At 42.6% G+C, this 142,240-nt stretch overlaps 5 protein-coding genes across 11 annotated transcripts in view; 3 read left to right on the forward strand and 2 right to left on the reverse strand.

Annotated features, from left to right (window-relative positions):
- Positions 1-1,135: 1,135 nt before the first annotated feature.
- On the forward strand, positions 1,136-41,211 carry COL9A3 (collagen type IX alpha 3 chain). Its single transcript, XM_050907391.1, has 32 exons — positions 1,136-1,196; positions 2,452-2,534; positions 7,050-7,085; positions 7,697-7,768; positions 8,567-8,620; positions 13,168-13,203; positions 13,818-13,841; positions 14,364-14,417; positions 15,091-15,144; positions 15,897-15,938; positions 17,317-17,373; positions 19,060-19,113; positions 19,594-19,647; positions 20,195-20,248; positions 21,028-21,081; positions 22,236-22,289; positions 22,733-22,786; positions 23,088-23,141; positions 23,773-23,826; positions 24,584-24,628; positions 25,603-25,656; positions 26,091-26,144; positions 29,109-29,162; positions 29,925-29,996; positions 33,578-33,613; positions 35,048-35,092; positions 35,666-35,698; positions 36,091-36,237; positions 36,894-36,948; positions 37,628-37,810; positions 38,073-38,150; positions 40,180-41,211. Exons 1-32 carry the CDS (start codon positions 1,136-1,138, stop codon positions 40,353-40,355), a joined length of 2,037 nt encoding a protein of 678 aa, XP_050763348.1. The 3' UTR covers positions 40,356-41,211.
- Positions 40,432-47,343, reverse strand: TCFL5 (transcription factor like 5). 4 transcript variants are annotated; one of them, XM_050907393.1, is made up of 7 exons: positions 47,245-47,343; positions 46,222-46,957; positions 45,325-45,511; positions 44,521-44,680; positions 43,645-43,885; positions 43,073-43,214; positions 41,190-42,350 (listed from the first exon to the last, which is right to left on the reverse strand). In XM_050907393.1, exons 2-7 carry the CDS (start codon positions 46,953-46,955, stop codon positions 42,231-42,233), a joined length of 1,584 nt encoding a protein of 527 aa, XP_050763350.1. In that variant the 5' UTR covers positions 46,956-46,957; positions 47,245-47,343; the 3' UTR covers positions 41,190-42,230. The 4 variants fall into 4 exon arrangements, with proteins under 4 accessions (XP_050763352.1, XP_050763351.1, XP_050763350.1 ...); XM_050907392.1 differs by having other exon boundaries at positions 46,222-47,011; XM_050907395.1 differs by lacking the exons at positions 41,190-42,350; positions 47,245-47,343 and adding an exon at positions 40,432-40,491 and having other exon boundaries at positions 46,222-46,821.
- Positions 47,344-50,264: 2,921 nt separating this feature from the next.
- On the reverse strand, positions 50,265-108,975 carry DIDO1 (death inducer-obliterator 1). Of its 3 annotated transcripts, XM_050907481.1 has the most exons (20): positions 108,938-108,975; positions 107,785-107,834; positions 107,641-107,682; positions 93,205-93,392; positions 91,314-91,515; positions 88,978-89,088; positions 87,743-88,652; positions 87,106-87,424; positions 84,063-84,275; positions 83,038-83,263; positions 68,616-69,084; positions 67,494-67,653; positions 66,670-66,786; positions 66,332-66,439; positions 65,727-65,862; positions 65,052-65,598; positions 64,019-64,172; positions 62,887-62,976; positions 62,011-62,206; positions 50,265-55,422 (listed from the first exon to the last, which is right to left on the reverse strand). In XM_050907481.1, exons 4-20 carry the CDS (start codon positions 93,367-93,369, stop codon positions 52,031-52,033), a joined length of 7,515 nt encoding a protein of 2,504 aa, XP_050763438.1. In that variant the 5' UTR covers positions 93,370-93,392; positions 107,641-107,682; positions 107,785-107,834; positions 108,938-108,975; the 3' UTR covers positions 50,265-52,030. The 3 variants fall into 3 exon arrangements, with proteins under 3 accessions (XP_050763438.1, XP_050763439.1, XP_050763440.1); XM_050907482.1 differs by lacking the exons at positions 93,205-93,392; positions 107,641-107,682; positions 107,785-107,834; positions 108,938-108,975 and adding an exon at positions 106,133-106,189; XM_050907483.1 differs by lacking the exons at positions 91,314-91,515; positions 93,205-93,392; positions 107,641-107,682; positions 107,785-107,834; positions 108,938-108,975 and adding an exon at positions 91,195-91,257.
- Positions 108,976-112,753: 3,778 nt separating this feature from the next.
- On the forward strand, positions 112,754-120,427 carry GID8 (GID complex subunit 8 homolog). 2 transcript variants are annotated; one of them, XM_050907434.1, is made up of 5 exons: positions 112,754-112,795; positions 114,047-114,176; positions 115,352-115,548; positions 116,064-116,261; positions 116,591-120,427. In XM_050907434.1, the coding sequence occupies exons 2-5, from the start codon at positions 114,059-114,061 to the stop codon at positions 116,762-116,764; spliced, it is 687 nt and encodes a 228-aa protein (XP_050763391.1). In that variant the 5' UTR covers positions 112,754-112,795; positions 114,047-114,058; the 3' UTR covers positions 116,765-120,427. The 2 variants fall into 2 exon arrangements, with proteins under 2 accessions (XP_050763391.1, XP_050763392.1); XM_050907435.1 differs by lacking the exon at positions 112,754-112,795 and adding an exon at positions 113,739-113,773.
- A 12,034-nt stretch (positions 120,428-132,461) lies between these two features.
- Positions 132,462-142,240, forward strand: part of SLC17A9 (solute carrier family 17 member 9) — a 10,007-nt gene continuing 228 nt past the window's right edge. The window contains exons 1-11 of the mRNA XM_050907476.1: positions 132,462-132,721; positions 134,333-134,472; positions 135,141-135,240; positions 136,033-136,163; positions 136,994-137,090; positions 138,017-138,113; positions 140,189-140,276; positions 140,562-140,596; positions 141,166-141,281; positions 141,754-141,809; positions 142,167-142,196. Coding sequence (XP_050763433.1) covers positions 132,462-132,721; positions 134,333-134,472; positions 135,141-135,240; positions 136,033-136,163; positions 136,994-137,090; positions 138,017-138,113; positions 140,189-140,276; positions 140,562-140,596; positions 141,166-141,281; positions 141,754-141,809; positions 142,167-142,196 — 1,150 coding nt within the window. The remainder of the gene's footprint in view (positions 132,722-134,332; positions 134,473-135,140; positions 135,241-136,032; positions 136,164-136,993; positions 137,091-138,016; positions 138,114-140,188; positions 140,277-140,561; positions 140,597-141,165; positions 141,282-141,753; positions 141,810-142,166; positions 142,197-142,240) is intronic.

Consider the following 142,240-nt stretch of genomic DNA (forward strand, 5'->3'; position numbering starts at 1 on the left):
AAAATCTTGTGGGAACTTTGTAAATCTTTGAGCCCTTTATCCCTCTGTTAAGATCGGTGGAATATTGGCTGCTGGGGAGCGGGACAGGCACACACTGTGTGCTCATACAAACTTCCTGGCGTAAGGATGCCAAACTGAAACCTGGTATTTCGTTTTTTAAGCTTTGCTTTTCCACTTCTGCTCTCCTCTTGCTAACCAAATGAGCTGTGTCATTTCAGTCCTGATGAATCTTGCCACTGTTCCTCTATGCTTCCAAGCCCTGCTTTGGATGAAATTGTCTTTAATTGATAAAGGGAAGCCTGAAGCTATTTGCAGGAGATGTGTCTTCATGAATATATTGCCATTTGGGATCACCTAGCTGGGAACTGTCATCCTTTTCTTCCTTGCAAGTATTTTTATTGTGGCTCTAAGAACGTTTCTCCTTTTTTCTTCCTCCTTGTATCTGCCTGCGATCATCTGTTCTCTGGTCAGGATTCATCACTTTCTGAAGAAATCAGTTGGCATTCTTTAGATCTCCCTGAAAAACAAACCCAGATGTGAATACACCTCCAGAGCTAATAAACCATCTCGCAAAGCAGTAAGTGCATTTCCCTGTAGCGCATCTCGCACTCGTTACAGGTATATTAATTTCTCTAGTGAAGTCGGGTAGCCTCAGGCACTGAGTAACTCTCGTTCTGTGTTGCTTTTTATCTGCCCAGCACTGAGGTGGTGATGGGCTTTGAGAAACGGCCCGGGTGAGACCTAAGGAACATCTTTATATCTCCAGCTGGAGCAGCCGAATTTTGCTTCTGCGGTGTGTCTGCAAGTCCGTTCCTTCCTTAGGCTCCCTCCCTGTTTGCTCAAGGCTGTGGCTGCCCAGCGGGGCATGAATGAGAGCCTCTCTTCCTGACTGACTGCTGCTCCCCCTCCTTTTCCCACCTCCTTCCCAAACCTCCTCTCTCCTCCCAGCTCAGCCCCTCTTGCCTGTGCTCTCCTGAGCTCTGCCCCTCCAGCTGGAGCCGCAGGTTTATCTGGAGGCGAGGAGTCTCTCCTTTGTAAGCTGAGACCCAGGAGGAGGAGGAGGGATCTGCTGGACCCTGGAGGAGAAACGGGTTAGCTGCCCAGGAGGAACGAAGAGAGGCAGAGCCTGGGCACCATGGCCGGATTCTCCGCTCTTGGGCTTCTCTTCCTATGTCAGCTATTAGCCACAACATCAGCTCAGGTAAGAAGCCTCGTTTATGTCTTATGCTCAAGAAAGAAGTCCGTAAGGGAAAAAGATAGTGATCTGCGTACGTTATACCTGCAGGATGAAATGTGGCAATAGGCAGGTTATTAGAGTCTAAAGTTTCTTAAAAATGTGCGTGTTGCTTGTGCTGTTATACAGGGAGTGCCTAGCAAGCACGTGTGGTTTTGTACCTGCGTAGGTAGGCTTTTAGATCATATCACCCTGTGTAGAAACTGCTGCTTTATGCTTTCCGTAAGAGTATTGTCTTCCCATTCAGGACTGCAGTTACAAGAGATAAAGCCTTGGGAAAGGGGAGACCTGTTGATGTAAGAGAAACTGTTTTCTTTTACAATGAAGTAATAGGTTGCCAGTGAGACTGATCTCCTGATCTGGGTCTTCATCTCAATCAGAATTTCTTCTTCTTTCCCTCAATTTTCAAATTTTAAAATAGCATATTTAACCCTTGTTCACTTCACACATGAAGCTATATTAAACTTCCCTGTATGGTGTTAATGTTAGTGCCTGGGGAAGTAACTCCCCAGTGAGGTTTTTCATTGTGTTAGTAAGGAATTTTTGCAGTCTGGCTTGGGAATTCAGAGCTGCCCTCATCTGTTGCAAGCAGAGCTGCTTCTACAATGAAACCTTTGTTCACTGAAGCTACAGCAAGTTGCTCTCTGGAGCCCTCTCCATACAGAAGTCGTTTATTGGACCTTTCTTTCCTTCCCCCCACCTCAGACCTTCTCCAAAATCCCAGATTTTCAAATGGCATCCTGCTCAGAGAGGAGACTTTCCCTTTCTCCTCCTGTCTTCAGCGGTGTCCGCCTGGCTCTTCCATCACCCCATCAGACTGGGACTATAAATTAATTTTTAATGCCAAGCACTTGGCACTTATTTTCCGTGGGCTTTGCATTTCCTCCTCTGCCCAAAATGAAATGTGCCCGTAGGCAGTGAGAACCGTTTCCTATACAACCAAACCATTTGCTGCCAGCGACCAGCTTTCATTCCCAGCATAAGCCACCAGTTAAAGGAGCTGGGAGCCCTGAGGATGTGCTCAGTCAAAAGAGTTTTCCAAAGAGCCTTGCACCGGTCCTGAGCTCCTCTGAATCCACCCAGGATGGCAGGCGGCCCTGAGGGATAGAGGGTTAGTGCAGGTTTAGGATTAAGCTGTAGGACTTGGCTGTTGCTTTCTGATTTAGCCCGTATGTTTTTTTCCTGATGCAAAAATAAACTCTCCTCTCTCTCTTTTCCCCAATCCTTTCAGCGAGTAGGACCACAAGGCCCTCCTGGACCACGCGGACCCCCTGGACCATCTGGCAAGGACGGCATAGATGTGAGTGCCGTACGGCAGAGGGCAGGCTCGGCCGAGGGAGGGCGAGGGTGGAGCAGAGGCAGAGCCAACTGAGCAGAGAAGCTGCTCTTGTTCTCCAGAGCCCCAGCCTTTGGGCCATCCTTCAGAGGTGGATGGACCTGGAGAACCAGCCTACTCGCAAGAGACCACCTCCTGCAAGAGTCAGAGCAGCGAGTGGAGGTGCTGAGTGGCCTCAGGTTCTTTGCAGGATCAATCCCCTGTCTCAGGGGAGTTCAGGACAGAGCTAGGGATTTGTGACCCTGCCTGCAAAGCAGAATATTTCTCTTTTGGTGTCTAGGGAGGAGAGGGAACATAATACGGTTGAGTGCATGGGTACGATGTGCGTCAGAGTCATTGCACGTTCTGTAGTTCAGAGAGAGGTTTACGCGATGCTTCAGAGCATCCACGTTTCTAGAGAGGCCCCAAGAAACTCAAATATGCAGCGCTGTACACTGCTCTTACTTGTATTGGTTTTATTTCAACATTGTTGGTATGGCTATCCCTAACTTACATTGGCGTGTGAGAGGTCAGAATCTGGCTCGTGTGTTGCCAGACATGAGTTGCATTTAGTGGCACAAAAGGCAAATGAAATGGGCACCCTATATTTCAGCAGGCAGTTCCTTATATGTACACTTCTGGCAGAGGTAGAAGACTATGTACCACAGGACTTACTGGAGGAGAAGAACTTGTCCTATTACTTCTAATTGATGGTTCCATAGAAATGAAAAATTTTGCTTCTGTGCATCTGCTGGATAAGGACTGAATTGTGTCCTGTAGCTGGCAGTGGATAAAAAGAGCATCAGATGGACCTTCAACAAGACCACATCAAATGCAACAGGTCGGATTCCCGCTTCGATATTCAGTTTGAGTAGCGCTCGTCTCTCTCAGCTGCTTATGGAATAGGGCAGGGTTTTTTAAAGCTCATCTGAAGTAAGTTTATTGGAATTGGGCCTTTAAGCAACCTTGAAAAAATCTATTCATTCCATGCAGGTCTTTTTCTTTTGGATAAGAAGGTAAAAAACGATGTATGAGTTCCCTGGTATATGGTGAACAAGGAGCTTTTGTCTGCAGCGGTGAGCTTTCATAGTGGCTCTGTGAGCAAGGCTGGTCTGAAGAGAGAACCTCATTGATTTGCAGCTAGTCCCTCTGAAGTGTCCTTTCGATTTACGGAGACTGTTTTTACTGAAAATCTCGCTCTGGTTTTGTAGCGTGAAAAGTTCAGAGCTGGTACCTTGACGGTTTCTCTCCGCTGTTTTGCATGATGTGATGACAGGCTTAAGGGGACACCCTGGAAGAGGGCAAAGGACATACATTCACGTTTGCAGCAGCGAGCCTGGGGAGTCACTGCAGCAGGACATCAGTGTGGCCAGCGGGCTTCAGGAAAGGGTCGCTGTGTTTCTGTACAGAGCGAAAAAGAAGAATTTGGGAGGGATGAAGCCCTTCAGACTTCAAGTTGTAACCAACTTCTGCGTATAGGCAATCGGAAAGAAACAAATCCCTGTAATTGTGTCGCTCAGTTCCTGCTTTCTACGGGATGTTTTACACCTTAATTCTGGAACAGCACCAGCATCACTTCTGATGGCTCTTGGAAACAGGAGCCCGGGGAGGTGTTGGTCATGTGAACCTATGCCCTTTTATCCACTGCTAAACGCTTCGGAAGGCTCCCTGTGGGACAGGACCAAATAGCAACATCTAATTAATATGAAGAACTTAGTCCTAGTAAATCGAACAGCTGAGTAAAGTATTTAAGGTGCTAAGTCTTGCAGTCCCAGCTTGAGGCTGGAGTTTTGGCTACGCAGGAATAGTCTGCCATTTGAACAGACTTGGTCTACATCCCTCCTATGGATATAGGTTGGCAGGTGCCCTGCTCATGTGAGATGGTCCAGCTGCTCAGGGACAGGCTCTGGGATGGTTTCTGCTATTCAACAGGACATTTAATCCTTTAAGGAGTTGCATAGGAGAAGAGGTTCAGAGCTGTGGCTAGTGTTGAGCACGGTCATACAGCCTCCCAGTTTAAGGGCTACTGTCTTTTTGGCAGTACCCTCCAAAAAATTATGGCGTATAAAATCCAGCACTGCCCTGCATTTTCATAGCGCTGCATGGAGAGGATCGTGTGGAGCCTGAGTGGTAGTGTCAATTCGACCACTGCGAAGAATGAAACCATTATTCTATTTTTTTTTTTTTTCTTCAGTGATGAGACTTCTTTTTAAAGCACAATCAGAACTTTTCTGGACCGTATCTATGCAAGTTTCCTGAACTCTGTAAGCCACTCCAGCTGGGTCGTCTTCACAGCTGGCTTTGGATGAACGCTGTGTGGGAAGAGTCGCTGAATGGTCTTTGAGCTGGATGAGTGCTGCCGAGGTGTTCAGCAGTCCCTTACTGTCGGCCGTAAGGAGTGAGCGATGCATAACATACAGCTGAATTATTCAGGGTGTCTCCGAACAAACCTTGAATGAACCCCATAAGCACAACTTCTAGAAGCTCCTGCTTTCGTTCCTGCCTTTCAGTGGGAGCTGCAACATTAAGCCACTCTGAAATATTTTGTAATTATAGCCTTTAACACGCTTCACGTTTCATACTCAGTAACAAGCAAAATCTCTCCCTCCCAAGAATAGAAACAGCATGTTATGATCGAAAGAATTAGCGACAAGTTCCTGTGAATTATTTCTGGGGATGTAATTCCCCAAATTGCTAATAAGCAATTGTCACTTCTCAAAAATCAAGCTTTTTTTTTTTTTTCCCCCTGCTTTCCGTCTCCTGGCTTGACTTGCTAAGAAAGAGTAAACTTCCTTCCCTCTTGCGTAGCACCAGGAGAGCATTTCCTTTTGCTGACAGCCTTTGCCTCTAATTCCCAGTGATGTGGCATTAGGGGTATAAACACTGATTAGGCTTTTAATTCAGCTGACTGAAGTTCTGGTGCTCCTGCAGAGTCCTGCAGGGGTCCACGATGGCAGGATCAAGGTTTAAGATGATCCCAAACAGCCTTTGCTGTGACCTTGCCGTATGGATTGCCATCACACAGGCAAGAAAAAATGCAAGGGGCTGGCAATCTCAAGTGATGGAGGAGGGAGTAAACCACCTCTACTGCCGTTTCTAGCTGCCTTTTCAAACCATTCATTGCAAAAGAACTGCTCCTTTCATTTCCTTGGCAGGGGACCTTCCCCACCTATGATAATGATAACTATTTATGGAAAATCTGTGGGCAAAGGAGTTGCTTCAGCAAGACAGAGCATAAAGATCCCTCTGTTCAATGACTCTCTGCTCTGTGCGTCGATCGGTCACCAATGCAGTACATAAATCCTCGCCTGAGCGAATCAAGGCAGCCAGTCTTGAGAGATTTGCCCACAGACTTCACAGTTGCCGACACAGTAAATATAGAAACATGCTATAAATTCCACAACTTTTGCTTACTGCCTTCTGACTCCTAATTATCAGGCCCACGGTGGGGATGGTGTTATTTCTAGCCTTGCTCTGTTAATAACCACCCTTTTTCCATATAGATTTTCTTTTTCCAGAGTAGTAACATGCCTCTTCCCCTCTGCTCGCCCACAATACCTGAGCCTCTCACAATATTTAGTGCACTTACCCTCAAGCCAGGAGGGGGAGGGTACCATCCAGACATCTGGAACTGGGACACACAGTGATTTTCTGCAGGATGAGATGGGAAACCAAGCTCCAGTCAAGCTCCTGCTATTCACAAATGATTGCCTCTTGCGTGGGCTAACAATAAAACACAAATATCTTGTTGTCTGGGGTCCACGCAAGCTCCTGAATGACGGTACAGCTGGCTGAGCTAGGAGGAGTGATTCAGAGACTTTTTAAATATTGTCTCCCAAACACCTTTAATGCTGTTCTTAAAAGTTGCTTTCCATTAGGACAGGAAGAAATGAGCGCTTTTGAAATATTTTATTAAAATTGGGTTTAATCCAGATTGTGCAATTGGATTAGGTGGAAATCGGTTGGGGGCTTTGTTCATTTGCTTTTCCTGTCAAAGTTTAGTCATATGAAGACAATCATTGGAGACAGTTTGTTCTTTCTTCACTTTCTCATAGCACCCAGCTCCTGGTAGTACCACAGTTTCATACTGTGTCCTGGATACCTGGAGCTTATCCTTGTATCCCTCTGTTTCATCAGGAAGATGTTTGAAAGCCTTGATAGCCATCCAGCTTCCTCTCTGGCCGGCTTGCAGACAAGCCCAAGCGCAAATAATTTCTAAGTCTATCTGGAAAAAGTTGGAGGTGCAGGGCACTGTTCAGAAGCACTGCTTCTCTCTGGGAGGCTCAGGATGTGCTTTTCACCAAATCTGCTGTTGTGGATGTGGGGAAGTTCATCCTGCTTTAGGGGGTAGCAGGATCTAGAGCATCAGCTTCATAAGACTGAGCGTGGTAAATCTTGAAGGGAAACCTGAGCGCTATGGCAGTTGGGAACACCAGTGTTGCAAAAAGTCAACAGAAAGAGATTCAGTACTAACACTGATGTCTTTTCTCTTTCATTTAGGGAGAGCCGGGCCCACCTGGTTTGCCAGGTCCACCAGTAAGTATTTTCTCGTTGACATTGACTTGCTCATCCTTTTGAGAGGGACGCAGTGCAAGAGCTAAGCCTTACTGGCTCACTTTCCTCTTCATCTGCAGCAGAATTTCTGTAAGGGGTACACAGGAGTGGAGATGCTCAGCACTGGTCCTGGGGACAAACACGTTCTCCTGCTTCATTGCTAGCAGAGGGTATGCATGAAATAAAGCTCGCCCATCACCAGTATAACAAAACTGGTACCAAACCACGTATGCATGGTTATTTTTGACATTGGTCTGAGTCTGCTTCAGCTCCTCAGTCTGCCAAGGGGTGCTCAAAATTGTACTGGGTGGCACAGCTCTTTGCTTTGGGCCACTTACCCCATCCCTTTGTACCCCTCTACTAGGAAGAGCTTATGTGTGACTGTACGTGGAACAGAGCCAAAGCACTGAAACGAATTTAGGATTTGGATATGGATTCCTGGCAAGTTTCATCTCTCTGCAGGAATTCTTCCATGTTGCATGGTGTAAGATTAACATATCAACAAATGAACCACCATCTTGTAGCCCATATCAACACACACCACGTTTCTCTTGTTATTATGTTAAAAATAATTGCCTGTTTATCTGATTTAGGGGCCAAAAGGTGCACCAGGGAAGCCTGGAGCAGCTGGTGAAGCTGGATTGCCTGGCCTTCCTGGAGTGGATGTGAGTGTTTTGTCATCTTCTCTTAGATCTTTTAAATATTTCACGAAGGCATGGGTGTTTTCCTGAAGTGTCTCATCAACTTCCTCTGTGTCTACTGGAGAATCAAAGTGGGTCCTGGATCTACATATATGTCTTGCATATCAGGAGAAATTTTAAGAGCTGAAAGCATCTCTTGATTGAATTAAGGAGTATGAGAACAATTTTGAGATGCATAATTGATAGGACGGCACTCTTACAATGAAACATTGCAGTTCTTCAGAGGTGCACTGGGCAAGTCTGCAGAAATACAGGCATTGGCTGACATTTCTGGAGCAAACCTATTGAGCCTCAATTCAGAAATCCAGTCGCACTTATTAGCTGAAGCTTGCTGGTCACTGGCCTGGGATTTGCCCTGCAGCTCTCGACAAGTGACTGCACGCAGTCACGTTTTCCCAGCTTACCGACTTAGTGCCATGGTAGCTGAGTGTGGGCAAGGTTTTAGCCAGCACATTTTCTTCTGCACCAGGCGAGAGGAAACATTCAGTCAGCTTCCACAGCTAAGCTGCAACTCAATAAACACCAGTAACAAGACTACTCGGTGGTGTTCATCCACACTTACAACGCACAGGGAACAGTACTGATAATTTGCTTCTGGTCCTTTCTTTTGTGATTAATTACAGAGAGAAATAAAATGGTTAGGCTTTCCTAAGAGTTCGGCATCCAGATGATTTGTGTTGGTGACAGTGACAGGGACTTCCTATAGCTCTTATTACTGTATTTCTCTGTTTTCACACATCTATCTTTTGGGGTTTTTTACAGGGTTTAACAGGAACCGATGGCCCACCTGGCCCAAATGGGCCTCCAGGAGACCGTGTGAGTACCACATTAGATCCTAAGTCCCTTTAAATGAACATTGTCACTGATTGTATTGATGATTTCTCATTCCATTGTAAATTGGTGACATTGGAGTGTTGATTACGATGGCTTATTTATCCATAAAGCCTTGCAGAATACTTGGGCCCTTGAAATGAAGCCCCAGATGGCTTTTCATTAGGCAGGGCATGAGATCAAGTTTTCTTTCACATGGCTTTGAATGGGCTTGGGTAGCCTCAGTGGTGGGAGTACCAGCGCAGAACAGCTCTGGTGATATTTCAAGTATCTAAAAAGTTCCTTGAAGCGGTCGATAGACTTCATTACAAAGTTTATCAAAGTGAAGCTATTCTGGCCTTTATTTGCAGTCTGAGTACGCAGCTCTGTTATGTTTGTAATTACTGCTACTGTGTATTAACTGTTTAAACTTTTGCCTTCTGTTAATTCTGGGGCTGTCCATATGGCTGACATTATTAGTTGCTTTGGCATAGACTTCCCCAGCCAGCGTAGCAAGAAATAAGAGTTTTTTCTTGCTTCCTGCCTATTACAGCTCTGCTAAGGGGCACCACAGGGATAGAGAAATGACTGCCTGAGATGTTACAGATGTCCTTCAGATCATCTACAATGGGGCCACAAAGGCACTTAGGCCTCCTTGTGACATTAAGAACTAAACATCTGTGAGCCATTCAGCACAGATTTTTATCCAGCGTGGCTATTTTCCTGTCTCCCAGCGTGGGAAGATAAGGCTTTTATCCACAGCTGGTTTACTGGTCTCTTGAACTCGGGGCTGCAGTGATGGGCTGAACACACATCACAGCGTGCAGAGGTTAAAAAAGGTGGACTTTTCTAACATGTTCACTATATCTCAATAATCCATTTGTTGCCCCAAGGAGCTACCCCAAGCTCAAAACTGAGAGTTGTCTCATTTAGTTAAAGGGATGAGGGATAGAGCCATGTCTCTTTGATACGCTCTTCTTCCTTTCCCGTGTGCAAGGCAAAGTTTGCTTTGCCACTGGGAAGGTTGAGTGGCAGAACCCAAGCATCTTGGTCGCAGCTCCAAGCCTCTGTCCACCGGCACCGCACTAAAAACCATCTCCTTTGCTTTTCCTCGTGCCCGTCTTTCTCCCTAGAGATCAAGGGCTGCAAAATCTTGACCACTCTCAGACAGTCTGTGGCAAGAGTCCAGCACCTTCTGGGAACTGATCCCTGATTTTTAAAATAGAAAAGTTCAGGACCACACGCAGAAGACTGTGAGCGGTTTTGTGCCCCTGTTTTATGTTCGGTGGTAGTATTTGCCCATGCCCACTTTAGCACGCAAGCTCCTAGTTTGCAGGGTAATGGAGCAGGTAATTTCTGGGCACAAGAACTTCCTCTTCAGCTGTTTAGTAGAAGCACAGAAACACAGTTACCGTAACTCCATGCTCTGATTTGACGTGCTTTCCCATGTCTCGTAACTCAGTCTGTCAGCATGAGGCAAACTTGGGACCTGTTGTCATTTATGGGAGCTTTTCAAGGTCAGTGGTCCATCTGAAAAATTGTTCTAATTGGTCTAATAAAAGCCTGGAAAAGGAAAACCTCTAAAAGCTTTAGCACTCTAAAAGGACAGCATTGTTATCCCGACTTCCTTTCTTCTCCCCAACTTTTAGAACATATTTCAGTCTCCTAGGAATCACTGAAACAAGCAGGTGTCTACTTACTGTTGTGGGATTGAATTCATGCTTAACACTATGACTTCTTCTAAATAAGCATATTTTTCTGAACTGGAGCGTCTGAGAGCGAAGGTGTTTAGCATATGGAAGTGGGCTCATGGAAGACAGTTTTTAGTAATACATTATTGCTAAACATTTCTTTTTCTTTATATGCCACACTTTGTCAGTCCAACAGTGATTCATGTCTGACCAGGGACAGAGTACTGTGAAGGCAGCATACCAAAATGGTTTTTATCTTAAATATCTCCTGGTGCTATCAGCATCCATTAGCCTTTATCATGGTTCTGCTAACAGACTGATTAGATCAAGCCTACTTGTTTTTCCAATTAAAAAAATCCTTTCTTTTTAGCCAGGAACGAGCTGGGTTCTGACCTCAGTGCTAGATACTGGTGTCCTTCACTGGAAAGTTTTCAAAGGCCATTTTGAAGTTTGGTGCTTTACACTATAAGCAATGAGGAAAACATGATTATTCATATTTATTCATGAATGTCATACTAATCAAGTATTTCCTATGCTCCATAGTTGTATATTCATAAAGTATATTACTTTAAAGTGAAAAATTATGATGGGATTGTTTTCTAATCAAAAGAGAAAGAACATTGTTACCAGGAGAATGAGTTGAGTCAGGCAATGTTATTAAAATCGAGGTGTAAATTAGAGTCTCTCCTTTGAACTTAATGGAGTCACATCAGCTTGCTCAGGGACTTGATGATCTTTTACCATACCAGGAATGTTCACTGCTGCATGCTGCACCTTACACCCTCAAAGATACCAAAATTAAGGAGAGTAAAGTGCCAACGCTTGGCACTTCGGGTACTCTGCCAGCCTTTTGGCGTGTTGGCCAAAGCAGAACGGGGCTACGCAGCTGGTTTCAGTGGGGGCAGGATTAGGGTGTAAGTCAGTAGGTGCCAGGAATTCAATGTTTTCTTTGCAGGAGGAGATCCCAGCTTGTCCCTTACAACCATCAGTAGTTGTAAGGACTTCAGCCTAAAGATAAAAGTGACTGGAAGAAAAGCAGAGTAACCTGCAGGAAGAGAAATGAATGAGCTGACATTTGCAGCAGAGTTGATTTTTATTGGATTACAGTCCTCTCCTCACAAGACTGCTCTTAATGAGGCCTCGGGTCCTCTGTATCTTTCTCCTTAAGCTTAACAAGGGAAAACATTTCTAATCTCATTTGGTACGCAGAACATTAGGAAAGGGCTAGCGTTGTCCCTGGGATCACAATAAGCAGCAGCGCGTTTGGATGTTTTCCAGGTCTGCCCATCTGCCTTGTTCCCCTGGTCCTAGGGGTAGATACCATTTAATTCCAGCTCAGGACACCATTCTCGATGTGTCTGTGCAGGGATTTGAGACTGTTTGGAAAACAGGTTTGAGCAATCCAGCTGGCGAGAGGCTGAGGAAGCCTCGTGCTGTAATCGCTCTTTGTCCCCTGCGCAAGGAGATGAGGGTTTTGCTGGCACTAGTTTAACGCAGTCCATCAATAACAACATGGTTTGTTCTGTGTTTAAGTCTGTCACCTTCTCACTATTTTAAGTTCTGCCTTTATCAGAGAGCAACATCAGCTGAGAACAATACAAATGCAGGCAAAGAGCTGTCTGCGGCAGGGCCTGGAGAACAACGCGGCTCTCCTGCAGCTCCCGAGTGTCAGCACAGCTTCGAGAAACTCACTGCGGCAGCTGCCTCGGTGCTGTTAAGCAAACTATTATTTTATTTATTATTCACCCCAAATTACACTGGCATTTCTGCACCTCCACCACCTCTTTTTTTTTTTTTTTCCCTTTCCTTTTTTTTTTTTTTTTTGCTTTTTAAAAGGAGTGACAAGATCGGTCTGCTCTCATCAGCTGCCTACCTCTGCTTCTCCTTTCCCCATCACAGCAAAAGCTGTTTTCTGAGGAGGCTTTCAGACCCGAGAGCATCAGTCAGCAATGCACACCCAGTATCTCTTAGAGATATCTCAACAGCTGCTGGCCAAGGTCAACCCACCACATTGGGTTTTTTTGTTCATTTTTATATTCCCATTTACTTTCTGTGTCAGAGTTACTGCCTATAACTAATTTTACAGTCTACTGGCCAACGTTGGCATCTTTGCAGTGCAACAAAGGGATTAAGAAGATCTGTCTGTCTGTCTTACTATCTTTAGTTAAGCAGGAATGTAACAACTTCAAGAATGACTTAATTCTAGTCTAAGACATAAGATCACCAAACTCTAGTCGAGCTTAAGAGTGCAAATTGGGAAAAGGAGATTGGGGCTTTGCTAAGGAAGCTAGTGAAGAGGCAGAAGCTGCCAAATCTTTGTCTTTGCTTGAAGGGAAAATGTATGAATTAATAAAATTCACTAGAACGAGTCCAAATCTTGTAAATAGTTTCAGAGAATTTAGTCATTGGATCTACAATATGAATGTGTTATGAATGAGAATATTTCAAATGGATGAAATTCAATTTATGAACATTTAGATATTCGTGGAGACTAATCTGAGGCCAGCTGTGACTTGCAAGAGTGTCTGTTTAGTCTTTTAGGAGCAGCTCATGTTTTAGTCTCTAGTCTCTCTTGCCCAGCAAATGGTGAAGAAAGTTGCTGGGGTCAGTTCTGAACATCCATCCCTACTGTCTTAAAATGTTCTTCAGTAATTAATCACGATTGACAGAGTCGTTATCCATAAGTTTCTGTCCTTACATTTGTGAATTCAGCTGAGCATCTCCAGCTGCGTGCTGTTACTATGAGACACTGCTGGAGTTTTCAAACAAAGATTGGTGTCAAGGAGAGCAGGCACTGGTGTCTGCCCATGTGGGAGTTTCTGTTTTATCCCTGCTAATTTGCACTCTGTTTTTTTCCTGTAGGGTGCATTAGGACCTGCTGGACCACCCGGACCAGCTGTAAGTAACTCCTAGAACGGCATGTGTAAAGACGGTGTGCAATATTGTGCCAAAATCGTCACCAAGAGAAGATGGGAAGCCTTGTATCCCAAACAAAGGGATCAGAGCCTGAATGAGTGAAAATATTGTTTGAAGTGTTTAAAGATGTATGTATGACCTTGTTCTGGTAACACAGGGCCTGTTCTTAGTCTCTGAGATGTTAAAAGCAAGCCAGCTTGGGATAAAGACTAGCATATCAAATGCTATTAAAATTGTTAGACATTAGATAATGTCTAATAAAAATTAAAAGAAAAAAAGAAAAAGTAGATAAACTAGAATGTTGTCTTCATAAATGTCTGCGTCCCACTGTCATATCACCGTATGTGGCTTTACTTAGAGATGTCTCATAGGTAACAGCGATCTAAAGGGAATACAAATTATTAGAGGTTATGAAAGGATTCATTAAGGCTCCAACTCCGCTCTGATTGCAAATTACAATAATTGGGGACAGGGGAGTGCTAAGGAAACTTAAAAGAAATAAAAAAAACCATTAAGCAGCATTTTCTGAGGTTTGCTTTTCTTCCTGTATGTTCAGTTTCTAAGTGAACTTTTACTGTTTTAAATGTTGTTTCCAGGGCAAAGGACTACCAGGACCTCCAGTAAGTAATGAGGCTCTTTTTTGAAAAAGAGGTTTAAATTATTATACTAGCTTTATTGGATACTCTGAGTGTTACAAACCCACCCCAGGCCTTGGGTCCCTCTCCTGTGCCGGGCAGAGGGATGTGGAGTCCTGCAGGTTGGCAGCCTTGTGGGTTTTTTATGCTTACCCTAACCCCAGGGAAGCTGGCACTGATGTAAATTCAAGGCACAGCGGCCTTGTAATCGCTGGAAGCGACCAATTCTGGGGCAGCTTTTGTTTGGTGGGGTCCTGGGGCATCGCAGAGCTGCCCCGTGTCAGATGGGGGCAGATGTTGGCAACACGCAGCACTGACAAGAGCGTGCTCCACGGGAAGGTGGAGCAAAAAGAACGATGTGCATCGGTAAACTGATTGTGTGGGTGCAGCGTTGAGCTCCTCGGGGGGGTTAGACAACTGAGTACAGCCAGACTGTTTGTTTGCCCCTGGGCTTTGGCAGCTATGCGAGGTCGCCGTGGGTGTAAGGATCTTCTCTCTGTTCAACAGGGGCCTCCAGGACCCAGTGGGCTCCCAGGTGGAAATGGATTCCGGGGTCCTCCTGTGAGTTTCTCCTACCATTTGATCCTCATTTACTGGGCACGCCACAACCACAGAAGCATGAGGTTCATTTCTGGTCTCTTACCCCATTCTGGAAGCGTGACGCGCAAGACACTGCAAGCTCTACAAATGCCGACAGGCAATCCTGTTCCTTCTATCAGCTTGTGTAGGGTCACCCCAGTCAACCAGTGCAATGCCAAAGGTGTGCAACTGCTTGCAGCTGTATCTTCCTTTACCAACTATGAGTAAGGACAAAAGAGCAGCCAGTGTCACAAGAACAGAGGTCAGTTACCAGCTGGCGTGTACTTTCAGCATCCTCAAAAGAAGCTACTGCACAGAATGGGTCTGATCTGAGGGAGCCCGTTCTGCAGAAGCATACCATCATTTTTGGATGCCCACAGCTCCACTGGTGAGGTACAGAGCCAGTGGAAGCAGGGATGTAGGTGCAGAGATATGTTCTTCTGTCCTAATCCCTATGCTTGCGTATGCATCTGGTTTGCGCTTTGCAGTCGTAGAAGCCTCTGCAGAAAGAAAGGTGCAATTTAGTCCCATTAGAGATATCTTGCTCCGCATTCACAAATATGCAATGGTATTTGGTAGCCACCCTTCCTCTCCTTTCACGTTTTCATTTAAATGGTTAGGAAGGGGAATTCTTATTATTTTTCACTCTTTTTAGGGACCTTTTGGTCTGCCAGGATTCCCAGGGCCTCCTGGACCACCCGGACCTCCCGTAAGTTGAGACTTGCAAATAAATGTGAGAAAATTCCCATGGGGAGTCCAGAATTTTCTTCTTGCTGCCAGAACGTGCGCGTTTTATTTGCTGCCATTGCCTTGAGCGCTCCCTTTCCGGGCTAAGTTTCAGCAGGCCGTAAACACTGTGCCCCAAGGAGAGCAGTGACTTTTCACTGCCTGCACTTTGGTGCGTTGATTATCTCCTGTTTATTGTCTGTGCTGTGTGGGTGGAGGAACCCAACGACGTCCAGGCTTTACGGCATAGACAGATCGCAGGGTGGGCTTTCTGTTCTCTCAAGGTTTATGTGGTTGCTGGGATCATGATGTGTTCTTGTAGGGCCAGCAAGGGGGGCTTGAAACCAGCAAGTCTCTGTTTTGGGTTTGCTGCGGTATCTCTGGAGGGTTGGAGGGATAGGGAGGTCTTTCCCAAGGAACTTCCCTGGCCCAAAGGAGGGCCAGGCACAGCTGCTCTTCTCGAGTTGCTGCCTTCATCACCTAAGGCTCAAGGCTCTTCCCCAAGCTCAGCTGTGCATCTCCAGAAGATGACGACACCCCTGGCATGTCTGTTTGGAGGACTGGTGCTGCTCATAACGCTCGGGGTTCAGGGGCTGCATTTTACGCTGTGGGGCTGGGTATCTGCCCTGTGCTGATCCAACTGAGCTGGGTCTGTAAAGTGCATTGCCTAGAAATTGTATTTCCTCCTGGTGTTTGTCTTGATGTATTTAAAAGACCACATTTCATGAATTGCAGGGTCTTCCAGGCACCCTTCCCGATGGCGGTGGGGACCTTCAGGTAGGTTTTTCTTTATGTAGCATGAAAATATGTTTTGGTTTAATCCTTGATGTGACTTTTTGTTGGCATACTCGGGTGACTGTCAGGCCATTTAACATGCACTGTTCAGGCCTGCAGACATGGGTCTAAACCGCCTTATCGCAGAATGCGTGTTGCATACATATTGACAAGACTGAGATGTTCTTTCAAGGAGGTAGATATGCTAGTGCTGATTTTTTCCTTGACCTTTGCTTTCCAGTTTGCTTTCCAAAATGCAGGTTTTGCATACGTTCTTCATTTGCAAAACAACTTTAGCATTTGGTAAATGACAACAGCTTTTCATGCATCTGTTTCCAGTCCTGCTTTGCAAGAGAAAAGGTCGTGCATGTTGCACTGTTTATTTCCATGGATGGTGGCACTGGGTTCCTATGGGCATATGCTTTGTTTAGACTTCCTTATGAGAAAGTCTTGATTCCTTTCTTTCAAGGGAATGAAAGGAGTGTTAAGTCCGTGAACGATGGAAGTGACATTTCCAGATTTCGCAGCTGTTGTTGTGACAGCATCTTTGGTTTTCTAATTGGCGTGCCCCAAAAAAGCTCAGAGTCAGTTTAGATTGCCTTATGGCAAGTCACGTGGAAGTTAATAGAAAATGATACTATTTCTGCAAGTTTAAGTTACCCTGTGGAATATACTAGAAAATTAGATTTCTGCTACAGAGGTGTTGCCTGAGGTTTTATTAGAAGAAAAAACAAACAAATGAAAGAAAAGCTGCAGAAGAAAATCTCATTCCCTATTTACAGTTTTTAGAGTATGGCCTTTTAAGTCCCCGTTAAATTTCCATGCATGTTCTGATTTGTTCCCCGTCAAACTAGAATTCCCACCAGGGGCTCACCCACCCCTAGACATCTGCAGATACCAGCTTATTGGTATTTGGGTTAATTTTTTATAGGTCCCCTTCTGATAAGCTCTAATGCTTGTCCTTGTTTCAGTTAGGTGAGTTGTCTGATGGAAATCAATAGGGGTCAATGAATGCATAGATTTAAATATGTTCCTCATGATTTACAAGATACCCATCCAGCTTCACTGGGGAGCTGTGGTTCCCAGCACTTTGGACTGTGGACCACTGTCAGCCTTCAGAATTTCTCACAGTCCATGCTCGAAGTGAAGCAGACCATTCATAAATCATTATTTTGTGGGTTACTGGGGGCCTGAGGGCCTGCTTAGGACCCTCTGCCATAGGGAGATGCCAGTGAATACGTGATGCTATGAACGAACTAGATTTAGTGGATTTAGAGCCAAAACCCACATGACCTTTTCACCTCTCCCTAGTAACGAAACCAGCTTCCCTGGATGCGCTGTGTGTACTTGATAAACCAAAGAGTGTTTCTGTTCCTTGCAGTGCCCAGCTCTGTGCCCACCGGGTCCTCCAGGTCCCCCAGGAATGCCAGGGTTCAAGGTAAGAAACATAACCACCTGCAGATACAAGGGGCTGTCTCCCAAAATAAACGCCACTATGAACCCCTGGGATTAAGCTGTTTTATATACAGTACGCGGCTCCTGCAGGCTCCACACCTCTCCAGACCAGCCCGGCATTTGCCTGGGTTTATGCTGTCGAAACAGAAAACCCCTAAAGCAGCCAAATATGAGACAAGAGGAGGATGAAGGGCCTGATCCTGCCGTCTTTGCATGCTGTTCCCCCATTTGTAGCAATAGGTGCTCTGCCACTGAACTCAGTCCTGCAAAGTGTGAGCACTCAGCCTTCAGCAAGAGGCTTTACATCCTTCAAGTACCTGCCTACGCTTATGGGCGCGTTGCTTTGTGGCTCCATCCCTTGCAGGACTGCAACCTTTGTTAGGTGGAAGATTTAACTATGGCCATTGATTCCTACAAATGGAATTTAACCCTTTGCATAGGGTGAGCACAAAGATTAAAACACCGTGCAAGCCTTGTGAGGCGCAGCTGATGAACAGGAGCAAGCAGAGAGCAGCGGTTCAGGGCTCCCTCAAGAACGATGTGCTGCCTTTTCAGACTTCAGAGAGCTGTAAAAATCTCACCAGTTCTTAAATTGTGCTCACAGACCCTTTAAACACAGGGGTACACGTTTTACTGTAGCAAGACATCACTTACATGATTAAATACAATTTAATTGTCATTTTATACCCAGTGTAGCACCAGGCAGCTTTCTGTTTATGTTGTTTGATTCTGATACGTAAATTCTAGGTTGCAACCCTCAGGAAACCTCACTCAGCAGTTAAACGTCTCCTTCTCTGTCCCCTCTATGATTCACATGAATTCTGTGCAGTAGCTTACACTCCAGCAGTGAGCTGAAGTAATAAGTTACTCCAGTGTTTATTGCAGGATTTAGCAGAAGTTGGCAATGGGTGGAACATCTCCTGGGAAATGCTCTCAATTCCTCATGAACTGACCTTTTGCAGGTCTGTCTGGTCTCTGAGCTGAGTCATAAATACCGTTAGAAATACACAATGTTTAGTGTATAACTATTCAAAATTCATAGCTTATGAAATGGAAAAACCTGTGAAGGTCTCCAATTATGATGCAAATGGTGCACAGGACCTTTTGCATGGTGAGGAATAACATCTGCCATGGCTGAAATTAGTCTGGGTCTCTCCCACAATAATAGGAAGGGAGCCAAGAAGCAAACTGAATCTGAGTTTATGTAAAAGATTTCAGTGGGACATGGATTTCTTTGCAAGCTTGATGATGCAGACATGAAAGATGACTTAAACGAAAAGGGAGGTCAAAGATGCAGAATGGGGTTTCCAGAAGTGTCTCGGCCCCATTTTCAAAAGTGATGGGAACTGAGTTCTGGTCCCTGACCTGTAATTGAGAATTGCGGCCGCAGACCTGTAGCCTAGTCTCGCTGCAAGTCACTCGTGAAAACCAAATCTGGGTGTTTCCTGAAGCTAGATCAATTCTGACACAATGATACCGAACACAGGAATGGTGTGTGGCTAACTAAGCCCAGCACTGACCGCCGTTCACACAGTTACAGCACGTGTAGATTATTTTCCCAGTAAGTCTTTTGTGTTGTGTGGGTTTAGGTCTTACGGCTATCTCACAAAGTTTAAATTTTGAAACCAGACTGTGCTGTAATGTGAATAATTGGAGCTTTTATTTCTAGGGGCACACTGGTCACAAAGGAGAACCTGGCGAAATAGGAAAAGAAGGAGAGAAGGTAAACTTCAATTTAAAGGGGGCGGGGGAGGATTTTTCTCTTTAAAAGCACCATAACAAATGATTTCTTCAAGAAGACAGGGAGAAATGAGGCAATTATCTGAACAACAAGGAGAAGTTACTGTGACTGAAGTGCATTGGCTTCCATTGCTCTGCATGTATGACCATGTGCTAATACTTCAAGAAAATTCATCTTCCCAATAATCATAATGTTAAGATCAGTTTGATAAGTTAACACCTCTTGTTTCATATGCAGGGATGTCAGCTCAGGAAAAAGCCTTGCATTAATCACTCAGGTAAATTCCTGACTGATCAAGTGTTTTTGCACGTAGAAGAAATTGCCTATAACGTAGAAGCAAATTCTGAAGCAGAAATCTGGGTGGGAGGGGGCTCAAGGAGAAATAAGATGGGAAGGTCCCTGGCTTTGTGTTGGCAGGCTCATGCTGTCTTGCCTCTTGTCTAATTAATTTTTCTCTCCCAGGGTAACCCTGGCCCTCCCGGTCCTCCAGGCATTCCTGGCAGCGTTGGCCTGCAGGTAACACCTACTCTTCAGACCGGTTCCCACGGCCTTTTTACTGTGAAACTCAACGGTGCCATCAGTCATCTTGCGTTACACAAGCAGCTCTTGCCTCTGCGTAATAACAGATGTGAAAGTTGATGCTGGTGAAAAAACAAATCGTGCTGGTTTCACTGAGCTTTAGTTCAGGTCCTGCTCTTGGCACCTCACCTGGGATGAGACATCCAAGCGAGAGCCACTGTCTTGCTGGTACTCCAGTAGAGCCCTGGACACCTTTTGGGTGGATCTGAGGCCGAGCTCTGGGCTGGCGTGACAGCCTGGCAGGTGGGCTGGAGCGAGCAGGCACTCTGAACATGTGTCTGCACGGCGTGTCTCCACAGTGTCACTTGCTCGGAGGTTGTCACCGAAGGGGGAAATGTCTTGTTTGTGCATCAGAAGGCTGAGCTTTTTGCCACTCTTCACTGTTTCTTAATGTTTTCTGTGTGGATGAGTTGCTACCTCATGCTGTTCTGCCATTTTATGTTTAACAGTGATTGGATTTTAACTGATTTGTTTTCTTAATTAGGGCCCAAGGGGACTAAGAGGCCTCCCTGGTCCAATGGGTCCGGCTGGCGACAGAGTAAGAAAAACCTTCTTCTGATTTCCACCCCCCCCGCCACCACCACCACCAGTTTGTCTCGTGCGAGGTCCAGGTGGCATTTGTCCTTACTGAAGACCACTGGGGAAGCTGTAAAGATATAAAGTGCAGGCTCTTTCCTGCACCGGCCCCCGCTCCCAGCAGAACAACCTTCCAAAGGCGGGAGGAGTCTTACATACCGGAGGGATTGGCAGGATCAGGCCCAGCCTGATTTAAGCATTCAGACCAGGAGGACAAAGTGCTGTCCCTGCAAGACTGACAATGCTAAAGAATCTCGCAAAAAACTGAGAAACGTTTCATGAGCGTTTCACTTTCTGTTCTGTCTCTTTACGAGAAAAAGCCAAAGAATCGCTAGCGGACAAAGATTTTCAGGATGTGAAAAGTCTCTTCAGAGAGAACAGGGTCAATCTCTAGCTCATCGTAGCTTTGGACTTTTGCCAAGGTCCCTTGACCATCAGCCTAGAGGCTGAATGGTTTTGAATTTGATAAAGTCATACATTTATTTAGGAACAAGCGTGTTATCAAGATAGCAAGGCCATGAATGATATCAGTGCATTACAGAGATAATGGTGGGGAGATCCAGAGTAAAAACCTGCTTGTTCAGAGGAGGATCTTTTGCAAGACTGTATTGCAAACTAGCAAGAAATACGGGGTGTCTTTCCAGGGCTTTTGTGTTTTCTTAGATTGCGGTATAAGGTAGGGATACTGTTACTTCACCCTCTGCCAACCACAGCGTTACAATGATGTATTGTTCTTTGCAGGGTGACATTGGTTTCAGAGGGCCACCTGGAATCCCAGGACCTCCAGGGAAAGCTGTATGTGTCTACTTCTCAGCATCTCTATGGCCCTGCCTTCCACAACCGAAGCCTAAAGTTTATTCCTCCTGCACTAAACTCTTTGCTGCCAGTGAACAGGAGTGTGCTGACCATCTCCATCAGATTATTCCCTTTGCCTTTTTCCCGCCAGTTAGAGCAATGTTATTTCACCTGACCCAGATCTCATGATGTCTTTCCCTCAGTCGTGCCCCATGCCAGAATAAGTTCACCACATCTCCGTTGCTCTCTGTTCTTCACTGCTCTTCCCTGAGCATCAGCCGCTGTGGGCGAGCGCTTGAGAAAGGCATCTGTGGTTTTTTTGGGAAGGAGAGTTTTGAGGAAGAATCAGTAAGCGCGATCCTGAGCTTACATCCTTTGAGCCTGGTCTGTTCCCAAGCGCCCACAGCTTGCGAGGACTTTTGCTACAAGCAGAAATAGTTGTGTATTAAAGGTGCAGTCCTCATCCTTTTGCAGAGCTCTGGGGTGAAGTGTAGAACACTGAGCCTGCACGCTTACCTGTGGGCAGGCTCCCGTACCCTCCTTACTGTGCCCAAGGATGAGACCTGAGCTGCATCTGCAGCGTTATGGCCTCTCTAAGAGCATTTTCCACTGGCCTGCCACCCAGTCTCTCCTTAATGTGGATAATATGGCATCCGCTTTATAGCAGGCACCTTCACCTGCCTCCACCAGCCAACACACCACAGTCTGCGTTGACCCTGAGGCAGTACCACCCTCTGGGGACCCCTCCCTAGTCTTTGCAATTATAGAAGAAACTCATCCAAACTAAAATGAAATGAGGTGCCTACTGTCCACCAAATGTTTAATTACGCCGAGCAGGATCTAGACAGTAAATATTGAAGTTTTTCTTCCACTCTGTTTCTGGTTAAAGAAAATGCTTCATTAAATGAAGGGGAAGACGGTCTCTGCCCCGAAAGATTTGTTGGCAAAGTCCCTGCTGCAATTCATCTGTGTGTCAGGAATTACAGAGCGTAACTGAGAAAGTACAGCTGAGCTCCTAGGGGAACGTATACGCTCACGCCTCGGCTAATGCCAGCAAACAGCACCAAAAAACCTTCATCATTTACACCCTCGAAACATTAGTCTTTGTCACTGTGTGATGAAGATGTTTAATGGCTTTTCTTCTTCTGTCATAGGGAGACCAAGGAAACAAAGGACCTCAAGGATTCAGGGGGCCCAAAGGCGATACTGTAAGTGCAGTAAAACACCCGTCTGCTCAAATTTTGGACACAACATGCAAAGGAGTCTGTTTCACACGTTTATTATGGTTTGTCCTCCCCTTGCTTTATTTGAAAGGGAGGTGAAAGGGATTCCTCTCAAAAATGAGATGTTTAAGTCTTATTAAAGGTGCCCAAGTAATAAGGTGCCTAAGTGCTGCTTACAGCCTCGAGCACAGGGATCGGATCTTACACCTCCATCCCTTGAAACGATCAAGAATTTTCCCAGGTGCTGCAGCCAGCATTGGGCCAGTTTTCTGGTGTGTCCTTAAAGAACCGCCGTACCTACATGAACAGGAGAGGAGCCAGCACAAACTGAATGAAATGTCCCTACAGAGTTTGAGTATTATCTTTATTGACTGATTGTTCTTAAGGGTTGTGTCCTGGATAACGCAGGTTTTACTGTTGATTTCTAGGGTAGACCTGGACCAAAAGGAAACCCAGGGGCTCGGGGACTCATAGGAGAACCTGTAAGTCAATTAAGTAGGATGCAAGTCTCACTGTTGTCTTGCTTGCAGATGATGACATAAAACACGATTGGAGAAAACTTGCATCTTACAGTATTTGCCATCCAGCTTCTGCTCTGTGGGTCTGTGTAACCTTCAGTGTAATCCTGGTTGGACCAAACCCAGTTGTACTGCTGTTGATGAAGAATCTCCCTGTCTCCCAGTACAACTGGAGTTGGACCCATTACCAAAAGGTTCTTTGTGAATGTATTTTGCAAACCACAGTATCTGCCTCAGCCTTAACCTGCGTTGTGCGTGGTTGCAGGGCATGCCTGGCAAGGATGGACGGGATGGAGCTCCTGGACTCGATGGTGAGAAGGTTTGTAAAGTCCTACTTAAACGCTGCAGGGAAGATTTCTGTTACTGTCCCTTGTGTTTTGCAAAGCTACTGATGCTTGTCAAGAGCATGGCTGGAAAATTTTTGCTTCTAAAAAGTTTTCCAGTAGCATAACTAGTGAAGAAGAGTGAAGTGGCTTCTATTAATTAATCCCAAGGAAATTCCCTAAAGAAAGAAGATGCACATATGGGCTATGCACATAGGATCTAAACTCAACTGCGTCCTTATACTTAGTGTTTCCCGTTGGCTGACTCTAGGCCTTCAGAGATGCCTTTTCAGAGCTGTTGACAGAGACATCTGTTTATTTCAATTGCCTGTAGACAAAGTGCTGTCAGGTACTAGTTGCCTGGTTTTTGAACGGTGATCCCGCAGGAACATGGACCGTGTGCTGCCAGGGAAGGCTAGGAGCTGCAAGGGGACTAGGGAAACCCCTGGGAGCTCTGGGCACCCGGCGTCCAGTGGGTGCTCACCTCCTGTAGACACAACAGGTTCTTCATCCTGCATGTATGGGGAGGGAGAATATTACAAATGCCTGTTTGGGAATGTGTCCTCTACCTGTGTCAGACCGTTTTCCAGTACCGGCGGGTCCCTCCTAACCTCTTGATATCCACAGGGTGATGCAGCTCGCATGGGTGCTCCTGGAGAGAAGGGACCAAACGGACTGCCTGTGAGTATGGCAGCAGGAGCCGTCACCTTCGGGGCAGTACGGCAGCTTGCCCTGCGTACAGAGATCCTTCCTGGGGAGAGGGGAGGTTCATTTTGTGCGGTGTCTCACGAGGGGCCCCGTTGAAGCCAAGAGGAGATGCGCTTTTCCCACCATACAAACAGAGGAGCAGTGTACAACACAGAACGGAAAACATCCGGAGTAGCACCAAATACTAATACAGTAATACCCTGGCTTTTGGCCTCTCTGGCTCTGTTTAAAATTTAAATTTGAGAGGGAGTTTCTCTTTCACATCCCAGTGACATGCATCCCTTATGCAGGGAGGTAAGATCTGGGATACAAATGACCGTAATAACAACAGCCTGAGTTCTGTCCCTGGCTTACTAGCGTTCATTGGCAAAGTGTTTCATCTCTCCAGTCTTCCAACTATTTAAATAGAGGTAAAGTATTCCTTTCTTCCTGTCTTACAGAATATTTTGAACACCCCTAGAGAGAGGTTTCTGCTGTGCAAAATATTGCTGTTGCTGCTCTATTTGTATATTCCTTCTCTTTGCTCTAATTGTCAAGGATTAGTGTACGTAGAGCTGCTAGTGCAGTGAACAAGGGGGAAATTGAAGCCGTAATTTTCATGGTGAAAGCTGCAGAAACGTAAATCCTCCCTTGCTTCAACATTGCTCCTTGTATATCAAATCAGACCAGAATAACAAATTTAATAACGCCATTTCTGATATTGCTTTAATTTTTTTTTTTTTTTTTTCAGGGACTGCCTGGAAGAGCAGGTATTAAAGGCTCAAAGGGTGAACCAGTAAGTGAATCTCTCTAATGGTGGGTTCTGGTGCGGAAGCTACTAAACTTGTCACGGCAAGGCTTTTCTGCTTTTGGGGACTGGTGCCCACAAGTAGACCCTGGGAGGAATTACCCCGCAGTGATGGCGTCAGCGTTCCTGCCAGGGCTGAGCTCCCCTGGCAGTGAGGAGCAGGCGTTAGGTATAACGGCTGAGATGGCCCTGCTCTTGCTGAGACAGCTCTTGCACCCGGTTCAGTGAAGACATAGCAGATACACAGGAGAGTCGTCAGTGGTTTAGTAAACCTCAGAAGGAAGCATTCACCCTGTTGTCAAAGTCCCAAGAGCAGGCTTCATCTTTGGGAATCAAAAGGCTGAGCATCTGCAAGCAGGAGCAGGATTATCTCATCTTGCCTTTTGGAGACTTTCCCCCCCACCTCAGGAGAAAAGCTTCCACGGAGCTGTAGATTGGCACCTACCTGTGAGATAAAAGAAAATCTCAGCCCAAACCAGTCCAGCACAAAGCTGTCCGGGAAAGCGTCTTTTTTTCCTTTTTCTCTGTCCCTCCCCTTCCTTTCTGAATTTCCCCCTCTGCACTTGCATCATTATTCTTGCTAATCCTCATGCACAAGAGCACGCTGCAGGAAGGTGTTTCTCCTTGCATAAAGGCGATGCAGCAATGAATGAAATGGGGTGTCCTGAGCGTGCCTGCAAAAGAGCATCCGTGTCTCGCTGGTCCGCTTCAGTCTGAGATGGGATATGGTGGCACTGCCTTGGGGCTGGCAGCCTTCCCAGGACAGGACGTACAGCTCCCCTGCTCTTTAGATGTCTGTTGTTGAGAGTTTTGTCGTCTTGGTCTTAAAACTCTAAAAGTTTAAAGCTGTTTTTATTTCCTGATCCAGGTTTTAACTCCCTCCTCCGTTTGTTGCTCTAGGTAGGACAGAAATGACTCTCTGAAGTTATGCCCTAACTGAGTGTTTGCTTTCCCCTCCGCAGGGCAGTCCTGGAGAGATGGGAGAGGCAGGTCCCTCTGGAGAACCAGGCATCCCTGTACGTATCCCCATCATTTACACTTATCGTGAGCTCCGCCGAGTGTGTTTTAAACCAAACTGCGAAGCTGGAGCTGGCATGCTGCTTCCCTGCACAAATAAAGCTTTCAGTAATGCCACACGTGCTGTGCTGCCTGCACCGCATGCAAGCCCACGGTGCTGAGCGCTCCCAGGCAGCCCCACGCGTGCGTGGAGCTACCCGGCGAGCGCGATGCGAGCCGGCCGGGTGGGCTCCTCCGTGCACAGATGTTCTGCTGCAGCAGAGGTCAAAGCCCCCCAAGGCAGGCGGTGTGACCTCGTGGATGGGCCAACGGGGCAGGGAGTTTGGGATTGAAGTAGCCTGGGCTCCAGGAATACATTCGGGCTCTGCGGTGGGTTGGGAAGGGTGGATTCGCAGCTCCTAAATGACACGGCTGATTTTGGTGTTATTGCCAGGGCGATGTTGGTATTCCTGGTGAGAGAGGTCTGCCGGGACCCAGAGGAGCAACTGTAAGTACAGCGCTGCTTGTAAATCAAATAGATACCAAAATACAGTTCAGTACATGGGGATTACTCTCTGGCTAAAGCAAAGGGCTACACTCTGTCTTGGTATTGTCTCTGGGGAGTTTTGGCAGCAGAGGAATTACTCCCCCGTAAGCGGGTCAGATCCTGCTCTCGCTGACAGCTCCGTGCAAATGCAGAGTGATTCCTCCCATTTCGTTTGGCAAAGAAAGCTGCAGTTGTCCGAGAGGTTTGTGGGGCTGCTACAGTCGGACAGGAGAGACTGGACAGTCAGCGATTCCCTCATTAGACAGTAATAATAAGGTTCAGCTTGTGCTGAATGTGAGTCATTAATGAAGCAAAACTCCTGTTAAGCTATTGCAACATACATTGCCACCAGCACATGAAATCCTTCCCGTTCCTGTATCGGCTTCCTTGGAGCAGTAGAGGTTCACTGCAAAACCCAAAGCTGTACAAGCAGCAAAACTGGAAAGCCTGCACATTGTCACGGTGAATGACAGGGGCTTGAAAAGTGTTAAAAAGTTGGTAGACCTGTTTGGAATCTCTTGCCTTTCTTGCACGTGGTTGCATGCTTTTTGCAACTGCTTGAAAATGCCCCAAAGTTCACAACCATGCGGTGCAACACCAGAACAGTTTTCAGGTGGGGAATCTGTTCACACGTTTCCTTCTCCCACCCGGTACTGCAGCAGCATTATCTTGCTGGGAGCTTGTAGGTACGAGCCCCTAGGAGACAAAACCCCATACGCAGCTCTAGCAGTTTTCACTTTTACTCTGTGAACTGACAACTTTTTGAAACTTCTGGGTTAGAAACCACTGATGTCCTCAGTGGAGCACCTTGTTCCTGCTTTCGTTGCATTCCCTGCATCATCTCGGAGCCTGAGAAATAAATTAGAGTTGCAATGCAACCCTGAAAATAACTGCATGGCTGCCTGTTGTGCTCCTGCTGAATAGTGGAGATAATAATAAATAATATCAGGATGATAAAAACCTGATTTTGTTCACACTACCAAAAATGCTAGGATACCTTTTATTTTGTCACTCCCCAACTAGTGCTGCCGTTGTGGTTGGACCTGATCTTCCAGTGGTTTTGTTGGGCTTTTTTTTTTTTTTTCTTTTTTTCCCCCTCTTAATCTCATTTTGAAATCCAGAAGCCTACAGCAAGTCTAACATGATTTCTGGTATGTGCCACTTGGAAGAAATTGAACTGTATGATAATTTATTGTTTGTGAGCAGCTGCTCTTTAAACTTCCAAGGAGAGGGAAATCAGCCTTAGAAATAAACTAAATTAATAACGTTTGCTTTTATGTCTGCAATTTTTCATCAAAATAGCTGGCCCCACAAAAGGTATCATATTATTGTAGCCAAAAATCAAATGCAGTCGAGCTAATTGCGTTGGTGCAGACTTCTGACGTGGATGCAATAGCAGCTGAACCCATGTTTATTTCTAACCTGGCTTTCTAATTTCTGATTTGTGTTATTAGAGTCCTAATTTCTATGAAATATAGTTAAGGCTGGGCTGTTCCAAGAGAGTTGCAGGATTTGTCTAGTGTTAAGGCTGTTCGGCTCAAAACAATTTGACTTTATTTAGCATATCATACCAAGGGTTTCTTCCCATGCAGAGGCTGTCAGGTTCTGTCAGGTCCCACCACTTTTAAAGGCACCAGCACAGCAGAGTCATTTTTGATGCAATTTAACGTAACTTTCCTAGAGCTCTGTGTTTATAACTCTCAAAGTTCCTTATTGAATTACAAGCAGAAAACAGAAGTGGAAACAGTAACCGCAAAAATACCTGAGCAGTTCTCTAGCCTTTTGAAGATGCTGCGGCTTTATTTCAGCAGGTTGGCTCCTTCCTCTGGGCAGAGCCTGGTTTCTGCACAAGGTTACGGCCGTGCTGATCTTGAGAACCGGGCAGGGATAAGGGCGACTGGTTTAGATCGTACATTGAGTCGCACATCACACGAGGATTTCATCCTCCTGACGACCAGAAAAAATTATGAGAGACAGTGGATGTTCAGATACCAGGGAGAATTTGTAGGGCTAACAATTAGGGAAAAAATACTTCAGGAAAAAATACAGATGCCATTTTAACCCAGGGCACACCGGCACTGCGATCCAGTAGGCAGCTGGTTTCTTGGGTACGTTGGACAGTCCGTGCTGATGGCTCCTCTGCCTGGGGCGGCCAGTTTGAAGTTCATTTGTGTCCCTTAACGCTACAGCCGGCAGAGACGGCTGTGAAAGGAGGCAAAGCTGAAGTCCCACCTTGTGACAGAAGTTTGCCTAAGGCATCTATTTCAAGAAGATACTTCACAAAATGGGATTTAGATGCTTAGATTACTTAGGGGTTTATTCGCTCAAGATCTTTACCACATATGTGATTTTTTTCTCAGTAGAAAGCAATAGACTCCTAATGGCAACGTTCATGTTCTGTCTAGTGAGCCAGGCGCTTAAAAGCACCTGCACTAACAGCGTAAGACACTGCCTTTTTCTATATTGCTGGTGCCAAGTATATCCAAGCAAGCGGATGCAATTGCCATTTTGCATTTCCAAGTGTGTGCAGCACAAGTTTTACAGTAGTTTCTTGCAGAACTGGATCAATTAAAAGCATAATATAGCGATAGCAGATCCCCTTTAATGTATATTGTCTATGCTCTATCATGCTACCACTTGTTGCTGCCATCGATCTTTACTACTCATGAGTATGGTATGTTCTTAAGCATTAATATATACAAATAAGCATTTCCGTTAATAATAATAATATTAACAGAGCTCAGTAAACACCAAGCACCACTTTACAGTGGCTCATCAGGTTCATCAGCAACGCCGCTGGGCAAAGTGTGCTGCAGTACGGGACTGCATGCTCTCTCTCTGTTAGAAGTGAGCCAATTTATTTACACAAGTGACTTACCTGGCCCTGAATTTTCTCCTTACCAAAGCTTATCTTTCTCTTTTCAGGGACCACTTGGTCTTCAAGGCCCGATGGGAGCCCCCGGTGTCAGAGGTTTCCAGGTCAGTATGCTGACAAGGGTAATTTAACGTGCATCGTGTTTTGGCAGGCCACTGTTTTCTGCAAACCTCTGGCAAGACAATTGCATGATGGCAACAAGCGGTAGGAAGAAACGTCTTTCCGCTTGCCAGAACCAGTTTGACACTTTATTAACACAGTACAGTAGAAAGAGCGCAAGGCCAGATAAGCTGCCTGCTGGAACAATTTATGTTTAGTTTTTGTTTGCAAAAGAAGGGTTTGAGTTTGACCTACGTAAAGACACCTTAATTTCTCCTCGATCTGGACGCTCCCAGCCTGTATGTCTTCAGTGAACTCCTCCTCCCTTCTGCTGCACTGGGGACTCTCACATTTCTTCTTCCCCTCTCCAAGGGAGCGTTCACAACCACTCTCCATTCCCCAGTGAAACTGGCTGAAAACCAGCGTATGGTGCTACCTTCTGGAAGCATCACTTGGTTGGGAGTCACAGATGTGATTTTTATTAGCGAAAGAGCCAGGCCAGCCAAAGGCTGGAGCGCTTTGGCAGGCTGGCTGACCTCGGTTGTGAAACGGGGCAGAAGTTGGAGTGAGCCGTAGCGACCAACACACGCGGTACCAGCAGTCAGCAAGCGGTCCCTACGTCCTGGGGGAAAAAAGGAGAGAGGAGATCTAAGGCAAATGACCTTTTTGACCATGTTATGGAGACCGGTGAACTTCGGGGATGTCAAGACATGCAGGGTTTCCTGGCACTGTAAGCTGTAGCTCATTTTTTTTTCTTTTCCTAACAGGGTCCCAAAGGTGCCAGTGGTGAACCTGGCCTCCCTGGTCCGACTGGAATTCGTGGAGAGTTGGGTGACAGGGTAAGGAGAAGACATCTGTAACTAATTCCTGTTTGGGAGATATGAAATGAGAGCGTAACGGGGCCCCCAGACACGGTGTAGCCGGTGTCACTCCAGCAAACACAAGCAGGCTTGGTAGAAGGTGGGTACATTGGGTGTCCCAGCCCACCCTGTGAGGCTGCTGCCTGCCCACGAAGGACCCTACGGCAGGTAGCAGGATTCGTGCGTCCTGTCTCTTCTGTCCCTGTCCTTGTCTCTGTGTCAGTTCAGGAGCTCCCACTATTTTTAGACAGGGTGGATTGTTTAAAAGAGACTTTGGGATCCTATCCTAGCCAGACTAGACGATTGTTTTGGGTTTTTTCCCTGCTTTGTAAGCTGATTTAACCCAAGCCTTGCTCCCCGTGAGCACAGGAGAGCTGATTCGTGCATTTTTGTTACTCAGATGCTTGATTAGGTTTTCTGGATTTTTTTTAAATTACAGTTTGCTCAGGGATTTTGTTTCTGAACAGCAACACGCCTGGGCCCCACACCTCAGAATAAATGCGACTTTTTATTTAAATGAATTCATTCTCATTCAAAAGAAGCCAGCAGGGCAAAGTGAACGACATTTGTTCGGGGCTTGCAGGAGAACAGTAGCCGTGTGTTTGCCGGCTCCCTCGACTCCAGCGTTAAGGTGAAGTTTCTGTGTAAGCAATCGCAGCGGCACCACGGGGGTTTCACAATGGCCCTTCTGTGCCGGCTCCAGGCAGGTTTAAAAAAGCCTCTTGGAGGGACTGTGAGCCTGGAAGTGTGAAACAGGAGGGTTATTGTGGAGCTGCGGGCTTCTGACTGCATTCAGGGCTTCGCTGCGGTGAAAAACGTACGTTCAGAGGGGAAGAGGCCCCTGCAGAAAGCAGCCTGGTATCCAGAGAGCTGCTCCGAGCAGAGGGAGGGAAAATGTTATGCTTAAAGCAAAAAAAAAAAAAAAAATCTAGGTTTTATTTCTGGCTCTGAAGTTGTGTAGTTACTCTAAGATGTAATTGTTGATTGTTTCTTAACACCCCAGCTCGTTAACAGCTTTCCCCAGGAAAGCATGGTGTAGCAGGTTTGGATAACGCTGGAGACTTTCCACCTCCAGTATGCAACTGGTGCTCAGACTGACTTCCATCGGCCCACCCAGTCCCGCGGGTGTCGGTGACAGCCCCGTGTGCCCACAGCCCCGTGTGCCCACAGCCCTCCTCCGTGCGGGCAGCAGCGCGGGCTGTGCCAGCAGTCAGCACTGCGAATTTCCACGCTTATTACTGGGACAAGATTTGGGCTGGGAAGACTCTTAAAACCTCAGATAACGTCTTTAATAGCCTAAATAAACAGCCTTTGCTGCTGGGGGTGATGGTGTCTGCTGCGGGGTGGGCAAAGAGCGCAGCAGATACTGCCCTGGGTTTGCTTTACTGCCAGCCCAGCCTGCTGGTCCTGACACGTATAAAGAGGACAACTGCAAATACAGGATCGATACAATGACACCGTCCCAGCTGCAGCTAACCCATCACGCTCTCCTGAAATCAATTGTGGCTTTTTTTTCCTTGGGGGGGAATCTTGCAAGCCTGAGTTAACAGGTACTGATATGCTTTCACAGTCCTTGGACTGACTGTGGCCAGGAATAAAAACCAGCATATCAGTAAGTGTATTTGCTGGCATGAAAAATACAAGAGGTTTAGTGCGTTTGACCGTAAGATATAGAATAGCATTGAGACGATACATAAACCATCTTGTTGGATTGGGATATTGCGGAGGGGAAGGGTTTGACTGTTATTGCTGACTGAGGTAGCAACAGGCAAATGTTTTTCCTAAGGATTTTTATTACGATCAAATTCCTGAGGATTCTGGATGCCGGCAGCCACCTGGGGCAATGTCTCTCTCAGCTCCATACTAGCATCACTAGATGCTTGGCCAAAAATGTTGGTTGTGTTTAACTGACAGGGTGACACAAACGTGAGGGCGGCCGGTGGATGTGGAGCTGGTGGTCCTAAAGTGCTGTCGCTTGTTCCTGCTGCTAGGAATTACTACTGCTGTAAATTACAGTTTTGAATCAAAATCTTTTGGGCTAAGCTTTTCTTTAAGGGAGTTCTTCCTCGCAGGACACGGTCTTTGGTGACTAAGCTGTGTTTTACTGCCATAAACTTTCATGGAGCCTTGAGACTCTGTGAAGTCAGAGGTATAAACCTAGATGATAATGTTCAGAAAATAATATATCGCCTTTGCCATCGGCAAACATAAGACGGGAGTTATAAATAGGTGTAGCCATTCTTGCATTTCTGCATTCCATTGTCTGTTTTGCCGAGAATTATTTTTTAATAGAAATCCTCCCCTTTTTTAAATTATTCAATGCTTGACTTGAGCAAAATGACATGCCCTTGTTATATGTGTTTGTCCTCCTCGAAGATTGTGTTCTGCTGAGCCATCTCCAGATCTAGTTATTAAAAAAAGATCAGTTTGCAGATGCCAGATTGATGAATGTGCCGTAGAAGTCCTGTTTGAAGGGTAAAATGGTTGAATTTCCCATGTAGATTTTGCAGTAGAGAAAAAAATCTGGGCTTCTCCTGAACTCCTTGCTGGCTCTGCTATATGGACCCAAAGTGACGAATAGGGCTGAAATGTCTCACGTCCTCTCTGTGAATGCCAGGTAGATAAAGTTGGAAGGATTTTTCAAGTTGCCTGAATTATTCCTAGGGTGATAATCAGTTCATCGTCTAAATGCATTTTATTCCTGTGGCCATGTTGTTCTGTGACTCTCAAAGTCAGGAGCACCTAACTCTAAATCCCCAGGAAAACTGACAGTCTAGTAAAGCCTTGAAAAACTATCCTGACTATTTGCCCTTGCGGTACAAAAATGTTCTTGGCCATTTTATACCATGAGTAAATTCAGTCTCCTTCTCACATCTTCAGGTGTGAAAGGCAGAGATCAATCGCCCACCAGTCTCATCCTGGACCTCGTCCTTTAATTCATGAATTTGTAAAATTGCTGTTTCGGTCATGATAGTGAGATGACAATAACGAAAAGCAGAAGGGCAGAAGCAAGACAGAGTTGCCGCCCCTGGGATGGATGTAAAAGATGACTTTTGTGAAAGAGGTTTTAAAGACTAGGATTAAAAACACAGAATTCACTTTAGTTTCATTTAGGAAATTGAGGAGGATGATATGAAAAAGGCCAGTGTAGATAACCTGTGCCAGGCAGGTGGGGAGCAGTGCATCGCCAAGCCATGTCAAGAAAGTCTCTCTGGTCTGGCTGGATGAGGACTTGGTGGGCAGAAGACCACCAGGCCTGAGGTGGGGTGTCCTGCCTGGTCTGGCAGCTGCTCTGCGCTGTCGCTGGCATGGCAAGAGGCCTGAGAAACTGTCCTACAACACAAACCGGCGACTGTCGAGAGTGCCACAAAGCTAGCAAGGATGCTTAAAATCTCTTCTTATTTCTAAGAAGTACGAATGAGATTTGGACCCTCCTACTTGGCAGCTGGGAGACTAATTCCCAACCCCTTGCTGAGTGAGTGAATGTCTGACCGCACCAGGAATTCACAGGAAAATAACAGTTTGAGCTCATTTGCCTTCTTTCTTTTACTTATTCTCAGGGTCCTATTGGTGTTCCTGGTCCCAAAGGTAACCAGGTAAGCGATAACTTTCATGCTGTAGTCAGCAGAGGCATTTAAGCCGTACCTTAGGCGCAGCCTTTGACAGCACAAACTGCTTTTCCTCCCTCAAATGAAAATATTCTGGAGCAGGCACCAACAAAACCCTCTTTGGTCCCGTTTTTTCCTGTGTTGGCAAAAGAGATGTAGTCTGTTCTAATGGAGACACATGAAAATGCTGTGATAAAAATGCTAGACTCTCGCTGAGTGTTTTGTAACAATGAGGCATGCCATATATGAGCTCCTCACATCATATTCCTCCCGAGTTAAGTTCAGAAGCGCAGCTTTTCACTGAACTTCATGTGCCTGATGAAGAGGATTCGTCCTAGCCTCAAAGCTTGGCACACTAATAGACTAATTTAATCTTTTACTTTTTGCCACTTAACTTCCATAGTTGGATTAATCTCAGCAATGAGCTTTTGAGCCAGTTTTCATCAAGTACATGACTTTCATTAATGCATGACTCTGTTTTTGCAGAAAACGAGCGCTTTTCCAGCAAGCGTTGCTTGTTTTGTTTACCAGTGTCAGTGTCTGTGCGGTCTCTGTTTTGTTGCTAAGGGAAAGACCAACCTAATCTCTGTTTGTCTTGAAATAACTTCCTCTCTAAAGCCATAGAGTCACCATAACAATGTTCATCACCTGCTCTAATTGCCGTGCAATAAGCCAGCTCTGCTGCAGAGCATTCGGCGCGGGAAGCGCTGCCCGTGCGGCCGGTGGCAGCAGATTGCAGCAATCCGCGTTGCCTCCAGCGATGCTCGGATTGCAGGCGCTGCTGTTGGCTTTAGGGGGGTGATCAGCAAATTGATGCTCCTTGTAAAATTAACGTCACCAGAGCTTTAGCCGCTCTTACGTTACGGTCCCCAGACAGAGTGGAGAGGGATGGTCCTCACCAAGTGATGGATCGGTTCTGTTTAAGGGTGGGATGAAGCTGCTCTGCAGATGACTCTTTCTACTGAGGAGGCCTAGAGGACACAGTTACACGGGACACTGAACATTTACCTGTCATTGCAAACCCACATTTTCTGTGAGACCCGGAGCTGGGGAACCTGAAATTTAGATTCCCTGTACGAGGAATGCCAGTGCCAGCCTGTGGATGTCTTTCACGGCCACCCCATCAGGGCTCTCATCTCTCTGAATTCAGCCTTTCATCCAAGTAGCAGCTTGTTGCAAAGGGCACGTAGTCCTCGTGGAAGCTGCCTTGCACCACGAGTGCCGTTATCAGCAGGGGAACAGCTACTGTAGAGTTCAGCTTTGGGAAGAGAGAATTTCCTCTTGCTGGAGCAGCTGTATAAGCTGCTGAGTGCCCCCATCTCCCTTAGGAGCTGAGGTTATCCGAGTCTCAGAGTGAGCCTTATTGTCAATAATCTTTGTGCACCAATAGGCGCAGTGTTAATTCTGGTATCTCACTTTCAGGGCACTGCTGGAGCAGACGGCCTCCCAGGTGACAAAGGAGAACTGGTAGGTGTCCTGAAATTCAGTAGAATTGACTCCTCAAATAACAGATGGGTCTAGAGAACCGTGGATCAAGAACTAATATGGTCAGCCAGAATTAACCATCCAAGAGCTCCAACCCTGCTGGCTGCAAAAAGGAGAAGGCAACCCAAGCCTTTCCGTCACCGTATTCACAGTGGGGATCAGCTCTCCTCTTGTCTTCAGGAAGCACCGGATAGCCAGCACGGCCTGTGCAGAACTGTGCCGTATCAGCGCTCATTTGTCGTTTTGCTCCTCAGAGCGGTCGACGTGGCTCTGTCCGTGGGGGCTTTGGTCCATCCCAAGAGGCAGCCGGGCTGCCTGGCCCTGCGTTCAGGATTGGTACCCGGGGCAAGCCTTGGCATCAGAGTCCTCTCCCTGCTGCGCCAGGGCTGGATCTGGTCTCCAGCATCCCGTTACCGTTCCTGGCCCCTGTGCTAGAAAAGCCCATTAGGTGCCATGTACGTGTCATCGCGGCTTCCCGGAGCTCGGGAGATCTGACTTTAGATGCGCGTTTTCTGAATGGTTCATTCTTTCTTATTTCCCTTTTCTTTCTAACAGGGTCCCTTTGGTCCCCCCGGCCAAAAAGGAGAGGTATGTGTGGCTCATTGCGGGCTCGTGCCCCGAAGGGTTTGGGAGTAAGCATGCTTACTGCATCTTTTGATGATGCATCTCCATAAACTACGTTCTGGCGTAGTTCCCTAGAAGCATGTTTTCTTCACGGTCATGCTATAAAATCTAGGACAATGACAATTTTTTGTGGCATTCAAAACATTCAGGTGTGTTTGATAATTTTGCTGCAGCAAGGACTCCTGTTATCATGACCTATATATGTAAAACCACATACGATGTAAGAAATGTATATGGTCAGCCACATCAGTTAGGGAAACCTGAAGAAAGGCTTAACTAATCCCCATGAGAAAAGAATGGACTGTGTCTTCCATTTTAAGTAGTCTGTTTTTTTTTTTTTTTCTTCTCCATTCCAGCCAGGAAAAAGAGGAGAACTTGGTCCAAAAGGTGTCCAAGGCCCTAATGGGACAGCTGGAGTGCCAGGGATCCCAGGACATCCAGGGCCCATGGGCCATCAGGGGGAGCAAGGCGTTCCTGGCATCACGGGAAAACCTGGGCCTCCTGTAAGTGTTACCTGCTGCTGGGGCACAGTCAAGGAGTCTCCCAAGTGAATAAATGGGTCGTAGATTTTTGGATGCATATTCAAAAAATAAGGTCCTGCGTTTGAGCAGGCCGAAGTAGGTAACTGTGCATGCAAGGTAACAGTCTTGCATCAAGAGTTTACCAGTGCAAAAAGATTTAAGTTTGCAAGCTTCAGAATTAAAGTCCCCCAGAAGGCATGCCTTGGAGAATTAATCTTCTCTCACAACGATGTACGAACAGATTATCTGCATCCATTGGAACGGGCTGCAAGTCACTGTTCTCATTGCAAAAGTGAGTTAGAAGTTGGTCATTTAAAAATACAACTCCTATTCACTACTTCAAATGTTAGACCTCTGTCTTGGTCCAGAGCTCATGTTTCATCATTCAGGAAAGGCCAAATAAGCCCCAGATTAAATATCTGGCCTAACATTAAAATTAATCTCTGCCATTAGTATGACAGAGCTTCTGAATTGAAACCGTCATCTTTTGAAGAGGGGAAAAACCGCGCTCCTCTTCACGCAGGATCCTGTGCTTGTTACTGAGCTGCTGGAAATGCGTTTCGTGTCCTGAAGCTTCTGTCAGGGATGATTATCGATAACGTAGTTTGTATAAGGACAGATTCTTCTGTTAATTGCAGGGCAAAGAGGCCAGTGAACAACATATACGAGAAGTCTGTGGGGAAATGATAAATGGTGAGTATTACTGAGAGAAAACTGACTTCAATTACCATATTTAGCTGAAGATGAGTAGATCCTGACCATAAGATGGCTCCTAAGATTTGTTATTTTTCTGTCTTAATAAGAAAAAATATGTTTAATGTAAGGAAACTATTCAGGAGGTCACCTTGTTGTCTGGGATGTCTTTCATTTTTCTAAAATTAGGATTTTTAAATGATTCATCACGGCAACATACAAAGTGTGCTGAAAGCAGCTTTGACACAAGTGTCACGCACGCACGCACGCTGGCAAGCAGTGGCCGGTAAGAGTGCCTGCCCTAACCTGCGTCGTGCTGAACTTCAGCTCCCACCTCCGCTCCCCTCCGCGGCACGGCCCATCTCCCTGGAGCCGGGCTCCCAAGGAGTGGTGTTCTTTGAAGTTGCTGTTCTGCATTTAGAGGTTATGTTCGCCATTTGGGATGAAGTTAAACTCTGAAAGCTTGTTTCGGAAAACTTGTTTTAAGTATCATTTTCTAGAATACCTGACATCTTTTGAAGTGGTTTAGGAGAGATCTGCCCAAGCCTGCAGCTCTGCTTTCCTGTCAGACACTCCGTTTTCAGCTGCTCACTCCGTTAAGCACACTTGGTGGCAGACGACAAACAGCCAAGCAAAGAGTGAAAATGTTGGACACGCAGTTTTTAATTGTTCTTTTCAGATCAAATTGCACAGTTAGCTGCTAATCTGCGAAAGCCCTTGTCTCCTGGAATGACGGGTCGTCCCGGCCCAGCTGGGCCCCCAGGTCCTCCCGGAGCTGTGGGAAGCGTTGGGCATCCTGGTCCTCGTGGTCCCCCTGGATACAGGGGGCCAACAGGAGAACTTGGTGATCCTGGTCCCAGAGGTAAGAAAGACTAAACCAACCGGCTTCTCTTTTATGCCCAAATTGCAAATTTGTACTAACTGCAGCTGTGGGGGAGAAAAGATCAGGCCTTGGGCAGCAGATGGAGTTCTAGAGGGCAGTTTTGCATCCTTAGGGATGCAGTGTAAGCAAAGATCCTAGCAATGTCCTGAGGATTTTGAGCTTCTCTTGGTCATTCCCCTTCCTGCCCTTGGATCCAGCTGCAGTACACAACTCTGTTGAAATTGTCTGTTTATGATTAAAGGTGACACTGGCGAAAAGGGAGATAAAGGACCTGTTGGTCAGGGTATTGATGGGCCTGACGGCGATCAAGGACTCCAAGGTAAGGCTGTGCAAATAACGTAATAAACCATGACTAAAGTAAAGGGTTAAGAGGGACAGCTCTGCATGTTGTTGGCAGGCTATTATAATCACTTTGTCCCTGTAATCGTTAGAGTAGGGTTGTTTGCCTGTGGGTACAGCAGGTACAGACAGTCTGAACCACAGAACTTAATTAGCACATCCCCGCTCCACCCCACTCCTGCCCAGTCCGGAATGTTTTGGAGAATGTTTTTGAGAAAAGGCTGCTGGGCCAGCCAGACTCTTCATTTGGTCTTGGTTTCTTCCACTAACGGCTGTGAAAGGTCAGGAGCTTTTATAAGAACCCTTCTTAGCTACTCCCACGTGGCTGCCAGTGTCGGAAGGTTGTTATTTCAGTGGTACTTCATATGCAGTAATGAACTAGTTAATTAGCAAGTAGGGTATCAGTTAATTTAAAGGTGTGTAAGACCTGTGAGGCTCTGGCTCCAGATGAAGGCAAAAGGATCATGCCTGCTGCCTGATGGACACGTGTCTTTTTGATGCTCTGCTTCAAGAATGCCCTCAGTGAAAGCTACAGCCTGGACTACCAGCTACAGTCCTCCAAAATCCAGTTCATGTTTCTGGATCAAACAAGAGAAATCAGGGACAATATTTAATTTTACCAGAAATTAATATAACTTTCTAGTGTAATGATTTTGAGAGACAGTGGTGTTACTGCTCTGTACCTGGCTATAATCCCAGTTCCTGAAGTCATGAATCCTTTATCAAAAGATTCAAAGATTAATTTATGCAAATTAATGAATATCTGTTAGAAACTTGGAAGAATATTCTTTATTTTGCTCACCTATTAAAGCAGCGTTTCTAATTGTGGTTACATCTGTACAATGAATAAGGTACAGGCACCAAAAGCAGGCTCTGCATCCATATAATTTCATAAAACCAGAATATTTATACCCAGTTGTCTTAGATTCTTCCATAAAATAATTGCATTAATCCATAAATGTTTTCTTTTCCAAAACACGTAAAGAGGCTGTTTCACATATTAGATATTGACAGCATTTGTCCTACTCATGAAATGTAAGGAGATCACCAGTAGATGCAATTCATCACTCACATGAATAAAAAGAATCAGGCACCATCTCTCTATCATAATTAAGACAGAAATGCAGGTTTGCTTATAGACTACCTGATATAGCTGCCCCTCAGGGAGACAGAATCGTATTTTACAGTATTTTAGAAAGCTTCAGTACCTTGCTGTTACAGAAATTAGTGTTTTGTGAATTATTTTTGGCATCTGAAGGAAAAAAGAAATAAAAATAACAGTTTGAGTCCACCCAAAGCAGAAATTATTTTTGCCAATAAACAAACTATGTATTTCATCGTGAACAAATGTTTGAAATTAGACACAGGTATAAAGGAAACTCCTCATCTGTAATGTCAGGGCGATGTTCTGTATCATCATTCTCTCTACTCTCCTTCCCTTACTCAGAATCTTAATTACAACCAGGCTTAAGAAGGTGCAATGAATTGAAGCAGCTGAAGGCCACAGCCTCCCACTAAGGAGCAAGCTGGTGGCCAGGAAGGAGGGACAGTTGTCACAAGTAGTAAGCTGTGAGCTCGCAAACCCAGGACATCCCTTGAGCAAACTGTTCAGGGATGATGTAAAATAATTCTCGTCACAAATTACTTGTTATTATTCATGGAGTCATACACTAACTGAGGCAGTACTGAGATGGAATCCAGTTCTGCAGTGGTCAGCAAAATCAAAACAGACACAGGCGGGAACAAAAGCGTAATACTAAACATCCGCCTTCAACTATACCGAGGTAATTCCAGTAAAGCCAAGGGTACTCTAAAAAATCCAATGCACATACTCCAGATTCAGGCTAAATTTATTCAACACCTTGTACTCAACAGGCCATAACAAGTCTGATGTACAGACACTCAGAAGTATTTTAAGAACTCTTGAAGTAACACGTGTGTATATATACCTATATTTTAAAAAAAGGGAAGGAAATAATTCATGTAATCTTTTTCCCCTTCTTGTTTAGGACCACCTGGTGTACCTGGAATTACTAAAAATGGTCGTGATGGTGCTCAGGGTGAACCCGGTCTTCCAGGGGATCCTGGTACTCCTGGTGCTATTGGGGCTCAGGGAACTCCAGGAATATGTGACACGTCGGCTTGCATGGGAGCTGTTGGAGCATCAACTTCCAAAAAATCATAAAACAACAGTACAAGAAGTGGAGAAGTGACTGAATATTTAAATAAACAGTGCATTGTAAGAAAACAGACAGAATCCTCCTAGTGATAAACGGACAGATGTTCCTTCTATTGTATTAAGTGGAGACTTTGACACAGTTCTATGAAAAAGAAAGCATCAGATGAAAACTTTAATTAAAAGATGCTTTATGAGTACTTTCTCTTCCCCCCAATTATTTTCCAGAATTTTTACTGCTAAACAACCTCACCTTCCCTTTCTCCCTCTGTTCCAAGAGACCTGCAAGAGGAAGCATTGTTCTTTTTTACCATCACCCCCCTAACTGTGTACTAAAGATCACGACTTTTCTGTATAAACGTTTGAGTCTTGTCAATTGGATTCCTTGGTGCTGCTCCCACTGACTTCAGTAGTGCACAAACCTGCGTAAAGATACATGTTGTTAAGGTATTCAGGCACCTAACTGCTACTTCCATCAGTGGAAATTAGGCATTTCAATATCCCGTGTTTTAGTATCCTAAGATTCTGGCCTAAGTAAAGACCATAGCTTATGTATATGCTGTCAGTTATCAATTTTCAGATTGCACCTCAAATATTTGCCAAGACTAGTAAATAGTAATCCTCTTGCAATCAAATTCTGCAAAAGGTGTAATGTATATATTTTAATTTACAGGGGAGAATTTTTGTATATTTCCATATGATAATAAAGGACATCAAGTAACAGCATTTTCACGACCTCTACTTAAGCTATTTGCACAGTAATTGTGAATGAAACCCCAAATAAGAAAGGATGCTCTTCTAAAGTCCAGCCAAAAACACCTGTATGAACTGTTGTAAAAATAAAAGGAGATTTTTTTTAACCTTTTCTTTGTGATGTTGTAAGTGTCATTATACGCATCAAATTAACTCAGCTGAACTCCATTTTCCAGAACTGGTTTTACTAGGAGTGTTTGGAAATAAATTGCTGCAGAATTGTCCATATCCGTGATTTAAAACAGTATTTATTTTGGGAGACCTTTTTGTACTTTAAAACCTGCTAGCATCATCTATTTTTAAAAATTAATAAAACCACTCTCAGCTCACACACTATTCTATTTCTGCCCTATACACTAAAGCCTATGAACAAAGGAGTCATATTTATCTTTAAATATGAAAATAGTTTGTGCATTTAAATAATCTACTGTTTACAATATGCCACTCTTGGACTAAAGTAACAATACAGGAACCTGTTGGACAGTTGTGTCATAGACATTAAAAATAGTACTGTATTTTAAAAAAAATGCTAACGCCATTGTATTACTCTTCAGGGCCAAGTATGTTAAAATATGTATGGCAAAAGTAAACTTCATAGTATCAGCACAGTTTAGAAACTATGCACTTACTCAACCAATATAACCTTTACATTTTTAATGGAAAAAATGGGCATTGTAATATGGTAACTTTAATTTCTTTTTACACTTGAAGAGTACATTTGCATCTAGTCATTAAAATAACAGGACAGATTGATGTTCTACAACTATTCCTAACTGTACCGGATCATCTTTGGAAAAAAAACCCAAAAAACCACAGAACAAAAAAACTCCAAAGCAGAACAACGAACAGAAAAAGAACAATTTTTTTATAACTAAAGGAGAAAACTACTTAGCTGTCATGACATTGTCTTGTAGCTTCTGGTCCCAAAGCCCCTTTAACAGAGCACTGATTTCTATTGCTGGTAGTTAACTTTCATTTCCATTTTGAATAAAGAATGTTTTCTTTAAAGCTCTATTTATATATTTTTACAAGTTATATTTTGCAACTCATATTTAGCATGTAAACGGAGAAAATAAAATATAGTTTGGGCCATTGTTAGCCACACTTGTCAGACAGTTCAAGGCGGTCAGTTCAGACTACTTGCTCTCCATAGCCATGCGTGTTTTCCTGCACGGGACACGTTACAAATGAGTCTGATCTTGCTATTTTTAGTCTCCTGCCTGTTTTACCACAGAACACAGTCTCAAATTCCTAAAAATCAAAATACAAAAAATAAATAACAATTATGTTTAATGTAGATATTTACTTGAGATGTACGTTTTTGTTTCACTAGCATCTTGGAAAAAAAAATACCTCTAATAGGAAGTGCTGAGGGGCCATACCAGTATCTAGACAAGCAGGTTTTCCTATACACACTCCAGCTACTCTCTTAAGATACTCAGCAGAGCCAGAATTACTCTGGGGCTGCAGCTACTGGTGTGGTAGCATGGGAGCTGCTTACAGGGCACATAACCCTTTCCTACTCTCACCCACTTTGAGATAGTGTGGGCATGTAGCTGTGAATTCCATCACTTAACTACCAGTTCATGAAAAATAACTAGAAGACAACTCCATGAAACAGGTGGGAAACAGAGAAAATTAATGGGGGGGAGGAATGCTTTAAGAGGACCTCAATTCTACATTGTTGTCCAGATAGTATCATGCTCAGGAATTGGGCTAACTAAAAAAAAAAAAGAATTTTAAAGTCTGATTTGAAAACCCTGACTGAGGACAGCCTATGATTTCACACTACTGAACCAGCTATTAAAAAGAAAAAATAAAAAAAAATTTAAAGGAAGGTTCAATGATACAGTGGTCCTTCACAAACAGCATCAAGCAGAAGCATTCCGTATACTAGCTACATTATGATAGCTTTAAAACATTTCAAATTTTTATCAATCAATCAAGAACAAAAATGAAATTAGATTTAAAACCTGTTTCAGAGAATCACCATGCCTTTCCTGAATGTACTTCAGAAACGCAGTTGTCCATTGTAAAGTTGTTGCCTTATCAGTATCAACGGTACAGAACGGAACCAGAAGATTCAGCTCATCACAACAAATTCGGATTCTGCGCCTACAGGCCAATACAAAAGGTTATCAACCAGTGGGCGAGAAGGAAGGAAAAAAATAACAAAAGGAAGATGACTCACATGCGCTACAAGCCATGGGCTTTGGGGACTTCTTTTTGTTTGCTACAAGCTTTGTATTTGTATATTGGTCATGTTATACGCAAGTTACCTTACCTTTATATAATTGGTTAAATGTTTTAAAATCTCTCTTTTTGTTTGTTTATAGAGTAAAAAAACAACAAAGATGACCGCAATGAAACATACATATTTTTCTCCTCTAACAAACACCAAACCCTCACCACCTGCATTGCTTTTTCTTGTAGGTGAAACAAAATATGTCAAATTTACATTTTACTATGGATAATGACAGGAGTATTACAGTATCGGTATTTTAGGCTTGAAAAACTTCGTATCGCCATGCCTCATAGAAATTACCTTCTGTCTCTCTCCATGCGGTTATGTCTTTCTCTTCGCTGAGCCACTCCGTCCTGTGTACCACTTTGCACCTGCATACTTGAATTTGACTGTGCTGACTGCCAAGGACCCGGGGCAGATGCACTACTCTGGCTATCATCACGCCTATTTTGAATTTCACCAAGAGGTTTGCGATCTGTGTTTGGATCCAATGGGCTTATTCGGCTGCAACTTCTGTTTATCGCTTGCTTGCATAAGGCATCTTCTCGGAAAAACAAAGAGGAAAAGAAAAACCTATTTATAACCGTCACACTAGTCACTGAAAATATTGATCATGCAAAATTTTTTTTGTCGCTTTATTCATGTGGAATAATCTTTGAAGCTTTATTGCCAGCCTAGATCGACTCTTACAGCAACGTGTGCCCTTCGGAAGCCCTAAGGCACTGCTTGCTGTTTCAAAATCCACCTAGCTTCTATTTTCTCAGAGAACCCATTGAGATCATGCCTGTCTTTGATAAGAATTTGAGGCAGTCCTTTAAATGTTCTTCAGTTTGATACTGACTGGATCTGCTATACCAACTTTGGGATCAGAAAGTGTAGAAAGAAACCAGTTGCTTACTCTAGGCACAGATTTTCAAAGGTACTTTGCAACCTCAGGTTTTCTCATTTCAAGCTAGAAGTGCTAAACAATTTTGAAAGTATAGCTAAACTCATAGGTGTTGGAACTTTTCTGGAGAAATCTAGTCCCATACTGCCTATAGCACATCTCAGACATAAAAACCACACCTCGTCAGATTCACTAAAATCATATTCTTTCTAGAAAACACACAAACTCAGAAAAAACTGTAGATCTGAAGGCCAAGAGAAAGCTAAGTGAAAAGAAGATAAATGGTGTACCTCCAACTTTAATCCAAACTTCCTCAGGCAAAGCTTTATTCATAGCACCTACTGCCTGTTTTGTGGATTCAATTTCCTGATAGCAGAAAGACAATGTCTTGGGTATCCCAAGGTCTTGATGTTTGGCAGCTTCCAAAACAGTGCAAGATGTTCCAGAGATCTGTGAAAACCAAAACAGAAATACTTAGAGGACTATATACATTAACAAGAGACTATTTTGATATCTTCATGTTAACTTCTTAAGTTTTAGCCCCGCGATTCAATGTGTTGTATCAGAATAAATCCCAATTACTTCTGCACACAACCATGGGATTTTGATAGACTGATGAATCTTTTGGGGATACCTCTGACATTTCCAAGTGCCATGCTATCACTCCTGCTTCGGAGGTTACTGCGAGTTTGGGGGGGAAAAAAAGTCTTTTACATCAAAATGAATTCGGAAAAAAGGAACCATAGAAAATGGTACTAAGTGTCTCCTTCTTGTCTTGAGTAGATGAAGCTGATGATACACTGATAAACTCAAGAAAAAAAAAACCTTTCTAGTAAGAAATCTAATGGCCTACTGATTATTAGCTGGATGCACGTTATTACAAATGCCACACAAGTGATCTGAGTAAGTATTTTTGATGGTCTTAAAGATTAACATAAGAATAAATAAATGGCATTACAGATCATTCTGATCATCCCTATTCAAACCAAGTCACACTTTAACACAAACCTTTAGAATTATATTACACCTAAGAGATTAACATTATTAGCATTTGAAATTAGCAGAGTACAGCTAGCGGTGAATAGGTTATCTACCTGTGCTTGTGAAGGATTAGCACTTCCAGCAGTAGAACATGCATTCATAGTAAATAATGGGTATGTGAACTGTAAAGAAGGCGTGGCAGGTGCAGTCTTATTTTTCCCTACTGCAGCACACTTGTTTTCTTGCTGATGAAGAGGAACACCTATCAGTTCCGATGGCTGTCGAATCAACGTTACTAAACTTAAAAAAAAAAACCAAACAAACCAACAAAAAAACAACACAGAAAACAGACCAGACTGACTACTTGAACATGAGTGCAGAAAAATTTACAGCTACACATACTTCTAGTAACTATCACCAAGAAACCACTTTCATTTACTGTAAACAGAAATCACTGTTATTGCCATATTGCCTAGTTCAGGGACACACAAAAAAAAATCAGCTGAGAATACATTTTATTCTGTGCAGTAACAATTCAGCTTTATGCCTCAATAAAATGTTTTATCAGCACACTAATACAGTTACAAGGCCAGATTGTATTTTTGCTCAAAGTTTTCCCCATAGTCAGGCCTCCACATTATAACACTAATCAATTGCTCTTAATATTTTATTGCGATCAAAAATCTACTTTGCTTTTAGCAAGTTGCATGTTAAAACTAGGTAACGTTCTTCTCTCACCTTTACTTACATCACATGTTGTTATCAAGAATAAAGTTGTAAAGTAATTAATTTTGGAACTACATGCTGCACCATTTATGCAATATACAGAGGGGCCTAATCTGAGGTCAGTGGAGTTGCAGCCACGTTCAACTGGCAGTTTAAAAAAGCCCAACCCATCACTCTCATGTATTAAAAGAAGTGCTGTTCTTAGGTTTCGTTTAGAAAATCACTTTTGAACTATATGATGATACATAGTTTAACAACATAAACTAAAATTAATTGCAACACACTTGTTAAGAGTTACTCCAGATTCTTGGGGTTCTTGACATCTGGGGTTTTCTGTCTGGATGCTGTTGAATCTGTCTTCCAACCGAACTCTGACTGCAGATTTAGATCTAGGCTCTGGTGCCAGTGCCGAATTTTCAACAAGTATGTTTCCTTTATTCATCCCAACAAAATTTTCACTATGTTTAACTTTTACTAAACTGTGTCCCGGGACTTCTACAGAGCTAGTGTTAGGCGTTTTATCTGTTTGGTTCAAAGGGAGGTTAGACTCGCTAAGTAACATCATTCTGAGCTCCTGAAAGTCAGCATAGCCCAAATGTGGGTTTGAACTTAGCAAATTGCTGTCAGAAGGTAATCCTGACTGACAGATAACTGGGTAAACTGACTGGTTCCCAGAGCTGTTTGATGAACACCCCTCCTGACTGGTGTTCAGTGAGGTCTGGTGCAGAGGGGGCTCTGCAGAATTACCAGGCGAGGAAAAAGAATTGAGCCTAGCTTCCACTTCACCTTCACTAGCTTGTGCCTCCGTATGTGAGTAAAGTATGTGCTGCAGCTGGGTATACTCAATTTCCATCATCTCCACCAGGCTGACGTCTGTGGTGGTGAAGCTAAGATTTTGCTCACCAAAGGAAACGTCACTTGAGCCTCCAGGTCCGACAGCAACCGGAGCAGGATCAGGAACACTAGCTGTGCTTTGAGGAATGGAGGTCTGAGGCTCCTCTGGGGCTGATCCTGACATGACTACAGTAAACCTAATTAGTTACCAATGTCTCTTTCAACAGTAAACCATAAAACCTGCAAGAATTATCAGCACTATCCATTAAAAAAGGGGGGGAGGGGTTAAAAAAAATTGCACTTAATACTGATTCTGTACCACCGCGAGGGAACAAAGCAAGGAACAAGCTCCCGATGATAGTGGGGTACCAGACAGTCTAACCATATCTCCCCCCTCCAGTGGCCCCCTCTGAGCCCAGGTGAAACCCCCCCCTCCCACTCCAACACAGCTGCTCACGAGAAACGGGTTTCACCTGCCGACACCCGGCCTCGGGAGGGAGGCTCTAGGTACTCTGCTGCCTAAGACTTCCCTCAGAGGAGCCCCAGCGCGGCCCAGGAGAAGGCGGAGGGACAGGCCCCGGCTGACAGGAGCTGAGGAGAGCGGCTCGCCCAGCCCCTCCGCCGAAGGGGACCAGCCCCCCCGCAACACCCGGCAGCCGGAGGATGCCCTCGGCTCCGCAGGGGAGGCGGAGGAGGGGAACCCGCCACCCGCCTCAGCCCGCCCCAACGCTCGGGCCGGCCGACCGCCCGGCCCCCCCCTCCCCGCACCCCGGACCCGCGGGCCGCGCGCCTCCGCCAACCGCCGCGCGCAACCGCCGCCCGCGTGACCGCCGCGCGCCTGCGCTCTTCACCGCCCCGCCCCTGAGGCGGTGCCAGCCCCCCCCCGCGCCTCAGGCGGCGGCGACGCCCTGGGCAGCGGCTTTGGGGTGCTGCTCGGGCCGGCGCTCGGCAGCGGTTGTGGGGTCCCCCCTCGGCCCGGCTCGCCCCGAAACCCCGCGGGGAAGAGCCCGCCGCCATGTAGTGATAGGTACCCAGCCCTCCTTCCCGGCCTGGCGCGGGGGGTTTTGCGTTTTGTCCGGCTCGGGCTGTGCGAAACCGGTCCGTGAGGAAACGTCCAGGGGCAACTGCCAAGAGGAGGGAAACGCCGGGAGGGGAGAGAGGAGGCTCCCTGAAACTCGGCCTGTCCCGTCCTCGGGCGAAGCCTCTGCGTTAAATGCGAACGCAGCAAGGCTTTCTTCATGCCAAGCCATTAGATAGGAACACGGCACTGCTTTTCCACATAAGGCTTTCTCCTTAAACATGAACACGACAGGAATTTTTTTTTCACCAACGCAAGGCTTGGGAATTCATTCGCCCGCAGCCTGCAGGAGAGAGCTGTATTTACTTCAAGTTACTTGAAGAGCGGGGCAGTAGAGCTCGGCGGTGCAGGAGCACGAGGCCCGCTGAATGGCAGCGGGTGTGTGGTCTCACTCACTCCTAGTATTTTAAAAATCCTCCCCAAAAACAGTTTGGCCAGGGCTCCGAGGTCCTGACAGATGATTGATGGATCGTATGTCGTGTCCGTCACCTTCTTCTGTGATCCATGTACCGTTGGGTACCCTCACCTACTAGTTGTTCCCAGCCACTGATAGCACAGATAGTATGAAGGAAAATTGTAAGAGAGAAAAAAAGCCACAATGGTTTGAAATTAAAACACCTCTGTTTTGTTTCACTGTTGCAGGATAAAGGCTTTTCCCTTTTTGCTTTTTTCCCCCCACCAAGAACGCTTCTGTGAAGCACTGGAGGCAGGAGGCTCTTTCCTACACCCAGTACACAGCTACAGTGGAGTCCATAGGCCTGGATTTCCTATTGTCAGATTAAGTTCCTAAATTGTAAACACTTCAGTAGTTTGCCAGTGTTTAAAAACTGTTCTTTGATAGAAAGTTAATCCAAAGCCCCTTAAAAACATTCATTTTTTTCTGGACTTGTAAAGTGGCATTATCCCATGATTTCATGAAAATGAGCTTGGATGCTAGGTCTTCCACCCGGAGACCATCTGAATGCACCCACACAGAATCACTCTCTCCACAAGAGGCGTCTCACGATCGTGAGCAGTTTGTTTGTACATCCTGTCTCTATTACGTATCTGCTACAGGTTATGTATTTTAGTATTAAAAAACAGATGTCTATTACAGACGATGCATTCCAGAAACAAGCCAGAGCGCAAAAGGCACAAAAATGCTACTCTAGCTCGTAAACAGAATAAAATAAAAAAAAAAAATTCAATACTTTATGAAATCTTTATTCCCTCCAGGAGGTTAGAAAAATAAAATCTGTTTAGTGCATTCTTTAATGACGTGCATGTTCAATCAAGGTAGCGTGCACAGACATCTTCCATGTTGAAGTGTCCCATATAATATGAGGTGTAGCCAAAGTCTGAAAGTTACACTGGTGACTTTCCTCTAGAAACAAAAGCAAAAACTTTAAAAGCAGTTGTGTGCACATTGGACTCAGTACACACTTTCCTCCTCCTCTAATCCTTCTGCATGCTCTCCTTTAGAATGCATAAAGTTGGAATATTACAGTCTTTTATAGATGTAATCATCTTTCTGCTTATATTGTTCTAGACCTTTCAGAGGCTTTTACATAAAAATTTAGCAAAATACTCTTTGGAAAGTTAATTTAGCTTATGCAAACATAGATAAAAGCTCAAAATAGTAGGTTGTTTCATGTTAATCAAAAGTTTGAACAAAGCCAGAGAATTGTTTATTTTTCTCTGTCTTGCAATGCATGATAATAATTCAGTACCATTTTTAGTCTCTGTAAATTGAGTTAAATTGTTATGTTCTTTTCAGCCTAGCTTTTACTGTCTGCTGCAGTGCAGAACACAGGAACCTTGCTGCAAAATCCAAGTCCAGGTCATTATAAACTACATAAAGCTGTGGTTTTAAAAAGTCAGTAAGTCAGTCATTAGTGTCTGTATGTATGTATGCTGTTGGGGTTTTTGCCACTACATCTGTGGGAGGATGCATTTACTGTTCCTAAATTGTCAACAGATTCCCCAAACTGATCTGTGATAAAGGAGTGTTTCCTAGAAGACGAAAAGCCACACATCTATTTCATAACAATGCAAAGTCAAGGAATTCATAAATGGTGTGTACTGAGTTTTTCTTAAGTTCAAAGCTGACCTGAATTAATTCATATTTTTTCTTTTCTTTAGATTTTTGGTGTAAAATCTACAAACTTCCTAATTCAAATTTTAAAAACCCCTTCAGAATAAATTAGAAGATGTTTTAGAACTGAGTGAGAAACCACAGCACAGATTTTCATATGGTTTTTAGAATGCCTACAATTAAACATCAGTTGGTAGTGATGTCCTGCAAAACATCTTCCTTCGTTAAACAATGAGGAAATGAAACCTGTGTGCCATCAGTCTCTTGTGGTTTGTTGAGAAGTAGCAATATTTAGAAAATAGCATACACATACACATTTAAGAAATAGACAACAGTTCTCTGTAGATGTTTATTCTACTTACAGTAACAAAAACCTGTGAAGTCCCATATTTTAATGTACAGTGATATATTTTGCCATATAAAATACAATTTACAGAAATTTCTATCAAGTAAACCTAAACAAACACACTTACTTTTTGCATACTTTTATGTATGTCTTTAAATTAGAAACATCTCATTAAGAAAAAAATCTTACACCATAGTAGATGTTTGCATTTAATACCACCTCTCTGCATTTTAACATTTTGTCTACATGTTCGGAATACAGACGATCATTTCAACTAGCAAATCCTTGATGTATAAGGACTTCAAAGATGCACCAATATGAACTGTAAAATCTGTAGTGAGATACATGGCATACATGCTACTTGTAAGGTAGTCTTCAAGATGCAAATGTTTATAGGAATCTAATTTTACATTTCCAAAACTATTTTATAAAAATATCAAAATATTTACCCACCTATTAATTTACACAGTCAAATAAATTAGCGGGGTTTTATTTCATACTTTAGAATTACGTACTTGAAGAATACATGAAAAGTAGCAATGTAATGTATTTCACAGTGAAAAACTTCCCTCTTGAATCTCAACATGAAGTACCACCGCTCTTCTTTTCAAGCTTAATGCAGTTTTATACCTTTTTCAGTGGAAAGCTTTATATACACTACCAGCCTAAGTAGAGTCTAACAAAAAAACAGTGACACTTTTTTTTTCCGGAGCAAAACAATTTTAGAATGAAAAGTACAATAAAATGGGGACATTTCTTAAGTCTATGGCAAAATTCTGCAAAACCAAAACAAACCCAAAAAAATGCTCCACTAAATCAGTTCAATCGAAGTAACAGATTTAGTGGCCTATTTAACCAACTTCTTCTTTCCTTTGGTATACCAATCCGTTTGTAGTCTTGGCCTTTTTCAAATAAATGTCTGATGTTTTTATAAGTTTTGCTGGTCATAAAGGTGCTACTCTTGCATGTTCTTTAATTACAGATTTGTAAAAACGCGACATTTAAAACCCCTCAGCCTCATGAAAAAACCTAAGTACGACTTGTTTCTTTGCTGTACACTTAACAGATGGATTCCAAAACACAAAATACCTGTATATAAAAAGGAAGATAGTGCACTTTAAGCTTATAACATTCCGGTTTCAAATCCTGCGTCAGTCACAAGTAATTATTAACACTGTTCTTCTGCAGCCTTTTCCTAATTACACACGACCCTTCCGTTGTAAAATAAACAAGACAGCAACGTTGGACTCCTTTTTGTAAAGCATGTGCTGTAGGAACAACTTTGACACCAAAATATCACATAAATGAGATGTAAAGGTATGGCTCCTAAGGTCTGGATTAAATTCTCTTATAAAATTACAATTAAAGTTACTGGAAAACATAACTTTATAATCTTAAAAAGCAATATGCTCTTCTTAGACTTTTTCCATTTCTGTACTGTAAATGGAAATTTTAAGATAAAGATGCGAGTAGAAAAACAAAATTTCAGTACAGGTAACGCTGTGAATTTTTATAAGAAAAACATTATGCACAAAATGCAGCAAGTGAAAGTCCGGTATGTTCTTGCCTTTTGTCTATTTGAGTATTTTCATTCACAGTTGTTCAAAGATTGCTAATTTGTCAGTACATTTTGTAAGGCTAGTTTTACAACAGCATTTTTGTAAAGGTGAGAATATACAGTATATACAGAAGATGCTGATTCAGTCCTTGCTGTGTTGTAAAAGTGTATTATTTATGGGAAATATCATATCAATCATGTTTCTATGACTGATTAGTGGAAGATGAAGCTTCTGTTTCTGTTGGTTTCTGAGTTTCCTTCGGTGTTTCTAGCTTCATCTCTTTACCGATTTCCCTACTCTTACTCCGATCTTTGCGATCTTTTCCTCTTTCTCTTTCACGATCTCGCTCTCTCTCTCGATCTCTTTCTTTTTCCCTGCTTCGATCCCGGTCCCTGTCTTTCTCTCTGTCGCGATCTCTGTCTCTGCTTCTCGAGCGCTCTCTATCACGTCTTCTGTAGGATTCTCTCTCTCTGGTTCTTGCTCTCTCTCGGTCTCTGTTTCTTTCCCATTCTTTAGCCCGCTCTGAATCCTTCTCTCTATCTTTGTTTTGGTTTCTGTCTCTATTTTTATCCCATTCCTTGTCTCTGTGTCTCTCCCAGTCCCTGTCTCTATTCCAGTTTCTGCCACGGTCTCTTTCCCAAGGTCTGCCGTGTTCTCGATCCCTTCGTCTTTCCTCAAAGGGTCTACCTTGTCGATTATCTGCTTGCTGAGGCTCTGGCTGATCTAAAACCTTGTCTTTATTTCCTCCCTCGTATCTCTCCCTCTGTCTCCCTTCAAATGTCTGGCCTCTAAATTCAGGATTTTTGCCTTCTCGGAAGTCAGATGCTGACCACTGTCCTTCCGACTCAGATCCTTGTCCAGGAATATTGGAAAGAGATGCAGATGGTCCAGCTTCCTCCCACATCTCTTTTCTGTGGGGTGGTGGATGGCTTGGAAGGTCCAGGAGTGGTCTTGGGGTTGGCTTCATGCCTTGTGGTGACTGACCTTGGAAATGAAATCTAGAAGGTGGAGGTTCATTTTCTTCTGGAAACAGTGCAGGTGTGGCTCCTCTTGGTCCTCCAAACTGAAGCGGTGCTGGACCTCTCTGGTTGGCAAATCTGGGTGGTGGACTCCCTCTCCGTTCTTCAAAGGGCTGTGGCAAAAGTCCTCTTGGACCAGGCATATGATTTGGAGCTGGACCTCTCTGCCCTTCAAATTGATTTGGGTGAGGCCCTCTTGGTCCCCCAAAATGACTCGGGGCTGGACCTCTTGGCCCTCCAAACTGAGGGCCTCCTCTCTGTCCTTTAAACTGAGCTGGTGGGGGTCGTCTTTGACCTCCAAAAGGAAAAGGCGAAGGCCCTCTGTTTCCCATAAACTGAGGTGGATCTGGTCCTTCGAACTGTCCTGGAGGCCTAATCATTTCATTGTATTGGGAATCTGAGAATTCTCTTTGTTCCATGTGAGGTTCCCTACGATCTTCAAACTGAGATGGTGACATTCCTCTTGGAACACCGTGGTAAGAAGGGGCAGGGCCCCTGTTATCACCAAAAAGAGATGGTGGTCCGTGCTGTGTAGAAAATAAGGAAGGAATGGGACCCTTTTGACCTCCAAATCTTCCAGATGGCGGTCCTCTTTGCCCATCATTATTTGGAGAACCGTGCTCTTCAGAGAACTGTGGTGCCGGTCCTCTAAAATTAGGTCCATGAGGTCCTCCAGGTGCATTGAGCATCAGTGGTGGTGGAGGCCCTCCTTTCTGCCCAGACAAAGAAAATGGAGGTCCAGCTCGGTTTTCTTCAAAGTGCTGTGGGGAAGGTCCGCCCTCACTCTGAACTGATGGAGATTCAGTTTGCTCTACAAATTGATGAGACTGAGGATTTCTTTGTTCGTCGTATTGCACTGATGAAAGACCCCTCTCTGCTTCAAAGTGACCAGCTGCCTTTTCCTGAGAAGTAAACATTGTATTTGAAAAAGAGTCCCTTCCCATTACTTCCTTTGACTCATTTGACCATGATACTTTATGCATATCTTGCAAAGACTGACTGTCATTCGATGTGGAGAAATTAGGCTGAAAAGATGTACTTGGAGGTGTTGGAAGCAGCACTTTACGTAAAGGTTTGGATGTAGAAGGTTCTCCAGAAGCTGTTTGACTCATGTTTTCCAAACTGACTTGAACAGTGTTTTCAAATTTGCTGTTAGATGCCTCTTTCTGGGACACTGTAGAAGCCTTTTCACTTGAAACCCAATTATCACCACTAAAACCAGGCTGAGTAGCAGAAATTAAAGTTTTATCTTCCTTACCAAGTGAAGTCTGCAAAGCATTTGGAAAACTTGCTGGAGCAATTTCCCTTGTGGATATCTCATTCTGTACCACCTGTGGCTTTATTCGAGAATCGATGTTGTCATTCTCCGTTGCCATTCTTCTAGCTTGTCGAGGATCTCTGTTCTGCCTTGGGTCACAGCTCTGGTTTAAAACTTGTGCTTGCTGATTTAAAGACGAAGGTAACTCTACTTTTTGTGTAGCTTGCTGGTCCTGATGGAATAATTCAGTCTTTATTAGGGAAGATTTTGGTGGTGGTGACATTAAAGCATCAGACACTGAAAAATGAGCCATTGAAACACCAACAGCTGCTCTTTGTTGTCTGAGGGCTTCTTCTTGTTCCTCTAGTTGTCTTTTCTGTTCTTCTATTTGTTTGTTTAATTCTTCCAACATTTTTTGCTGTTCTACCAAGGATGAGGATGCAGATAAATCAGGCACATACGAAGCAGATGTTTCCGAAGAATTGCTTTTAGTGTCTGTATACATTTTGTTAGGTAAATCATCAACAGTAACTTTTGCTTCTTCCAAGATAGTTTCATCTTCTGGATCATAGGCCTCGTCCTCTAGTTCTGCTGTATTAGATGGCTTTTCCACATTATATCGTTTTTCACTTTCACCAGTCTGCATTTCAAAAGCTTTCTCCGGACCGTATTCTTCTTCAGGATCATATGGTCTGTCATCCTCCTCCTCCTCTATAGCTCTGTCTTTTGACATCTGTCCAAACTGTTGCACAATGGGATCTAACAAAGGAACAGCCGACACTCCTCCATCAGCAGCAGCTTGACCTTCCTGATTTGAAGACTGGGCAGTTTCAGAATCCTTAGCAAGAGGCTCAAAAGTTTTCTTTTTTCCAAAAAGTGTCTGCAGGATGTGCTCGAGAGGTGTGGCAGTTTTTGAGGATGAAGAATGCGTAGCGGTAACGCTTGCAGAAGCAGCAGTTGAAATCGGTGGTGTTACAGTAGTTGTGGTTCCACTTTTAATTGAGGACAGTATTTTTAATACTGAAGGTGTAACTGCTGAGGTGTCTGGAATGGGAAGTGGGGGTGGAGGTGGAGGAGAGCCAGGTGGTGTTGTACTTATGGTTGAATCTCCCGAATAAAGTGTGTATTTCGGAGTTTTCTTCTCTTGCGAAGCAGCTAGTGGCCCTTTAGAGAACAGTGATGTTTCGCTTTCCTCATGGGCTTGAATTCTGCTTCGCTTTTCCTCTGTCTTTTCCATTTCAATGCCAGTGGCAAGACGTTTCCCTTTCTGACAGATAACCAATCCAAGAATTAAATTTGGCCGAGATGACTCAAGACCTGAAAGGGAACACAAAGATTGTATGCATAAAAAAATAGTTTTTAATTATGCTTTCAGTAGAAACTTATTATTTTATATAGTAGCAGCTGCAAAAGTCATAAAGATAACAGTTTTTCTAAATTCCATTAGATGACCTATTGGCAATTTTCATTAGTCCATAAGCATATGCATCTATATTTCTTTCCTTTTTATATATGTTTGTATATAATAAGTAAATAAATGTTTTAATTCCTTCCTTGATATTTTTAATAAAAGATTGCAGCAACAGGTACGGTTATTAAAAAGTGTCTCTGCAAATGTTCAAAACCAAAGAAAGTTTTCATATTTTTTTGTATTGTTATGTTCAACCACCCCTACCTCTCCCCCTGAAAAATCATATATTTACTTTTAAATAGTTTGCAAATATGTTGTATACACAGAGATATCGAGAAGTGAGAAAACCTGGGCTAAACTTCCTAACTGTATTTCTGTTATAATCTGTGCTAAAAGACTACGTTCACATTTAGACCAGTCTATAAATATTTTGTCTATCTCGAAGTTAAACAAACACCAGTAATTGCTAAAAAAGTAACCTCAAACAAACTGTGTTTGGAAACAGTATTAAAGCTTGTAACCCACACCCTGTTTGGTTGGTTTTTTCCAGCTAGACATTATTTTAAAAAGTGATAGAAGCAGGGAAACCGATAACATACCAAACAAGCAAAGGAGAGCTTAAGCAGACGCGAGTTTAGCATGTGGGAGAAAGGGACCCCGGGTGCTTTTACTGTCTCTGCAAGAAAATGGTTGGCTGGGTAAGAACCTGGTATGCAGAGGGCAAAGTGACTTTAAACCCTCTGTTGCAGGATTCAGTTTGATGCTGTAGGCCTTTCTATAAGTAAAAAACATTATGAGCAGAATTACTCCTTTGTGCAAGCTTCAGACTTGAATCCTTGGAGAAGTATATCCAAAAATGATGGGAAAGTTTCTGATACAGAGGAAAAATGCAAAGGTCTGTAGGTCTGTTTCATGTTACTGTATTTCTCCCTTTTACATGCCCAGTTCCCACTGGCACTTGTGGAAGATAAACATGTCCAGAATGAAGGGCAGGGAATAAATCCTTTAACATACAGTTGGTGGCAAACGTAGAAAATCTGTATAAAGAGAGGCTTTTTTAACTTCTGGATTGAATGACTTTTAAAAGGTCCTCATTTGAGGACCACTGTCTTTCCCCCATATGTGCCATTAGTTATTACTTGCATCCAGCTAGGAAGCAGTAATATAGAAACACAAAACAATCTGTAAAGTAACAGATAATATTCACTGTCGTTAAATGGTAAGGCGAGGACTCTGACCTACGTCGTTCCTTCTACTCACGATCCTGTAGGTAAGAGTTTTATATATCTATCTATCTATCTCTGTGTTCCTTGTTCTTATTAAAGCAAACCAACTACTCATTAAGGAATAATTTTTAAATATCTAATTATTAGCACTGAAAACTTTTTGATACCAACAAAAAACCCAAACCCCACAGTTGCAGATATATTCCATTAGCAAACCACATTCACAGATACATTACTTTGCTGAAACAACTGAATTCGAAGTTTTAAGGGGACTCTTAAATTTACCATCTAATGAGAAAATTACATCAGCTGTTTTCCTAAATTTATGTTCATGTTTAATAAACTTCACCTTTTCTAAGTTCTTTGCTTGCTAACTTCACACTGAGAAATCAGTAAAAGAGTTTAGTATATTTTTAGGTTAAATGTGAAGTTTTGTCAGTGAGAAGATACCATCACTCTTACAGCTTAAACAGGTTCTAACTGAATTTAGCTTAAGTACAAGATGAAAACTTCGCTGAATTGATGCCAAGTATTAGAACCAATTAAGTCAAGAGTTCTTCTTCAATGAAAGCCTATACTGCAGGAATCATTTGCAGTTTGCCTTCAAAAAGGACCACGTAAATACTTGACTTATCCAAATACTCATTTGCACCCACAGCCTAAAAGCAATTCTACCAGTTCTCTTCACAATAATTTACTACCTTAAATGAAATGATATTAGTATATAAGATCAAGGCATAGTTCAAAAGACAGACAACTGGGAAAGAAAACATTCACAATTTACAGTCAGAATAGACTCACTAGTTAGAAATGGTTCACTGTATGTGAATTTGCTTTCTATTTTTTCTTTATCAGTATATGAATAACGACTCCACATTTGGTCGGTGTTGACCAGTGCAGAGTATCTCACAAATTGGTGTCCATCCAAAAACTCCTAGTAGGCATTTGCTGTTCTTCTGTTGTTAATGTTTTGGTTACCTACTTTAATGCAGAGACTTGTGATTCATGCTGTTAGTCACAATGAATCTCAAACACTGAATAACTGAAATAAACAGGTTTCAAAAATCCATCAGACAGGATATCTAATAAACAGCAATTACTGAAAAATCAGTTTTGAATCCCTGTGAGAAACAGAGATCAAGTCACTAATTAAAACAGGGTAAAATTTTAATAGACTTTCAAGACAATAAATTCCAGTAGTAAGTTAATAACATTAGCTATAATTTAATCTGTTTAGAGTTTAGTCATCATAGAATAAATCCATTAAAATTTTACATTTTGATACTGTAATTTTACACAAATATTAGAAGTTATGCCTAATCTGGCTTCTACATTGACTCAGTTCAAAGTGATCAAATACTAAATGCTCCTTTTGAATGGAAACATACAGCTACACCAGCATTTCAAAGGCCAGTGCCATTCTATTTCAATATCCATAAATAGGTTAAGTGCCTAATTTTAGGTAATAACGAAAATGTTGGCTGCAGTCCCCAACTATTGCTCAATGACTGTCTTTCACAAGCAAGCATTTTAAAAGTGCTGCAAGCTGTCGGCAGCGTTAGTAGCTTTCAGTGCTAAATTATTTATAAAATAGTTATTATCCTATTATGTATTTGAAGTCCACATGCTGGTTTTATTGAGTTACATCCTGTAACTAAAGCCATTAAAACAGGATAAACTAAATATTAGTATTGGATGAATATTTGTTTTTCTTACCCTTAGATACATTTTTTCATTAAATCAGTTTTACCATACTTATGCATATAACGGCCACATCTTTCCCTGTCATCATCAGCTGGGAAGAAGTTACCTGTACTGGTAAAGATACATGCCTAATTTCTGTACTTCAGTGAGAAAACCACGGGAATGGACTAAGCATACCCACGGTATACATTTTTAAACTGCAGAGACCAATATAAGATATTCTTTAAATTTTATCAACACCGTTTAAATATTTGTCCCAATTAATCATGTGAGCAACTGACAACTATCATCAAATTTGTGTACCCTTAATTCAGCGATATAGATCACTTCTAGCATTATCACTTCCAGCATTGTAACACTGCTGCACGTTAAGGTACGCTTGCTGAGTAGAATTGGCTGGCACAGAAAACAAGGTTCGTAATGCCAGGTTCTTCTACTGCTGCTACTTTTCATAATGATATCTGCTAAGATCAAGACGCCCAACTCCATTCAGAGTAGTTAAAATTCTGTTCCATTTGTTGCAATTTTTAAGAGCGTTCTAAACAGCATGAGGAGATTTCATGCCTTCATACTTTAAGAAAAAGCACACTTCCTATTTTTAACTACCAAAGAGACATATCAACATTTGTGGAATCCTTTGCTGATATATGGCTGTTTTATTAAAATTCATTTATTTTAACTATGTAAGATACTTGTTACGTTCCCAACGTTGCCACTAAATCCCTCAATAAATCACTTTCTATTGGTAATTAAGTCTGATTATAGTATTTCTTACAAAGTGCTTTGAGATCTACAGATGAAAGTGCTAGATAACGTTAAGTGTGTATGTGAAAAGACAAGTAAATTCACATACAGTAAACCATTGCAAAAAGACAATGCAGAAAAGCCCACTGATACATAAATTCTGGTAATAAATGTCTGAGATGAATTAAGTATAAATATGGATAACCTTCCATTTTCCTCTGTTTTTAAATCACCCATGTCAAAGTTTTTTGTAGATCTTCTAGGTACTAGCGCAGTTCAGAAGTCCTCAGTTGTGTTCCAAATCCAGTCCATCGGAAAACAGGAGAAATTCATAATCCATACGTGCCTGATGGAACTGGTTGATACAGCTGGAATATCTTCTAACTAGGATTTCTGGAGTGGCAGGGTTTTATTGTCCTCTCCCTCCTCCCCCCTCCAGTCATATTTATCAAATCGTCTTAAGCTATCTAAAGCATAATGCTTTTCGAGTCCTTGCTAAACTCTATTTGAAGGTACACGATTGAATTTAAGGAGACAATGACCACTTTCCATAAAATATTTTTATTGATTGTGAAAGAAAGAAAAAGCGGTAAATTCCATCAGATGTCATTAAAAAGTATGGATTACATGTCTTTTATGCTGTGGTTTTAATACATACACAAAACCAGAACAACAGCTTACCTGATTTTTTTGCCCCCCCCTACTGGATCTGGTTTTAAAATATGAACAGAACTTAGCACAACTATGAGGTAAAGGCTGCTACAGAAGTTTCCGAGAAGTGTGAATTGATGGCAGAAGTCTAAGCGGGTCTTCTATGAAACTGTTACATCATATGGCCTCTCTGCCTTTGGAACCTTGTTTCTATTGCTATCCTTTAATCCACTTTGCCTACAAATACATATTTCAATTTGAAAACCTGACTCATAAAATTTGCCGCCATGAACAACACCTGCAAATGATACATATATTTCTTCTGAGCAATTCCCTCCAGTTTTGAAAAACTTTTGCACTTGAAACTCAGCAAAACCAGGCTGACATTACAAATTTCTATACTAATATTTAGCAGAGTTTGTCTACATTTGCCAACCTCCAACCTAAGATAAGAGTTTCATTTGAAGTGAAACCTATAATGGAGAAGTAAAAGGAAGTCTAAAAAGGAAAGCTGGTATTGCCACAGGAATGCAAGTAGGCAACAACTAGGTAAGTGCCTCCCTAAAGCAGGTTATTTACTAGCCCAGCGAAAGACTGCAGACATTTACAGGTGATTCAATGGCCAATCCCATCCTTGTGTTACCGTCCAGAAAGAAGGGTATTTCTTTTGTTCTGGCTGGAAAAATCAGCCCATGAGTTAAGACTCTTTGCCTACATCCCTGTGCCAAAAGCGTTCCACACTTAGTGTTTTCACTTCGTGGCTATGAAATGGGAATAACAGTTTTTGCCTACCTTTCAAGAATTCAGGAAGTTAAAGACTATGAGGTGCTGAGATTCAACAATTATAGCCATATTGCTATAATTTAGATAGCAATAATTCTGCCTTTTTAGCTGTAGCCTAAAAACAATGACCTAGACTGTGCACTGTTCAAGGACGGATACGACAGACTTGGAGTGTATGAGAAAAATCTTGTCTGAGGACGCAGAGCAAGTGCCCTTTGCAATCTCATGGAGGAAGGGAGAGCATTTAACTAACGATGTATCATTTGTTGTTGTTGAAGTCATATGCCATTAACACATGAAAACCTGTCCCAGACACTGTTGCTCCTGCATATAAGCTCTGAGAATGCTTTATTGAGTTTAGTCCTTAACCTGTATTTGAGGAGTAGAGGACAGTCAGCTTCTCAGAAACGTCAGCTCCTTGCATGTTTGCTGTTTCATACCTACCGTTTAATGTTTTGCAAACCATTGCTATGACAATGAAGTATTACCTTCATTGTAACCTGTGGTTCTTCAGCTTCTCAATCTGTTATTTTATATAAAACCCCAGATACTTATTTGGAAACTAAGCATATGCACCTCCTCCATCCTCAGATGAAGATGACGTCAAATTTTGTGATAGAAGGGTGTTTCAGGGCTGAATTCATTCTCAATTCTTCTGTCACCATGTTCAACACACAAACATGGAGCAAACTCAAGCCAAACGTTACTACTGGTAATTTTATCTAAAAATAGAAGATTATAATATAACCTGCCTATACCAACTACTGTGTGCCACCTACTAACCCTAAGAACGTGGATCCCTTTCCCCCCAACAAACCAATTTTCAGAAGTCAGTGATTTAGCTAGAGTTTGCTCCAACTAGAACAAAACATTTCAAACACCTTGTGCGCCATATTGCACGTACAGCATAATACTTAGCATGAGACAATGATAATGCAGTGAAACCACTATAAATATTACCTTTGTCTTCACAGATTTCTTGACTCCTCTGTGGGCTAAGTTTCCTGCTTGATTTAAGCGACGGTGAATGGCTTGTAAGGGTCTAGGTTTTGTGGATTTATGGGTTGCTGAAGATAGGGTGGGGGCTTTTTGTTGGGGTTTTTTTCAATACAGTGGCTGTTCCACATACTCGATTTTACAGGTAAACTCATCCTCCTAATAGCATATAAGCATCTTGTTGGAAAGGCTATGTAAATTTCAGACAATTTTATCCTGAACAGAGTTGGATTTCCAATTTTTCCCTATTTACATAGGGAATATAATTTAAAATTGGTTTTATATAAAAAAATTTAGTAATGCTTACATTAAACATTCAACAACAACCTGTCTCAGATTGTCTTTTGTTTGTGATTACCTAGCATTTAACCTCCCCTGTTTTGTGCTTACCTGGTCCCTCAAAGGGCAAGAGTTTGGAAGGAATTGGGTCCTTAGTACTCAGGGGGATCAGGTAGAGATCCTTGACATGTCTGTTGTTATTAGCTACAACACCAAAACGACCACGACTGCTAAAATAGGAGTAGAGAGAGATATAGGCAACTTCTTCTTCTTCTGTTGCAGGATGGAAACGAATCAAACACAATTCCTGTAATACAAAAGCAAAGTGGAAAAATTCAACCTGCAACATACCAGCAAATAAAATGGTAAAGGGCAAATTCCAGGGGTAAAAATAAAACATACATTTATCACTCCAGCTATGTTTTCAAGGCAGTACTCTAGCTTTAAGAGAGTACTGGTTTTCATTTTGTAATATTAAAACAGAATTAGGTTTGTCATTTTCAGAAATATAAACTACTTGTGTAGCTTACATAAAACTAAACATCTTGAGGCTCAAATTAATAAGAAAGAAATGGAAAATTCTTAGTTTCATGATTATATCCATATACTGTGCATCATTTTTCCACTTCTGAAGTGGTTTTAATAGTAAAATCTATTACATACTTTAAATGATAAGTTCCTTTTCTGTAAAATTTGAATTTCAATCTTCAATACTGAATAAATAGATTATTTATGTTCAATCATAAAAATGAATAAATAGTATGAAGATTTCACTACTATGCAGGAGAGAGAGATCAGGAGGATCTGCAGCTCAATAAACATGTTTCTTCAATAAACCAAAAATTTCAAAGGAATAAGTGGTGTCAGTAGTTTTCCAGGTGTGATCTACATCAGTATTTGCTGTTTACTAATTTATATTATAAAAAGCTGTCATTTTATGTTCCTGTATTTTTCTGCTGGGTTTTGCAAAAGATTTTAAGTGAATACCTTAGAAAGCGAAGATTTGAGTTTGCCAACATAATCCCAGACTGTCTTCGGTGAGATCCTCCCACCAATATGAATTGTATCTGGTAAATCCTAAACAAGAAGTATTACATGGTAGTATGAGAAAAACCAAAAGAGACTAATGTTTAAAAGCAGTGCAGGTTGCCCCATCCCAGCAGCCTAGTGGATAATGCACTACTGTATTTTAGTAAACTTTCATACATTTTCAATTTCAGACAGGCTATTTCTAAATTTCAAGGTGTTTAATTACAGCATGTTACCAAAAGGCTAACAGTATACATGAAACAGACAAGGCACTCCCAAACAAGGACAGCAGCAACACGTCAAATAGTTCTGTATGCCCGTTACTGGCTTTGCTTTTATAGGGAAGCTACTATTTGAAATACAGATTTTCTCCACGCTTTCAGTTTCTCAGGAAATGCTGCACTCGTGACTACAAGTCCCATGAATTCTAGTGAGCTTCCTGTCATGAGGACAGTGAGACTCATTTTAGCAAAAGCGGTACCAAAAAGAACCACCAACCCTACTAATAGAAGTCCTAAAACACACATTTGTGTTTGAAACTTCCTAACAGTCACATAAAATGCACTTCAGAGAAACAAGAGAGAGGAAGAAAAGCTTCTTTGTTTTAGCGCAAACCTTTATACTGTCTCATTATCTGAATGTACACCCTCCCAGAATATCATCCAACTGTTTTTATTTGAAAATTCGTAAAAAGGATGATATTTTTCGTAAATGGCCAAACAAAATTTTGTAACAGATCACATCAGTGACCCATGTAGTTTGAGAACAGAACAAAACACCTACTTTAAAATACTGGCTCTAAAACTTCTTTTCAAACAATGAAGCTGAAATAAAGCTATTATTCCATGTTAGATCCTAACATATGTATAAACATGTTTAAAGACATGAGAATTCTTCACAAATTTGTGAGGAATTTTTAAAAGGTTGATTCCCCCCCGCCTTGAGCTACTTTTCCTATTACTAAAGGGATGCCATTTACCACTGTTACAGTTCTAATATAACAATATGTATATATAGTGACCCCAGGCTTTCTAGCAACAGGAACTGCAGTATAGATTTATTCTAAACACATAAACATGTCAGTGCTAACCTCACTAAGATAATCAAAGCACCCGGACACAGGATATGCTTTAGTGACAAATTTGGCCACGCTTTGCATGTTAATAAATCCTTTCCAAATGGTGGTGAGACGAGAGAGAAAGAGGGAAGTATCGCTGTCTTGAGGTGAGCGGGGCTCTGCAACACTGCAAAACAAATCCAAAACAGAAAGGTTACAGAATACAAATGAGAATGGTCCCTTCTTTTTTTCTTTTCTTCCCTCTTCCTATTGATCAAATACTTTATTTTAAACAAATAACAGAATTTTTACTAAATGCTTTGTTAATGTTTTCCATTAACTCAGTATTAATGAAAAAAGCAAAGAGTAATTGAAAATGAACTTGTAGCTGCAGACAGGCGAAAAGATGCCGAAAGATATGGCTTTTATAAAATTAGGTTAGCACTATAACTGTTGTGATCCCGACTCTATAACAAACTAATCTGAATTACATACTTCCCACTAATTGAGTCAACAATATGCATCTGAAAGAGATTCTCAAGTAAAAGAAACTGATATGAACAAAAATCTTTTAACTGCAGTTTCAGAGGGATATACTTTGCAATATTTATTTTTACTATTGTCTATACCCGGGATATGAAAGAAATCCACTTCCTTTCAAGCTGATCAATTGGTTAATTTTAATTCATATTCATAAATTCAGATGTAACAGTATTTTAATATAGGATGAAAATCTGAAAATGCCACCTCTCACATACACTCGCTTTCTATCTATTAATGTACATGCAGACTTCTAAGTCTGCATAATACCTTCAAGTTTTATTTATCTGCTGAAACACACTATAGAATCTTTGCTGTCAACATACACTGATGCTCCGAAAATTTTACCAACCAGAGAAGGTAAATGAGGAGATAGTAAATTAAAAAACTGAATCAACCTGCCTGAACTTTAAAGCTGAACATGCCTTTTGATTGAGAGGAGGGGAACGGGACATGGGACACGTGGGACTTTGAAGACAACCACATTAAAGATTTGGTAGCTTGGCTTACTATTAAATATACGCACTTGATATTGGGTGAATGATGAACTGCTAAGTATCTTGGATCTGGTGAGGCTGATGGTTTTGTTAATATTGATTTGGGGACAGTCATAACTGGTTTTGAAGTTTCCTGTTTTGCTTCCCCTGTTGAAACTTTGTCAGATGCAGGAGCAGAACGCAGGGCTGGCGTCACAATACCAGAGGAGTTGCTCATTGCTGTCCTAGGGTCTCTGCCAGAAACCGTTACGGTTGTGACAACTCCGCCAGCACAAGAGGCAGGAAAAGCAGAAGCTTCTTCGGGTACAGAAGAATCTGTATTGTTATGGCCCTGGGTTGTAGGAATGTAAGTTCTTTCTACGCTTGACTGAGAAACTGTTTCTGCTACTGGTCCAACTTCAGTTTCCATTGCGTCTTCAGAGACGGCCTCTTTGGCAGGCTCTGCTGTTGGGGTTGGTGCAGAACTTTCATACTTTGGCTGAACTTCTGGTTTTGATTTTGACTCCACCTTTTTAACAGGAGCCACTGACTTTATCTTCTTAGGTGGTACTTCATCTTCAGATGCTGAAATCTGACCTATAAATTTATTTCAAATGCTTTTGATTATTATTTAACAATGAAGTAGTTTGGAGAAAAACAAATAAACAAACAAACTCTTAACATAACAATTCTTTTACTTTGCACAAAGTCAGCACTGTAGATACCTGTACAGATTTTGCAGTTCAGGTCAAAAAGATGGGCTCGATGTTGACTTGTTGTATCCTTCAACATACTGCTAAAAACATCCAGAGAAGGAGCACTGTTTAAATTTGGTGCAGTTCGGGCTGACTCTTGCTGCTCCTAAAAGTGAATAAACACAAAAAATATTCCAGTTGATTAATAAATTTAGCCATAAAAAAAATACTTTGGAAACCATTAACTAACTTCAGTTCTTTAAAAAAAAAAAAAGATTACAGGCTTTGGTTAAAGCATATCATGTCAGATAGAGTTCTCAAATAATATTTGCCCTCATTTCATTCCACGGTATTCTGAAGTAGATAGCTAATGTTCAGAAATAAAAGATTTCTCTGTAAATTGACAGCAAGGGCTGAAGAATACACAGCATTTTAGAAGTGCAGGCAAAATATGCCTATCATTTGGTTGTTGCACTCCTTCAAACTAAAAGGAAAACTGCTCATAGCACACCTACTACGTAATAATATGCTTACAGTTCACTGAAACAATCTGCATTTCTGATGAAAAATTTGAGGCCCTAGTTACCATTTATCTCCCTCGATGTCTTCATGCTGAAGCAACAGCCAATACTTACATCAGAATCAGACACTGGCGGAGAATCTTCCATATTTACAACGGGCATATGTTCCCGTTTTACAGTTGTTTTCTTGATTTCATGAGATTTGCTTCTTGACTCCATCATCTGAAAGAAACAAAACCATTTTGGTAAAAAGTTGACATATTTATTTTATAATTTTATTCTGTACTTTGTTATCATTTGGCTGGTGGTAGAGAAAAAGTATATTGAAATTGAACATTAGTAGCATTTCATTAGGAAGAAAATGGTGCATTACCCACAATATGGGTGGTAAGGGTTGGCAAACTCGCTCTTAATTCCTATCTAAGGACACAGGAGAAAATTACATTACTTACTGCTTTAGCTGGTTTCTCTTTCCATACAGACAGTTCTTTAGATAAAAGTTCTTCTGGTTTCATTCTCACTAGTTTTGACAGCGAGATTTCCTCACGAAGGACACGATGAAAAAGTCCCTGAAAACAGAACAGACTTTGTTGCCATGCTGAAGAGAACCTGCTTAGGTATCTAACAAGATTTGCAGTGCTTAACAGGCAAAACCTGTTCCAGCTTCTTAATTCCCTATTAAAAATAGCGGCTACTTATAAGCAAATTTGAAAGGTGCAGCAACCAGAAAATAAGGACGAAATAAACATGAAGTACGAATTTTCCTCATTATCATCAATAACTATCAATATAACTGAATAGAAACGTCAGAAAGTTGAACAGCCACTCTCCTGTTTCATATCTATTGCAGAAATTAAAAAAAAAAGTTTCAAGTGTTCTCCAGTGAATATTTTCATCTGTACCAACATCCATTTTTTTCTTTTAAAGCATAAATATGATCATGTACATGGGCAGTATCTGACCCATACTACAGAATATCACAAGAAGAGAAATCAATAAAGTCTATAGTTATTTTACGAAAGCCATTCTGTAAATAACTATTTCACACCAAATGCCCAAACTTAATACATACACATGACCAACTAAATTAGACTTTGAACTCCTACCTGGATAAAAAATTTTTTTTAAAGATTTGAATGGCTTTATAATAATCTTTTATAGTATAATTCATAAGTCTCTATCTTGAAACTCTTAATGTTGAGGGTAGAGTTTGACATATCATTAAAACCCAAAAGTATATTTCAGTATATGTTTACTGCTTAAGGAAATTCCAAACCTGGTTTTTGGGGTCCTTGAGATTGAACATGATGCTACGGTATTTACTCTTGTATCTGTTGTCCGTAACTTGGAACAAATTAAACATCTCCTTTTCAATATTGAGTGCTACTTTCCCTACTTCGCTCTCTGTCATGACCAGATCATCGCTATCATTGACTCTGTTAAAAACAAAAAAGGGTACGTGCATTTATGTTAGGCATGAATCTTCAGGTAGCATTCGTAAAAACTAACTTTTCAGAGCTAACCTAGGCTCCTCCTCACTCAGTGAGGGCTCAAGACTCCTTTAAAAGACATCTCAAAGCCAAAGTCTGTCTCGGGACCTCGAACTGTGAACTACGGCAACCTTCCATTACTGTCCACGGGCGGCCATGGAAGACAGCCTTTGGGAAATCAAGTCAGCCTTTACAACTACTCCTGCTGATGGCACTGAAGTTAGGAGTTTCTCTGCCGTGAACAACACAGGGAGCCCAAGCGCTTGAGTTTTAGTCCTAGATTCTCCACCGTGAACGGCATTTCCATTTCAGAGACAATATCAGAGTGCAGTGGTCTACAGCAAGTCTTGATGGCTGGCATTAGCTTTAATAATTGTTGTGGGGAAATTTGCTCTTTGGTTGGTTGGTTGGTTTTTTTCCTTTCCTAAGTGATACAGTTGTCCACTGACCAGGGTTTGTCGTTGTTGTTGATTTTTATGTTGGGAAGGGAGGGAATCTCTACTTCAGTAAGCCTTTAACCTTTCACTGTGACATTTCCTGTACTATGTTCCCTACAACCTCTGCATCTCCAAACACTGCCGTCACCAGATTTTAAAACTTCAGAGTACCTACATTATAAAAGCTTCTATGCTGTAATTTAACTCTTCAACTGTAGTTGCCTCAATATAAATGGAATAGTGAGGTTTCTTTTTTTTTTTAAAAGGCTTTTTCACATGCACATTTGTTTTATATCAGGATTTTTAAAAATTTTTTAATATAAACCTGAAATGCCAATTATACTTGTAGTAATTTGTAGTACAAATTCAATCCTTCAATATCCCTTATCAAGATGTAAACAAAACTCTGCAGGCTAAACATTTACTTCTAGTTGTAGCTTCCTATATAAAGTAAGTGCTTTGAATTCCCACCTCTTCCATAAAATTTCTTTTAGGGATCGTCGAATATTTTGTCGAATCTGAGAGTTGGGTTGTGACTGGATAGGGCTAGCTGATGCTTTTGCTTGACTACTTCCAGAGGCGGTAGAAATGGAAGACAGTGAAGGCTTTTTGAGTCCTCCACCCAAACTGGAAGATGTAGCTGGTTTTTTGGAAACTGATGAGCCATGAGAAAGAGATGAATGTTTTGAAGGAACACTGCCTGATGAAGGCACACTGCCTGATGAAGGCCAAGGTTTCTTGGGAATAACACCTTTGAAACTTCCAGCAGAAGGTTTAAGTGGTTGCTTAGTTAGCGATGTGTTAGAGAAGGATGGGGACTTCTTTGAAGGAAGATTTTTAGTGAGAGAAGACGTCTGTTTCTCCATTATAGATGCAACAGCTTTCTTCGATGCTGATGCAGGCTCTGCTCTGTCTTCATTCCTTTTCTCTTCCCTTTGAGCTGTTAAAACAAAGACGACAATACAATATTAAAGGCTTAATTTTAAAACTTCCTATTCACGAAGACCAGGTACCAATCTATAAAGAAAAGTCTGTGAAATGACATCTCCAGAGAATAAATATCAAGTAGGCAATTTAAGCTATCTACTTTCACTAGCCTTTTTAAAAGTAATTTTAAAAACCATGCAGAGGTTGACATAGTTTTTTTGAAGAAATTTGTCTTTGATCCTTCAGAGAGTACTTTGTCTCAGAGGCCAACTGAAGAGTTTAAAAGAGCTCCACTTTGGCTCTAAAGGTTGAAAATGTTATTTACAATCTACTCAAGAAAACTGAAAAGGAAGAAAGAAAAAAAAAAGGCACCACCTTCAAAGATTCCTGAGTGGGATTTCATGATTAAGCTTCAAAAACACCCCAAACTTTCACACATTTAAAAAAAAAAAAAAAAAAAAAGGCAATACAAGCCACATTTTACATTTAAACAGAAACATTCTCATAGCACCTTACAGAACCAGTTTATTACACAGGCTGACGTGATGACAGAGCCCATGAATTTGAAACTGCATTAATATTACCTTTAGTATTATTGAAATTTAATAAACCCTTTCACCCAGATTTTTTTATTTTAAAGAGCAAGCAAAGACAGACAAATTACATAGCACAGAAGTTGCTTAAAAAATTTAAATACATAATCTACTTTGTTGCTAGCATGAATATCATACTGATGATGTTGCCATAAACTATTAGATCTTCCTATTCAGTTCCTAGCTAAATTCTAGATTTATAGAATAATTAAACTTTACTATTGCTGCTTAGGCTGTGGCCATCTAATTCCCACCATTCTCAAACTATTCCATTCGCAATATTCAGATTTTTCCATTTAAATATTTTTTTCTAATGTTAATAGAATAATTGATACACATCATATATTTTGTAAATTTTCTTGTGTAAGTAAAGGCTTCACTTTTCACACATGTTGAAGTTATACTTGCACAGGACCTTAAAAGCAAGCATTTCTTTAAATTCCATTTCATCTGTCCACCTTCTGGCACTGACAGGAACAATTCAACACAGTAAAAAAAGCCAAAACCAAAAAACACACACCACATCCCCCCCAGCAAACAAAACCTCATTTACAAGACATTAAAGTTACAGTGGGCTAACACTAGCACATTTATCCTGACAGCTCAAACAAGGAAGGGTTCTGAGGGAAACTACCAAAAAACTACTCCTGAAATACAACTGTTTCAATTAGAAAAGCCAAGTTTTCTCCCCAGAAAGCCTTTTTTCCTCACAAATCTGTAGATAACCACTGACCAATTAACAAGTTAATTTTTAATCTGATGTTTTTAGCTAGTAAAGGTTTGTAGATGAATTAGCCCAGAAGCCCTAGTTGCAAAATGCAGGACACTTCCTGGGAAAAATCCAGGAATTTAACTTTCGATAAATTTACCAAGGACCAAATGGTCCCTCTTCACCTTCCAGATCTGTTACAATGAGAGCTGAAATTACTAGGAAGGGTCTAAATTGTCCAGTCTATCTGTTCTGAGATGGACTCGAAGGGAGCAAAGCACTCCTGTGAAGTCTGGTTCAACAAACCCCACAAATCAGCGCAAGCTTCCAATGGAAACATCCCTCAAATGGGGGAAGATTTGGAATGCTTCAGAGACACAATGTGATACTCCCTCATTTCGGGAGGAAACGGCCTTGCAACCTTTCTCCATACTTAAAGTTCAGGTACCCCCCTGAACGTTAGCATATGCTTCCAGCAGAAAGACGCTTCTAACCCCGGTTTCTTTAAATGGGCTCTTACTGCTGGCAGTTTCACCACAAATACAGAAACCAGTGGTTAAGATGAACGAAGAAACAATGCCGTATTTGAACTTTTGTAAGGCTAGGTATAAGGGTGTGTGCTGAAATTCTGCTGGAACACAAGCAGCAGCCAGAAGATCCAGAAACACTATATATTTATCCTGATTTTTTTTTTTTCCTAGAAGCATTTTACAAGTAGACACCTTGAGGAATTTTTCCAAGTGAGATTTAACTCTTTGAAGTGTAAAACAAAAACAGCTGCCATAATACATTAAATCATTTCCAAGGATGTGAAGATTTTGCTGTAAAGTAAATTAAAATTATTACTCTCACACTATTCCCATAGTTTTCCCTAGCACCTGGTCTTGGTTACTGTCAGAGACTGAGCTAGGGAGACCTTCCGTGTGACCCACAATGTCTCTCCTTATATCCCACCCCCCCTCCCCTACCCCGCTAACACTATTCTAGTTGTCAGGAGGGCTTTGGCAATCCCGGGAGAGAGGAAGGGGATCGGGAACTATTGCTGATGGTTTTTGTTTGGTCAAATTCGGCACCCAGAACTTAACAGAGGTAAAAAGCCAACCTATTTTGAGTTAATAGTCTTGAACAGACAGAAGGCGAATATCCAAAACGTGCGCACTGATAACGCTGCAGGAATTACTCTACTTCCATTCTCTTTTTCCTGGTTTATTTTATCTTCTGCACAGATTTGTACCTTTTCAGGCAGGTAGGACAGAAGCACGTTTCTGTGGCTCATCATGGGAAGGCAGGACAGCACAGCTCGGGTTTCAAAATGACGACAGTAAAATTCAGTCCTCAGTGCTAAGACATTTAGATCTTTTGGTTTACAGCAGAAGTACAAAATGTGAAATTCTAAGTTTGTATTTAATCCTCTATACGCTATCTTTTTAATGATCAGTTAACAAGAACTACATTGATAAAACTCAAAATAGCACAACCAAGCTGTTTTGTGTCCATCAGGTGTTGTATATATGAGAACTATATTCACACCACAAACCTTTCTATGTTACAAACAGCTATATCACAGTAAGAATATGTACTTGTAAAATAAATAAATAAAAGGTACTAGTACAAAAGTAGATTGAGGTTCCCAGGGTTGAAGGGCAGCAGAATGAGTAAGTGTCCAAGAAGAAAGATGCAGAAGCACCCTTTATTCTGCAAGCTGACATCATGACTATTTAGAAAGGTTTCCAAAGGCAGGCATGTAGTTCTGTGCTTCTTTAGCCAACAGAAAGTGTGCAAATATTTCATAAGCTTCATGAAAGTTTAACAGTTTCAAACTACAATACTACTTTATACCAATTAAAACTGTACCTAGCAGTACTTGTTGATGAGAGAAATTGACGGTACAGATTTTGCATGTACTAATTCAGCCACACGTAGGTCATTCAGTGCTTCAGGACATCTACCAACTATTTTTTCAAATTTACAGGACACACCACTATTTGAAGGACACTGTCAAATTGTGTGCACGTTTTGACAAAGAATCAAGACTACTTAAATCCTACATATGCAGATAACCTGTGATGGCTGTAGATGAACCTTATCTAAAAAACCTCTTATCCTATTCTGACTATGAGAAACCAGAATTTTTGGTTTTTAGTGACAAGATTAATGTGCTGCTGCCACATAATTCAGCTGAACCAACTCACTGTGTCATTACATGTGTCTTGGATCCAACGCACAGGAGCACCCAGCTGAGCGCGAGGAAGGAACAGGACTGCCTCTTCTGGTGGCAGCTCGCTCTTCTATTGACTTAACCCCAGCATGAGCACACCCCAAAGCTTACACTTCCTTCTGATAGGTATGAAACTATGGCATGTGTATGTTTGGAAGAGTTAACAGAAATATGTACTCTTTTCAGAGGGCAGTATGCCAACATATGTGGAATTTAACTTCTGAACAGATGCCACAGTCACTCAGCAAATTGATGGGACATATAACGGAACAGGTATTCTCTCGGACCACGAGTTTCAAATTGCTTGGCCTTGCAGTCCACGAACAACTTGAAGAGAAGACGCAGTCAATGCCTACTATACATACTGGCCACTGTATTTTATACTGTGATGTTTCCAGTTCTTTTCATCAGTAGCTCCAGCGTACCTACAATAAATGCTCTTAAACAAATTTAAAATAAAAGGATATTTTAAACGACTACTGAACATTAGCCTATCCAGCCTAACAGAATAATAGGGAGTTTCACCACAGGCAGAAGATTAGTCCCAGAATAAGGCATTTAGTGGCTCTTCTATTTGGCGCTTTTGAACACACAGGTATACCTCCCTTGCCTTGATGTTAGAAACAGTATTTAAAACAAAACATTAATTCCTATTTTCCCCATTTTGTCCTGTGAGCCACTTGTTAGGACAGCAACAGGATTCTTACTGAGTGAAGAGGCATGGGCTGAAAAGACTGAGAGGTTCAGATGGAGCCAGTGAGTCAGCTCATTTCCAGAGTGAAAACCAGTGAATCCTCTGCCAGAAAGAAGTGCACTCCTTGCAAGGCTTAAGAAATAGCATTACTACAGTATGTTCACTACAGACATAACTATAATCTCTCCCACTAGATGTCAACAGATACAGAACCCCTCCCCTAAGGAAATTCCCCGTGAAGCTAAGCCAAATATTATAACATGCAGCTAAGAACAAAACTTCTGGTAGCGGTGGAGGACATAACTGCCACATTATCTACTGTGTTACAGACGAGCCTGTTGAACGCCTGAGGGTTATGTATCCCTCACTTTTGTACATCTCAACATTGATGTTTCAGCATTGTAACGTGGTTGTTCAGGCCCAATTTAAGAATGATTTCCACAGTGTAGAGCTGTTTAATTTTGCGTGAAGGATTTGCGGGATGCACTCATATTATAATCCCTCACCTACACTGGCAGGCTGTGTTTTACACCACCAGCATGGAAATTATCCAAAGGAAACTTTGCTCTTCCTCTGATCTCTTAAAAATATTTCTGTATAGCATTCAAGCCTATGCTGGTTCTTCCCCCTTTCCCTCTCCACCCGATCTTTCTTTGGAATAGTAGCTTTAGAAAGCCACTTCAAAAATATACCACACACACCCCCCCCTTAGTTTCTATTTAAATTATCTCATTTGTGACTAGTTATTTTGCTGGAGACATTATCTAGTTTTTCCAACTTTTCAATACCTGAAGAAATGTGCTACTACTTTTGCTTGTATGGTTTTAAAATTATTAAAATCACACTTTAAAGATCTTCAATTTCTTGTTCTAGTTGACGCTAAAAGTTTTAAACGATGCTGTAGATAAACCATAGGCAGTTACACTTGAAGAGTCTGTTGTGTAATGAGTCTGTAAGGCTCGAATTTTTTTTTTTTTAAATCTTTGCAAAAAAAAAAAGCATCACAGCTACTACTACAGAACACTAAAAAGACTTTTGTGAAAAATGTCTTGCAGCCATGCAAGCTGATTGTTTGTTACATAGTACTAATTATGAGAAGTTTCCCTACAGAATTAAAAATTTGGCATAAGGCTGTTCATACACCAGAACTCTTGCCTCTGGTGTCTAATACTGTCTTAACATTTCCCTGCGTTCTTCTCCATCTACACTAATCCACCTTTTTTTTTTTTTTCTTCTCCAGGGTAACATTCCTCATGGCGGTGTGTGGGGAGCACAGGCTGATGGCTGTGTCGTCTTGTTCAGCTTGCACAGAACTTTCCACAGTGGGAGCACTGGCCCAAGGGAGCAGGATGTCGGCAACCCAACACTTCAGAAGGCATTGCCTTGCACGTCGGCGAGCCTTCACAAGCCCACAGCGCGGAGGCTGCTGAAGCACGTGTGGGTTCTACAGATACTTTTCATGCTCCTCTGTCACTAAAATAGAGAGTTTTAGAAAAAAAAAAAAAAAACAGGACTAACTTCCAAATGTATGCACAGCATACAAGTTTGTGTGGCATCAACTGTAAGAAAGCTCATTAACATTTTTCTGTAAAAAAAAAAATTCTGTAAAATTCCACAATATGAATAATAAAACCTAAGAAGCAGAGTACAGCTACTTGTGATCCACCTTTCAAAGTGGATCATTTACTACACTTAAAAGGATTTTTGTGTCCTTTTCAAAATAAACTAATGTCAAATTAGAGGGAGGAAAATTCACACTAGTGCAGCTTTGCATCTGTTAAAAAAGCAAAAATACCTGTTATAAGGTATTCTCTGACAGCCTGCGTAAAGGCTGGCCAGAGCTGAGTAATTATGTATTTTGAGAAGAGCTAATCTCTAAAGATAGGCAACAGCACTGGCCTTTACAATAGCTTAAACATCTGATAGGAATGCAGGTGTGAAAAGACCAGCGAGAAGCAATGATGTATTTAGGAATTCACAAAAAACCCCAGCCAGCATTTTGAGTGTCACTCAAAAACTGGCCTGTGACACTGTACTGTGAAGTTCTGTATGGTCCTGCAGCTCCTTCTTGCTCAGGTGCAGGTAGCTGCACGATCCGTTCCTCCATGCAGTCGTTCCAGCATGCTGCAGCTCTCCAGTCTGAACGCTACAAAAGGTGAGGGCAGCCCGTTTTGGCACATACCACAGTAGAAAAGGACAGGCTCTTGGCTCAGAGAAGATGAACTATCTCAGCCCTATTTGCCACTATCTGAGAATTTAAGAACTGCATTTTTCCCTCTGTAAAACTGTTGAAACAGAGGACGGGCAGGAATTCTCAAATTTAAAACTGGTGGTGTTCCAACAGCTTCCCTTTGCCACTCAGCCTCACTATGTCCTAAATGGACGTGTCCGATGCAGCTATGGTATGACTCCTTTCTGCATGACTCGTGATAGCAATAATCTTAACAGAGCAGAATTTAAGCTAACCCCTCCACCCCAACGCAGTGGCGGATACCAAACTTTAATCCACGAGTTCTTCCGAAGTGAAACCTTTCGATGCATTATCTAACTTAAAAAATTGAACAAAATACATGGGTGAGCTGGTGCTTTAGATGCCAGTTATAAAGCACTCTACAATGGGAATTTACTTACCAGTTACGAGACGTTCAAGAGCAGCCTGCGCATAGTCACACTGCTGGGATGCATGCCTGACATCTCAGAGCCTCAGAAACTTGTCGAAGAGTCAATCCTGTTAGGTGCCACTGAAGCACCCTCTTGTGGCACTGAACATTCAGTGCCCAAGGCTGTGAAGGTGAGGTGTAGTTTGTAACTGCTTCAGTTCCATGCCGTTCAACTGTTGCTCTCCTGAAACCTGTTTTTGCTAGACTTTTGTCATTTCCCTCAAAGATAGCTTAGCATTAGTTCTAAATAATTCAAAAGTGTTGAACTATTCTTAAAGAAGTTTCAGTGTTAGTTTTCACTGTTAATTGCCTACGGAACAACGTGTCTGCTTCCACTTTCAAGACCAAATCAAACTTTATTATCAAACACTAGTGTTTCAGAGGCGTGCCTCCTGCCCTGCTGTTTTTCTTCAAAAGCCTCTATCAGTTCTAATCTGCACCCCAACGAGAAACTCGTAGTTGAGCTGCCTGTGTGCCAAGCCTTTACATTCAGGCACACAAAGTAAACCTGTCTTTAAAGTTAATTTAGGAAATTCTGAGACAAGGGCCTTTTCTGTGGTAGTGATTTGTTTGCATTCAAGCCAATGCTGTAGCTATGCTCATGCAAATCTGTAGCTTAGACTCGCAAAGCTTTGTTTTAATCTACATGAAATTACAGTGATTTATCTGATCTACATTAGACGACTGCATCTTCACAACTACACCACTCCTGAGTAAAAGAGAGGCACTATCTGCTGAAAAAAAGGGCTCCTTATTTTCCAGACCGTTCATGGATGGGTATCATCACTCCTTGCAGGGACAGGCCATCTTCAGGTTCCAAGTTCAGTACAGATCAGACACAGCGAATCACCAGCACCAAGATCAGCGGCAAAACTTGACTCCAAAGTGCAAGTGATCACCTCAAAAAAACCCTTTTATTTGGGGACTAGCAGAGAAAGATCTTTTTCACTGGCTATGCAGTCAAGTGAGCAAGTTCAAAGAACTAAAGTAATATTAGTAAAAGAAAGCAAAACAGCAATAGAGGGTGGTGAGTTTTTTTAATCAAACTTTCATCACTTTCAGTGTTGATGACAAGAGATAAACCACCCTAATATTCATAGTGCATCTGTAAGTTGTACCAGGTTTCTGCCCCCCCAACCCTTCCCCTCAGCAATGGTTCCTTATACTGAAGCCAAGCACCCATTATGGCAAGCGTGCTGGCTTATCTGTTGTCCAAGCGCCTTGGGGGTGCTAGCTGCTTGAAAGGCCACATAGGAAACACGCTAGCAGCAGGGACCAGCCTTCCTAACTCAACAGACACGGCAACAATCTTCACGTGGCTGACAGCCACAGGACAGATGTGACATACCTTGTAGAGCAGAGAAGGGGAGCTCCAGTAGTTCACCGGCAGGAGATGATAATCGCTCCCCAAGGATCCCACTGCTCCTTTTAATCGGCTGGGTCCCAGGGGATGTTGGCTTCAGCAGCCACTACTGGTCTGCCTCACTCCACAGCCAGGGTTCAGACCATGTGCCAGCCCCTGCGCCAGCACAGCCCCTGCCATTCTCACGATGCAAGTTCAGCACCGGAGCTGTGTTACACCAGCCACTCCTCTGCTATAATCTTTCCAAAGCCAGATCCTCCAACATGAATTTCTCAGAAGTTCTGGCAGACTTATCTTAGGTATTCTGATCATTATTTGGTCTGTCAGCAGCCTTTCCAAAAACTCCTCTACTTACAAAGGGTTAAGGCTAGACCTACATATACAGCAGCCACGTGTCCCAGAAAATGGCCAGTAACATAAAATAAATAATTATTTTTATTCCCCTGGTACTACTCAATACTTACTGCCTCTTAGTATGGGCCTATGTTGCAGAATATAGCACTAAGCAAAGACACCTTAGCTTTCAAGGAGTTAATTCAGATGCCAGAAGTAGTTTAGTTATAACAGTATGGAACTTGGCACAGGCTAGTTTTTCCTATGGGGAAGCACTCACACCAAAACAAAGGCATCAAGTTTAACTGGAATCAGTCCTTGCAGACAAACATACTTATGACTTAAGAACAGCTCCTCAATTTAAGTAAAATATTTTTTAATAGTTAAGCTAAACCAACAGCAGTATATCTACATACACTGCACTCAACTGAAGAGTCAGAACTTAAGCTGGTACAATCTTGCCTGAAGAGAAGCACTAACCTGGCACCAGTCTGTGTGCAGACAAGGCCTTACTTTTTTCTTTTCACAATGGTACTTACAGCTTCCTACATGACTTTTACCTCCCGAGCCATAACTCCTCTGTCTTGAGTGTACTACATTTTCCCCCTGCTCTCTTTATAGTGGTATATTTTCTTTCTTCCCTGCCTTCGTACTGTTACTACAGAAAGAAAAAAAAAAATGACACAAGAAAAAAAAAAAACAGAAATTATGTATGCTATAATCTAAGCATTTTGGTATGCGCATCACATTTTCTGATGATGGGCTCCCAGTATCACTGCATTCCCTTTACGACGTCTCCATATTTTGTTAGAGGCATATAGGAACAAAGCAGTCCAAGTACCCTTCGTATCTGGGACCTTTAACGATACAAGCAAACACTATTCACTTTGTGAATAGGTCTTGGGTGTAGAAAAGTTTAGCTGCAGCAGAAGTGAAGAAAACTGAAAGCAGATAATCAAAGGAAATTTGTATCACCAGAGCCAGGGCTCCTCAAGCCTGGCCTCGCACTTCCAGGAGGTGGCAGCGTTGTCTCTCCGTAATTCACTGCTGTAAAGCAGGAGAGGTACCACAAACATGGTGCTTCTCTCTTAACGAAACCCTTCCCCTTCGAAGTCCCACTCATTAACACCTTCTATGAAATACTGGTACCAAATAAGATATTATAATAGATAAACTCATACTATTTATCTGTCTACAATTAAGTAGTAAGTTAACAGTACTTAAAGTAACTTAAAAATACTTTAACAAGTAAACATGTTTAGTGGCTTGGTGTGACAAAGTGCTTTTTACTCGGGAAGCTCTACCACAAGAACAGTAATAAGAAACACATTTAATGTTTATTTTTTCCTCTAGTAAACCCTCTTCACTCTCCTGTGCACTTAGTCACTTTTATCCATAAATGCAGTTAAGATGTTTTTAAGATGTTTAAGTAGCTTTAGCACCTGAGTTGAGTAAATTATCGGTTCATGTACTTTTAAGTCTAGTAAGGTAAGTCAGCTGAACTTCAACAAAGATTTGAAGCACTGATGAGTACTTAGTATACTTATGACTGGGTAGTTTAAAAATTGGGATACTGCAAACATCTATCTTCTTCCCCTCCTTTTGGATTCATTTTCTATTTTAAAACTGCTGATACATTTGCTGCTGACTTTATTTGGCAATTAATAGCAAAAATATAGAAAAAAGTCTCTTTCAAGTTTTGCTCTATCGAGCAGAAAACTTGAGCTGAGGTGCTTCAGACATATACATTGATACTGCTGATAAATCTTTGCATCAGCAAACTTCACGTTTGAAGTATTCCTTTACCCCCTTTTTACAGGGCAGAAGTGAATATAATGGACAAATTGTCACAAATGCAATACATGATATTAATTAGCGTAAAACGTTAGGTATAAAAGCTCTCAGCAGAGTCAAACAAGCAGTGGATGCAAACTGCTTTTGTGGTTCCTTCTGGAAAAAGCATGTTTATATTATGCTGTTTAAAGTTTGTCCTCCTCCACTATAATTAAAAATAATGCTTCCTATTATTGTAAGAAGTATGTTAGTCTGCTAACAAAACTGAAACATTTCAGAAATCATTTTGGGTGGTGCTTCCCCACAAACACCTAGATGAACTTGCTAGATAAACAAGAGTCTGTTTTGCTTTTGTTATGAATTTTACATCTCCTTTGATATGACCTAAATATTGATAATTAACACTAGCTCACATGACAAATTCAGGATTTCTATCACGACTTGAATCTCTGAAGAACAATGTTCCTACATCTCAACAATCCATACACTTGTATCAATTTGGAAGCTAGGATGACTTTTGAAATTCAATATAAAAATTGAGCACTGCATATTAAATTAATACCAATTTTCCTAACAAAATTAAAAGCAATACTTCTGAAAGGGAATGTGACGCAACCTAATTTCCTCTTATATGTGTAGTTCAAATACTGCCTGCAACTTTAAAAGTACTTGTACTTAATATTCACTTATCAAAGCAAGTTCAAGGTATTTCCCATTCTAGTTATTAAACAGATAAACAGGATTGTTTTCACTGGGAACATCAAGATGTTAGACAGTGTCATTAATCAGGCTCCAGATTTTGGTGTACAAAGTCACTTCCAAGTACAGCCCTAACTCATCCCCCAAAAAAGCTACAGAAAAAAATTAGGAAGTGAAGAAACACGAACTAATGGGGTAACAGAGAAAAAGAAATCACTGCTCTATATAACTGCATACTATTAGCACCAAATACCCTTTTTTTTTTTTAAATGCAGAACAAGTTGGGAGGACAAAAGAGGGCTTGGTGGCAGGGTTGAGATGCAAATAGAGTGGCTTCATTTTCTTCTTGCTACTACTTAATAAAACTACTGTCATATGTAACAACATCTTGTACCTGACAAGTACAGAGTAAATGTATAAAGTAAATTTATGTCTGAAATATGATAAACTGACTGATGGAAAGAGTATTAGAGAGAGTAATTCTGCTGATCATGTTAAGTTTCCTTAATTCCTAAAGGGCCTTGTGCACTGAAGTCACAAATATGGATTTGCAGAACGTGGCTGGAAGCTCTGGGAGAACGTGGGCAGTATTTTGAAATACTGTATATGGAAGAATCCCATCCTTAGCCTCCTCTAGGCAACCTTAAGTCCAAACATTAGACACCTAGATGTCTGAACTAGTCGTCTTAAACGTCTTTCATAATCAATGTTCAGAAATATGCATTTCTAAACAGTGAGTCACTTTGTTCTAAGATTAGTATCTAAAACAGATTATGTTTTGTCCACTGAAAGTGTTTTTCTTGACAGACTAGCTCAGACTTAGAGTTCTAACTTTTAGATACCCAAAGAGAAGTGAGATGACTCTCACGAATTTCCATAATGCTGTAACTTGTATGTTTTGAACAGCATACAAAGATTTGTTAAATAAATAAAATCTTGTAGAATACTCTTAAAGATGATGCAATGGCAGCTTCTCAGGAAGATTACAGATCAAACCCATCCATCAAAAAGCAGGACAAATTTTTTCACAAATACACAAACAATTTACCTGGGAATTTAGTAATGGCACAGAGTCCCCACATATTAGTGTAACTTACCTTAATAATAGCAATCTGAAGTTCTTCCTTGCATTTGATATGAGAGTTCTTCATCACACGAACTAGGTTGTTTTCTATTTGTTATTAAAGTCTGGTATATACACATATTTTTGAACCAATTTAACAATTTAGCTACAGGAATCCTATTTTCTACTGGAATTTGTTAAATCTGTATAACCTCCAGTGTAGTAAAACTTAAGAGCAACCCCCCTTAAAAAAAAAAAACCAAACTTGCTGCCTCAAAACCTGTATTCCTGTCTCCTAGAAAAAAAACCTATAGCAATAAGGACATTTTAAGTGATATGGTTATAAGGACACTTGCAATTATATTGAGATAAAGTGTTATAAAAATTTGACATGTAAAATAAGACCTTATGGTTTCATTTATGTCCTTCTCGCCTGATTTTAGTTATGTTTAAAACACTACTGTTTCTGACAGAAAAGCTACAGTTTCTTTAAAAGCTTAAAAAACCTACAAGTTTATCAAAATACGTATCTTAAAAGAGTTCACTATAAAAAAGGCACAGGGCCCAAGTAACGACATATGCAACAAAAATATGCAGGGAAAAATTATAACCATTTAAACATGTGATGTGGGTAAACACAATTAAAATATACCTAGTAAGTCTACTATGCACTATAATAATAAACAGCAATTTAGGGTAGCTGGTGTTCCCTCAGTGTTTAAATATTGTATCTAATTAATCTCATCTTAAATATAGTTTATAAACTTATCAGTTACTTTACATATAATGTAAGTGTTTAATAACTAGGTTTATTTCTGAAAACAAAATGTAAATTGGCTAAAGTGTGGTTAAGAAAGCTTCTGAATTCATTTATCTTCAAGTGAGTAAACATTAGACACCAGGTCATGTGTTTTGTAAATGTGAAATGTAAGATTTCAGATGAAGTTCCACCGCTGCATTATAAAACTACTTAGCTGGAGTCAATCAAAAAATGTCATTAGCAGAAAGACTTGTTCAGGCTACAAAGCAGTATTTACTTACCTTTATATGAGTTACAAGGATGCTATTCAAAACCTGCAAAAATATGCAAGGCAATATCTCTGCCTAATATCCACTTAAGATGTGTTCTTGTGTGTGTGGATAATGTGTGAAGTATGAACATATAAATAGAAAGGAGAAGAAAAAAAGAAAGGGAAAAGAAAAAAAAAAGTACCGCCTCCCCCCAAACTTAAAAGTAAAGAATGGTCCTTAAATTATTTCATGTAAGGAAGAAAAGCAGCAGGAAGAACTTGGATATACTTGACAGTTAAAAGCTGTTTGCAGAAGTGTAAAGTATCGTTGGACACCACGCTGAAGATTTCATTCTCGGCACTAGCACTGAAAATGCAAGACCTGAGAGACAGGTGCCAAATCTAAATTACAAAAATACAATTCAAATTAGTACAGTCAATTGCTGATTCACGGTGCACACTGTGCAACCTTTTTGTAAAACTTAACACAAATGTATCAATACTTACCTTTTCTAGATTAGAAACAGTTATTGTCTTTATAGGAAAAATTTGAAGCTTAATCATGTAGTTTTCATCCAGAAATCAGCTGGGTAGATTGATAGGCTCTTAATCATACAACTGTCGTATGATACAAATGAAACTTCTAAAAGTGTCTCCCATTTGTGTGTATCTCTGTGTGCGAATCTTTGAAGGTGGAGAAAAGTAGTTTGGTGCCATATTAAGAAAAAACCCCCAAATCCTAAACTCCCTAGTCTCGCAGAGCCAAGAATGGATGGGTATTCAAAGAAAATGTAAATGATTATTCAGGAATATCCCTATGCGATACATACATTTGAACAACAGTGAAGATGAAATGGCAGCAGTCCTTTCAGGCTTTACAGCATTGTAATTATGATCGCTTGCCCAGGATGGTGTGCTGTTTTCTGCTGCTGGCTCTTTAGCAATAGGTTGAGTGTTGGCCTCAGTCTTGGCAGTTGTCAAAAGTGTCTTCTTCATATTCATCTCTCTTTTCTCAGGAAATTGTCTCTTTTGGTTTGAAAGAGGCTTAATACCTGCCTGTATGATTAAAAGAAGCTTAATTACTAATCGTCATCAAATATATTATATTTTACAACAAGCAGAGATACAGTTACATACACGTACACAAATTTATTTTATAGTAAGCTCCTGTAAATAGACTTGAAATGATGTAATTTCACATTCAAGTCTACAAAGCAAAGGTAATGTACACTGTAACTTCAGGAAAAGAGAATGGTAAAGAAACCACCTCAGAACAACAGTATTTATCACCAAGTTGTAGGGGAGTTTTTTGGCTTGTTTGAAAAACTACTGCCCATTTTACAGTGGTTTCAAAAGGGAAAGGAGAAGGCTTTGATTTCATCTTTTTGCTTCCCAAAGCACACATACAATGCAGTCACGTTAGTTCACAATTCACAGTAATTCCAAATTACTGCCCAAAACCCAATAATTTGGAGTTTAAAAAGGTAAAATTAATTTGGAATTAAATTAAAATTAAAAAGATGTACTGCTTATAATTTTTTAAAGGTCAATTAGTTTGGAATTAAATATTTTTTTTTAAAAAGTGCGCTGTCATCTAGAAGGCCCTTGAAAGAACCTATCTCTATCTAGAGAGAATTATTAAGATTTTTAAAAAGCGACAGGAGAACATTTTATTGTCAGAAGACTTAAACAATGCTTTTACCACAGAAAAAGGCAAGAGAACAACAACAACAAAAAACCAGAAAGCTCCTCTTCAATGCAGGACTTGGCAATTTTATTTGACTCAAAAAGGAGAGCACAGAAATAAGCCACTGTGCTTCAGGACAACTATTCTGGATCATGAACATAAGCTTACCTGCAGCTGAGATTTTGGCATGCCAGGTTTTTCAGATTTTGGTTTGATCTTCTCTTTAGGTTTTGGTTTTGCATCTTTGCCAGCACTTAAAAACTTCATAGTGGCTGCAGCATGTTTGAGAATGCAGTCATTGCTGCAATACACAGAATCAGGCTGAGCCAAATTAAAACAGCCAGGACCAATGCACTTTGATGCACCAGGAGCTTCAATTACCTATAGATTGAAATGGAGTGAGTTCAAACTTCGAAGAAGAAACAACAGAAACATACCTTTATAACATGAACAAATGCTTACATATCATATGTGCAGACCGCAGCTATGACTGTTAGCGACTTGCACAATTGCCAGCGTGAAAACAACTTTCATTCATAACAGAAACAACCCATACAAATGTAAGAATTTCACTCTTGTAACACACTATTTTTCAGAATGTGTTGTATTTTCAAGTGGTCTGCTAGCAGTGAACTAAGGGAGGCTAGTTTCCTAAATTTTCAGATCCCATAAGCACACAAATGCTTTTTTCTGATCCTCTACATCATGGGAGAAACCCCCTTAATAATGCAGAACTGGTTTCTCAAGACCCAGGTTTCTAAAACACATTTTACTTATATATCACCATCAGCCGCTGTCCTCAACCATGCACACATGCAAAGGGAAGCACTCAGCTATTCAGGTGTACAGATGATTCTTGCTCTAGAGGTTTACCAATTATAATTTTAGAAGTCTCCAACTTACATAAACACAACCATTCTCCCAGACAACTTTGCCATAGCCTAATACTTCTTAAACATTGAGAAGTTTGCATATGCAATCTGTGTCTTCCTCTACTTCACAATTACTCTCCATTTATATCGAAGTGCTGTACACTAAGCACTTCCTCTTCAAATGTTAAGATTTAGAAAATAGCACATTCCTTGAAAACAGAGTACATTAGGCCAAAGTCTAGAAATATTTGAAAGCTCTTTAGGCTCCAACATATCACCTCTAGGTATTATGCCTTTCTCCTCACTCTTCTAGATTACTCCTAAAAATGTTATACAACTGACCTAACACTCAGAACTACTGTAGTTCTAGACAGCCCCTCCCCATCAATAAACTGCAATTTTTAATTACCAAAAGTACATTTTTCAGGAATATTTCCAGTAAAAAAAAAAAATTATCATCTGCATAGTGTGGCTTATTTTTTCCCCAGTCAAAAGTCAGTAAGACAGCATTATCTGCTGCAGTCTGATAAAACCTAGGTTTGGGAATTTTCCCATAAAAATTAAGTTTATGCTCACTTATACAATTTCTAGGAGTTTTAATTAGAAACCAAAACTCTACAGCTATAGGTGCTTATGGACAACAACAGAAAGGAATCTCTCTCGAAGTGCTTAGAATACAGGTGTAAGAGAACAGATAAACTGAATAATGAGACTGTTCAGTCACCGTAACACAGAGTGATTCCAGCACATCAACATATGAAGTAGCAAAGATCTTTTTGCCTAGAATGGGCAGGGAATTCTGCAGAGGGAGAGTGGTGCTTGTTTATACAAGCCATACAGGGATCTGAACTGAGGTATGAGGGACAGCACGGGCTAAAACACAGACTTGACTGTTCAGTTCTCTCAAAACGTGGTACCACCTAGCAAACACAAGCACAGCAGTTCCATTCCTTTTCCAAATGCCAAAAGAATACCTAAAATATAAGCACTTCTTCCATAAGAGGCAATGAGTTGATGATAATTATGTTTTTCTTTCACTAAAGGAGAGATGCCTAACACGTTCAAATAACTTGTTAACATGCTAATATCAAAGAGTAATTGGTGATACTCAGAAGCAGCACTTAAAATTAATACTAACACCGTCAGTGAAATGCAGACCAACACCAACAGAACTGGACTCTCAAAAATGTTTTTGTGTACAAAGAAGTACAAAAGTATTTGAAACTGTATTTGAAAACACTTTTGAGAAAAATACTGTTTTCTACACATTTATCTTAAAATAGTAAATATTTATATATTAAGCTCAAACTGTTCTCATCTATACATTAAGCTCACTATGCTGATATGGATAGCTCTGCTATTTAAACTGACTAGAAGTGGCGGGGTGTTCCATAAACGAATGTACCACAACAGAAAGATTCCTCCAGAGAGATGCTTATACTCAAACTTGTAATACTTATTCTAGGGATGATTTCAAAGTTTAAAGATTAGGCATGAAAGAACAAATTCATACAGAAAAAATATGAATAACTGTAGCATTGTAACAGCAAATACACTAAACATGCTCTTCAAGGCATAGTAAGAAAAAAGGAAGATGTTCAAGATGTTGGCATTACTACAGTAGCTTCGGCAGTACAAAGACAACCACTGTAGCATGAAGTTTTTAAATTTGTGTACATTGAGCTGAAGAAGTTTCTTTGCCTGTATTTTGAACTGGGCATGGAACCTGCTATTACAAAATTTAAACTTCTTTTATATTTTATGCCAGAATTTGCAATAACTCAAAATACACATTTTTATGTTAAAAAAGGCAGTATAAAACAATTCTCTATGTACTAATAACTTGAAGAAGCATCAGGACAAAAATCAGAACTTCAAAGACTAATTGGAAGTACAGAGGAAGTACAGCTGGAATTAACTCCAACAGACACTTGTCAATGTTAAGTAAAAAGCTTCACTATCATTGAAAGTGTCCAAAATTGTTTGAGATTATTTCAAAGCCAGTATAAACCAGTTCAGAATTCTAATATTTTTATTAAAAGAACATCTTATTATTTGACTTCCAAAGCAGTATGTAGAAAGGGCAGAATAGCACAAAGCATTTCCTTACACCTACATGAAACTTTTAAATCCTCCACTTCAAAGTAACACTTTCTTAGTTTTAGTACCTGTACTGATAGAACTATGGAGAAACTTCTGCTAAACAGTAATATTTAGTGGGTTGTTCAGCTTCATATTTAGCTTTAAAAAAACAAGTCAGATTTACAGCCATACAAGTCAGTCATTGGTCTCAGTGTACTCACTGAAACATGAAAATAAGAAACAATTAAAATACTTACAGGTTGAAATATCTTTAGTTTTTTCTTCCCACTTGGATTTGCAGCTTTTTCAATCCTACCCTTGATTCCTTGGTCCTCAACAGACTTTTGTTCAATTGTTCCTATGCTTGTGAATTCTGTGCCATCCACATTTACTTGCCCCGCTTTAGCTTCCTGCTGGTCTATTTCTGAAGCAGGCTCATCCTGTCCCTGTAGAATGGTGCAGTTTGGACAGATATAGTCCTCACCATTCCTTTCCAACAATCTCCCTCGAGCCTCAGAAATACCCACGCAGTCACCATGAAACCATTCTTCACATCTATCACAACAAATCATAAACCTGAAAAAAAAAACCCCAAGGAACAGTAAAACATTGTGAAATGAAAAGACTTTTAACGCTTAACAGATATTTCAAGCAGCAGATCTTAAGTACCCCGCTAAAGTACCAGTATATTGTTCTGCCTCACTGTTCACTTCTGTATTCCTTTGTTTATCCCTTCTTTTAAGTATTTGTTATAAACTCCCCCCTAAACTTCAAAACAACCCAACAGCTCATTTACATATACTCAAAAAGTAAGCATTAGCATTTGGTTTAATTTTTCATCACAGAAAAATTCCAACTACTTGCACTGCATTTTTAGTTGAAACCTTTGCCTACCTGTTGTTATGAGGCTGACGACAAATACAATACAGTGCATTTGGGTCGTAAATCTCAGACTCGGGTTTGCTTTTGGGCGGTTCTTCGGGTTCTTCATCTGTGATCCCTTTTGCGCCAAGGGCAGGCTTTACCTCCTTCTGACCCTGAAGATCTTCAGTGTCTTCCTCAGACACAACCACTTGACTTGCAATCTCAGTGCTGTCTGCAGTCTCAGGCTCTTGTTTGACAGGCAACTCAGACTCACCTTGTTTTTCAGACTGGACATCACCTGTTTCTGTAGGATCTTGTTCTGAATTTCTTTTCCTCAGGCGGTTCTGTATATCCTTCAATGTCAGCTGCACAGGTTTCTGTTCAACACGTTTCTTTCTTAGTCGATTCTGCAGCTCCTTTAGTGTTAACCCATCGCTATCACTATCAGAAGTATCATCTTCCTCTTCCTCCTCCTCCTCCTCCTCTTCTTCTTCCTCTTTTGTGCATCTGCTTTTAGATCCTTTCTGATCCTTACTACTCCTAGTGTTAATCCTCCGAGTTGCAGGTTTTATATCTGGAGTGCTCTCAACACTATCTTCTGAAGCAGTTTCAGCATCTGTGGCTGGACAGGATGCTGGTTCACTTGAATCTTCCAGAGCAGTAGGAACACTCCTCCTTCCTCTGCGTCTCACTGTTGTAAGAAATTCTTCCACTCTTTCCGTTCGCTTTGGTTGCCGCCCACTACGCCTGAGGTTTAGGCTTTGTTGCTGCTGTTGTGGCTGTTGTTCACTGGAGTCCACATCAGCATCTCCTGCACCTTCTCGCTTAGCAATTGTAGTCCTTCGAAACCCCCAAGTTTTCCTGAACTCTTTACTTGTAGGCTTGATAGTTTTTTGTTCCTCCTCATTGCTTTGCTCACCCTTCTCATCCAAAACTGATGCTAAAAACAAGGGAATAGTTATTAAACTGGTGGTGAAGGAAGATGTTTTTTCTTAAAAGTTTTTTTTCAACATACTATTATTTTCTTTGTGATAATATATATATCCACCTCCTTTTATGACCCTGAAAACAGATAAAATGCTTTCTTGTAAATGTAATACAACAGCAGTAGCAATTAAGTACATCATTGAACACTGTGCCAACATAATCCAGCTGTTACGAGCTCTTCTGTTATTTAAAAATATATGTGTATACACATATACACACACATACATAATGGACAAGTAAGCATATTTTCTGCTCAATTTAAAAGGAAGAAATCTTACCAGGAGAACTATTGTCCATGTTGTCAGTATTAGACTCAGATTCTAATGGCACTGGCTGTGAACTTACAGCTTGTTCCATAGTACGGACACCACTGTTCCCACCCTGAAACGCTGAGGAGATACATAAGGTTCAAAACTCAGATTCAAAAGTATTCATAGCCTAACTAACTATTAAACATTCTGATGTAATCTCATTATGTTATCGTAACAAATACTTAACTTGAACTTCAAGCCACTAATAGTTACTGAGTATCAACAAAAAGTTGACTGAATTCCTTCAAAGACAAAGCACTAAGTTAAATATATGGGTTTGGACACTATACTGACATTTTATTAAATAGCCTTAGGATTTCTGATATTTCTCCAAAAAATCCTTTCATGGTATGAACCTATTCCCTAGGGTTTGTCTGAGGAAAAATCTATAGCAGTTCCATTCCTTATCTGGACACAGGAATCATGCATGCACCAGTGTGAAAGACCATGGAGCAGAACAAGGAGTCATCCAAACAGACAGCACAGACACAGTTACTGTTTTAAAGGTGAGGATGGTATTTGCTATCAACAACATTTTCTGGTAGAAAGGACTGCTGATTACCTGCAGCAGGATGAGGAGCAAGGTAGAAACAACACCCAGTTTAAAGAAATTCAAAGCTACTGCTGTTTAGATAATACAGTGTTAGTCAAAGAATAATGAGGTTTTGGATTTTAAACAAAACGTAAAACCAGAGAAATACCCTAGTCTTCCTTGTTAAAATAAACTAGGTCTGTATCTTGTCTATTAAACAGTTTAGCTGCTATTTTTAATTTGTTTCAGAAACACTGGTGGATATTCAGGATAAAGCAACACACTTTCCCTTCCTTATTTCTCTAATATGGTTTATTGGATAGAAGAAATTATACAGAAAAGAACAAAATAAAAATCTTCTCAAACATCTCTCGGGGGGGGGGGGGGGGGGGGAAATCTGCATCGAATGAAACTTGAGAAAGGCTGCTCCTTGACATGGTTATTTACAAAAAGGTTTTCAGCCTATATGATCTACCAGAATGACCAAAAAAAAAAAAAAAAGATTCAGCAAAGAACCTTCAACTATCACAGATTGAGCCGGGGTGAGGTGGGGATTCTGTGCTGACAACTAGGATCCCTTATTTCTCAAAAGTTTTTTCCAGCATACCAGGAGACTCTTATTTGAGAAGACAGAAGCAAATGAGAGAAATAAATATAAGATCTGAGACTGCATTTTGAGTAATTCAGGAATAATCTGGTTTGAACAAGTATTAAAGTTAGTAGTACATTACGGTGCAATGTTTTAAGTGAGTTGCATGCCATCTAAATGCTCTCCTAAATGCATGCAGAAACTATGTTTTGTAGTCATTGCAATTACATTGCTCATGTGAAACTGTAATATGCAGTAGTAAGTATACCTCAATGAATTGGGTAAACAGAAACAGTACTTTAAAAACAACAACAAGAAACACCTCCGCACTCTGCCCCAAGAATATTTTTGGAGTAGTTATACGTGTATTCCTGGCTCAAGAATTGCATAGGTAAGCCAAAAGGGAACATGAACGGAATTCCTAAATAACAGTACTTGCTGAAAGAATCAAAAGATATTTCTAACAGCTGTACATATTACAGCTACAAGTTTTCAGAGACATCCTTTAGTAAGCTTTTCCCAATCTTGCAGCGTACATTGGTGATAAATACCTCCTTATTTCATATACTGCATCAGTTGCATTACTGTTCTGCCTCATCAAACACGATCTCTCTATAGTGCAATTCCTCTGCTTTCTAGTATTATATTTAACAATGCTACAATGGAAACGTAACTGTAAATACTATGGAAACATAAACATCCATGCAGATATGTTAAAAAAATTAACACTCAAGTTGTAGCTTAAGAGTCATTTCAGTGAGATACTATAAATGTCACTGTAAAAGCAGCAGACTCCAGAACATCGATTTAAATAGTAACTGATTACTTTTAATATTACAGCCAGAACAAAAAGTGAATTTTAAGCCTGTAGTGCACAAGTAAAAAGCTGAAACTGCTTCAATCCAATATGACGTTCCAGTAAGTTCCCCCCTAAAAAATCACTAACTATAATTTTTAAAATTTGTTTTAAAAAACAACATTAAAATTATATTCACACCAGAAAAAGGCTGCAATGGAAGTAAGGGAACAAGTCAAAACAGTGAAAGTTTACATCTTTGTTTACCTTGGAAGATGAAGAAATGTTAAAAGCTACAAGCAGAGGTAATCCAAATTCTGAGATTCAAATTCCAGACAAAATGTAAAGAAATAAGAAGTCTCTTCAATGTCCTCTATATGCTTTACCTGACACAGCATTAGAGGTTCGAATGGTTTCTCCCTGCAGAGCTGAATGAAAAGGAGAGCCAGAGGAGGGCAGCAAAGGATCAGAGTCATTCAGCATTATCCTGCCAGCACATGCTGAATTTCCTGATTCAGAAGCGCCAGACTGAGTCTCTGAGTTGTCAGCAGGACCAAATACTATCAATCCTCCTTTTCCTGATGGCTCCTGGGGAAAGAAAGAAAAAAAAAAGGGGAAAAAAAAAAAAGAAAGACAAAATAAGGCACTGATATATTTATGGACTTATCTTACTGTTTTTACATAAATTTGGAATTGTTTTGCCTCTATTACATTATAAAGCAAATTCTGTTATTTTGCCTTCTTGGCAGTTTCCTGCTTTCAGAAAGACACTGAAACTGGAAAGAAAAGTCAAAGTAAAGCAATACCACCTCCACCGCTTACCAACAGTTGAGACCTTTGAAATAAACACAAAATATGATTGTACTCTCATCCATTCATTTAGATCCCATTAAGACTTCCAGAACAGTAACAAACTGTAATCAACAAGTCTATTCCATTTACAGTATTTAAAAGGATTCTAAGAGTGAAATTTAGTAAGCGTATATTGTGCAATGAAAATGCAGAAATGCTTTTAAACTCCATCAGCATGCCCAAGGTTACAGTAGGGAAGATTTACCAGTTTGTACTGAATTTCATCACAGAAGATATCTGCAGCTTTGAGGATTTAAATCCAAGTGACTACTCAGTGGTTTTGCAAGGTGGGATAATAATTTATAGTTGAGCTTCAGAATTAAGGATCATTCCTTATCACTGTCCCTTTCACTAATAAGGTTTCCAATATAGAAAACTTCAGAAGCTTTATTTCAAGGACAGCAGATTATATCAATAACAACACATTTTCCCAAAAATTAATCCTTGGAAAACATTTCAAAATCACAAGGCATACATGTAAAGCATCTGAACAAGAACAACTGTTTGGTCCAGGGGTCCCAATGCACATGCAGAATGGCAATGGAACATCTACACTGACTGCTTGCTTCCAAGCAGGTGAGCTTGAAAATCAGTATGAAATGCCTGCATTTAACCCAAAGTAGTCTACCAAACTACAAGAACAATGGAAAAGAATTTGGGAGGAAAAGGAGGACCAGATGGACAGGATAGAAACAGTCACTTTTGAACTGGCTTATAAAATGAATTAGTGAAGACAAAAGAACAATACTGGACACAGACTCTGCGTGTCAGCATTCTGCAATTAAAGATGCAGGGGAACTGCCACAGTAGGTGTAGGAAATAACTAAAACATTAATAATTCCTTCAAAGGAGTAAAAACTGATTGTTAACACTCCAGGTGGGGAGACATACAAATTTAAGAACAGATTAGATAATCCTTCGTAGACATGCCAATACAGAGTCTAACTTTTCTTTTTAAAGAGTACGTCTTTTTTTTTTCCCCCCAAATCTCTCGAGCCCCCAACTCTTAAAGCATCTTTGCTGTTTAGAAACACTTTTTACTTTCTAAGCAATGATCATCTCTAGGTGTTCTCCAATGCCATGTCACCGTCCCAAAAATAAGGAGAGGGGAAGACAAACCCCTCCCCAAATCTGATTTTCATCAGTGGATCACTTTCTTATTTCATGAACAATAAATCTCAAAATTTGCATGACTGTGGCAAAGCAGAATTAGGAAAAAAACCACGAGTGTATAGCTAAATCCACTTCAGTATTTCCTTCCCCCATACCTTCTCTATAGGGGACAAAGTACATTATCTACATTCTTTCCCTCAGCCAACTATTCCCACACCAAAAAGAGGAGGAAAAAATTAAACAAACAAAAAAAAGACAATAGAATAAACTAATTTTAAAGACCCTAGTGCTATATCTCATGGCATTGAATACCTGCTCTAATATGCATTTTGCTCCATTGTCTGAATCAGTGATTATATCCAGGGAGTCAGTCACTGATGGCTGAAGACTGTCTGAGTTTAAAGTGCCTTCTTCCACGCTGTTGTTCTGTAATAACCTTTCAATCTCCCTGTTCAGAATCTCCAACTGATCACACATCACGCAATTTTTAAGTGATATGCCTAAAGGAAGAGGGAAAGTCAGCTAATCACTTCTTGTTCAACTCTAATATTAAACTATGAAACAAATTATGCCTCTATAACATGCAAAAAATGCATCCTATTTGAATAATCTATCCAGTAACATACTAAAGAAAGAATTGTCTAAAGGATTGTCTTCACAGTGCACAATTATGTATCTGTGCATTCAAGGCCCTGTGTGCAACACGCTCTTTACAACTACATTTGAGCCACAGAGCCGATACCACTAAAGCATTCCGAAAACGGAATCGGCATCCTCTCTTCTTAGGAGACATTCTGGCTCGTTGAACGTAGTAGGTTTTACAATGTTAGTCATACCCACCCAGTGGCAAGGCTGCACAGTGCACAGCTCTGATTTAACATAAAATAGCATTTTAAACACAAATAATAACTGAAAACTAAGAGATTCTATGCAAGAATCATGCTTCTTTTTGCATTAGTAGATGTTATCTCATTATTGTTACCTGTATTATTACCTCTATTACCTACAGGAAAAAACTTTAACAGAACTGCAATTTTAAAATCATTTCAAATTCAAGAGGTATAAAAATTCAGTACACGTAAAACACTAAAATTGCAGACCCCCTACATTTGCTGTAAAATGCTTGGTTGTTTATTATTTAGTATGTCCATTTTTTTCCTCTCCCCATTTGGTCCAAATTATTTTTCATAAAAAACAGAGTAAGTTTCAAACTTATTTTACATGAATCTGCTCTTGCAGAACTGCATCTTAATACAGGTCAAACTTAAATGCCTAAAAGAAGCTGAAAAATCAAATATTATCAAAACATAAAAGCACATAGCCTTAACTCACAATTACACTTTTAAACCTAGCAAGCCTGCTGGCACTTCTAAGCAAATATTCTACTAACTGCCTGCAAAAATATTTACTACAACATAAGGCAACTCTGGAAGTCTTCAAATATCTGTTTCTCTTCTCAATTCGGTATGATTTTTTGTTCATTTTGTTCTGTTTGTTCTCAAGTTAACTATTCAATTGCAGTTGAGATACTGACGGAAATGTAAGCTGAAGCAGCAAACTCGTTACCTTGTTTTAAAGGAACTGAACATCTGTGATCAACTTAATCTTATTCCTCCTAATACAGTACATTAATCACATTTCTGAAACTGGAAGTTCTAGCTGGAAACTGAAAATTATGGTAGTTCCCCTAACAGACAATTCCCATCAGCATCATCCTGCCCTTCTGCCACATCTCCTTTAGAAAGGATATTCCTTTAGAAAGGATATTATGTACCTCTGAAAAATTTGAGGCACGAATCTCTATAAATGATGGGACAGAAAGGGAAAAATAATGTTAATAATAAACATATATACTATTGCTTATTCAGAAAGTCCTCTGGTTTTGCTTAGGTTAACAACTTCTGTAATAAGCAATCTCCACTGTGAAAATGCGTAAGCTTTTAAGACCAACTATAAATAAAGTCAGAAACAGAAACCTAGAGTTTCTTAAAGGAAAAATCTGTTCTCCCTTCACAGATGAAGTAAGCTTTGCCAATACAAACCCTAGGTTGATTTAAATGGTTACGTAACATACACAACAGGTCCTCATTAAACAAAGGATTCACAGTGCTTATTAAATCCATGTTTATGGACTACGAAGAACAAAGTAGAACCCTAACACTACTTGGGCTGCTACTGTCCTGCTCCCTTCTCCCGTGCTCAGTTACATGGTCTACACCACATCCACCCACATACCTCTGCCACAGAAATAGTCACCCAACTCCTTAGTAAACAGCTTATGAATTCAGCAGAAAATGAACCTGCCAAAGAGTGATCCAAAAGCCAAAAAAAAAAACCAAAACCATCACAACTAGTGTAAAGTAGTGCAAGAACAGGGATGGAGAACAAGATGCCCTTTAGCAGGCTGAGCTGGTGTAGCACCTTGCTGCTATCTCGTTCAACACGTGCACACCATCATCCATGCAGCAAGCGCTCATCAGATCTTAGTCAGCAGGATTTCATTAACTGCCCCCTCAGTCAAGACTCTGTTTTAAGCTTGCAAACTGTAATAATGTGAGCATTCCAGTGAAACAGAACAGTCACTTATCTAAAAGTGGAGCATAAAGCTGATGCACAATATCTTGAGAAAGAATATTCAGCCAAGAAAACATTTATTTAGGTTTTTCCTCCCCCATTAGTTCACAGGTAAATTGTTCCAGTTTTCCGAAAACAAGTTAGGCACTTGAATTCATTCTGGACCTAAATTCCAGAAGCAATCAAAGCACAAAAGTATCTTACCCTAGAAAAATCACAAAACTGTCACAAGCTTTTAATTTCAATTTGGTCAACTATTCTCAAGCAGTGACAAACCCAAAAACACAGGGCTGCCCACTCTGTAAGACTACAGAGGCCATCACTCACATTCAGCATCCCTGTGGATTCCCTAACTACTGCAAATCTGTGTGTTTTTCAGTATACGTGGCCTGAAGAAATTCCATCAGCAGCCAATTTAACAAGAGACAGAAAAGATATTCCCAGATTCCAAGTCCTGCTACTGCAATACCACTTGTTCACAAACATGCAATACATACTAAAATTCTGTCCTCCAACACGCCTTCATTAAACAACAACAACAAAAAAAAGAGAGAAAGCTTGTAATCTCACTCCACTTTTCTGTAAACATATCCCTCTCACACTCAGACAAAACCTCAAAACCTGAAGAAAAGCATACTGTTATCTACTGCCATTTTTGTAACCCAACAATTTACAAATCTCAGGCAAAAAGGAAGAGAGATTATCTATGCCAGTAACTCAGAGCTGAGAGATGTTAATTGCAGGACAGGCAGCTTGAAGACACCTGGATCTGCTGATGGTGACTTCATTAAGCCCTTTTTAAGATGCCTCAATATAACATCTTAATCTGATAACAACAGAGCAAAGCTTTTAAAAACACCAACATTTCCCCATCTTTTTGTGTTTATATTTTTAGACCAAGGCCAATTCAACAAATTACCAAAAAATATACATTCAGATCAGTATCTCCACTTTTATTTTTTCTCTCATTTCCCTGAAGAGGTTCAATGGCTCCGCTGACTGCATAAAGATTTTGTCTTTTCTAGAACTTATTATTTTAACTGCATTAAGAATTTCCTGCCTCAGTTAACCAGGAAGACTTTGCTCTGAAAAAGGATCTTGAAAGACAGCTTAGTAATAAAACCTTTAACGTGAGCTAAAAACAACCAAAAGAAGGAACTTAATCTCTCCTTTATCTGAGGACTTGTGTACAAAAAAAAAAAAAAGGTCAGAATTCAGGGTAAATTCTTCAGTTTCGGCTTACTAGCTATTTTATTTAGTCTTTTGAGGAATCTATATGAAAGACTAGTGATCTTTATCCTCTCATTAATGTTAATCCTCATTGTCAACAGCTAGATGACAAAATATGCTGCACCTTATTCCATGTTCTTGGATGCCAGCACTCTTCAATACTCAACCAATTTGCCGTAATCTGCACAAATTCTGGTATCTCATTATTTAGAGGTTATACAAGCACCTTGCATGAATACTTCAGTTCAAATGATTAGTATCTGGCACCTATTAGTTCTCTTATTCCCTACTCACCCTAAGAACTCTACAGAAGGATGTCTGACTTTGAAGGATCTCACGCATACTCACCCCACACAAGCATCCAAGAAAGCAAGGTTCACCTCATATTTAAGACCTGTGATAGACCCTAGTACCTGCAGGAGTTGTTTCAGTGTGACATGTTACCTAACAAACGTTTACTTCTACTGTCACAGAGAAACAAAGGCACTTTTTTTTTTTTTTTAAGTCTTCATATTGAAGCTCCAGTTAATGTTTTAGATACATTATGGAAATTCAATGGCCAGGGCCCAAGGACAGGACAGAAATCTCAAACAACCACAATGGCCAATATAAGGTTCAGCAACTTTCTGAAAACTAGGCTTAGTGAGAAGACAGAAGACTGTTTGCATCCGCAAAGAAATTCAAACCATAAGTCTTATACCTTCTAGCTTTTAAAAGCAGGTATCATTTATTAGTGACCAGTTTCATCTCCACGTCCTGACACAAATCCAGTCTATGCCAGTATTTGAGATACTAGCTTCAATTAGAATGACTTGTAATTGGCCTTTCGCTATATTTTTCTGGGAGTTTCTTCAGAATTAGAAGGCTTGACATGCAAGGTATTTGGCTAGAACCAAAATATCCAGGATAGGTTTCTTAAATATCAAAGAAACTGCAGGATGTTATCAACAGGACAGAAAGCATCCTTTCCAGAATGATGTAACAGTGATTCCAATCACAGTTGTCACTGTTTGCTCATTTTATTCCCTGTAAAAGAGGCACTGGGCTTGGCCTATGCCTCCTTTAAGTGTTAAAAAATTCCTAATAAGCAAATATGTTAATATCACACAAGGAAAAAAAAAATATTGTCTGAGAACTCGCATGAGGACATAAATTCTGATGCAAATAAAAAATGTTGGTATGGCTTAGTTGATGCCACTCCCACTCAGAAGACTGATCCCACTGAAGATTACTTTGCATCCCTATTTGTCAAAGATGACAACTGGGAAACCTGCACTCTCTCTACTAAGCAGCAGCAAAATTAATCCCTTGCATCAACAAGCATTACAAAAGCAGCCCAAAGGAAGCCACTAGGGCAAAACCTACTTTGTACATAAGTGAGCAGTTCCATTCAGACCAAGGACAAAAGGTACAATCCATTGACCCCTAAGAACAGCAGGAAACAGGTTCAGCACTAGCACTGGAGAAAGCCATGCACACCCAGGGCTGCAGTGCAGTTCCCTCCATCTGCTCATCCATGAAAGATCAGAGAGCAGACTACTTACGTAAGAAGCAACAGAAAATCAGAAGACCAAGTAGAACTAGTATATGGTCTTTTATTTTCATATAAAACGTATCCACTGCTTACTGATTTAAGTATCTTCCTTCTGAAAGAAGGAAAACACCTTTCAAAAAGTTGTGAAATGGGAATGTTGTGACAAGACAGAAGCAATGAGAGCTGAAGAGGGAGAGAGGCAGCAGTCGTAAGGCTCAAGTCTGGATGGGGAGATGTAAGAAAACTGTTGTCATCCTGAACTCCTCCCCTGCACCCCAAATAATTTACTATCTCACTACTTGACTGCTATAGACAAGCTGCAGTTCAAGGTCAAAAGTCCAGACATTCCTGGTAAATACAAAGATCTTATGCCAGAAGTTTACATTTGAAAGATTGTGTTAAAAATAAAATTTGCATAAAATCAAAGTATTTCAATGCTTACAGTTAGACCTAGAAGAATAAAAACAAAGATAAATAATTCTACAAAAACTGTAACACTCATCTGTAAATGCTTTGCTGGCTATCGTTAAACACTAAATTAATTCCAAGATTATAAACAAACCTACCACCTCATATACCCACAATCCTAACAACTTAAAAGTGGCAGTTAATTCCTTCCTATTCTAGAGTCAACACATTATTCCCATTTTAAAAATTAACACATTAACAAGCTTTTAAATTAGCACGATGTAGATTCAGTAATACGTAATTCAGTAATACAGCCATGTTCCTCAGAAATGCCCCATCCTAGTTTAAGAAATGTGTACCCTTCCTAAATACTGCATGAAGCAGTAATAATTCTAGGCAAGTATGAACAGTGCTATATTGCCAAATTAGGACAAAGTATCACCAAGATCTAGTTTTAAGGTAGCTTTTAGTATCAGAACAGTATTTCAACCCCAGATGCACATAACACAACATGATATAAATGTCAGGGATGGCACCACTGACATCTACAGTACAGTCTTACATCACACCCTTCCACTCGGACCTGCTGCTTCTTCCCTCACCTCTCCATCCCCCTTTACAAAGACAGGTTCTAGTACTTGTAAAGCCTCATTTTTCAGTGTTGGGTAGTACCCCATCTAAGTTCCCACCAAAAGTAATGGAAAAGAACTGACTTGACTAGCATGGGAGATCAGGCTGCCCCAGGATAGAAATGGTTGCACTGGAGGACAGAGAATCTGCACCCTTTGAAGATGGTGGAAAGAAAGGTGTGTGATGGCACCCATACCACAGCAGTCTCCAACGTGAGGGAAAAGCTCCCCAGGGACACCTTAGCACACCAATGTGATCAGATCTCTGGGGGGGTGGGGGGTGGGGCAAAAAAAAGGTTAATTCAGAGGCTTCTGCACCTCTGTTGAGATCCCCTTCCTCAATCTCACTGGCATTTTATCAAGAAATCTTTGAAGGTACTGTAAGACCTTGTAGTGTCATGATGTGGCATCACGAATACTTCAGTAGTGTCCGTCACTACCACCTTTCTACCATCAGACACCCCTGGAAACTCAGATTGACCACTTCAATGAAGTTTTGTGGTTTGCAGACTTTCTGACTTTGAATGCAGCTTTTTTTTGTTTGGTGTTGAAAAATTATTTCAACTGTCCAGGGCACGGTGCAAAACATTTGTCCTGTCTTGCTACAGGAGAGCCCATTAAGTGCACATTTACATGATACCAAGTACTACCCATATGCAGTAGTGATGCCAATCAACTAATGAGATTTAAAATGAAGACATTAACTTTTTTTTAATTTCCAAAGATGCAGAAACAAGTGTTCAATCTTCTTCCAGACTTTTCTCTCATGAAAAATGAGTCAATAAATTTATAAATTTCACAAGATCGCTTTTTTCCACTTGAGAAAGGTATTGAAGAAATATTCTAAATTAGCAATAAACTTTATAGCAAACCAACTTGACAGCTTACTTTTTAAAATAATTAAGCAAACGGATTCATTCCAAGAAATTAAAGAAATAGCTGCCCTTGAAAACAATAAATACATTCACTTGGTCTCTGTACTTGCAATAATAAAGAAATGAACCTTTCCAAATTAAAGTGTCTTTAGTCACCCATTACTATAAACCCTCTCTACTGTATATCTGAAAATAATATATACACCATCACCTTTTCCATGATTTCTGTCAGGCTACTCACTTACCTTACGTAAGCCTCATAAGAAGGCCACTGCCTCACATGATGGAAAACTGTGCACACACAGGACAGCAATCCTGCACATTTGCAGTGAATGTGGGACCTCCTGGAAGTGTTGAATTTAATGTGTATGCATAGAATCAGATTACCACGCACACACAGCAGACTAGTGCACAGCAGCAGTTAGACAGAAAAGACAATGAGCGACGCCACAGTGTGACATAACTACACCAAGCAAAAACGCATCAAGTAGCTCCCTGGTTTATGCAAAAACAAAATACACACACACACTGAAGTTTATTTTGATGTCTTTCAGACTAGAAAATAACTTCCCAAGCAAAACATTTTTTAAAAATTCTTATTTCAGATTGTATCATACAGGATCAGAACAGTCAGAAAAAAATGAAGGGATGAACCACTCAGTAGGTAGTGCAGCAGAATGAGAACAGCACCAAGTATTACAAGTGTATTTTATTCCGGATAAGTAGCAAGAAGTGCTTCTTTGAACCAGAGTGAGGTTCCCACAGCTAAATTCAGCTAAATAGCAATTTCTCATAGAAACGTGCAAGGCACTTTAGCAGCAGGCCCACCAGAAATCTGGCAAACGTGAAAATTTTATTTAATAGCAGAGAAGACTATGATCATATCTATACTACAAATGTTCACTGTCACAATTGCACAAGTCAGGAACTTTAAGGGGTACAATCCCTAATTAACAGAGCCGTGCTGGCATAAGCACCTCATATTGGTGTAATTACACCTGCAAAACTGTACTTTTACCTGTATGAGTTGTTCTGTTTGCAGGGTGGGGTGGCAGGTGGGCACCATCCTCGTGCAGCCGAGTTTTATCAGCGTGGCTGCACTCATAATAAGAAAGCTCTATCAACACCCTAGTACAGGCCCTTCCAAGTAGGGAAGCAGTTTATGTCAGGAAGCAAGACTTTGAAAGTTCATTCAAATTCCTTCAATGAAAAAAGTTATATTAGCAAACAGATTCTAAGAATCTAGCAGATTTGTGTACACATTAGGGCTTTTGTCAGCACAGCTCTGTCTGTTAGTAGCTGAGGAAAGAACTGTAACTGACAAATGTACTGACGGAACTTTACTAGAGGTCAAACCTTAACATAAGGCACTTACACTATGCACATCCTCCAACCTGTAGGCCCATAATTGTGTTTGATAAACAAAATTCATATTCAGTTTAGTGTTTTCTGCATTTGAGGAAACATAAACAAAATTTAAGAGGAAAGAAAAGTATTATATACATGCCATGAGTATTTTCTAATCCAGAGCTTCACAGGTACTTAAAAGACTAGGCAGATACACTCTATTGGCTTACTAACAGACTGACATTTGGCTTTTTTACTACTCCTATAATACCTTCTGAAGCCTTTATTCACATTATTCTGAGTAAGCTAATCCCATATCTGCCCTAACAATGAAAATTTACCCAAAGACCACAAAATAAAATTGAATTTTTTGGTCAGGTTTACTTCTGCTTTCAGGGTCTGAACAGTATGACCAAAAATGAGATAGCAAATAGATTTTGTTCATTAAGAAAAGTTGTGAGCAGAATCACAAGCAGTGTAGGTAGCTCTGCTTTTTTCTTTTTCCCTTTTATACAGATTAAGAAAAAAAAAGAGGCAGCTTTCTGGGGTCAAAAGCTTAGATTAAAAAACCAAACATAACCACCTCTGTACAAGAAACCTTCTAAAGGCCCCAGTACAAGCCAATTTTACACGCCATGGTCCTAAGTTTAGACAACAGAAATACCAATTACAAACTTTGATAGTTATTGGGTATTACTCAATATACAGCATCTTTACCATTCCTCTTCCATCACCTTGAATGAAAATATTTTACAAATACATACTACTTATTTGCCTAATGTTCAATTTCTGCTACTGAACTTGACCTCTTCAGCAGCACTGAAAATACATTTTCAGCCACTGCACAGGAAACAACGCACTTTGGAAAGGTGATTCACACAATCTGGCATTCCTCTGCTGAAGTACAAAGAAATTAGTTCTTTATCATGGCTGTCAACTGAACAGCAACAGTTATTCGGCTGTCAACTGAACAGCAACAGTTATTCGGCTGTCAACTGAACAGCAACAGTTATTCGGCTGTCAACTGAACAGCAACAGTTATTCGGGCTAAGTCTGAGAACCTTACAGTTTAACTCTTCAACATCCCACAGCTTGTTTATTTTTAAACATACAAGATTACAATTCTACAACTGTCAAATTTCAGCTGGAATACTTACACTGTACTTAAAAATCCCTCTTCTCAAACAGTTTTACACAAACTAGTAAAGCTGTACAGGCTTTTGTCAAGTTGGCATTATAACAGTATGTAAACTAGTTACACATCCTAAACTATTATATGTAAAAACTGTTAGTTTTACATTATAATTAAACTATCTGTATCCTCTGGCATGTCTAGTTATTGTTGTCAGTCGAACTGTGCATACAGAAATGGACTCAAAACAACTGCAGGATTATAATTTCTGACCCTATCAGCACAGCTGTTGGGGAAAAAAAAATCCTGTGTTTTTACATTTTTTCCCCCTTATTTCAGTTGTAAAAAGTGAGGTAAAATATAACATCTGAAACCAGCTATCATTTTCATTCTTATTCCATCAAAAAGGCTTCATTAAATGAAGTAAAACAAATGAATTTCTCCTTCAGAATTTAGTGAAACACAGTAATTACAGCATACTGATTATGTTATTAAAAATGCAGTAAACACAGTTCAGTTCCCAATTTTGATTAGGGTTTACTGTGAGAACACACATAATGCACATTTAATCTTTGTGTCTTAGCTCCCTAACTGGAAATGTAAGATTTTTCTTAACCTCAAAGTCTATCAATGCTCTTGAGACTACCACCATTAATAACCGTGAAGTATTCACTTATTTCAGAAGCTGTATTAGATAAAAACTTCATAGTAGTACAACCCTCAAAGTGTTAACTGACAGTTGACTGAAGATTCTCCTAGTGAGGAGGCTTGACAGCACACAAAAAAGCAACCAGTTCTTGCGTAAACTAGATAAACCTTACTTATATTAAAATCCTCTCCTTAAATCTCCTACCACTGTCCTACTAGTTGTAGCACTACAAGAGACACTAGGCAGAAAAAGTGCACCAGAGAATAAACCTAGTGCAGATAGATTCTACCACTTGTCAACTAAAAACCATCTTATCTTACTCTCGCTGAGGACAGTCCCTTCCTTCCATTTTTATCAGTTAAATTTTATAAACTCTCAGCCTAACCCCTATAGTTCTTGCCCTTCCTCTCCCCACTTAATATTTCTAGCTGAAGATTCAGGCTGTACAGAGTTAAAATCCCACAGTTCTAAGTTACAACTATAAAGACTATTACTACCTTAAACTGGAAACAAATAACATAATCTACTGACAGAAAATCTTAGTAGTGAAGCAGGATTAAGTAGAATAAACACTGCCTTTTGATGAGTCCACTAGACACTGAAAAATATTTATTCAATTTTATTTACTATTCTGGACTCATACAATTCTATTAGATTGCTTTGGGGAGTTTCAAGGGTTTGGTTTTTTTCTAACTCAAAAGACATCTCTTAGTTATATGAAAAGCACCCTCTGAAGCACGGTGTGAATTATATGTATTGTTTTATAATCTACAACTATTTTGTAGTGTACATAATTCGCAGCAGAGCAAAAACTTCATTTCCATACTAATAGAAATCAACTAAAATATCCCTTTAAAAAAAACAAACACAGAAACTTTGTAAAAAACCCCACTATTTAAATGCTAGTCTTGAAATCAACAATTATTTGATTTGCACATCACTGGAGCCATGTGGTCTCAAAGCAGGCTGAAGGCTAACATGAGCCTTTATTCTTCCACCAAAGTGCATTAAAAAACCTTTATGTGCAATACGTTTCTGGAACCATCAAGGGAAAAAAATTTAAGGCCTCACTGAACAGCTATTTTGAGCGTACTTCTATATTTATTCCTAAAGAAAGTTCCTAATGTCAAATAATGATAACAAGCAGCTGGCATACATAAAAGTGGAGCACAACCCAAAATATCTATTACAATTAACACAGTATATGCTACACTTGTACAGTAACTACACATTATCATTTTTCATTGACCAGCAATTAAATTGCTTAAACAGCTAGTAAATTTTGTTTGTAGAAGTAGTAACAAGACAGTTGAAGCTAAACCAATTCAAATTACCACTTACAAGAAAACTGTGTAAAACAGAAAGACAAAAAAGCAAACAATGAAAAAGTTCTCATAAAATAAAGCAAAATATAGTTGAATATCAGCTGCCAAAGAATTTACTTAAACAAGGCTGTGATGATTAAGTATTCAAAAGAGCTATGTCTGCAAAAGATCTCAAATAGATTATCCAGGGAAAAAAAAAATTAACCAGAGAAATTAGGAATGCTGCACATCCTTTTGAATTAAATAAAAGGAATCAGCATTTTTTGTCTCCCTGAAGTTCCTAGAAGGAAAACATGGAAGCCCATGCAAGAAAAACAGCATGTTACACTGTTTTGAATTACTGAACATACAAACAGCAGGGAGAGTGTAACAGACATACATTTTGTAACACGTTAAAAAGATTGTAATGTTCTTTCCAACTTAAAAATGACAAGCTAAAATGGTAAGATTTTATTAACCCGCTACTAAAATATAACTATCACTTGGAGGTATACACTGAAAACTACTTAACTGTATGAAACAAAATTTGGTCACCACCAAAGAATGGCTTTTGCAAGCCAAATAAGCAGCTCCAAACTACCATCACCTCCAAGAGACAGTATTTAAGTACATTAATGCAAGGGATGGGGAATAGCTATTGACAGGGAATTTACTGAATATTTAAAGCCAGCCAACAATTACTACTGTCTAAAAAGTCAACCCCTTCTCTTTTCCCCCACAAGAAAGTCGCCACAACATGATAAAGTTCAACTTTTCTTGTTTAACTCACCGATAAGGAGATCACCTCCATCGCCCAGAGAAAATAAGTGTCACTTCAAAGCAGGTAAGTTTTAGTCCCACCCCCCGAAGACCCCCAGCCCCGGAATGAGTTTTGGGTTGGGTTTCTGGAGTCCCCAGCGGCGCAGAGGACCGCCCCGACGAAGGGCGCTACCCCCGCACCCAGCCACCCATCGGGGCCGCGGCGGCGAACCCCTCGTCCGGTACTAGGGCAACGGTGAAACTGAACGAGAAAGGCGGTTAAAGTCGGTCGTGACGTCACGGAGAAGCTTGCCGGCGTCAGCTTGATTATGACGTCGATCGCCTCAGAGCACAACCGTCCTCTCCTTTCCCCCCAACATGGAGGAGCCCGCCTTCTAGCCCGCTCCGCCCGGGGAGGGCGTCCTCTCCGCTCCGGCCCAACCACGTTATGAGCTTACGGGGCGGCGGCTTTTAGCTTCCTCCGGGGCCCCCGCATTGAGTCGCCGACCTCCTCTGGAACCGGGCCAGGCCTCCGGCGTGCCCGCACCCTGCAGCCGCACCGACGGTCCCCTGAAAACAGGCCGCGCCGTTCCCCCCACCCCCCCCAACCCACCCTCCCCGGGTCCCTCCGGCCGCCCTGACCCGCACCGCCCGCCCGCCTCCATTTTCTAGTCGAGCCCAAAGGCGTCCAGGCCGGAGGAGGCGGCCGCTCCTTTTCCGCGACCCCTCCGCCGCAGCGGCGGCCCCGCTCCCTTTCTCCTCCCGTCCCGGTGCTTCTCCGGCTGCCTCCCTCACTCACCGCGGGGAGGGGATGGGGGGATCTCGCCGCCGCCGCCGAGGGTCTCAGCCGAGCCGAGCCGCCATTTCCTCCTCGCAACCGCTCCAGAGCGCTGGGCGGGGGCGCTCCGCCCCCGCTACCATAGAGACCGACATGGCGGCCAACGGCAGCCTAGAGCGCTTCGCTTTGCGCACGGCTCCCGGAGGACTTCGGCTGGCGTTGGCTCCGCCTCCCGGCCGGGCAGCGCGCGCTCCCTCACGGCAGGGCGCTGGGCGGGAAAGCCGCGGCGGCGGCGGTCTGTCGCCCCTGCCCGCAGCCGGGGCCGCTCTCCCCCGCCTCCCTCCAGCTCGAGGGGAGGCTCAGCCGTTCCCCACACAGCCGTAGCGGCGCGGCTGCCCGCGGAGTCCCCGTCCCGTCGGCTCTAGGTCGCCGCACGCCGCCGTCTCTGCGGCCGCTGAGGAAAACGGGAGGCGGGCCGCCCCGGTCACCTCAGGGCTTCCTCTGCAGAAGAGTTCTGTGGGATCAACAACGCCTGCTCCCGGTTTTCTTACCAAAAATACAGGGTGATCTTACCTCACAGGAACTGCAGTTTTATTCATTATTCGTGAGGTTGCAGGTGCCAAAGCAAAACTGCACAGTCGCAGTGCTAGATACTGTTTTGCTTACAGGGACTTCTCTCACAGGAGAGGTACGGCTTTGTCACAGGATTAACATGGCAGAGGAGCTTGTCTGCTGCTTGCAGACCCGACTGCTCACATCTGCTATGCTCCCCACCTGTGCTTATTCCATTGGGGTTTTGTTTTTCTATTCTACTCCATCTGTTTTAGAAAATGAAATAGCAATTGCTGCAGTAATGCTTTCCTCTGGGTCCAGGTTATGCAGTGCTGTGGAAGGGAAGCGTTCACTGGATCAGCTCATCCACCGCATGGAGGCTTCCCAGTAAACACCCTTTAAAAATGGTTAGGCTACTGAGAAAAACTCTCCAGGATTCAAGCTGCTACAAATAGTTACAGAGACTTAACTCCCATTTACATGCTTTGTTCCTACTGTCAGCATTCGTCGTATTAGCAACCAGAAAGCCCTGCATCTCAGAACCACTGAGGCGTCCCAAGGTTTACAGGAGGACCCATGAGGCCATGCAAACACTCCTGCCCTGGACATCGGAAGAGCCTTTTCGGCAGTTGGAGGTGTGAGGTTTGGCTCTTTGATTGACCCTGATCCTGCACATTTTTCCTCATGGGTTGAAAACATTGATTTAAGTTGAATTCCAGGCAGGTGCTGTGTTTACTAAGATGGATTAAGGAATGAAACCATGAGGAAACATAAAAACATACTTAGCATTAATTCTATAGAATTACAGGATTCTATCGAGTCATTTGATTACATCTTTTAGAAGTCTACATTCTATATATGAGACTTCTGGTGGTAAAAGCTCAGGATAACGTTGGAAAAGCTACTATTAGCTTTTTGCCTGATAGCATAGTCAGCCTCTTTCTCCACCTGTAAAACTGGGCAGTATTAATACTTACTTCACACAGGAACACCAAGAGGTAAAAAAACCCAACAGATTCCTGTGCAAAAGTACAAGACACCATGATTAAAGGCAAGCAGAATAATTTTTGTTCTGCAGCTACAGAGCTACAATAAATGAAAAGCACATGGAGGGGAAATACCTTATGATTTGGTAGCTCAAGCTGCACTGTGATTTATGCCCTGGGAAAAGCTAATAACATGTTGTTAATGGACAAATTTAGCATTTAGGGAGTGCTCAAACCCAGGAATTACACACCAAGGGAAAGGGAACATGCAAAACAAGGAATTGCACACCAACAGTGAAGAGGGGATGCCTGCAATAGGGGATCCAGCAGTGAAACAGGTATTAAATTCCTCTTACACGCATTTGGTAAGAGGCTTACACCATCTTAACGTAATACTGATTCACTTTGCACACCCAGTGAATACCATCTAAAGCACGTTACACTGTCAACCCACAGAAACCCCTACATTTTTGTGTTAAAGCCCAAGTCAGAGTATCTACCTTTGCTGACTAAACACCTGTGTCACCTTCACTTAAATGGTACTGTCAGCAACTCCATTCTTTCCCTGCCTCGTTCCCTTCCTAATTCTTTTCCTGTTAGAGCATAATTTCCCTTAATTTGGGAAATTTTCTCCTGGGTCAGTGGTCTGAATCTGCACCGTCCTGGCAGCACGCAGAAGGAGCTTTTTTGGTGATCTATATAATGTGAGTTTTGTTTTGGTTTAGGCCTCCTCTCATATAATGTGATGATAGTTTTCACCTGGTTTGAACTGGAAACACTGCTGGGAAATCCTAGCAGAGATTAATGACTATCAATCAGCTTCTAAAACAGTCTAATAAGCACCTTATCTATCTCTGCTTCTTAAACACCAGAGAAGCTTATGCTGAGATATCTACAAATCCCTCAGCACTAACTCTCCTTAAAACTTTTTCCCACTGCTTTCCAAAACCTTTTCCGCTATTAGGCAGTCAGTACACTGAGACTTTCCTCTGCAGCTGAGATCTTTATCTGTTTATCTCTTGGGTTTCCCTAATTAGTCTTTTTTAAACTTTGGGTATCTACAAATTGGCCTTACTTATATTTGCAGTATCTCACACAAGGGTCTTTAGGTGTGACCTATAAAACTACTGTTTGTGATAGGCACTAAGGCATCATCTTCGTGTTGCACAGAGATGGTCTCCCCAGATCTGGGATGTGACTTCTGCTCCCTCATCCACCTTTCCCCTTCACCAAGATAGCAACCTTTTCCAGTGTTTGAAGATGCAAAGCCCTTAAATATAATACTTACTTTACGTTCACCCTTCCTCTCAGTTCTTCCTCACTGAATGAGCTAATTTCAGCAGCCAGGTAAAAACTAGAGACAGAGTTAGCCCATGAAAAGAGTAGGGATGAAAGCAAATGAGCAAGTTCTCTTCCCTCCTCCATGTCTGGCGGGTTTTGTTTGGTTTTTTGTTAACAGATAATTCATCATTTTAAGTCAGAAGAGACTAATTTATGTTGGCTGTGCTCCAGCTTTACCTTTTTTTCTGGAAAAAGGCCTCTGTCCTCAGAGTTCAGCACATCACTCAAAATAGGTACATCAGGTGTCAAGGTAGTGTATCTTCTGGGTCCTTGATTCTCCAAGGCTCCTGATACTTCATTTTTCATAAAGACTAGATGAACACATAGAAATACTTTACTGAGGGTTAATCATATTCACATAAACAACGCAATCCCCTTCCCTACCAGCTGACAGAAACTTGCAGATTTTTTTTTTCCCCCCTTCAATTCTAGGTAAACTCCCCCCCCCCCCAATATATGCCTTTTTTGCAGGGATTTTTGTGACTTCTCCAGGAATTAGTGATTTTGGTTTGGGATTCACTCCACTCAACTCCAAGTATCAGTCATCAAAATACCTCTTTGAGATTAGGATTTATCAAATCCTAATTCATGTAAAAATTCTATAAACTGCACTGAATTACAGTTATTATGTTTCTTTTCATCTCAATTTTGTAGTCTTGCCCCAAAATCCAAATTTCTATGTTATTACTGCCCTCATTACTAAAAGAAACTAGTAGGACTGTGGCATATTGAAGCACGGGATAGTTTCCCGAGAGCAAAGTAGTTTGTTCCCATGCATTTTAATCCAACTTTGGAGTCACAGAAGTATCCTGCAAGGTTTTCGCTGAGTAATAAAGGAAAGGTTTGGTTCCAACTTTGGGGAGAATGTGAGGGTTTTTAACAGAAGTTAGGCTTTAGCGCTAGGAAAAGAGGGAATGATGTAGGAAGCTTTTGCCCTGAATTGCTGCACAGCTTTGTATCTTCCTACTCCCTTCTCAATTTTGTGAGGTTTAACAAAGAAAAGCCATCCAAGTTTATTATTTCCAAATCCTTGGGTATTCCAGGCTATGAAGCATAGGGAACATAAGTGTTCCTCTTCACTAAAGACAGCCGCAGGTATTATACCTGGGATGACTAAACATTTATTCAGTGAGATGTAAGTTAAAAAGAGGGGAATACAGAAGGTCACTAGGCAGCTTTCTGTCAGAAAGAGTTAGTATAAAATAAGTGTCATTTATTACTCAAGATACTGCTCAATCCCCCAAGCATGCAGAGTTTTCATTGCACACAGAACATTAGTAGGGAAAAAAAGGCCTGAATCAAGATAAAGGAACAACAGTTTTATAATTTTTTTATATATACTTAGGATTTTATCACATTGGGCTAATGCTGCCATCAAAAAAGGTGTCGCTGCAAGTAGTACTATTTAGTATTATTTCAGCAAATAAAAACAATTCATGCATTGGAAACTCACTTTGTTTTCAGAGTCAGTAAGAAAATGCTTCAATAGTAACATTCAAAGTGTGTTTCTTGCAACTAAAGTGGTTATAACGCCTCTTCTCTCAAATGAAAGCTCAGTTTCTAAGAAGGTTTGACATTACCAGAAACATCAAAAAGCTAGGGAAAGCACACAAAAGGGAAAAAAAGAAGAATGCAGCTGGCCATGATATTCTGCACAGAAACATGACAAACTTCTTTTTGTTAACATTATGGTTAGAAAAAATGCCAACTCCTAAAAATATTTTAAACAAATCCCCGACCAAACTATTTTTCATGACCAGCAAAACCACAACTCAGGAGCTGCTTTTAGCCCATTGTTACTTTTCTTTAGCTCAGGGACAATAAAGGGGTAAAGGGAAACTTCGTTTGCAGTTGGTTGAACATCCCAACCTCTGAAAAAACAGCTGTCAGCACCACGCAATCAGCATGCTGCCAAACACCAGCTCACACATTTTTAGCTTACTTATTCAGTATATTATTCTACTTATTAGAAAGCAATTACACCTATTCTTTACCTGTAAACAGCAACTGTGGTATGAGTTACCTCCTCTCTGCTTAGGGTATGTTTCCCTCTATAGAACAGCTGGGAAACCCTCCTAGAGAGGGGCATCTTCCTCCTCTCTCCCTCTTTATGGAAGTCTCCTGAGAAACTCCACCTTTTAGGGAGGAGCTGACAAGAACCAGGCAGGACATGCAAGCCAAAGAGAGATCTACAAGCCTGCGGGTTCAAAAAGAGAGTCTGAACGTTGATGTTTCCCGGTGAGTCAAATTCATTGAGATTAGTTTTTAGATGAAAGCCTGAGGAAAAGCCCTCTCCAATCAACAGGAATACTTGCCACGCTGTAGCTTTCTTTGTCACATGGCTAACAACTAATGGCATGTACTACTAAATATTTGAAGTTCTTTGTCCAAAATTCTGCATTGTTTATATACTTGGAGCTTTGTTTGGGGAAATAAGTTAAAATAATAAATTATTGATTACATTGTAGACTTTCTCGGTTTCAACGTAGGGACAACTGTAATGAAAGAGAGTTTTGGAGGCTGTGCTTTATGGCAGAGTTACAAAAACAAGAGTGAAAAATGAGTAACTGTATCCATATGCCCAGTCTGTGTAAGTGAAATCACATTCTTCTGAAGAGTATCATTTGCAGCATTTCACGTATAGAAGTTGTATATCTTAAGCCTGCTCTCTATTGAAATATACCAATCGAGGTGTGTTCTTGGCTTTTCTGCGGAGTGCTTTGACTCACAAACCCCACTGGATCTCGCCGCAGTGAGTTTATTAACTCTCCTCAGCAGCCAACACAAATTTTGACAGAGATCATAAATCAGAGCCCTCAGCCACGACAGTTCACAGTCCAGCGTATCAACAGCAGCGGGAACTGGCGGAACTGCACCTCGATATACCTGGCTGGGACCTATAGCAGACCCACCTCCCTTTCCATTATCCTGGCAGACCGGCAGGGCCGACTCTGCCGGCAGCAGTCTGAGCTCCAATGGCCAACCCTTGCCAAGCAAGGCTCTGGAACAACGCTGCTATGGTGGACCCCGCTATGTCCGTGCAGGAGCAGTGACACCCTCACACGGCGCTGCCCGCGCACACCCCATGGGAGCAGGGACCGGACCAGCCCATCGATCAACTTCTGCTTCAGTTGTTACTGCCAGGGTTGGTGTCCCTCTCCCAAGGAGGTCCATGCTGTCACCTGAGACGTTATCAAAGCGTCAGGGAGGGATATGACCCAGAGAGCGGCCGCGGTAGCTCCTGGCAGAGGTGGTCGCGACCGCTGGAGGAAGGCAGCATGGCGGAGCCAGCACAGGCCCTGCCCCGACGCCTGCCTTGCGGCCGGGAGCCGAAGAGGGGCTGAGGGGAGGCAGGGAAGGAACGAGACCTGGCCCTCTACCCTGCTCGGCGCAGCGGCCCCGCTGACTCCAGTGACCCCCATCCCACGGGCTGGCACTGGCGCCCCGGCTGCCTCAGCCGGCAGGGCGGCCATCTTGCGGCCATCTTGCAGGCAGGCTCGCCCCGCACCTCGGCCGCCGCCGCTCTATGGTAGCCCTGGCGGGATCGCGCCCAATCTCTATGGTACTGCGGCGCCACCACCCCCCGCCGTCTCTGTGGTACCAGCTCCCCACTGGAGGTGTGTACCTACATGGACAGACGTACACTCTGTCCCGCGGGCCGACTCTATGGTTGCACTTTCTCGCCTCTCTCCGGGCGCTGATTGGCCGAGAGGACGGTTCTCGCGAGATCCGCGCGCCAGCGGCCTGGCGGAGGCGGCGGAGGGGCCCGCGTTCGTGCGTCGGAGCCGGCACCGCGGCGCGCTCGGTAAGATGGTGCCGGCGGATCCGCTCCTTCCCTCGGGGGACGGGGGACTGGCGGGGCCCTTCCTCTGGCCCGGCGGGTCGGCCTGCTGTCGACCGCTGCGGGCGGTGGGAAGGCGCCGGGCCTGTGGCGAGCGGGGCCGAGCGCTTCGGTGGCCCGGGCCCCGGGGAGGGCCAGGTCGGGGCAGCGCCTCGGCGGGCCGGGGGCGGGCGGGGGTTGCGGGGCGTCGGGGGAGGGTCGGGGTGCCCCAGCGGGCGGGGGCGGCGCGGGGCTCGGGCCGCCGCAGCAGCCCGTTGCGGTGGGAGCCCCGTTCCCCTGCCGCGTGGTTGGGAGCGGCGTGAACGCGGGGCCGGGGACCGATCGGCCCCTCGGCCGGCCCCGGGCGTATCCTGCCTCCCGCTGTCCGACTTTCCTGGGTGCGGTGTGGCTTTGGCGGTAGTTTAGAGAAAGAAAAACCTGTTGGAAGTGGGCTGGTGATGAGATAGGCGCGCTGCCACTCGTGTTTGTCTGAGAGGGGTGGCGGTGCCTGTTGCTGTTGTTGTTGCCGCCTCTCCTCCCCCTTCGCTGCCCCTGTCATCGTGACTTGAAGGTAAAAATGATTAAATGCCGGCTTTAGCAAAGCGCTTTGCTTAGGAATCTGAAAAAAAAAAAATATTGTCGAGAAAAATACTAGGAGATAACATTTTAGTAGCATTGACAGGAGTACTTTTGGGGACAGCGAAGCTAAGCTAGTGTAAGTCTTTTAGTTGTATGTTGGGTAATGTATCATGTACATTTTTGTAGCTATACAATATATGGAGGTATCCTATCTAAGTTTTGGTGAAAACTTTAAAGCAAATATTGTTTACATAGGCTTTGCTTTAAATGTTTGTTACAGTTTTTCTGGCTAGCTGTCAAACTCTTTGATTCACTTGTTTCACACTGTGGTGCTCTGTGTGCTGTGTAAATTCTAAACAAGATTTATTTGGAGTGGATTTAAAAGTAAGTATAAGAACGTGGTATTTGATTTTTTTTTTTTTTTATTCTGACGATTGATGAAAGCAGCTTTAGAGACTGGCTAGTAGATGTGAAAGAGAGCAGGAACAAGGAGGAGAAAAATGTAAAGTTGTGGTTTGAGATAAAAGGGTCTCTTGGATTATTAATTTAAAAGATCTCATAAGAAAGATACAAAGATGGTAGTAACACAGTGCTTACACACATTAAACTTACTTCTTCTTGAATCATGTTACATGAGATGCTTTTCTTTTCTTGTAGTAAGAGTCCAGGATGAGTTATGCAGAAAAACCTGATGAAATCACGAAAGATGAATGGATGGAAAAACTTAATAACTTGCATATCCAGAGAGCAGACATGAACCGCCTTATCATGAACTACCTTGTTACAGGTGAAAATGAGTAGTAATGCTAGGAGGCTCTTAAATGCATGTCACTTATTTTATCAAGACAGACAGTTTTGGCTAGAATATGCTGCTAGATGGAGTGAAGTGAAGGGCTTTGAGGACTTCGTGGTTGCTGTTGGCTTCTCTTAGCAATGTACAACTGCTTTTGTGTTCTCTTAAGTGGAAACTCACTAAGATGCAGAGACCGAGCAGTTATCATGCAATAGACGTGACATTTATTAACCTTAACTCTTCTGCTAAAAGGTACAGAAAAGAAGGTGTTTTCTGGAATGCTGTAAACAAACATGACCCACTTCTGTATGATGTCCTTTTTTGTGCCATTAAAACAGAGTTCAAGATATGTTGCAGTTGTTAAGTAGCACTCTGAAAGCTGCACAGAACAACTATCAGAAGCAAGTTTTAACTGGCTAGAAAGATGAACTCTAAAAGGACACTGTTGTCAAAATAGTTTGAGACCAAAAATATTAACCCCTTCAGCATATAGCCTAACTTCATACTTAGAACAATCAAAAACCCTCGGAAATTGTCCCTAGTAATTATGATGCATACCATCACAGTAAGCTATACTAGGGCGGAGGCATTTGTATCCGATCTACACCCCTGTTTACATTGGAGTGTAGGTAAAGCCTCTGGGATGAAGGAAGAGCATCTTTGTGGGTGGCGTAAATAATTTTTGTGTATATGAAGGCATGACTTAGGATTTAAAATAGCTGTTATAACTTAAAAAAAATACGGTGTTAGTATGAGAAAGCAAAATTCATTTTCTGTTTCTTCTCAGTAAACCTGCTAGGTCTGTGTAAACAGATTTGGGGGCTGGAGGGAGAAGCAAAACCACCCAAATTTTGAAAATCCTATTTTGGAATAAGTACATTGCTCTATTTAAGTATAAAACAAGCTTTCAAGTTAAGAGATATCAGACTACAAGTTGCATGCATCCTTAGAGAATGAGGGCATGTGAGTTAAGAATGAATTAAGCATGTACTGTAAGATGCCTGTTGGATAAATGCCTATTTAAATAGAGAAGAATTTTTCAGAAGTTCAGACTTAATCTTTAAACCCCCAAAATGCGCAAGCAGTACTCAAATCTTTTCATTTAAACTGATGAGTTTTTTAAAGTGTTTCATAAAATATATTTTATAGGTAAAATGTTTCTATTTCAGAGGGCTTTAAAGAAGCAGCAGAGAAATTTCGAATGGAGTCTGGAATTGAACCCAGTGTTGATTTAGAGACTCTCGATGAAAGAATAAAAATTCGAGAAATGATATTGAAAGGACAGATTCAAGAAGCCATTGCGTTAATAAACAGCCTCCATCCAGAATTGCTAGATACAAACAGATATCTTTACTTTCATTTGCAGGTAAGGACAGGTGGCAAACTTTATCTTTGTTTTAGAGGTTGCTGAGAGACTGGAAAAAGTAGTGCAGATTTTACAAGTGTGTTGGGAGGTTTGTGACTGAAGATGGATGCAATTTCAAGTGTTTGCTCTTGGCATCGTTTTGTAGCAACGGGAAACTTTGTGGCATGCTGCAGGAACCATCATATACACTTAGTAACATGAAAACTTGTAATGGCAGCAGTGGTGTGTGACTTGCCAACTTCCAGTTACTGTTAGTCTGAATTCCTAGTACTTCCTTTAGTAACGCATCTTTTCAAAACATGTTACTCAAAAGCGTCAGGTTACCTTTTTCAGTAGATGTTGTAGACAAGTCTGCTGCTCCTTGTCTCACACATTGAGAATAATTGACCTCAAACTGTCAAATTATGGATTAGCGTTTGTCTCAAATTACACACTAATGTCTGAAGATTACAGTCTTGAAATACTGAAGATTTGTTAATTTCTTTAGCTAATATTGCTGTGTCTTTCGTATGTAGCAGCAGCATTTGATCGAACTGATTCGGCAGCGTGAGACAGAAGCAGCTCTGGAATTTGCTCAGACCCAATTAGCGGAACAAGGCGAGGAGAGCAGGGAATGCCTGACAGAAATGGAGCGTACGCTGGCTTTGCTTGCCTTTGATAATCCCGAAGAATCACCATTTGGAGACTTGCTTAACATGATGCAGCGACAGAAGGTAGTCCTTTCTCAAAAGGAAATCGATGTCTTTTATTCGTATGTGGTGAAAATAATGTCGAAATATTTTTGAAATGTTTAGAAAAAATGTATATAGTGGTATGCAAAAGAACAGAAGTATTTCCTAAGCGAGATCAAAAAAACTGGTGTTAATGTCTTCAACTACTTGGCTCTCTTCCTTGTTTTCTCCAGGCTCATAGTCTATGGAGCTTTGTCCTGACCATGTTCTGAGGAATTAACACTCTAGGTGTGATCTTGTCAATGTCTGTGTGACATTAGCTGTGTTAATCATACGAAAATTATTACTGAACTCCAGTATTTCTTTTCCAGGTATGGAGTGAGGTTAATCAAGCTGTTCTAGACTATGAAAATCGTGAATCAACACCCAAGTTGGCAAAATTACTGAAACTACTACTGTGGGCTCAGAATGAGCTGGACCAGAAGAAAGTGAAATATCCCAAAATGACAGACCTCAGCAAGGGGACAATTGAAGAACCCAAGTAAAATGTGTGCAGATGGACATCAAACAATCTTAGTACTGCACAGTATACATTTATATCAGTCTGTGACTGAAATATTTTTACTACAGTACAGCACTCAATTCAGATTTTTCAATGAACATCTAATTTGAAGGGAGAAAAGTCCCTTTTAAATGCTGCAAAAACTGCATTGAAAGGCGCTGTATCTCTTTGAAAGTCTGACTTAGGCTATGCACTATAATACATTTTTAAAAAACAATTAAACAGGACAGGAAAAATAGCATTTTTAAAAGTACAGAACTCAAGCTTTCTAATTGGCTACTGATGCCTAGTTTAGTGGCCAGTGAGTTAATACGGAGTTATATTGGCAACTATTCAGTTAAGTTTAACTGTCTCCTGTTTGAAATGTGTATATAGAACAGTGAATATTTTCTACCTTTAAGTTATAGCCAGATATACATTCCCCTTAAAAGTAACTGGTCAAGTGTTCATCTATAAACTTTGCATTAAGGTCAACCTTTTGCTTAGGAAATAGTGTACAAACTTGTAAATCATAATTTAAGGACTTTTTTTTTTTTTTTCCCCCCTCCTTGTTTCTGACTTTTTGGTGCTTTATATGGTGAGAGCTATGTTCATAACGGATCAGTGACCCATCTTTTCAGGAGGGGTATTGGTGGAAATAAGATTTTTCTTGATTTTCACGAATGACCAAAATGGCCCCCAGAGGCATTTGAGGGTTTTTGTTAACAGGGGCCTTTCCCCCCTGGATTAAATTTGCAGCTGTAGACACTGCAGTGATTCCAGCAGGCTACTAAAGCTTTGAAGGCCACTGCATGTTCGTAAGCTGAAAGACATGCTGGTGTTAGGAAATGAAGTGGAGGGGAGAGATGCTCGTTGAAGCCTCTGATGCATCATCTTGTGCAGGATCTGCCTTTATGCTTGCTGAATAAGAATCATAGTTTTAGAGCTACTTGGGCTGGTTTTATGCCTTGAGCTGAGCAGAGCAGGGCTGTCTGAAAACAGAAATTTGCATTTTCTCAATTCTTCCATACCTTTCTGAAGAGATGCAGTTCATCTTCACCTGTATTTGTTTACTGACTGTCCTCACTCCAGTCAGGATTATAGTTTTAATGTTTTACATGTGAAGTCCAGACTTTCAAGTCGACAAATTGTAATCTTCTGGGTATGGGATGTTCTGGTCGACTCAGTTTTGCAGCACTGTACGCTGGTGTATATCCAGCGGTAGTAAGTACTAAACTTGCCAAATCGACCTCTAGGTTTTTAGGTCCGTATATCAAGTTACAGCTTTGCTGAACAAAGACCGAGCTGATGGGTGAAATAGCTTAACATCATGAAACACTGGCAGTTGTCACACCAGTCCCATACTGTACATAATCTAGTCTTGTATGGTAGATATTACCCTGTAGAATGAAACTTAGTTTTCACTTAATTTTACTGGAATACTTACGCATTAAACTGTATAAAGCTTTGCAGATACACCTGACTTACGGAAACTAACAAAACCTGTTACTGATTGCATTACTGTGAACACTGTTTACTTGTGTAGCTATTTTTTGTGGGGGGAAACCATTGTTTGTTAAGCAGCTATAGGGACGCGGAGCGCCAAGGTTAAGCTAGATGATGGATATAACAAAATTATTTGTTCCTGTTTATTACTGATCGTTCTGTTCTCCACTTTGAGGCATTAGTGGTATGGAGGTCTTACAGTTTATACATAACAAACAAGCTGTCAGTAGCCCCCCAACTACAACAGCGGTCTGGCTTTCCTTCACCCAGGCTGGTTATTCTAACACCAAACTTTTAACAGTTGTGGGGTTTGGGGTTGGGGTTTTTTTGGTGGGGGTTTTGGTTTTGGTTTTTTTTTGGCTTTTTCCAGTCGGTTGATGTCTAAAAACCATGTATAACTTTTAGTTTGTGAGAAACTGTATGGTTAATGTAACTTTGTTTAATAACAAACTGCAGAAACAAAACTGGAATAGCTCCAATTTCTTCATATATAACTGATCAGTTTTTCCTCTGTTCTGACGCTTGTGTTGTTAAATCTCATCTAAAGCTTCTCCCGGATGAAGTGGAAAGTGGTGCGTTTTTGTGGCATGACTAGCATTTTTCTCCATGAGAAATGCAGTATTACAGTCCTGGTTGAGAAGTTCACTGTACTTCTAGAACGCTGCATTGATTTCGTATAGTATTTGGGCAAAGATTGAGCATAGATTACTTGAATTTTCACTAGCTTGGGTTTTTTTCCATTAAAAAATAAACATGTTTTTTAAGGGGTTTAATATAAAATTAGTATAGAACTATTTCACTTTGTTTTTATGAACATGCCACATTGATAAGCAGCTTTAATCTGTAAAGTTTTTGGTAACTGCAAGAAAATATTCGAAAGCTATGCATTTTAGAGAAAGCATAAAGGTAGTGATATTGGTACTTCTAAGGATCTTTATATTAGTGTATATAAAATAGTTTGCATATACAAATATAATATATAATCTGTTTGAAATATTCTTGAATGGTAGGGGCTGTGAAACATATAATTTATGGAAATATTGTACACAGTAAACAGACGTCTCAGTACACGAATGAACTTTTGTCATATGCATGAGAAGTGTCTTATTTGGTGACTACTAATGAATGGGATTTTGTTAACCCATTTTTGTTAGATAACCACTTTAACAAATGTTATTAAATGCCACTTTGATCAGTTTGCTTTAGTGTAAAAATACATATTTTGTTCCACGTCATTTAGAACAATATGAAAAATAACTTTTGTAAGAAGATTTGTTCCAAACTCAACGGTGGCAAACAAATCTGGTAATTAAACGTGGTACACTACACTCATTCCTCCCCCAACCTTTCCTTTGTTGAAAGCAAGTAAGATTTTTTTCATTAATGCTGTGGACATGAAGAAGTTGGTTTGTAAATTATCCTGTCTTATATGCCTCCGCAGAAAGGCTGTATATCAAGCGTGTTTTGATTAGGCTACGAATCTCTCTCCTTTTCCAAAACCTATCACCTCCCTAATAACTGTGGTCTTCGCTGTTACCATGTTTCTTTTCTGCCTGTCAAACCTAAGCTAAACCGTAGTTGCTTCTGTTGTACAATGGAGTCATTTGTGAAGGGTGGGGGATAGCAGGTTTCCATGAAGACGAAGTACTGGTGGTACTTTCTGAGAAATACTTACTGAACTGTTTAATTTTATATAGCTGGAAAAACAGAGGCTGCTGCACAGAAACTAACAGCAGAATTTTAAGGAAAGCATTTCCTCTCAAGACTTTTGAAGAGGCAAATATATACAGCTTGAAACCAGGTGAAGTACCTCTCTCTGCTTAAGATGATTTCATTGAAACACTTTCAGCTCCTTCCACCCACATTAAAAGAAAAATTGAAATGAATGTGGAGAGCACTTATGTAGCACTTAAGATGTGTGAGATGATTACCTGGAAAGAATTCTGTCTCCTTTCCACTCCTTGTACATATAGGGGAAGCCGTTACATTATTCTAGGATGATTTTATTGTTTTTAATTTGTAAAATTTATGCTTTGTATGCTTGAGTATAAGCTTAAAAGCATTACTTAAAAAAATCCTTGACTAGTAGATGAGTGTTGCTCGACTTATTTCAAACCACTTTCTGTCCAAGTTCGTTACGAAGCTTATTAAATTGAGTTGGAGCGTGATCCCTGTGTGTCTTATCTTCACGGGTAACGGGGCCTCCTGCTGTCAACAGCAGCTGAAAGCATCCTTGAGATACTTACCTCCAAGAATATAAAAGGATATGGTGTCATGTTTTGCCCTAAATCTGCCTTTAGGCTGCAGCAAGTTGAGACGGGTTCGGACCTGCACTGTAGATCTCTCTTCCATCCAGAAGCAATGTCACTGGTCAGTATTTGTTTCTGCTGTAATGTTCTTAACAAAAAGGGACGAGTAGGGTTTATAGGTGTTGCGTGAGCAACGGTGTCCCCAGCCCTGCTCGTCAGCCGGTTTGCTTTCTGTGCTCAGCTGTGCAGACAAAACACAAAGCTTATGAACAGCACCCTCAGAAGGATTTGTACTTCCCAATGGACACGTCGAGGTGCTAGAAACTCTTTTTATTCCTTTCCTCTCCTGCCTTCATAGGATTAAATTAAGGACAAGATTGGCCAAACTACCGGCGGGCTGCCCCTTGATGCATTCAGGCACCTCAGAACCAGAAAGCCCTGTGCATTCTCTGTCATGCCCTTCACGTTAAATGGGGACTCCAAGAATATGGTGCTACCTTGTACCCACCGGGATGAATTTCTGCGTGGGAGCTGCTGTTCATTTAAAAGCAGTCTCCGTGTATTGCTGTCTGCAGCAATTTTGCAAAGTTGCATTATTTAGCACTAGAAACCACACGCTCTTTCTTCAGAGTGTGGAGAAGCTGCACTGAAACTGCTCTTGGTTAGCAGGGAGCTTTCAAGCGGCAGTTGGGCTGTCCTTTCAGGAGACGACAATTGTCCTTTATGGAATGTGTGAGCCTGTTTCTCCTTTCACACCCCTTCAGGATTTGGTCTTGATCTGTGCTTAACTTCATAAAATCTTCAAATAATACAACCATTGTCTGGATAAACTTCAGTGATAGTAAATGCCAGCTCAAATAGTAACCCAATAATCTTTTCTTTGGTTTAATCTTTTGACAGATTAAGCTGAACACAGGAAAAACTAGAGGAGATTGTATTCTTGCATAAGATTATTTTCTTTAGTCAGCACCTGTCTTCTGAACTGATTCCATTTGCCATTTAATCAGCTCAGTGGGAGGTTTGCTTCCAGAAAATTATGCAGCAGTGAAAGGAACGATGTCTGTGTTTTTACTTTTTAAACTTATTTATGTGCATGTGATGGATGTTACGCTCAAACACTTTTTTTAACTGCAGCTATTTTTGACAGTGAAACTAGCTTCTTACGTGAGAAGCAAATTAGTCAAAGAAGCTATTATATGAAGAGGTGATTCTGAGCAGTACAAGGAGAGGAACTGAAGAGTACAACAAATAAAGAAAACTTTGTGCTATGTGCTTGATTTCCAAATTGAATCATCATTTTAGTAAGTTAGTAGCCACTGTTGCAGCGTCTGTGTTGGAGGTGCTTGCATCCCACAGCAGTGAGACTTAACAGTATTAACTCAGACCCCGGCTGATAAGTTTTTGGTTATCTGTGGTTACTGCACCATGCCCAAGACCTCTTCGGCTCTTTTCTGAGCTTACTACATGCATTTCACTTCTGCAGTTACATCAGCACTCATCTCCCCTCCTGCCTCGAATTAACTCCAAACATATGCACTATTTAAAAAAATCATATTGAACAATGGTTTTGATTTTTGGCTGCATTTTACCATGACTTGGCTCCCTCTTCTGGAAACGGGCACAGTAGCAGAGTGAATAAAAATACTTTCTTTATAGTTTCCAGTCTCCTGTCCAAATAAAGGGAGGAAAGCCTACAACTGGACGAAGGCTAAGCCCTGTGGTTACTACACATGGTTCCCCTCAGTTTCCACTTGTAGCAAAGCTTGTTGTATTTGTTTCCTCTGCTGGTAGCAGGTCTATGTGACTGTGTGTGGCTATGCCACAGGCCTTTTGGGGTAGATCTCTTTCCTCTGAGGAAGAAATGCTGAAGCAAAGGACAAAGTATGATTTTATGATTTTTTGCTTTTGTCAGCCCTGGTGACAAACCTCCTTCTTCTGGAGTTGTCTCTATGGTGTGTGAGGAGCCTTTTTGCTCTTTCACTCTCTAAGGTCCAGCTCAACAATACTGTTACCCCTCTTGATTTAAGTAGCTAAGTGCTCTTCAGGGACCTGCGAAGTATTCATGTTAGGAGAAGAATGGGTGAGTTAGCTAAACATTAGTCTGCTACAGGCTTCATTTTAATGAGCATTTACAGGCTGCTGGCTGCAGGAGTAGCAGATGGGAGGTGTCTGCCCTGCACCTGCGCCCGGTACTTTTTGGTGCAGCCCAGCAGCTCTGGTGCCTTTCCCAAGGGGCACGTATGACCTTGGTCCAGCTGCGTGGGAGCTCCTCCATCCTTTGCTGACCTCAAGTTTTGCCATGCCTGCATCCAAGCTGCTAACAGCCACAGAATCACCTGAACAATGTCTTAACAACGCTCCCCCACCTGCTTATTCGTATTGCTCTTGTTTTGGACCGAGATAGCCATCATTTTAATTATCTGTTTCCATAAAGGAGTCTGATTATCTCTCTCAGATACTTACAGCAAGGCAACAGCTCTATCCAACAGAGTTAAATCAAGCTGTAACAACACTGATTCCTATCTATTGTTTCCTTAAATTCCTTGGATGGGAATATCATATTCAGTTCTAATCCTCAAAAAGCAGAGACAGGCTTTTCTGCTGGAAAGCTAGAGGAGCAGGGGGCCGTCTCACCAAAAGTGCGGGTAATGCACTTCCCAGGTTGCCGGAGGGAGCGGAGAGACCCCGTTCGGTCCCCGCTGTTAGCCCCGCTCCATTTTGCCGAGGGAGGTGTAAGTATTTACCGGAGGAGGAGGGGAAGAAAAAAAAAAAACAGGAAAAGAGAAAAAAAAACCCACAAGTTTGTGGGCGATGGACCGAGAAAACGACCCGACCCCACCCCGCCGTGGGCCGGGCGCCGTCCCCGCCCGGGCACCCTCCTCCTGCCGCGGGTTCGAGGCTGCTCTGGGACCGGAGGGGGACGGGGGACCGGCAGCGGGATCCCGCCCGCCCCCGGCCGCTTTGCGGGCGGCGGGACTTCCCGGAACGGCGCGGCGGGAGGCGGCGGGGAGGCGCTGACACGTGGCCGCGGCTCGGCGGGGGGAGGGAGCCGGCGGCCGCCGCGATGTGAGCCGGCGGAGGCGGAAGGCGCTGCCCGCATGGCCGCGGGTGGCGGCGGCAAGAATGTGCCGGTGCGCGGCGCCGAGCACGGCCCCCGGGCCGCGCAGCACGACGGCATGAGGAGGGATGGCGGCGGGGACCCGTACTGGTCCAGGTAAGGCTGGACCGGCTCCCGGGAAAGCCGCTCCCCTGGCTGCAGCGCTCGTCCGGGACTCCCCCCCCCCCGCCCCGCATCCCCCGGCCGGTCCCCTCCCGGCCCCGGGACCCCCCCGCAGCCTCGGGCAAGGTCAGCCGGAGGCCTCCCCCCTCCGCCTTCCACCACCTCTTGATGCAGCTCCTGGGAAAGATGCGGCTTCGGGATGGAGGGGGTCAGGCAGCCCGAACCGTTCCCCGGAGAGGCGGTTTCGGGAGGTGCTCGGTGCTCCCCGCCGGGACAGCGGCCGGGATGCCGCCGGTCCGAGAGCCTCCTCTCCCCGGCCCCGATGCTGCCCTCCGGGGGTGCAGGAGGACGGCACCGGGGGACACGGGGGACAGGGTCCCACCGCCCTGGGCAATCCCCGCTGTCTCACTCCGCTGACTCCAACAGAGACGGTAGAGGAAAGGGGGAAGATACGGAATTACCGTGAAACGCGGGGACAAAAAAGTCTATTGAGCTTATTTCTGGCCTGTAGTCAGTTATTTAAACATGCCGTTGAAACCGCTATGAGGTTCTTATCGAAATGTTCCAGCAGGGATGTTTGTACTGGTGACAGTAATTAATTAAGATAAAGTCTGGAATAGTAGCTGGGAAGCAGCTAGACAGCACGAACTGTTCTTCAAGTTAAGTAATTAAAATACTTAAAAATACTATTAAGCCCGAACTGACCACGGTCAACAGTAGGGGCATGAGCAAACGCAGGGTGGTCTTGTGTTTGGAGCACAGGCTACGAACCAGGGACGGAGCTGGGATACCTGGGGCAGCGCTGCTCCTCTCTGCCACCCTGGGAAAGTCATCCGGCACCTCGACCTCAGGATCTGCCGCTGCTCCCGTCTGAGGCGGGGTGAGATGATGATTCAGAAGTGCCATGGGGCAGCTGGAAGTGATGGTCAGAGGCTTTTCCAAACTGAGAGCCCCTGGACTTCACCGTGTTGCCCTCCGCGCTTTTGAAATTTGGTTCGGTTTAACGCTGCTGGGAAGAGGAACCAGTGCCTGGCTGCCGCTGCGGTGGCCTGCCCCACGGGCTCCCGGCTCCCCTTCGCCTTCGGGGCCGGTGTGACCCCGTGGCGAGCTCGCCCCGGCAGCGGAGTGGAGGGGCAGGCACGGGGGCAGGTGACAGCGGTGCCGGCACAGGAACGCGTGGCCAAGGGGAGGAATTGCCCCTTCCAGCAGCAATCAGCCGCTGGGTAAGTTGAGGTTTATCATCAATCGCTTCCCGCAGTGGCAGCAGGCCGATAGCTGGCTTTCAAGTGCCGTCCCGAGGGAGACTTTTCCTGCAGTCAGAGACCTGGAAGTCTAATCAAACCCATGCTCCTCTCAAGAGTAAGGGGGTAGGTCCTAAAAGCAGACCTTTGGCACTAGGGTTGCTTAAAATTTTAAGATTCTTTTCCCCCAAAAGCAGTTAGGAAAATTCCTTCTCTCTGTCTCCCCCTTTCTAACTTTTCCCTAAGTCTTTGTGAAATGGGAGTGGTGGGAAAGGAAGATCCTCACGCCAAATTTTCGTGAAACAAAGTTTCCATTTAGATGTTTTTCCTCCAGAAAAAAAACTTAATACATTTGGCCAGAATGAACTCTCTGGTTTCCCAAATCTCTTTGAAAAATGCAAACCATCGATAACACTTTCCAAAACAGAAGAGATGATTTATTTATCAAGACTTACGTATTTTGAAGCGATTCTGACCATCTTAAGTGCTGCTAGTAATTGAAAGAATCCGGTTAATGCGAAAGAGCAGCAGGATAACCACAACTCCAATCAGATCATTATTTGTATTGCAGTAATTCACAGAAGCAGAGATCACCTCCCTGTTGTTTGGTGTAGACACACACGCGTGGTCGCAGCCCTTGTTTGGGGAGGCTTTATGGAGGCTTTATGGTCTGAAGTCAGAGGGTGGGAACGGGAAGGGAGCAGAAAGGGGGAGCGATCTGCCAGATCATGCGAACAGGTTGGTCAAGTTGTATAAAATACCTCACTGGATGGTTTCAAATCCATGTGGTGGACAGTTTTCGAACAGCATATGCAAATAAATAGCTCTCAACGTTTCCAAGTAATGAGTTATTGCCATGGAGGCAAGGATTTATCAAGTGGGGGAAATGACATGGGTTCTCCTTTCATGCTCCAACAAAAGACATGCCAGGCAGCCTTCCAAGATCTGTCTGCACCGACAGTGCAAGGAGAGATAAACAGTTATCTTGGCAGGTTTATTTTTCCATCTTTGTTCATGCTGCTGCTTCTTTTGTCCTCCCTTTTTTCAGCTGGCTTTTCCTTCCTCTTCCACTGTTCTTGCCCTACGTTTTATCCTGCCTCTCTGGCTGCCTTTCCCAAACTTTTCTGCAGGTTTCCAATGGCTCCGTTATCACCTATCTCCTCTTCCTCTTCCAAGAACAACACTCAGGGATTTCTGTTTGGGGCTTGAAAAAGCCCTTGCGTTTATGTAGCCCGTCTGGACATTTAGATAGCACTTTTTAATGGAAATCTTAACATGCCAAAGCAGGACTCCTCAGGCAGTAGATGTGTTCTAGCATCTCTGGTTTAATTGGGGGAAGACCGAAGCGCTGCGAAGAGAAATCTGTTGCTGCAGGTCGCACACAAAGCCACGGGCAGATCCAGCAGTAGACATGGGGATCGCATTTTGGATAGTGCCTCCAGGAGAGAAATACAACATGGAAAAGTCAGTGTATCCTGCGAAGCAAATGACTCCTGAAACCACTCTGCATCTCCCAGCCTCTGGCTACATCTGAAGACAAGGGATTATTATAGCAGTTTCTTTAAGCTCCAGAGATAAAGGAGTTGTACCATCGGCCACAAATTGGTCTCCAGTCGCCTGACTGCGCTCTTTGCCCGGAGCCAACGGTCACGTTGTTTTTCGGAGTTCTGTGCCCTGATCTTTTGTCAACACCATGTTGCAGCTTTAGTTGCCTTTTTTTTTTTTTGGTGGTTGGGGTTTTTTTATTGTACAAGTTCCTCACCCTGGTTTTAGTCATGCCCCTGCTGAGAACTTTTTTCACGTGGAAAATGTAAGCAAGACACGCGTTTCATTCCTGGCTGATCCATGTATGCCCTTAGATCAGCGTGCAAAGCACGCGTGCGCTTCGTTATTGCATTTTCCCACTGCCTCCACTTGGACTTAACAACTATTTCCAGCTCATACGAGCTGCTGAAATCTAATTTCATCTTTGCTTTTGCCGAAAGCGAGAAATGAAGAGAGGGAATAAACCCAGAGCCGCGCTTGCTGAACACCACTTTGTTGCCATCTGCGGCTCTGCGGAGGGAGTTTGTGCACAGGAGGCTGACAGGAAGCCAGCAGCTTTCCCAGGAAAAAAAGCCCTGTGTCCTCTGTGCTGCTCTTGTTGGCTGTTAGCTGGTGGATCGGGGGGGAAAAAAAAACCTCCTCTAAACCCCAAAGCTGCTTTTGACAGCGACAAATCATTAGCTTGGAGCCGGTCTGCAGCATGACAAAATCAACTTGAGGAAGGGGAAAAAGAACCCAAACCTCTCTCTTGACAAGCGTGTTCGATTTTCAAGGGAAGGAGAAATTGTTGAGAAAAACAAAGAGAGAGAAGTGAGAAGACTGTCAAACCGGGTTAAAAATACCTGCCTGGGTATTATTTCCTCGCACAGGAGTGTCTGCGTGACTGCTGTGTTTACGCCACGTCAGTCAGGCTGTGGTTTTGTTGGAGATTACTGTAAATTAAAGCCATAGGCAGGTAAGCTGGAAAAGAAGTTTTCGAAGGGGGATGCTCCCATGGGGCTGGGAATGGGTGACGAGGAGGGAAATGTCCCCAGGCTGCAGTGTGGCAGGTGACCAGGCGCAGGGGGGACCACAGGCGCCGGCTGCCCGTGCTGGGGACGTTCCCCTGGGAGGTGGCCCAATGTTTGGGCTGCTGGGTGCCCTTGGTTTGGAGCTGGTGGCCCTCCATCCTGGCTGGGAGCTCAGTACCACCACGTGGGCTCGTCCCCATCCTGCTCTGGGGTTCTTGCAGGGCCGAGTGAGTGTCCGCTGCTGGTGCCTGGGTCGAGCGAGCGGGCTGGGGGCACTGGAGGTGGCTCCAGCTGAAGTACCCTCCGTGCATCTCCCACAGAGCGATTTTCAGTCTCTTTTTACAGAAAAAAACTGAGGTAGAGATGCGCTGGGGGTGGGCGGGATGCCCCGCCACCGATACCTGCGCCCACCTTGGCCATGGCGCAGCTCCGATGCAGATCAGGAGCTGCAGCTCCCAGTTCTTCTCCCACTTCCAATTCCAGTTATGGAAAACACCCACAAACCTCGGAGATGGCTTCTGGCCAAGAACTGTTGCTGGGACAGACTGTTCGTAGTCTTGCTGTCTAACACGGCTCTCTTACCACCTGAAAATACCTGACGGTCCAGACTCGTGCCGTGAAGGGGATACTAAACTGTAATCTAATTGATAGCCTAAACTCCAGCAAGTCCATTTTAACAGTGACCTGCAGTGTCTGCAAACAGACAGACCTGCAGGCTGGGGGAAAGGAGGGAGGCAAGTCAAGAGAAATAAAGTTGAATAAATATTTGCTCTGTGGCATCTACCGGAGAAATTCCTCCAGCAGGAAAACATATTGCAAATAAAGATACCCTATGCTGCTGGCTCTCCTTCCACCGTGGGACGGCTCGGCTCGGCTTTGCCCCTTTGGGGCTCTCGGGCATCCTTGAAAATCAATATTAACCACCATGCCCTAGGCAGGGGACCCGTTCAGTTGGTGGGAGCTGGGTCCCAGGGGAATCACTGGATGCTTCGAAGCAAAGCTGTGACCACCCAGCACCCCGGGCTGTGTTTGGAGGAGGAGAACCAAGGGACACCAGGCAGGGCTGCTCAAACATAGGGCTGCTGCCGTACAAAAAGCCACCCAGGAAGAGTCATTAGGGCTTGAGCTAATTATAGTCTGTCTGGGTGGTGGTTGGAGGTTTATGAAATAGGAAGTGTTTTGTAGCTGCATGGCTGCTTTGCTCTGTCAGGAGGGTCTCGGTGACATGCAAAAGGGGATGCACCTGCAGTGCCTGTTTCTTGTAAGCAGAAAGGCATGACAGGTCGGGAGAGCAGAGGCTGGGCAGTGAGGAGCCACCGCCGTCACGTGGCACCCAATTAAGTCAATTAGGTGGCTCCAGACAAGCTCCGGTGATTCACCTGCCGATGGTTGGGAGGTGGCTGCCCCCTCTCCCGGAGGTTTCTGCCCCATGTAGCTGGGGGTCGGCCAGGACCGGCACAGGGTTGTGGGGAGATGCTCGGTCTGTCCGTGTGGCCGGTGAGACGGGCATGATGGCACCGATAACATCAAGGGCTCTGACTTCCTTAGGTTTGGATGTGCTTTACTCTGCCTCAGTTTAGTTATCTCCAGCACAGATTATCTCTACCTCCCTCATCAGGGAAGCCATTAGATTTAATTTCTTAATGCTGGTGAAGCTCCACTTCTCGGATGGCTGGTGTTACCTACAAAAACTACTGTTTGATTTGTCATTATTCTTTAGTTTTTGAAGGAGAGTTTTAATTTTTCCCCTTTGTGCTAGTCGAGGTTTCTCCTGTAACCTTTGCTGTTGTTGTTTTGCACTGAGCAGAACATTGACTCATCGGCAGCCTCTGCGATAACTGTAATTAGGAGAAAATGCATTTACAAAGCTCTTTCCTCTGATGCAAGCACATGATTGTCCTTGCAGAGAAATAATTCTTGCCATGCTTTCAGGTGGGTGTGGGCAGCTAGTGATTACATTTGACACTCATATTATTTGAGTGGATTTTCCTAGCTGGATATGCTACCTACGGAGCAAGTGGTAGTCTGAAGCCGTCTTTATACTCCCCACTTGTTTTGAGCATAAGTCTCCACCGATGCATTTAAACATATAGGAAAAGAATATGAATGTATAGAATGGAGTAGTAATCAAAGAGAGCACTGAGACTGTGTCATATACCCAAAGACTTATTTAGTGCTTTTGAAAAAGAATAGAAGTCAAGAGAAAAATATTCACTGGAGCTTTGTCAAAACATCAGCCGAGGAGGCGGCTTGTCGGGAGAACGTCTCTGCTTGGCAATCCCTTCCCACTGCTGTATCTGCGCTGTGCTTTGAATGGTGTCTTGCTTCTGCAGAGAGCCACGTGGCACTCTGTGCCCCGCTGTCAGGCAGGTCGGACGTGTTGCCTGGATAGCCCAGCACTGCCGGCCTGGCTGCCTCCCCCCCCCGCCACCCCCAAATCCCTTTGCGTGCCCCCAATGCAGGGGCTGGGGGCTTGGGTGACTCTGCCCGCCTCATCGGGGCGAGAAAAAAGTCTGGGAGCTCACAGCATTCCCTCCTGCCCCTCTGCCCTGACGCCAGAGCGGCTCTGCAACCTGCTCATCGCTTTTTTGGGTTCAATCCGTTAGCACCAAACCGTGCTCTCCCCGCCTGCACCTTCCTTGGACGCTGGCGTTGCTGCGCGTGGGTTTTGCTTTTACTAGTTGCAAACACCCGCTGGAGGGAACAGACCTTGGCAATATTATAAAGAGAAGCGGAGTAAGGACTAGTTGAGCTGCACAGGTCTTTTTCTCTCCATCTTACACCATGCACAGCCATACAGGATTTAGGGCCAAGGAAGAACTGTCGATCTAATATTCCATTAAAATGCTGCTGCGCTTATCAGAATAACTGCCAGGAGAAGAGGCAGAGCTCAGCCCCGCTCCAGAACGTGAGAAAGCTCATAAAGGTCTCCCTTTGCTTCAGGGGGAAAAGCACAATTTAGAAAACTATCTTGGCGGCTAAATAATAGGAAATACCTACGCACATCACAGGCTGCTGTGTTTTACTTGGTCATCTCAATTGTTGCAGGTTCAATAGCTCAAATTAATCAGCGCCATGCCGCTGTAGATAACAGGAGAGATTATGGCCCCGGACTGGCAACAGCCCATTTCTGCGGGTGCAGAAGCACTGGTTAGGCAGGCACGGGTCAGTCGCTTATACCTGCAAGCATCTGATCTCGGATTGTCTTGAGACACCCCTCTGAGGGTAACATTTTCCATCGCCGGTTACCCCCCACCCGCCCTCTGCCTCCTTGGGGGGGATTTGTACCCAAAACTCCTGCCCGTATCAGCCCGCTGGGCTTGGTCTGACCCGGACACGCGGCGTCCGGGAGCCTTTGGTTTTGCTGTGCTTTGCCGTAGCAAGCTGAAGTCGGTGGAGCCGCTGCTGCTGGAGCTGGCTGGGGCAGGTGATTAAAAAAAACACATCGCCTTTGGTTTTGTAGGAAATTAAGATATGATTGCTGCATACCTTCCTCTCGATGTAGGACCAGGAGGGACTCTGAGAGCATTTATCAGCCAGTTCAAATGACTGAGGCAGGTCAACCCTTGGTTACTTATTCCTCCAGCAAAGATATGTGAGGTTTTCTAGTTCATGTGTTATTTTGTACGTTTGTACGTGTGCACAGTAACAACGGTTCCAACCTTCAAAGCACCAACTGAAACACTTTCAGTTCCTCCTGCCAGAGGTTGGCACTGAGCTGCTTATCTGCCTCGCTGGGAAACAGCAATAAATTCATCTTCAGTGGGCACAGTTGCCTGGCGTGTTTTACTTTTCATTGTTCCTTTGCCTCCCTCTGTGACGGGCCATTTGACACGTTTATAAATGGTTTTGTGCTGTGTGGCATTAACCCGCATTTATCATAATTCCAGGACAGAGAAGTAAATGCTCATTTCAATATAAAAAGTGACCCAGGTTGTTTCCCACGCAGAAGGCAGGTATGTTTAGTAGGGTGGAAAGCACAGAGGTTAATGCCCTGGTACAGTGAATTCCCCAGTCATCTCTGGAGCAGAGAGAGTCTGTTTGCTCAGTGCTTTGTGCTCTGGCCTCTGGGCATAAAAATAACCAAATACAAATAATACAAATAGTGGGTGTTCTTACTAAGCTTTTAACTCCGTAATTCACGGGCAAAGGGGGACCCAGACTGACGTTAGCGGGGCTGCGGGAAGGGAGAGGAGTTCACCTACACCTGGGGCTCCAGGTTTGCAGCAAAATGTGGGTCTCTGCTCCAGAAGCATATTGCTGACTCGGAGCAGAGAAAATTGCCTTCCTATTTATTTCCAGCCTGTATCTTCTGCAGGAGCGCTTTTCTTGGGGCTGAGTACTCACATACCAAAAAAATATGTTCTGTTAACACATTATTACTAATATTATCTTAAACTTCTTATCAGACCAGGCTGGATTATCTTGCTCCTCTCTCTGGGCCATTCAGCCCAGTCTTGTCTCACTAAAGAATTCCTCCATCTCCCTACCCAAGGAAGGGTAACACACATGCCACCTCCCTTGGGGAATAGCAAATGTTTGCTACCAAGATGGTGTGTCTCATGCAAATGCTTCCAACCTCATGCACTGACCTTTCCTTTGTTATCCTTATCTTTTAAAGAACAGTTTCTAAAGCTTTTGTTTGGGGAAAAAAGCAAACAAACCAGGTTTCGCCCCACCTTTCCCTCCATCCACAGTCAGTGATGCCCGAGCAGGCAGTTCCACCTTGCAGCCTACGGAGAGACATTATTTTGCTGCTGGTGTTAAATAGTGTTTGGGATGAAAGTTAGCATCATTCATAAAAGTCACCAGATGCGATACGCTCTGTGTCAGAACCACTGTGCCACAGGGGGATTGCGCTGACCTTTATTTTATCAAGACAGACTCGGCTTGCAAGCAAACCAGTCTGACCCGTCAGTCCTTGCTCTGCATGGATCTACCAGGCAGACCATTCCATCTGCGCTTTCCCCATCTTCCTCTTCATCTTTGCAGGCCCGAGTCCCGCGTCTGGACGGTGATGTTGCTGCTGGGGACGTGCCTGCTGTACTGCGCCCGCGTCACCGTGCCCATCTGCGCCGTTGCCCTGAGCACCCACTTCGACTGGGACAAGAAGCAGTCCGGCATAGTGCTCAGCAGCTTCTTCTGGGGCTACTGCTTGACGCAGATTATCGGAGGACATATCAGTGATCAGTACTGGAAATTATTCTCATGTTTTCCTCTGCTCGGGCTTTTTTAATGACACTTAGCTTGGTTTTGACCTCTCAGTTCCAGTCTTGACAGTGGCTGTGCCAAGTTTCACCCTGGGACAGTGATGGGGTGGAAGGGTGAAGCGTGTCCGTGGGGAGAAGCTTTATGGGGCACTGCAGGTTGCTCTGAAAGCAGTTGAGGTCTCTCCATCAGCCTCGCTCAGGGTCTACAGCTCTGATTCAGAAAGGACACATGTAGTTTTGACTGTCCAGTTAGATTCCTTGGTCTTGAAATTGCCGCTATGCTTATAGGGCAGTATGCACTGAAGGACTTTGCACAAGCAAAATCCCCAGCAAATACAGGGAGTGCCTACACGATCGTTACTGCCTGGACAGTTCCTGCAGAGCAGCTGCCGGGAGAGATCTACACTCACGTTAGTGGACACTTAGACCAACATAGGGTCTAATTTTTCACCTGGAAACAGTGAAGAGCACTTTTATACCAGCATCATTTTTCTGATGGAGGTTGTTTTTAGCACTGGTTCAGTAATTGGAATAAAAAAAAGCAAAGCCACAAGCTTACAGGTTAAGCTGATGAAAGAAATAGTGGGTGTAAAGCAGACTTTATTTTAGAAAAGTGGTAAATGCTGATGCTCTTTGCATAGTTCATAGCTGCTGCTCACCGGGAGTGTTATTTGTCCATTAACAAACACTTTAATCCCTGCAGTGCCGGACAGCCATTTGGAAGGGTTTATAGCTGCAATCACTAACCACAAGAAGAAAATATTTCCTTTTTGCAAGGAATACAGCTTTTTTTCTATTTGATCTGCACAGTCTATTTTCATTTTCAGTTCAGCACCTCCAGTTTTCCCACCCTATATTCTCATGCAATCTTTTCACAAGCAAGCCCCCATCACGGTTTCCATCATGTTTGGGAAAACCGAGTGTCTCCATTTTATCATATCAATTAAAAAACAACTTCTCCAGCTAGCTGTAAGGAAAGACCTGAGTAATTGCCTGCTCGAGCTCCTTTCCCCAGCCACCCTAATTCTTAGTGAGGAGGGCTTTCCTATGAAATCTTTTGTGAGGAACACATGCCTGGAAGGAGTACATTATCCATGCAGTGCGCTATGCTATTTAATTATGTTCCTTAATAGTTTGCAAGCAAACACCTGCAAAAACCCAAATGTTAACAGGCAGAGCTGATGCAAAAGAGCAGATGGAAGAGAAAACACCGTCACTGGTTAAGAAAAGCAGAACGGTGACAGCAGCTTGGGCTTCCCCTCCGTCAGAGACTTGAGAGCATCAGTGCGGTGGTGTCCCTGGCGCTGGTGTGTGCTGGAGTTGGGTGGGCAGCGCTGGCGGCCAGTGTCCCGGTGAGAGCAACGCTGGTGGCCTGCTGCTCGCTGCCTGCTCCAGGGGAGCAGGAGGTGGGAAGGGAGGAGGTCAGAGCTACTCCCCGGAGGGCTAAAGACATTTGTAAGAGAAGAACAGGTTTGACTGAAAGGTTGCTCTTAAAAACAGGCTAAACTGGGAAGAGCACTTGAGTCTTGACTGGGGGACTTTGCCCTTTCGCCCTCCCCTCATTTTTGATAACGTGTTTTCTGTCTTCCAGAATAGGAGGTGAGAAAGTCCTCCTCCTCTCGGCATCAGCCTGGGGGTTCCTCACGGTCCTCACCCCGCTGCTCACCCACGTCACTTCTGCCCATCTCGTTTTTATGACCTCCTCCAGGTTCCTCATGGGGCTGCTGCAAGGTGAGACCTCTGTCCTGAGCACGTGTCTGTGTGTCTGTCTGCCCAGGGGCTTCCTTGCAGGGGAGCTCATGTGCAGTAAATTCAGATGCAAGTCATGCGGTTTGCAGTGCATGAATCCTTCTCCGTGTTTGAGCAATTCTCTGCCTCAAAACTGCCTCCACATCCAGAACTTCCACGGGAAAAAAAAAGTGACATTTTTAGAGAAAGTCGCTGACAAACCATTCCCCTGTAGAAACCTCTCTGCCAGACAAGGGCTGCTGGCTTCTGAAATCATCACTGTTCCTGTTTGATTTTCCACATTTTAAAACTCCTTCAAAGGACTTGGGGAAAATTGGTCCTTGCCAAAACTTTTGGGTAATTTGGGATGATTTTCCTTCCCTCTTGCCGAGCTGCAGCGCTGGGGAACCATTGGGATAAGTGCATTGGCACTGACGGATTTACAGTAGCAGCGGTGATGATGAAACAGGGGATTACAGAGAAGGCACAAACAAACCTTTCATGGCGATGGATTCACTTATTTTATTTTATATCCCTGTTTTGAATTCACCAAAGGTTTTGTTGCTTTGTCTCGGTGTTTAGGTCCTGCTGGATCTTTTAAATTTGCTTTTGATTTGCTCACGAGGGCACAGGAGCCTGACTGCTCCCTGCCTTGCTCCCATTGCTCGCAGGGGTGTATTTCCCGTCCCTGGCCAGCCTGCTGTCCCAGAAGGTCCGGGAGAGCGAGCGAGCCTTCACCTACAGCACAGTGGGGACCGGCTCGCAGTTTGGGTAAGTTCAAAAGGCTTTGAGCAGCGAGTGACAGTCTCCGGACATCATACGTGATGAAATGCCGTTAAATAGTTGGAGGCAAAACTCGCAGCCCAAAGTGCATGTGGATTCCTGGGTCCTTGAGGATACCGGCTGCAGCTGAGGAAGCCTCGGGCAGTTGCTGTCATGCATGTCAAGGATTTATGTATTTTCTTTTCTTTCTTTTCAAGCCAGCCTTTGAAGAGTGTTTGCAACATTTAATTACTATGGGAAACAGCCTGATCCAGTAGGAAGAGCAGGGGTCAGCCCGAGACCAGTCACCTCTCCTCTCTGATAGATGGGGATAATATAACTGCCCCATCTCTGCTAATCTCCATGAGAATTTCCTTTCTAAATGGAAGGGTTGCTTTTAAAAGCCAAATGGAAATATTACTGTGTTTAATCACTTAGTTTTCCAGTGTACTCATTTCTTTTGCTGATTTATACATTCTCTGAGATACTTTCTGCACACCAGCAGCCTCATTTTCTTTCCCCGACGAGCACGTTTCAGCATGGGGCAGGGGAGCGTGAGGTCCCTTAGCGGTTTCTCCTGCCCTGCTGAGGATCCCGAGATGCCACGCAGGGAACAGGGCAGGTTGCAGAGCCACGGGGTGACTGGGCAGGCGGGCAGTGCCTGCACACGCAGCGACTGCTTGCTCTTTTAAGTGCACTTAGTGACACGCAGCATCCTCCCCAGGGAGCATCTCCCATTGATGCGTGCAGTCCAAACGCTCTTAGCTAGAACTGTAAATCCAAATGTGCTTTCTCTTGCAGGACGCTGGTGATCGGCGGTGCAGGATCTCTCCTGCTGGACTGGTACGGCTGGGAAAGCGTTTTCTACTTCTCCGGTTTGCTCACTTTGCTCTGGGTTTACTGCACCTGCAAGTACCTCCTGAGTGAGAAAGGTAAGTCCAGCCGCCTGCATCCCTTGGGCTGCCAGCGCTCCTGAGGCTGTGGGACCCGAGTGGCACCTCCTGGTTATTTTCTGCAAATCCCCCGTGTTTCCAAGATCACGCCTGGTTTTACACAAAGGCCTTTTGTTCAGATGTCTTCTATAATACACGCTGCGTCTCACCCAAGATGCTAAACCCAGGAACAAGGTTTTGAGCTCTTGCATTGCTGATTTCCTATTTCAAGTCCCACGCTGGATTATATTGCTGTCGAGAGCCTGATCTGATTCCTCAGTACTCTTAAGCACCAGTGAAAACACCAAACAGAGCATGATCTTCAAAGTGGATTAAGCTAAAGCAGGGCAAGATACTTATTCCAAACTAAGAGCATCTACACATAGAGCTTTTAAAAACCAGTTAATCCGGAATTTCTCTTCCCAAATAACTGTCTGGGAGTAATTCCACACATGGGGAAACCATTACACCTGACTACAGCATTATTAATGCGAGCGTGGTATGTAGGAGCCAAGCTCATCAGGAGCCGGGCGTGTGCCTGATGCGGCACAAAATCCAAACCTGGTCCCTGCCCAAGGGATTTTTGTTTAATTATAACAAGAGAAATAACAAATGGGGGGAGATGGCTGGATGGGGAAGTGTGTGGATGTAGTGGAAAAATTTTGGTCAACATAACAAGGTGTTTTCATGAGCACTGAATGGTGGTCTAGCCAAAAAATAAGGATTAGAAGGAGATTAAAGGTAGATGTATAGCAGTCTCCCAGGGCTCTCTCCAGCTGCACCGAAAATTACTGATCAAAGCTTTCCTTTGTCTGTTTTGTTCCCTGCAGAACTCATCATCCCCATAGACTATTTAGTGAGAGGCCTCTCGATATCCAAGCAGACCAAAGTTCCCTGGAAGCAGCTGTTTAAGAAGGCGCCGATATGGTAGGCAGCTGCGGCGGCCTCGAGCGCCGGCAGGGCTGGCAGAGCACCCTCCTTCCAAGGGCTTTTTCTCCTCTCTGTGCTTATTTCTTCTGCCTACGTGTATTTTGTCCACTTATTTTTTGGGAAATATTACCAGGTTTTCTAATCCCTTCTGTATATAGAAAGAACTAAAAAGGTAAGCTGACACAAGGCAGTTTATGTTCTGTCCGGAGGAATGTCAGGCCTGAATGTTACTGGCAAACCTTTCTCCTTCACAGGCTGTTCCCTGGATGAGTCCTGTGCTCCTCTGGAGTGATATTCTCCACCGGTCTTGTTAGAAATGCTGCTTGTAATGGGCTCCTAAGACGTGCTGCTCAGGGGCACTGGGTGGCACAGGCTGTGTTCTCATCGCTGGCAAAACATCTTTTTAATAGCTATTTTTTCTTTGGGATGCTGCATTTGGTACTGAAGCTCATCCAAGCATGTTCCCAAGTGCCGTTTAAAGACGGAGAGGAGGGCGATGGGGCTGCAGGGCAGCAAGCCCATTCCTGCCTTGAATAACCATGGAGCATCTGCTGATAACAAATCCCTAGAAAACCCTAAACAACACCTCTTGGAGCAGGACAGCTCTCGCAGCGCTCGAAGGGTCTGGTGGGAAATGCACTCGCACAATTGCCGCTGCAATTAACCTGGCCTGAACCCAGGGGCTGACGTCAGGCGCCTGCCCGGGCGCTGTGCGGTGAGGGCAGCGAAGGAACGAGCGGTGCTGCAAGTGGCAAGCCAAAAGGAGTAGTTATCTATGAAAAAAAACCTGAGGAAGCAATTGTAGCACTGTGAGGGATTTATTTATAGCCCAAGAACTGAAATACTGGGTTGCTCGAGTGCCTGTTTCCCACCCAGTGTGACCTGTCACTCCTGATTATTTCCTCTCCGCTGTGTATTTTCAGGGCTGTCATCATCGCTCAGCTTTCTACGGCCAGCACGTTTTTCACTCTCCTCTCCTGGCTGCCAACTTTCTTTAAGGAAACTTTCCCCGAGTCAAAGGTAAGTTGGCTCTGAGACACGGGCATTGCCTGTCTCCGTGCAAAGGAGGTCGATGCTGGGTACCTGCTGAAACGGGTTGGTTAGGGAGGAAGATGATGGCAGAGGGATTTGGTGAGAGGAGGCTGGGAGGCAGGAGGATGTGGGAGGTTTCCCTGTGGGCTTAGGAGCAAGCATTCTCCCTCCAGGTAGGCAGAGGCTGGTTTCTAGTTGCTTGTTTAGGGATGCTGAAGTGAGGCAGAGCTGGGGCACCTTCCAGGCAGGGAAGAGAGGGTTATATTTGGTTTTTAGACTGCTTTTCTTCTGAGGAAAGGACGGTTTTCAAATGGCATAGAGCTCAGGACATTATGCTGTTGCAAATGACCACCATTCACTCATGGGTTTTCACGGGATTTTTAACTGTACTGACATTGTATAGCTCAGACCTGCCTGCGAAAATGATAATTACCATTAATAACGTGTACTTCAAACATACTATAAAAGCTTCCCTCTCCTCAGCACAAATGATGTTCCTGTTTTTCAGAAACCCAGGCAATACTTACCTGGGCTGGGAGCTGGTATTTTGATCTTGTTCTCAGAAACTCAGACAATCTTTTCCACAATGGCTCTGTTAGGTTTTCATAATTTCTAGAGCTGCTTACAAATGCCTTTTCATATTACATGTGTAAAGCGCTTTATGGCATACTTGATATTTATATTAAAATCATGTATTAAACCAGCAAACATATTGTTGTGACAAGATCTGTGCACCTCGAGTAATGTGCTTGTGCAGCAGTAATTTACCATCTGTGAAGCATTATATCACGGTGCCCTTATGTAAGATGCTCTATATAGCGTTCCTGCATCTGATAATCGCTTCATACATTTTAATAAAGTGGGGCTTGAGGGTGCTTGATTTTAAAGGATGGACAATAATCCTTCATGTGGGAAACCTATGTCACCTACTGGTCAAAGTCCCTTTCTGCAGGTGAGCTGCCCTCACCGCTGCCTCAGCAGCCGCCTGCAGCCCACCTGGACGGAGGTGATGGAGGGTTTTGGCTCACGCTGCTCAGGGTGATGGGCTGCAGGGATGAGACAAGGGCGGTTCGGTGTGTTGGGATTGACTGGCTGAGCAACCCCAGCTGGTGTTAACAGACACCGGAGAGCTCACCCCACAAGCCCTATGGGGTAACATTTTCAAAAGTGACCAAGACCCAAAGTTTCAAAGGCACTGAAAGATGCAGATGGACCCTAGTACGATTTCCAGGAGCAGCTGAAACAGGATTATTCAAAATCAAGATTATTCAGCCCTCCCACGCATCCTGAAGCCAGGCGAGGAAGGGAGGGATGCCTCCACGGGGTGACGGGCTCTGAGCGAAGGGGGAGATGCCAGGGACGATGGAGGGATGAGTTAGGTTCACCCAGCTGAGATGAAGCCCAGCCCAACCTGCACAGATTTCAGCTCCTCGTGGGATCTGGGCACCAAAACGCCTCTGAGCAGCTGTAATCCAGATGACCAGTAATCATCTGTGATTACAACTGTAGCAAGCTCGCTTAATTGAAAATAGGCCAAAGTATGCTGCTACCCATAATGTTATCTAATCCTGGCATTAGAAAATCCAGCTATGTTCCCTCAGCTTCGCAGTAACGCCGCTAATGAGGTTGAAGCTGATGTCGGAAATTTTGCCGGCAGCTTTACTGATGACCCACAGGGCAGAGTAAAATCTACAGCTTGCTTTCCAGGGCTCTGTGGCTCTCTGCCATGTACCTTGCTGAACAGTAAACTTTGCCACGTTCAATCCCTCTTTCCCAGAGCAGACAGCTTCTGCCTCCCCTGGATGCAGGGTCACCGGGGCAGAAGGAAAGACAACAAACCTACAAATGCTGCAGCCCCGTGATGTGCCTGCTACCCTGCAGGCTTTGGAGTGATGCAGGGTGTAGCTGAGAGCTTGCTGTGCACAGGGGGTAGAGATCCTGCAAGAAGTCCTGATCACTTCTTTTTTTTTCCTTTCTACAGATATCACAGACTATCAGATAAAATATTTGCAAACAAACTCAGCTCTGACAGCAAACCTCTCTTGATTTTTGCTCCTTTTCAGGGTTGGGTGTTTAATGTAGTCCCCTGGCTGGTTGCAATTCCTACAAGCTTGTTCAGTGGATTTCTGTCTGATCATTTAATCAACCAGGGTAAGAGCTCTTTTGGCTTTTCCTCAGCTCCTATTTTATGTGATGTGGAAAGAAGACCTGGGTGGGAGGAGGTGGACTTGTTGGTAGGGAGAGGAAGACCCAGCAAATAGACAATGTGAAATTCTGATACGAAAGCAGGATACATACTCCAGGGTCCAATCCCATCCATGTGTTTGGGGCTCCCTTTGATCTCAGCCACAATATCCACCTGGAGATGAAATCTGGCCATCTGAACAAGGAGACCTGGTGAGCCGTGCTTAACTGCAACTCTCCTTTCTCTTCCAGGGTACAAAACCATCACGATTCGTAAGTTCATGCAGGTAAGAGAGCTGAAGCCACAGGAGTGACCCTTGAGCTACCCGCTGAGCTCTGCTTGCATGGCAGATTAGACCTGGTGTGGAGCTGGGTTGGTGGTTATAGGTGGAAAGAGGAAAGGGTTTGTAGCTTTGCAGATAGACTGGTGGTCAGCGTATATGGGAAATGAAATCCAGAGGAAAACCCTGACTGAGGAACAGAGCGTGGACCAACGGTAATGTTGAGCACAGAGATTTGTGAGTGCTCCGAAGAGGTTCTTTCACAGGCAAAGGTCAACCATACGCTGTCACTCCAAATGACCCCTTAGATACTGAGGAAATAGCAATACAAGGATGAACAGAAATAGAAATGCTGGGTGAGCGTGCAGCGTATCCTTTCCACTCTGCAGCATCGCATCCCTCCGGACAGACCTCTGACACAGAAAGGCAGGACACCGGGGAAAAAAAAGGCTTGAGAAGCACCTGGTGCCTATGAGCTCTTGCCATTGTAAAAGGGAACAGTTTTGTCTGTGAAAGGAGTTGCTTTCTTCCTTACAGAAAATGTACTGTGGTATTTAATTTTCCCTTTCTTCCAGGTCATTGGCTCCGGCGTCTCAAGCATTTTTGCTTTGTGCTTGGGCCAGACCTCCAGTTTTTGCAAAGCGATAGTGTTCGCCTCCGCCTCTGTTGGACTTCAGACCTTTAACCACAGGTAACGAGAGTGATAACGACAGTAGCTGTGGCCATTAGCTTTTACCCCACACTTGGCATTTCAGGGTCTCAGAGGAGGCTGCCTCCGTCGTGACTGTCAGAGCAAGAACCGGCGCTTGTCTGATCATCGTGTGTTGGTCCCTGCGAGCCCGGTGGAGTTTAGTGCCCGCTGGGCTGGAAATGATCCAGCAGACCTCTAGCGTGGGGAAGGACTTGGACCAGCAAATATTAGGGAGATGAAGCAGGAGAGGAATTGCATTTTGGCCCCTCTGACCACTTTGAGTTGAATCCTTTTCCTCCTGGTACTCTCCTGTGCTGCTTCACTCTCAGCCTCTTTCCTCCTTTCTCCTGCCAGTGCCGTGTACTGTCTAGGATCCCTTCCTTTTGTTTGACAAACTAAACTCTGTGTAAATGATGAAAAAGCAATCGTGCTCCATTAAAACTGCCATTTTCCCCTCTCTATTTCTCACTAGTGGCATTTCAGTAAACGTACAGGATCTGGCCCCCTCGTGTGCTGGCTTACTGTTCGGTAAGGATTCCGGTGGGGTTTTGGTTGTGCTGGAAAGGTGGTGTGTACGGGAGGGGACACGGTCGTCAGCATTAAGATTTGAGCAGGAGTAGCTCTGTGCAACGTCTACGCTGTATCTGCAGCCTCAGCTTCCTTCTGTGATATCCCTGCCATTGCCGGCGGCAGGTATCTGCACCAACATGCCTCTCAATTTGCCGAACGCTTACCTGCACCAAGGGGGGGGCATGAGGCTGAGCGTCGGTTGTCCCAGCCATCGGCAAGGCATTTAGCTGGGCAGGCGGACCGGGCGTTGGGTGGGAGCCTGAATGAAGCCGCTCACGTCTGTGGGTTTCTAATATTCCTTTCTTTTCTTTACAGGTGTTGGGAATACAGGGGGAGCCCTCCTAGGTAAGGTGCCCTCCCGCACCTCATCCTTTCCTGGGAGTCCTCTC

This window comes from Gymnogyps californianus, chromosome 17, assembly GCF_018139145.2.
Source record: "Gymnogyps californianus isolate 813 chromosome 17, ASM1813914v2, whole genome shotgun sequence".
Taxonomy (NCBI): Eukaryota; Metazoa; Chordata; class Aves; order Accipitriformes; family Cathartidae; genus Gymnogyps; species Gymnogyps californianus.

Coding starts and splice junctions, on each gene's coding strand:
- COL9A3 (XM_050907391.1), top strand. CDS start 1,136: ATGGCCGGATTCTCCGCTCTTGGGCTTCTCTTCCTATGTCAGCTATTA. Junction 19,114..19,593: donor TAGGAAAAGAAGGAGAGAAG/GTAAACTTCAAT, acceptor TTTCTCTCCCAG/GGTAACCCTGGCCCTCCCGG. Junction 23,142..23,772: donor CTGGACTCGATGGTGAGAAG/GTTTGTAAAGTC, acceptor TGATATCCACAG/GGTGATGCAGCTCGCATGGG.
- TCFL5 (XM_050907393.1), bottom strand. CDS start 46,955: ATGTCAGGATCAGCCCCAGAGGAGCCTCAGACCTCCATTCCTCAAAGC. Junction 44,681..45,324: donor CTAATCCTTCACAAGCACAG/GTAGATAACCTA, acceptor TGGTTTTCACAG/ATCTCTGGAACATCTTGCAC. Junction 42,351..43,072: donor ATGGTGATTCTCTGAAACAG/GTTTTAAATCTA, acceptor TTTGATTTTTAG/GAATTTGAGACTGTGTTCTG.
- DIDO1 (XM_050907481.1), bottom strand. CDS start 93,369: ATGTGTGATCAGTTGGAGATTCTGAACAGGGAGATTGAAAGGTTATTA. Junction 66,440..66,669: donor AAGAGAAACCAGCTAAAGCA/GTAAGTAATGTA, acceptor TGTTTCTTTCAG/ATGATGGAGTCAAGAAGCAA. Junction 62,207..62,886: donor TCAAATCTTCGCTTTCTAAG/GTATTCACTTAA, acceptor TTTGTATTACAG/GAATTGTGTTTGATTCGTTT.
- GID8 (XM_050907434.1), top strand. CDS start 114,059: ATGAGTTATGCAGAAAAACCTGATGAAATCACGAAAGATGAATGGATG. Junction 115,549..116,063: donor ATCTTTACTTTCATTTGCAG/GTAAGGACAGGT, acceptor TTTCGTATGTAG/CAGCAGCATTTGATCGAACT. Junction 116,262..116,590: donor ACATGATGCAGCGACAGAAG/GTAGTCCTTTCT, acceptor TTTCTTTTCCAG/GTATGGAGTGAGGTTAATCA.